A 137,110-nucleotide genomic window follows, 5' to 3' on the forward strand; every position below is an offset into this window, starting at 1 on the left:
GAAAACAGGAAGCAGCCTATGAGAGTTGTGGCCAAGCCCAGCCTGTATTGTAATGGGCCTTGCTACAAAATTTAAAACAGGGTTATTAAAGTATTGAATTTTGTATTTAGTTTTAGTTAATTTTAGTGTGTAGTTTAGTTAAAGCTGAAATGTGTCATTTCTGTGCAACTTGTGTCCAATGGAATGGTAAAATTATAGACACTATTACTGAATCGCAAATGCTTTTTAACAATATTGTTACTGCATATTTATTTGTCAAATAGAATATATGCAGATATAACAGTATTAAGCATGGATAAATATGTAAATTTACTGATATTATCAACAATATTATTGATAAAATGTTTACTTAACACTTAATTAATATAGGGCTTTAAAAAACATTGTGACAGTAGGACATCTTTGCTGATTATGATATATCATCAGGCTCTTAATTATTGAATTATCTGTTTCCTTCTATTTAAGCTCATTAGAACTGAAAATATATGCGTATAGCTTTGTTCTAAAAGGAATAGTTCATCAAATATGAAAATTCTCTGCAGAACACAAAGATTTTTAGAAGAATATTTCAGCCCTGTTGGTCCTCAAGTGAATGGTGGCCAGAACTTTGAAAGTCCACATAAAGGCAGCATAAATGTAATCCATAACACTCCAGTGGTTTAAATAGACCCTTCGTCAACTAACTTATTTGTCAGTGATTTCTTTGACGAGATTAACACTCGTGCCATAGTTATTGCGTAGTATCCAGAGTTTAACCGTAGTATTAGTAAAATCATGGTATTCACAGGTAAAACCATGCTTCTCATTACCAGTGTAATTATGGTTACCAAAAATATATATTTTTTAAAAGAATTATGGAATTTAAAACAAAACAGTATCCTAAACACATGTAGAATCTATAAAAACAACCTCCAGAAAAGTTACTTATTTTCTACAAATAAACTATATTTAATATAATTATAATAAGATGTAATACAGAGTCTTTGAGGTTCATATATATATATATATGTTTTGCATTTCTTTGTTATTGTATGATTTAATAAAAAATGTATATTACTAAAAAATAAATAAGAATGAGGCATCTGAACTTTGATCGTTTCATGGTCCGGCCCCCTACTTGAACATCAAGCCTACTACTCAACTGGCCCACCGGGAAAATTCCCGGTGGTCCTGATGGCCAGTCCATTCCTGGGCATGCCACTAAACAACATTGAGTGTAACCTTTCAAAAGCAATTTCTTTGGATGTTCTGGTAAGTGAGTTGTGACAAGGAGGAGGGTGGGGCCGAGCCGTGACTATGCACACCCAGCCCCCATTCAGGCTAATCAGCTGAGAAAAGGGATAAATGCAGCCGGATGTGACAGTTCCGGAGAGAAAGAGCCACACGCATCTGCTATGTGTATTGTGTTTGTGTCTTTTGGTTTAAATAAAAAAATTACTTTGACTGTGCAGTCAGTTCCCACCTCCTCCTTGTCCATATTAACCCTGTTACATTGGTGCCGAAACCCTGGTAGGGGGCAGGAGTCGCTGCCGGCCGCCTGGCTGCCTGGACAGGAATGGCTGCTGTCGCCTGGTCTTCAACCACTCCTCCACCCTCTGGCGGACAGCAGTGAGTCCTCCGATCCTTGGCAGATGGCATGCCCCTCCACGTTCTGGTTTCCAGTGGCAGCGAGCCCCTCCTCCTCTCGCGGATGGCAGCCATTCCTCCACGTCCAGGCAGCCGGCAGCGACCCCTCCATCCCCCAGTGGATGTGTGTGGCTCTCTCGAACTGCCTCATCCAGCTTGGACTTATCCCTCTCCTCATCTGATTAGCCCAACTTGTCACATGAGTTAAGGTGTGTTCACACTGAAACTAATAGATTTCTTGTTAACTCTTGCAGATTAAGTTGCCAACCAAAACATTTACATTGACTTAATTTTAATCAGTACAGAACATGTGAGGTATTGTCTGAAATTAAAGTAATATTGTTTTAGGTGTGTGGACCATTCTTAATAGAGTTGAGTTTGGGTGTACTATTGTTGGTAACACAGCAGTACGTGAGGATGCACGCCCGGCTCTGAGTTGCCTAATCAGCGTGAGGGAGATAATGTAAGAGCCAGGGACACCAGTGTGAGGGAGAGAGAATGCACTGTGCAAAATATATTATTAAATTATTAATGTTAGTGTAATGAAGTTCTTAGGATGGGGGCAAGGAGGAAGCAGGAGACGGCCAAATCCAAATAAAAAGGTACTTGTATTTTTCTAACATAAAACTTTTTATACTTAACACACTCAGTGTTTGCTTTTCAGCAGTTTTAATTTCTAGTTCACACACACTGTAAGCTCAGCTGTCTCTCTCCTGGGACTGGCATCTGGCTCGCTCTTAAAGCACATCTCCACTCTCACTGCAATAACAAACAACTGTTAGAGACAATCATTGCCAGGTGATGATCCATACTTTCTCATTTCCTGATTTCGCTCTCCATTCTAAAACCGGTGCTTAACCACATCCCAACAACCACAGTTTGTTAATATTAGTCAATAAAAATACAATTGTTCATTGTTAGTTCATGTTAGTTGTTGACAAATTGAAGTTCAGACTGAGACAGATCTTTGGTTTGGGTCAATCTGTCCTTCAATCAAACATGTCTGTTTATGATCCTTGAGTGCGTGCATGGCTTTCCATCCAGTGAGTGGAACATGCTTAAAAGATACTATGTACTTAACCATCTGTCTCACATCATGAGGAGATCACAAGGGGGCAGGCCAGGGATTTAGAGTTGCCAACATTTCAACACAAGAATAAGGGAAGCTTGAACACTTTGGCACTTTATACACAATAGGTATCCCATATGGAACATCATTTTGGCCAAAATACGGGACGTCCTAGCTAAAATGGTACAGTTGGCAACCATACAAGGATTGGAGTGGATGCAAATTACAAAACTGTATACTAGTTATTGCAAAACCCCAGCCTTTTTTATTTTGAGAACTCATCCATTCAGTTATTTGAGGCAGAAAACTGACAAACAAAAATGTTTACTTCATTTGAAAGAATTTTAAACATACTTGCTACATTACATGTTACAGTTTTGTTTAAACCAATTAGCACAATTATTAGCAGCATTTTACAAGGGCTAGCAGTCACTATTTCTATTGCTCATTCTTACACCATATCCTTACAGATGTGACATTCCAGTGACAAGCAATCAGTCTACACTAGACACAAAAAAAACACTATTCATCCACTAAAATATGATAAATGACAATAAAATCAGAAATCAGAACAGTCAGGTGGAACAGTCTTAGTGCATGCATATGGGCAAACATTTTCTACAGCAAGCCACATACACAGTGCAGATTTTCTCAATGAATGGCCTGTTTCAGTCTGATACCATTGTTTATATTTGCGCTGCACTCCTATTGTTATCTCACCAATCTCCATGTAACTCATCATGGCATTTTGAGGAGAGGTGTGCTATTAGTATTCTAAGAGATCTGACTTGATAAAATGGATGCTGATGATAACATGGGCGAAAACAATTTCATAAACTTACACTGGAGGAATATGAGCTATATAGACCAGAATATCATAGATAATTAGGGATGAGCTCTTTTGACTAGTAAGTTACCACCGAGAACACCATAGCAACCACCCACATGAACTTAAAACCCACATAGCAATGCCTCAGCAATTTCCCACACAGAATACCCTAGCATCATGATGACAACTCTTGCATGGTCAACAACCACTGACATTTTCTCAAGAAACATGAATAAAAATCTATTTTTTTGTGCAAACATTAAGTAATACTTCATACTCTACAGCGACCTGCCTGAACAATATAGTTTTGTAATCCCTTGATAAAGAAACCCTTTTAGACCACAGATGTTCTTCTGGAAATCTGAGAAAGGTTGTAATGTCAGGATTTAACTTCAGCTGAGGGGATTTCTATGCTTTTCTTTATCCGAGGCTTTAGCTAAAGTACACTGACAGGACACAACACTTTATTTCACCACTGAATCAGCACATTTGAACAAGAACATTTAAGACCTGACCAGCTAACATGACTGTGACCAATTCTATTAATTTGGGAAACTATATTAATTCTCAATGTACTAGAAATGTTTACCAAAGTAGAAGATAAGTACACAACTTGCAATTATAAGTGAATGAGACCCATTGTGTTATAAGTACTTGAGACTTTTGATGTCATTAAATCATCTATTTTTAATTGTCTGTTCAAAATGATTTTCATTTCAATTTTCCAAAAAGTAAAAAAACTAATTTATGACTCATCTTGCACTACACAGGTCCAATCAAATGCTTTCTAGAATGAGAATGTCCCTCCTCTAATACCGCCTGCATCCGACTAGCATCCTGGTCTCCATCTGCTTCTTCACTGCCGAGAATTGCTGGGTGAAATTCTCAATGGTGTCCCCGAAATTTCCAATCTGTGAGATGGGCGCATTGAGAAAGTGTGCTTTGTCGGCGTACCTCATCTCGACCAGATTCAGCCAAAGGTGTAGCTCCTGGACCACCAATGTGGACATCGCCTGCCCGAGTGCTCACGCCATGGCCATATTGTTGCCCTCATATGGCCATGAGTGTCGCCCTGAACCCCAGGAACCAATCATCAAGCCGTGAGTGCTCAGGGGAGGGTGGAGGGTTCAAGTCCAACTCGATATTCACGGTGGCCCATGACAAGGTGGTCAGCTCTGAGTCAGCCTCAGTCAGCTTCCTTCTCCTTTTATACCCGTATGTCCCTGGGAGTGGCATGCAAAAATTCCACTCGCCAATTCTCATTGGCCTTTTCTCAAAAGAATAGAGGGCTCTGGTTTCTCAAGAGTGACTCCTAGTGTCACTACATCGACACAACGTTGGGTGAGTGACAGAAGGGGAACTACTGTTGCTCTCCTGCAAAGAGCGCTAAAGCTTGCATGCAGACTCATAAATGCACACAGGAGTAACGTCAGTGAACACTTTCACTAAATAATACCTTCGATTTTGGTTTGTTTTGCACCAAACCTTATCGATGCTTTCATAACAATCAGTCTCATGGAATTTATTTATTTAATTCAGCAAAACTTTCAAAAGGCATTGGGTATATTATGTGATGCTTCAAAAAGGGTATAACTGAAAACAACAGAAGAAAAACATACATAAGCACTTACATAGACAATACAGTATCATATACATACATAAAACATATACATTACTGAGGACACAAAAAACAACAATAACAACCAAACGTACATAAAAGGAGTGATATAGAATGCACAACATACAATGCTGATGACAGACGACATACAGCAGCAGACAGCTGGATTTCCTTTTAAATATGTTGAAGTGTTTAAGATAACTGGTACAACAAATGATGGTGTATGAATAGCTATTATAATAAAGGGGGGAAAAAATAAAGGTTAAAAAAAGTGATATGTTAAAAGTGTTGTTGAATGAATGCATATATGAGGAGTCAACAGGGCAGTTAAAAGATAGGCAGTATTGCCCCAAAGACAATATCTCATGAACAGAATAATACCAGCACCCCCAGGAATCAAATTAGCAGCTGAGCCCACAAAATCAACCCCACCGAGAATTCCTCACGCCCCGGCCCCCAGTATGTGCACCGCACCCAAAGGCTGCCTGAGAGCTGTGCCTGTGTTTTTCCCGTTTTTTCAGCACACCTCTGTGCCCACCCACCAGTGCCCACATGATGTAGAGATCCAGCTTTGATACTCAGAAATATTGGGATACAATTTAAGTTCTTCCCAACAGTAAACAATATCAAGACCCAGTTCCGATACTCAGGGCAATTGAGGGACCCATAAAAAAAAAGAAAGAAATGCAGAACTCATTGACCCCCAAGGAGGCGACAAATCATGCCAAGGGCCAAGGGCATGCAAACACCAGAGTACGACAACCAGGGGAGTCTGCAACCTTTGCGCTCTGTGGGATGATGCAATATATTGTCACTTTCGAGGGACAGTACTTTACATATACACACATAACCACACAATGATAATAATAATATACAAGTGGTATGAAAACTCATGAGATGAAAGTGAATCACAAGCTTAAGTTCTCAATGGTATGGATTTCATTGTGATAAGAGGAGTGGAGTGAATAGTAGTGTACATTTAGGTAGTTGGCTTGTACATGAAGCAGGTTGTTTCTCATCAGTTACTGTGTATGATGTTTTAGTAATTGTAGCAATTGTGTGACAGAGATTTTGTTTTTTTATTTTCCCAGTTTATTAGAATAGTTTTCTTGGTGATAGCTAGAGACAAAAGAAGTGGAGTTGTGTGTTCAATTATATGGTTTATTGGTGAAAGGTTTCCTAAGATGTATATGGATGGAGTCATAGGAATATTATTTTTGAAGTTGTTATTTTGGTGATAACTTCTTTCCAGTATGATGCTACAGTTGGGCATGGCCATAGTGCATGTGCATTCACATGCATGAGGCAATGCCTGCTAGCCAGCATGGTAGTTAAAATGGCATTGTCATTTGTTTGTCTTACCTTTGTCTCATATTGAACAATAGGAAGTTAAAGAGAGAAACCTCAATAACCATTCAATGTCATTAACCATACTGGGTAGTGTAACATTGTCCAAAAAGTTTGGGGAATAGTTGGGAAAAGAGAGAAACAGAATTATCCCTGATCGACATAATAATGTAATGCCACTAGCCAACAGGGAGGTGAAACTTAAAATACATTGCTCTTTATACTGAAAAGAGTTACAAATGACATGATCATGAGACCTTAGGATCTGAGAAGACATCCAATTTAAAAAAGCTGGCAAAGGTTTAAGGGGAAGCCTAGCCTGTAGCAGGCCTGGTGGTTATTAGCGAGCGCAATGGTGTCAACAGCCCAGTGAGAAATTCTTAGCTTGGAGATGGCCAAACAGCCCCTTAAGCAGATAAAGAGTGTTGTCCGTGCGGATCAGACCGTGAACCTGTACGTCTGCCCAAAAGGCTTTTACAGCCATGAGGACTGCAAGCATTTCTAGGGGATTTATGTGCTAGGTAGTTCCCACACCTGGCCAGGTGCCAACGATCAAACGACCTTCGCACAGGCACAGGGCTTCCCTGCCTGGTTGGACATTTGAGTTGTGACAACTTTGATTCTATCAACTAGGCTAAGGGCAAAGCCCTCCTAATAGAATCCAGGCATTTTCCACATAGCTAGCATAGCTAACAATGGCGCATCACTGGGAAATGTAAAAGACTACGTCATAAGAGGGCATATTGCAACTGCAGTGGCCATCAAACCCTAAACCCGCTGAAACATTTCATAGCGCAAGGGTTAATCTTGGCTTGAACTTGTCATGCACCGGAGAATAGACTATGTTCATGGGTCAGATGCAGCGACATGGCCACCGAGTCAAGTTTCATTCCAAAAAGGAAACTTGTCGATTGGACACCAACCTGCTTTCTGCCCAATTACCCAAATCCACCAAATGTATAAGCAGCAGATTAAGATTCAACTTTATTGTCATTGTGCAGAGTACAGAGCCAATGAAATGCAGTTGTTTTCACATATCCCAACTAAGCTGGGGTCAGAGCGCAGGGTTAGCCATGAAACAGCACCCCTGGAGCAGATAGGGTCAAAGGCCTTGCTCAAGGGCCCAACAGTGGTATCTTGACAGTGCTGGGGCTTGAACCCCCGACCTTTCAGTCAGTAACCCAGAGCCTTAACCGCTGAGCTATCACTGGCCCTTTCCCATGTGCTTGCATGCCTGTTCCTCGGTTTCTGCTAAAAGCAACCAGTCATAAAGGTAATTCAATACACAGGCACTGCTCGGCCTCAACGGAGCAAGCATCGCATCGTCACATTTCATAAATGTGTCGGGAGCCATGGACAAGTCTAAGTGCAGGACTTTAAACTGGTTTGAAGTCCACTCGAAGGAGAATTTCAAGAATGGCCTGTGACGAAGGGCTATCTGCCCATTTCGGACAGTTAATCTGTAGCCCAATATCCATCCTGGCGCTAGCAGAAAATAGTGGCTGTAGAAGCCTTTCTGTAAACAAGTACATATTTACATGTCGCATCTTTTGGTGAGGAGACACGTCCCACACTGTGACGGTGGAGGAGATGATGCAGTTAAAGTGAGGTGGATGCCTCGCAAACTCAAGCACATATATGTGAGAAGTTTTGTCCCTCATGCAACCGCAACAAAATTTGAAAACTTTTTTGGAAAGTGACAATAATTTTTTACAATCAATATTTTAGATCCCCTAACCCAACCCTATTCCTACTGTGAGCATTCATTAAAGATTAGAATTTAGGTCTTTTCTTCACACAAAGAGTTCTAAAGTCTTGGTATATAACTGAAACGAAACAAGCCACTTCAGCCGAGTAGAATGTGGATGGAAAACAACAGATTAAACATTAACCACTGCAAACTAAGAAATGTTGCTGATAACCCTTAAATGCATAATTTTGTGTTATGAAATTAAAAGGTTACTGAGTAATTGAACAATTTTACAAATATTTTCAAGTCCATTAGAAAACAATAAAAATCTATATATTTTGATGTTTTATTTTTCATAAATTAAAGAGATAATGCAACAAATCAAGAACAGGATTAATTATTTACATTAGTTACTGTCAAACACATATTGAGCTACACAAAGCACATAATCTACACATGTGTAATGTATGTGTAATTTATGTGTAGTTTATATTATTTTCTCAGGCACTTGGTGAGTCTAAATAGATGCACAACTTGCATTATTTCAGTAGTACACCAAAATGACAATAGTCATATCATACTTTTTATGTATTGTACTTGCTATAGTTTACTTCAGTGTGGTTTCTTCATCAAATAGCAATGTCAAGTGTAAATCAAGTCAGTTACTGAAACGTTGAGTAAGAAATGATATGTAGATTACGTAGATTACATATGTATGTGTATAAGCATAGAAAATACTGATAATTCACCATTGTTGATAGCTCATTCTTGTACTGAAAGGCAATGTGATATAGTATTTATTTGTATGAATATAGTACTCATTTCACCTGTAATACACAAAGAAGTAGATATCCTGTCATAGTAAACTTAAATAGATATGAAATAATCATAAATAATTATATAATTTATGGAAGTTCCAAAAAAAAAACGACACTTACATTCTTCTGGTCTCTAGAGACCCTATACACTTTTGGTACTTAAAACATTATGCAATTTTGGCATTTTCTGTGTATCACACTTTGAGATACACTCTGGTACAGAGTTATGGTACAGGAGGTGGAATGAGGTCCTGGGTCTCTAAAGACCTGAGGTTTTCGTTTAAGGGTTTAAACATAAACCACTGTGAATAAATGTTGCTGAGTGACACAATGACAAAAAATTAATTTGATTTCACAATGATAAAACTCATCTTCCCTTTGCATCAGAAGGTTTCTCATTGAAAGCAATGCGCTTGCTGGCCTTGTTGCAAAACCGATGGTGAAGGCTTCTTCTGGCATCCATATAATGACGTGTGCGGCTCTTTTTTTGAAAGTTCAAAATTCAAACAACACAACAAAAATCTGAGGGGGCAGTTTGAATTGCCACTGCACCTCTGCACCAGACTGATGTTTTATTTATTTATTATTTCAACCCACATTTAATATATTTAGCTAGTAAGTAATTCAAGATCTGTGGATGGTGTCTGTGTGCATCTAAAAGGTCAGAAACTGCAGTTATCAATAATGTAAAGAATTCATCTGCCTCAGGCTGAAACTCAAGTTGAGATCATCATTTACAGAGAGACAAATAAATATCAGCTCAAAGAGACATTTGTCAGTCCAAAATGAAAGCTGAACCCTTGAGATAGTTTGTTCTATTTCTTTGTTTTGTTCTTCTTGTGAGACAAATGGAAATAAGCAGCCATATTTTGATTCAAACTGGACTGTTATAGGGTCTCACCGGACTGTTTAAAGAATTTGAGTTTTTTGTAGGTTAACTTTTGTTGGTTAAATCTGGTTGATTTAACATGTTAAATTAGCAATTAGTTTTATGAAAAATAAAGCAATTAATCAGGCCACCATCATGTAAAATTGTTCCTACTGTCGGTGCAATTGACGCTTGATGTTCCACCTTGATGTTTTTTTACAAATCTTTTGCAGTAGGGGGCAGTCAGCACAACTAATACAGTCAATGAGCCTTATCAAACCATGGGAGCAGGTAGCACAGCATTCCACAGAACATTGAACCGAGCACAACATAAGGCTTTTTTTTTAAGTTTCAAACTGTTTAACTCGACTCGTCATTTTAAAAACACAGCACTTACTGCACTGAAAACTAGTGAGACACAAGGCTACCAAAGTGAGACTCTCCAAAAGCGTTCGTCTGACGCATGGAAGTTGTGTAGTCTAGGGCATACGCAGGTATACGCCGTACGCCCACCTATCTTTCTATACTTTAAATGAATGATGATACGTATGGCCACCAGAGCAATGAGTATGATATTGACCCGTAACTTTTCATTCTATTGAGGTGATGCCACAGCACCGTTGAGTGAATTGTGTGTTTGTGATTTTAATAAGTGTACAGAGATCAAGGAGCAATAGGAGGTGGGAGCACAACTGAAGACATGGGCAAGATAGACAGTCTGACTCAGCTGACCAACCAATCAGAACATTTGTTTCAGACATGTTTGGATATTTGCAAACCAGTCATATTTTCCATTTCATTAAAGGGTGGGACATTTCTAGCTTGAAATGCTAAATGAGCTAGCAGTGCCGGTCACCATTATTTGCGCTGTATATTTGCTTTGCTGTTGGACTGCTAAACGTAAAACTATGTATTTAAATACAACAAACAATTACAATTAAATACACTGCAATCGTACTACTTTTAAATGCTGTTCCCAGGTGCCCTAGTTTTTATGGTGACCACTGTTTACCTTTCCTTCCTGTCTATAAGGGATCTTTCCTTTTTTCCACTGCCACCAAGGTCTAAAATTGACGTTTTGCCACACCTACTAATGGCATCTGAATAGTGAAAATATACTAACCACAAATATTTTTTCCTTCCATGAATCTGAATTTTAACAAAGATATTAATTAGCTGTTAAAACAACAACAAGCTGTTGTTTTACTAGCAGCATCAAATACTAGCCAGTCTCATTGTGAAATGTCATGTCAAAAACATGATCAAGACCCATCAATGTTCCTCAGATTTCCATTTAGTGGCTAAAAGCCAGAAATGTCACTACATGAAATTTTAGGCTTAATTAAACTTTTGAATGTAATTTATTTCTAAAAAACATTGTTTATTGTTGCATTAGTTTATTGACATTGAAAACAAGGATTGCAATGATATTCCATTAACCCTGTTACTGTTCTGAGGCATAATTTAATCCCAATTTAAAGCATATGACAATGTGTTAGTTGGCTAAGATGGTACAATGTAATTTATTAATACTTGAACTTATTATTTGCCTGGTATTGTTTAAAAAAATACAAATAAATTCACAAAAAATCTGAAAACCCCATGGCCAACTCAAATTTGGTTGATTTGTTAATTTTGGACTATGACAGCCACAGACAAATGGCTGAAGCCTTTGTGGCAAAGTTATTGTCTTAAACTTTCTTCAGGCTTACTTGTCATGCAAACCTCACAATAATGCAGGCCTAAGAGAAATTAATTTAATTGTAATTTTCCCCTTATTCCTTTTTAACAACATCTGAAGATTAGCTACAATATCTTCTTAGACTTAATCAAGCTGTCAGACAGCTCATATAGCGGACTTGAAATACCCCTGGGAACATGTCAAAGTCTCTGGAAAAAGAACACTACCCTTCATGTGACGAAAAGAAAAGGCAACAAAAACATGAAAGAAATTCAATTATCCACCTCGCCATGCTGCAATAAATCTCATTTTACTCTAGGACTTGCATCTAAACAGTCCAGATGTCAGTCAAACTAACACACCTAAAACCCAGAATCCTTTGTGCCAACCTGATTGTAAAGTAATAGCATTGCACATGCATTGTAAGTCTGGGCCTCCAATGCCGTTAAGAATAAGATGCCCTATCCACAATATTCCTGCGTCCCATGATGCTTTGTGGGTGATGTGTGCAGAACTTCCAGCATTAAAAAGGACAGAAACTTGAAAACAAATGATCACAGATTTATAGCGAGGCGATATTGTTCTTCCCCACCAATCTGTTAATGATTATGGGTTTGAGGATGATGGCCAAATATTGCAAATAGAAGCATTTTAGTTATTTGGTTGAGTTTTTATCCATCGATGGAAGAACCTGAGCAGACTAACCTGAAAAGCTTTGTAGTCTATTAGTGCCTTCACAGCTGTAAAGTTAGAAATGTAGAACTGTAGATAATTATGGGTATATTAAAGCATATATTGAGTCTAGTCAGAACCTGAAGAGTTTGTTTTTCCAAGATGATGTACTTACTGCAGATAAAGAGGAGGTCTAAACAGCAGGATGCTCATGTATTACAGGACTCATGCGATGAGACTCTCATGCTGCTGTTTTTCGGATAAAATACAAATATTTTGTGGGTATGAATGTGTAGTAAGATCAATCTAGCTTTATAATTGTTAATTTACATACATAATCTCCGTATCTAAATGTTATAATCAACTTAAAATGTTTTAGTGTTGAATGAGAAACTGATCCTGTTGATAGATTGAATTTATTGTTCTTGTATAGGAAATAACAATGAATTAGCAGCCACACAATAGACTGTACTGTCCAAAAAGAACTACATGCAATACAAATAAACATATTTATTTGGACATACATTATAAACAATGTGCACAAACGTTCAATGTTCTCTGTAAAGCAACTATAAAACAGTATGTATTATTAAAAGCACTGTACAAACACATTCAATTGATACTCAATTAATGTCCACACTGTTTTCCAAATCACCTTTTCCCCTTAAAGGTGCATTCAGTAGTTTGGAGCCAATTTAAAAAGTTTTACACATTAACGAATGAATTGTGTTTTTGTGAAGTTTGATCTGAATGGTGTACACTCACATGAGATGAAGACTGTGCTCATAATATTTTTCTATAAAAAGTGTTTTATTCGACATGGTGTGGGTCACACCTTTCAGTGTGTTTCGCCATGTTGAAATCACATGACCCGCATTATTTCACTAAATGTCAAAGAAGAGAATCCTCGCGCTCATTGGCTGTCACCTGTGTAGATACGTTATGTTTAGAACATGGTTTGGTGCCTCAAAGAATCAGAAATGGCTTTATTGCCAAGTGTGCTTAGACACACAAGGAATTATCCATGGCAACTGAACACAATGGAACAAATGGAAAGACAGAAAGAATGGCAAAGGCAAAAATCTAGAGTAAACATCGGTAAAGGCAAGGCATCTATGTCTTCATTTATTTAGTACAAAGTAACTTGGCACAGCAATTTTTGTGTATTTTGTGTAAACCATGATGTTGGTTTTTAGGAAAAGCAATTATATTATAGTAATAAATAACTTTAGAAATGACCTCAAACTTGTATGCAAATTATATTCCAAAGCTGAGGAGGGCAGCAGAGACGGTCATGTTGATCCACGTCAAAAGATGGCAGTATAACACCACTGTAACATCGGTACCTAAAATACACGAAGAAGAGCAATGCTAACTAGCTAGAGAACTACTGAATGCCCCTTTAAGGGAAGGCAAGCCCATTCTGCAAAGACACTCAAAAGAAAGTTAATTGCAGACATGAAAAATGCAGGACAGCATCAGATAATAAATAAATACATCACTGACAGTTAGACTGACTGTGTACATCAAGGCCTGCTAGAAGGCCTTTGCAGTTACATATCTAACAGACTACACCCACCAAGTTTAAATAAACCAATCTGACTGGCTGATGAATCTGCCAATCTGTCATTCTCATGACCACTAGAAACCCCTTTTAAGTAGGAGTAATACTGCACATACGGCTGCATTATATTAAGAACATATCCAGATCGATCTATAATGAACATAACTTTAGTGACTTATTATACAGTCACTTTTAAAGATAATATATATAAAAACAGTAACATACTTAATGTATTCCATGTTTTTAGGTTTCCTGGGTTTCAGCTGATTCAAATTTGATCCTACATTTGGACACATTTATGTGTGAACGTATTGATAAATCATGATTTCTGCATGAAATGTTTTCACACATGCTTTACACACAAATACATGCACATGCGCAGTCATATACAGTAGCAACCGTACCTAGGTGATCCAGTGATACGAAACCTTCTCAATGTTTTATTCCCACATTCCAATCATCTGCTGTCAGGGAGGGAACAATCAATTTCTGAAATATCTCCCTTGACTTGGCAAAGCCTACGAGTCCACCTCGGACCAATGCCAAAAATGAACTGCCTCACCTCTAGGTCAAACACACATTGTCTGCGCTCACTCATTCCTGCAGACCGTCGTTAAACTTTAGTGAGAGCAACTATAAATTTGACACGCCAACATGCTAAAATTTGCCCTGAAAAATGCTAAAATTTACCCTGCCTTTTGTATACATACAGTATATACATAAAAAGCTTTCTGTTGTACATTAATGAGAACTTGTTACAAAAGTGGGCATTATATATCCTGCATTTTGTTGTTTACCATGATCCTAAAAGCTGGATTCACCGTCATTAAACAGATCCACTGTACAAAAATTCATTCCAACATCCATTTGTCCTTCCTAAAAAAGGAAACAAGCACCATGTATCAAGAATAATATCTGAAATTGTGTGCTATTACTTTTCTAAGCGATCAGAATAAAAATAATATTCCACCTGATGGATGATGAAACTAGCACACGCACACACACACACACACACACACACACACACACACACAAATACATACATACATACATATATATATATATATATATATATATATCCCAAATACTAACACTGATAGGAGGGACCTGAATCATATCTCAAGACCACAATATCATATAGTCTTGAGAGCAACCACCCAGAAGACCCAAGCAACTGCATAGCAAAAGCTCTCAAAACATCTTAGCAATCTCATGGCAAATACCCACAACATTCTAGCATGTAAAAATCTTGTTATCTTGACTTTTCAGCAGCCAAACCTGTTTCATTTCCCTTGCAAAATGTTAAGTCATAGAAATTATTTTCCTCCCCTTTAAACTGGAATACGAATATACACTACCATTCAAAAGTGTTACACATTGGACACATTCATTCTTGGAAAGTCATCAAAACAATGAAATAACACACATGGAAGTAGGTCAATTAGCCTATATAATTAACCATTTTATTTTTATTTAAACGTATATTTTAGCTTTTCAATGTGCCACTTTCCAAACAGTGTTGACGGAGATCCCTTGTATACTAGAAAATATTATGTTATTAATAATATGTACACAAACTGTATGTATGGTAACACTTTACATGAACGTTATCTTAGTTAAGGGTTTATAACGGGGTTAATTGACTAATATGCCATTTACAAACGCATTATAAATCATTGATATGTGGCTATAACAACATGAATAAAAATTGAGAATTTCTTGCAGTACTTTTCAAACAGTAAGCCATTTTACCTCACGTCATAGATGCTTAATAACACGTATTTAACGTTCATAACTTATTGTAAAATGGACATTATTTATTTAGAAGTTAGAAACCTATACAGAATGTTCAGTATGCTTAAAAGGTCATCAGGCTTTATTATATGTTTTATGCTCAGAGTAACATATTTGTCATGTATTACATGAAAGTCCCTCTTTTTATTCATGGCGTTATAATAGCATATTAGTGATTTATAATGCATTTATAAATGACTTATTAGTAATTAATGAACCCATTTAAAAACTTTAACAAAGGGCCTACAAAATGAATTTAAAGCATTTAAGAGATAATTATACATTTCTCTTTGGGCAAGATCCTGCTATCCAAACACTGATTATAAAATATATCTGAATTCTGATTGAAATTGAAATTCTACATTCTGTCAACATTCTGGCGTGACAAAAACAGCCCTGTTCCTTGTTGGAGGCTTCAAGGAAATGCATGTGTTTGCGATTTTCACAGGCCTGATGGAGAAGTAATGAAATCTTGTTGCAACAGCTCGGATGATTACAATGCTTTATTTTAGGCCGGTTCACCGACTCAACACTGTTTTCATGCATGCAATGAAATATCCATCTAGCGCTGCCATGAATAATCTTAATAAAAAATAAATGTTAATCGAGGCAGAGTTGTGAAATGCTGACACTTTGTTTACCATCAAACTGTTTCTGGACACTGGAATTTTTTTCGTAAATTTTTTCCTGGCTCTACTGCAAATAGGGCAACACCTTTGTGCATTTACACATGACATGGACAATATCGCAAGCCACACGGTGAACATATTTAATATTAAGGCAAATGATGAGGTTGTGAGATCAAAAGATGAGAGAAAAATTGGCCTCCTTTTGTAACACTCCTTTTGGCAAGCTATTAATGAAGCGCTCTATTTTTTCAGTCCATAATAAACACAATAGCGTGTTCTTACAAGCTCTCAGAGTTCACAGAAATATGTCAGATGAGCATTTACAGAGGTAGAAGCAAAAGGATAACATCTTAACTGCTCCACATCCTTTGTTATTTCTTTGAAAGCGAGCTGAAAATTGGCTTACATTAAAGAGGGCAGTGCAAAATATGGAAAGGTTCATTAAAGCTATTTTACAGTTTAACAAAGAGGATCCTTGCCTACATATAATCCAGATTTAATTAACTCTTGTGCTGATCATGAATGCACCCTATAATTAATCTATAAATAGGATTTTTTATGTTGTATTGAACTGAAAGGTTATGTCGTCTACAATGAATGCAAACTATTCATGCATAAGGCACAATTTTTAGCATATTACTACATCACCAAATGTATTTGGACACACAAACACCACACCTGCGGAGCCCCTTAAAATACAAGGAGGGTATTTTTTTATGAAATAGTTTTGCATTTGCATGCATTAAATTTTGCGTTCCTTTCTTATATTTTGCGTTCCCTAGCAATAAATTAACCATGATTTTACTACAGCAACCATAGTGGAACACAAGTACTTGTAGTAAAACTATAACTATAACCTAAAAACACAACTATTGTGGTTTCGGTTTTATTACAAATATCATAGTTCAATTATGGTTACTTCAGTAAACCCATGGTTAACTCTTATGAAAATGTATCATGGTTTCACTATTGTAACCATAGTTTAACCATGGTATTTGCAAAAACCAAAGTAACCACAAAATTTGCCATGATTACTATATGGATACTATGTGTGACTGAAATACAATTATGGTTCATTGTATCCAAAGCATGGTATTTTATTTTTTGTAAATTATAGAGATAATGAAATTAATCAGGACAAATCTTGAACAGGATTCATTATTTTCACACTGAAATTTCATATGCGACTGGCTGTCAAACACATCTTGAGCTACACATAACACATAATAAACTCATACTGTAAGATACACATCAGCTACACCTAAATTTCACATATGTTACACATATGTATTTTATCAGGCATTTATTGAGTCTAAATACATGAACAACTTACATTATTTCTGTAGTACACCCAAATGACAATAGTCATAGTGTTACACTTGCTACAGTTTAATCAATGTTGTTTTTACGTCAGCTAGCAATGTCAAATGTTAATCAAATCAATCACTGAAACATCAGCTCCACCTTGAGTAAGAAATAACAAGTATAATATGTATGTGTACGCGCATATGGGATACTGATAATTCACCACTGTTGATCATTCTTTGTGGCACAGAAAATCAGTGTGATATAGTATTTATTTGTATGAATATAGAACTCATTTCTCTTGTAATACATAAAGAAATAGATATCCTAATAGATAATAGAAAACTTAAGTAGACATGAAACAATCATAACAATCATTTCCTGAACAAGTTCAGGAAATTCGAAACAGACACTCTTACATACTTCGGGTCTGTAGAGGCCCTATGCACTTTTGGTACCTAAAAGCATTATAAAAAAAATGTAAAAAACTTTTTTTTTAATTTTTAAATTTTTTGTGTTACACTATTTATAAGAGATAGATTGAGGAATACTAAAGAGCACAACTCTTTAGGTACAGGGAGTGGAATGAGGTCCTGGCTCTCTTAAGACCCGAGGTATGCGTTTACGCTGTGTCCTCGCTCGTGGTCTGTGGCAGGCGTGTATGCTGGTTTGTAGTCCGTGGCAGGTGTGACACTGGCTCGTGGTCCGTGGTAGGCGTGGATGATATCACGTGGTTTGTGGCGAGCATGGACACTGGTAGCGATAGGGAAACCATGGCCGAGAGCGCTGGCAGCGGCGGGGGAATGGCCTCCGTGACCGGGAGCACTGGCAGCATCAGGAAATGGCCTCCATGGTCAAGATCGCTGGCAGCAGCGGGGGATGGCCTCCTTGGCCAAGAGCACTTACAGCGGCAGGGTAGCGGCCTCCATGGTCAAGAGTGCTGGCAGCAGCGGGGGAATGGCCTCCTTGGCCAAGAGCACTTACAGCGGCAGGGGAACAGCCTCCATGGCCAAAGGCACTAGCAGCAGCAGAGGAACGGCATCTTTGGCTGAGAGCGCTGGCAATGGCATGGAAATGGCTTCCATGGCTGAGATCGCTGGCAGTTGCGGGGGAAAGCCTCTGTGGCCGAGAGCACTGGCAGCAGCAGGGAAACGGCCTCCATTGCCAAAAGCACTGGCAGTGGTGGGGAAATGGCCTCTGTGGCCAAAGGCACTGGCAGTGGCAGGGAAATGGCATCTGTAGCCAAGAGCACTGGCAGAGATGGGGAAACGGCCTCCGTTGCCGAATGCACTGGCAGTGGTGGGGAAATGGCCTCTGTGGCCAAAGGCACTGGCAGTGGCAGGGAAATGGCATCTGTAGCCAAGACCACTGGCAGAGATGGGGAAACGGCCTCCGTTGCCGAAAGCGCTGGCAGCGGAGAGGGAATGGCTTCCGGGAGCTCTGAGAGTGCTGACAGCGGTGGGGGGGCACTGACAGTGAGGTCAAAGTGGCCTGGGCAGTGATGTAAAAGCATTAGCTATAAATTATAGCAAACTAAAATGAAAACTAAATGTAAAAAAAAAAAATGTCTTAAACTGAAATAAAATTTTTTATAATTAACACAACTAGAAAAACAGAAATTAAACAAATACATTTTCATTATTTCAAAAATAATCTTAAAAAATAATTTGCACTAATTATAAATAGTCATAGATACTATTTACACTAATAACAAAAAGCATCTTCTTTGCACTAAGTGTAAATAGTTTTAGATGCTATTTGCACTCTAGTACAAATAGTGGCAGATTGTCACGGTCCTGTCACTCTGTCAGTCTGGGTTTTTTTGTTACAGGTCCGTGGCATAATCATAATGTCTATCTTTGTGTGTGAACATGGTTTCGGTTGATTTCCTCTGTCTGTCTTGTTTCATGTCTGGAGCATGGTGTCTGGATCTTGACTTCCTGTCTGTTTCGGTTTTGGTGTCGGGATGTTCCATGTCTTGTCTTGTATTGGTGTGAGTGCATTGCGCTTATGTCACCTTGGCAGGATGCACTTGCGTCAATAATCTGTTTTGCACTGCGTGCCCAGGTCGTGGGCTCGGGTCGCAAGCTATCTTCACATTTTGCTGAGGTTTGGTCACTTCGGTCTTAGGTGTCGGGTGTGTGTGTGGCTGAACTCTCACACAGGTGTCCTTTCTCATTTTGTCGCCTGTTGCTTGCATCTCTTGGTGTTTGCCTTGCGATGTTCACACATGCTTTGCTTAATGTGGGAATGTGTGGCATCACTTTGTTTGGTGTTGCTACTCATTCTCTCGTCTGTTCTGTCATTTGGCATGAGCGTATATTGCCTTATTATCTTGGCGATGTGTGCTCATGACATTTGGGTGTTTGTTTTCTTGTGAGAACATGTGGCTTTGATTTGTTTCTGTATCACCACATGTCTCTCTGTCTGGCATCATACCCCGCCTCTTTGTTTGCCCATTATTAGTTAATCTGTTTCACCTGCCCTGTATGTTAACCTGTTGATTTGTCTCCCTATATTAGTATCCTCATGCGTGCTATCCAGGGCCAGTTCGTCTTGTGTGTTCCAGTTGGTCTTGTGTGTTTGGTCTAGTTCATGTCAGTCCTGTTTATCAGCCCTGTTCCTGTTAGCCCTGTTCCTGTTCTGTCCAGTCATTCCTGGTTCCTCGTTACCCTATGCCCTAGCCTGGATTACATTTTCCTCTACGGGGTAGTCATTTTTGTATTTGATTTTTTTTATAAATTCCTTGTTTTTTCAACTCTGAACTTGGGTCCTGAGCCTCTGTCATCTCATTTTCCGATTATAGTGAGCCACCAGGAAAACCATTTCCCGGCGGCTCCGTGGTATTAAGAGCTGTGTTGCATCCTCCTTTGTATGAGTGTCCTGCATCACTTTATACAACCACTCATTTATAATTGTAAAATAGGGATATGAAAGTGCGACTGTAACGGGCTTAAGATGGGCAAGGAGGAGGCGAGAACTGGCTTGTCAATATAAATAATAATTTAATTAAACTCAAAACAAAAGCACAAACATAAACAAACACATGACGGACATGCCCGTAATTCTCTCTCATAATTTATCCCTCGCACGCCCCATCAGGCTGATTGGGGACCGGGCGTGCGACATTCTAGCCCGGCCCCGCCCCCCTCTGCTCCACACTCCTCCCGGCGTTACCTCAGGCCGGGGTGCCACCGGCATTACATACACCCCCCCTCTTTCCCTGGGGAGGGGCGTGCTTTGCGCCCCATCAGGTCATCCACGCCTTCCTCGTCCTGGGAGGAGACAGGAGGGGAAAAACAACAACAACAAAAAATAGGCGAGGGAAAAGGCCAACACAGTGCGACAGAGAGAGAGAGAGGAGAGAGAAGAAGCTCACTCACCGGTTCTCTGATGTACCATCGCGTGGTCCTCGAACACTCCGCCACACTCTCCGGCGGACGACAGCCGCTCCTCTCTGGGCGGACCGGAGTCAAACCTCCGACCCCCAGTGGAGAGAATGCCCCTCTGCTTTTCTGGCGGCACCTGGGGACATTCCTCCGCCCCTGGCAGCCGCCCTACCGCTTCAGGCAATCGGGAAGTTACTTCCCTCCTCCCCTCGTGGACGGCGGTCTTCCCTCGACCCCTTCGTGTTTCTGGGGGACAGCAGGGCACTCATCCGCCCCTGGCAGCGGCTCCATCGCTCCAGGAGGTCGGGGAATCCAGTCCCCACTCGCCCTGCGGATGGCGGCCGTTCCCCGCATCCGGGCGGTCGGGTTACTCCGTCACCCGGCAGATGGCAGCGGTGCTCCCCGGGTGGACGGCAGTGTCGAGGACTCTGCGACGGGCATCCCTCCTCCTTCCCGGGTTTAGGCACCAATGTAAGGGGGTTAAGATGGGCAAGGAGGAGGCGAGAACCGGCTTGTCAATATAAATAATAATTTAATTAAACTCAAAACAAAAGCACAAACATAAACACACACATGACTGACATGCCCGTAATTCTCTCTCTCTCTCGAACCGTCGTCACCTGCTGCCTTTATCCCTCGCGCACCCCATCAGGCTGGGTGTGCGACATTCTAGCCTGGCCCCGCCCCCCTCCGCTCCACAGCGACATTCGGGCGGAGTTGTTGACCATCAATCACTCTAACTTGAGGGTTTCGTCTCGCGACTGTTCCAGAGGAAAATCCTCTTCGGGGAACCCCCTGAGGATGGGAGGGGCCGCAGCCTCACCCCCCCTCACGTCATCCTGACGTGGAGCAGACGAAGATGTTCCCGGCTCCACCTCCCCTACCAGCGCATCGCACATAACACATCTCCTCGCTTTTATGCAGGACCCATCTGCGCATATTCCCCTTAATCCATTCTTGAGTTCCCAAAATCAGCGGATGAGTGAGGTGGGAGCTAACCACGGCCTCCACTCTATGTTTTGTTTGCCGAAATGTAATTGCAAGGGTCACCACAGGGTATTTGTGAACATCCCCATGCACACACTTCACCCTCACCGTTTTACCAGTGCCCAATGCCCCGTGTTGAACCAAGCGTTGGTGGATAGTGGTTTGATTACAACCGGTGTCCACCAATGCTTGGTGAGTACCCCCTTTGATTCTTACCAGTATCTGGTATGCTCCGGCTCGGTCAGGGGGCAGCCTGCGGGGCGTCGGGGATCCAGACCACCGTCCCCAGCTTCATCATGGGGCATTTATCCAGGAAGTGTCCCGGATCCCCGCAACCCCAGCAAGCTGGCCCAGATGCCACGCCCACATCTGCGTCGGCGGACATTTCCACCTGAGGGGGAGAGTGGCGGGGCACTGTAGAGGTGGGGGGGTATCCACCCACTCGCACGGGGAATGGGCCGCGGTGGCAGAGCTACGCACCTCCTTGGGGCCGGAATGGGTTCTGGGGAGAGAGCAGAGTGAGAGGGAAGGGGGAACACACCGGGGTAGGCGAGAGAGAGAGAGGGAGAGAGAGAGGAGAAGAGGGCTCGTCCACCCTTGTGTGCACTGCCATATGGCCCTCCGCAAGCTGCAGGGCCACCTCCAGCGACGCCGGGCGGTGGCACTGGACCCACTCCGTGGTACCCCTGGGAAGACTATGGACCAGCTGCTCCAGCACCATCTGATCCAACACTCTACTATAATATATATACTTATATTTACTATAAGTAGTATTATAGGAAATATTAGAGTAGAATCATAGGGAAAATGTATGTCATGGGGTGGAATTCAAACCCGGATATCCAGTGTAACAATACATACACACTGGTTGTTACAACCAGAGCTACAACAGCTGAACAAGGGGGCTCAGTTTGTCGTAACATCCTGTGTTTCCACCAGACTATTGGAGCGTAAATAGTCAATTAGTTATCCAGTCTCTTACTCAACTAAATGTCTAGCAACCTGTTATGTATGACCTTGTCTTGTTTTACCGTTGCCCCTTTGTTTTCCATTTTTGTCCCTTTTGTTATTCCATAGTGTTATGTATGACCTTGTCTTGTTTTACCGTTGCCCCTTTGTCTTCCATTTTTGTCCCTTTTGTTATTCCATAGTTGAGGGTTTTCCTTTGTGTTTGTTTTGATTTTGTTAATAAAGTAAGCTTGCATTTAGATCCAGTCTCCTCGTCTGCCTTCTGTTCCTAACACAACCATTTTAATGTCTCTGCCCTATTGTGAAAAATTTGAATATGGCCACCTTCATTTGATCAGCAGTTGACCCCAAATACATTTGTTGTGAATTTGGTCTGAGCAGTGGTGGGCAGAATTAGTGTAAATAGCCTTTGCATGTATGCATGCATCGCAAATTCCCCAGGTGTCCCAGTTTGAGACTTTCAAAATCTGGTCACCCTATAGAAAATGCAACAGCTGTGTCTGGGAATTCAATTATGACACATCTGAACCATTATTGGAATGACTATTTTTTATATTCATTTGGAATTAGTATACAGTTTTTTTTATGTTCAATTTTCAGAGTTGCGACAAGACTTACTTTCTCATGTCAAATGCACTAAAGAGGTAATGTACTAATGTAATGAAAACTAAAATATAAAATATTTAAAAACTAAACTAAAACTAAAATATAACTAACAAACAAAATGAAAACGAAACTAAATTGGAGTGATACATTTAAAACTAAATAGAAATAAAAACAAAAAAAAATGTTAAACTATTATAACCTTGCCAGCGGCTGGAGACTCTGGCAATGAGGTCAAAGCGGCCGGGGACTCAGGAAGTGAGGTCAAAGCAGCTGGGAATGCAGAGGGCGAGAGGACTAAGTTCATCCTCTCATGAAGGGAAAACACTCTCCAGAACTATGTTAATATATTCCCTCCATGTGAGATCTCCCACCTCTTGCAAGTCGACATTGACATAATAATTTAAGCCAATCTAGTATATGGACCTTAAATGTAAGTCCTCCAAACAATAAAGTGAGCAGAATATTCCAAAAGAGGAAGTCTTGCCCGACATAGTTCCCAAAAAGCAGCTGCTGCTATAGATCCATATTTGTGGTCAGTTCTTCTGTAATGTTTGCTGAGAGATGAGACGAGTGAGACTGGATATAAATGCAGACCTTTTAATAAAGACACAAGAAACTCAAGAACACTAGTAAACTAAAAAAAACATTACAGCCTTCAAGAACTGACATAAACAGGGAGAAAAGGAGGGCATATATATATATATATATATATATATATATATATATATATATATATATATATATATATATACACACAAGGACTAATGGGGTTAACAAGAGACACCTGGGAGTAATAAACACAAGAACCAATGAACAAAAACAAGGCAAAAACTACAAAACCCAAAACAATCCAAAAACCCAAAGTGAGCACTGAACATATAAGGTTGCCCCTGGTGGTCACCAGGGAACCCCTAAAAGAGGGGACCGAAAATAATTGTGAGAGAACACAACACTAAACAAAGACAGGAAGCTGAGGCTGCAGTTGCACAAGTACAAAAACTGGACATTGAAAGACTGGAAAAACATAGCCTGGTCTGACGAATGTCGATTTCCGCTGGGGTACATGGATGGTAGACCCACTGCAGCCTCAGCTTTCTGTTCTTGACTGACAGAAGTGGAACCATCATAGTCTTCTGCTGCTGTAGCCCAACCACCTCAAGGTTCGACATGTTGTGCATTCTGAGATGCTATTTTGCTCACTGCAATTGTACAGAGCAGTTATCTGAGTTAGCGTAGACTTTCTGTGAGGCTGAAACCAGTCTGTCCATTCTCCGCTGACCTCTTTCATCAACAAGGCGTTTTTGTCCGCAGAATGCTGCACACTGGATATTTTTTGTTTCTGGCACCATTCTGAGTAAACTATAGAGACTGTTGTGCGTGAAAATACCAGGAGATCGCAGTTATAGAAATACTCAAACCAGCCTGTCTGGCACCAAAAATCATGCCATGGTTGAAATCACTGAAATGAACTTTTTTCCCCATGGGGAAAAATATTTATTTCAGTGATTTCAACCAGCAACCATGGTGATGCAATTATCCCTTCCTAATTGTTCTTTTACAATTATATTATTTATTTACTTTAAAATGCATAATTTAGCATAGACTATTCATCTTGGTCAGAAATAAAGTCAACCACTAAATTGACACATTTTCTCCATACGTCAAAGTACAATAAATTGTGTTCTTAAACACAATTGCACCAACTGGGAGAAATGTAATTAGAAACAAATAAGATAAGGTCCCATCCAAAGGGAACACTAATCAAAATAATGGTGACTTCAAACAAAATATCTTGGTTACTATCGTAACCTCCATTCCCTGATGGAGGGAACAAGACATTGTGTCAATGTAGTGACACTAGGGGTCATTCTTTGGAGTCCCAAAAACCTCTTTGAGAAAAGGCCAATGAAAATGACTCATCTAGTATGGGAGCATGGGCTCAAGGCCGCACATGGAAGAGGCTCCTGGAAGGGAACACGGGACGAAACCGGCTCAACCCGGAGATTGTAAAATCTCAGGAAGGTATTGGGTGTTGCCCAGCCAGCTGCTCTGCAGATATCTGCTAGAGAGGTGCCATTGGCCAGTGCCCACGAGGATGCCACACTCCTTGTAGAGTGTTCTCGAACACCCAAGGGGTGGGCACAGCCTGCGTCTGGTACGCGGTCAGGAAGGCGGTCTTTAATGAGACAGCCTTTAACTCGACTGACTCTAGGGGCTTGAATGGGGCTCTCTGAAGGCCCAGCAGGACTGAGGACCGATCCCATGAGGGAAAGAGCCGTGGCCTAGGAGGGTTCAGCCTCCTGGCACCTCTCAGGAACCTGATGATCAAGTTGTGCTTACCAAGAGACCTACCTCCAACTGCATCGGGGTGTGCTGCTATAGCAGCTATGTACACCTTCAGGGTGGAGAGGGACAGCAACCCCTCCAGCTTGTCCTGCAAGAAGGAAAGTACTGACCCAACTGCGCCTCTCTGGGGTTCTTCACTATGGGAAGAACACCAGTTTGTGAACACACACCACTTCAGGGTGTACAGCTGCATTGTGGAAGGAGCCCTGGCCTGAGCGATCATGTTTACCATTGCGGGCGGTAGACCACTTAAGTCTTCAACGTCTGGTCCCTGGTTCCAGAGGTCTGGGCATGGGTGCCGGATGGTGCTACGTCCATGAGAAAGAAGGTCCTTCCTCAGGGGAATTTGCCAGGGAGGTTCTGTCGTGAGGAGCGTGAGGTCCGAGAACCCGTCGAATGGATGCTTTCCAGCTCCTTTTATACCCGTAAAAAGTGCATGGAATGACAGCAGTGTAATAAGGAAACATGTATCAATATATTGATTATAGATCTCACATTTCCCCCCTAAAATACCCAGGTCCCTGGATTATCTACAAATATGCTTCTGTGTTGAAGCACGACTGGACAGTTCCGTCAAAACTACTTCTGGTAAATTTCAATTCTAGTCTATATTGCCGAGGCTCATTCAAAGACCATGGTGGAAAAATACAAGATATCAATCTAACTCATGTGTTTCCCCTCAGCTTTTTTTTATCTTTCTTTTAGAAACTGTTATGAGTTGATTCTGGGTGGTCAGCCGAGAGATCCAGTCTTTGCTAATTTAACGCCAGTGAACAAGTCAGCCCTCCAGGGTCTGGCAGTCAGGCCTGTGTCCAAACAGCCTGCACATCCAATTCCAGGGTGTGTTTTGTGTCATCCTTCCCGTTGGCCAACTCCCCGTAATTGCTTAAATTTTGAAGGTTTACCTGTGATCATAAGAACACAAACATATGCAGTAATTTGTTTTATAGAGGATTGACTGGTGTATTCACTCCTCCCTGCCTTTCCCTTATTTATTTTATCACCAGTAGTGTTAGAGCAATCAAACAGAGACATGGAGTGGTTGAACATCTTCACCGTGCAGGGTGGCCCCTCACTGTCTAAATAGGTGAGTTCTTCCTGACAGCTCTCTCAGAGACAGCTTTGAGTCTCTTTCCCCACCTCATATTGCCCGACAATGAGAGCCCTGTACCCAATGTCTCTTTCCCTGAATCTTTACCTCAGTAGAAGTGATTGGCAGAATTGTATATGGTCCTGGCCCCATCACATCTCTTTGAAGTATTATAACACAATTGGTTGTCCTGGCTAAAACCCATGAGCCACAATCCCATCGTTTGTTTTTTTGCTGCCTTAACTTGCCCCTCAACTCGCTTCATTTCTTCTGTTAGTCGCCTACAATAGTCGATTAAGTGTCAACGGTGAGGTGGACATCAGCTTCTCTCAGATCAATCTATCCAGGCACATAAGATGCTTATAGTCTCTGTACTACTAGGCGGGTCTCCTAGAGACAGTTTAAGTTGTATTAGAGCAGCTTTTATGGTGGGGAGCAGGCCTGATAGCATAAGCAGCAGATATGGGCCTGCATTTCCTGCTGTTCTACAAGCAGTTTGTGCTTCCTCGTCATCTGCGACCATCCCACTGTGAGCAATCAGAGACTCCCTAAATCGTTCAATGTACTCATCAATGCCCCCCTCTTTGCTTTATTTCAGTAACTTTTGACCAATCAACTGATGGATCTATAGTAAATATATTGATGATAAATATACATAAGTATATAAACAGCTGTTATTTTGCAGCACTTTTCTCGTCTTCATTTTTTGTATACCAGTTTGGTGCTTGCTTGAGCTCTAATAAAAGCCACTCTTTTTAAGCCCTTCCTCCTCGGCCTAATGTTGTCTTCTTTTTGGCGTAAGAGAGAAACATCACTCTGATCCCACACAACCTTCCTTTTTCTCAAATCTTTAAAATACAGATGCTGTCCATCCATCCATCTCATTATCAGAGGTGGTGGGATCTGCTAAGAAATCAGCCATAGCCACTTTAAATGTATGTTTCTGTCTGCATAATTATGTTTGTCTGCATAATTGTATTATCCCTACTGTCACTTTCCTTCTTTTGTTCCTTTGCATACATTCAAACCTGACTCAGAATGACGAAATCCCACTGCTATTGAGTTGTCTTATTAAAAACCCATTTTGGCCTTTTCTTGTATGCCTGTTTAATTTCTGGAGTTGTCCACCTTTCGCCTATATTTTGGCAAGACGTTATATCAGCTAACATCTTTTGCTCGAGTTCTTTTAAACTCATTGGGGTTTTTTTACCTGCTCTACACATCATGTTTGTATCTTCTCTAAGGAGAGATCAGGTCTCTTCATCCCTGGACCTGATGCTTCTCTGTCCCCTTTTTGCTCATTTTGAAAGAGAGAAATTAAACTAAGTAAAACTGACAGCAACTCACAACTCACACACAGACATCATAAACCATTCAGCAATTCCAGTTCCTCTGGACCTTTGTAGCTTCCAGAACCTTTGTAGTCTTTCAGTGTAATGTTTCCCAGATTCCTTCACCGTCTCCTATCCTGCCGAATTCGCCAAGAATGTTGGAGCAGAGCGATGTTTCTCTTGAACCAGAAGAAGGCATAAGAGGCTGAGGATGAAGGGCTCCAAAGAGTGGCTTTAATTAGATCTCAAGCAAGCACCGGTTGATATACAAATTAAGAGAGATCTGCAAAACAACAGCTGTACTTGTATTTTATACCCTCTAAATGTGTGGTCACACCCGTGACCCAAGTCATGAGACATCTGTTTGCACATACACATGCACACTCAAGGTCGGGAATTTGTCAAACATCAATACTTCTTGTAGAAACACAAGTGTCCACACCTCACTTATCTCAGACAAACACACACATATAATGTCATGAAAAGGTCAATGCATGGAATGACAGCAAAGTAATGAGAAAACATTTATCAATATATTGATTGTAGATCTCACAGTACTATGATCGGTCACACCAGCTTTGTTATCATCTTACAAAGGAATGCAGATGTACTGTAGATCCTGAACCCTCCACACAGTAAATTCCATAATATGGTCTAGAGCGTAAAGTTACTTTCATCAGGCTTTATGTTATGCTATGAAAGTTGGGACAGCACTCGGTGTAGCACCATTCTTTTCACATGAACATGACAAGGACAAGACATTACAGTAATGAATATATAAACACAAAGCAGACTGTAATAAAATAACATAATTAATCTCAAAATAATAGTCTATTTTTCCCAAATTGTTAAATAAATAATACATTTGGCCATTTTATGTTTTTAAATTAATATTAAGGAATTATAACATAACATGCTAACTATGTGGAAAGTATTGCAAGTAAGTTGCCTTTTTATTCATGTTATAACTGCATATCAATGATTTATAATGCATTTCTAATCAGGGTTGGGAGGGTTGCTTTTAAAATTAATTTCACTACCGATTACAGAATACATGCAGTAAAATGTCATTTGTAAAATATTACTCAAGTCAGTAGTGTAATCTAAATACTTTGGATTACTTCTTCAGATTTTTTCACTTGTTTTGACTATAAACATGTTAATAATAAGTGGGAAAAATCTGTCAGTACAATAAGACAAAATACGTATCTAATGCAGTGTTGCTTCTAAAACAAGTAAATATCTCTTATTTTAAGGATTTTTAGATATTTTTATAGAATACAAAAATTCTCTACAAGAATAAGATTTTTACTGTACATGTTTTCCCTAATATCAATGGGATAACTAGAGGGAATAACATGATATATAGAGGATATTCTTGACAGAAAAATATGCCTGGTTATAGGTGAATGTAAAAGAGCTAGAAATATAATTTTAGCTTAGCATAAAGCTAACATTGCAATTTATGCAAGTTTAACTATTTCTGTTACTCCTTCCTTGCTGCAAAACCTCACAGAGTGTACAACAACATCTGTTTTTGATCGCATGTGGATTCTATCTTTGATTTATTTTATTTTTTTCCTATCTTTATTGATCCCCTAGAGGAAAAGATCCTCACTGACCTCATATCCACCATTACAACCATAATGTTGTGTATCTCTCCCGCTGCTGGTTTCACTTCCATTTTTTGCAGTTTCAGCCATAAACTCATCTTACAACTCCTGTGGCAGCTGGTCTACAATCATATTTTAGAGCTCCTTGTGTCCAATTAAGTGATTTCCATTTGTATACCCATATTACGTAGGCTCAGGACTTTGCACATATTCAATAGAACAGACGGCAAACATTTAAAAAAAAAAGTCACATCTCATATTTTACAGTAAATGTATGTAATCAGTGACTGTACGCAGCAATATAATTCTGTATTTTCAGAAGGTAGAATTATTAGCTAATATTTCCATTTGGTGTCACCATTGCCCTGTTCTAGGCTGATTTTGTGTTGCAGTATAGTACTGATGGATCATTTAGCACTTTTAAGAGTTGTAGTCTACTTTTAGCTAAATTTTAAAGAAAAGGAACCGTAATTATATATCTATAATCGTCCTCTTCCTTCACTCCCTACTGCACTTCCTCCTCCTCCTCCTCCTCCTCCTCCTCTCCAGTGTCCTCAACCTTTCCATCACGTCTCTCTGGATCCATGGTTCCAAAATGGACCCTTTTATATATCTATTGAAGGTCCTGATTGGTGTTCTAATTGTGCTCAAGCTGTGCAGACTTGAGTGAACAATTTTGCATGCTAGTGATTCTAAATGACCACATGGTGTAGGCAATGAGAAATGAAGGGATTTGTGTGTAGAGTTTTAGAGACAGTTCAACAAATTTGACTCATGTGTCAAAACAGGGGCTCAGTGTTTATAGTTTAGGGAAATGGGTGTGCTTTTGATAAATGGCATTATGGTTTTGAAACTTTAGTTCAAAAGCCTGGTTATATTGTTTGAGTTAGGCTTAGTTTAAGGAACCGTGAACCGAACTGTGAGTTCAGTATCGTGAACCGAACCATATTGTGAGATCAGTGAACCGTTACACCCCTAGTCATTAATTAATGTAAAGTCTTAACTCTAGTGTTAAAATAGATTTGATGTTGATTGTCTTAATCCCAGTGCATTTCAGAACTCTACTGAAACTTTGAATTTTGGGGCTTAGCTAAACAAATCCCACAAGACACTGAGACAGAAGAGTAACACTCAATAAGATCTTTCAATAATAACATTACAACACAGTGCTTAACATATTATTACCAAACGTACATTCAAATACTTAAAAATGCAATAAATGTACACTCAATTTTCAGAGACCATCCAAATAAATTAATAAAACAATTTCTGAACAACTACGTATATACTCTTAGCCATATGCTAAGAATGCAATTTATGTTATTCTTGACATTTGGTATTGCAGCACTGCTCATATTGACTTGCTTGTATTTTCCTCTTTTGTAAATTGCTCTGGATAAAATCAGTTGTTAAATGGATATGTTAAATGAGGTAGTCAGGGCACTGGTCAGGGCGTCGGCCATTTCTAGGGTTGTCTGAATCGCAAAATCGTTCCAGTGCACCAAAATGTCCGCTCCCTAAAAATTCCCAGAATGCACCGTACAAACCAGGGAGCACTTTGCTTACTACGTTCCTTTAATGTAAATGTCTTCATGTCTTCTGAAGTCTCTTAGTCATAGAGGACGAGTGCAAGTGAAACGATATGATGTGCATTCTAGGCCTACTTTCTCTTTAAAAATGAATTATGTTTAATCCATAATGTTCATGAAAGTGAAACAATCTTTTAAATAGGCTTATTCGAGTTGTTAAAAAAATTTAAAAACACTCCTTTGTTTATTTATTGCTTCATTCATGTCATTTATCTTTCACAATGACACTGTACATTGTCATATTTACACCTAAAATGCATTATAGTGTCATTTATGAAGCGATGTTGCTGATAACAGCTGCGTTTAAAAACACGTCCTCGTAATCAAGTGTCCAAATGCTCAGCATATCAACAACCTTGCAATGCCCGAATTCGGGTTGAGAACTAGGGACCTGATTGAGACCCTTCACCAGCATAGTCAGCCTAATGCACATCAGCGCCCTCTGTCATCTCGGGAGGGAACTGCACTGGCGTTTCAAACAGAATATCATTGAGTCGCTCTTCCTCGAGTCTCCGGCTCTGCCTGTATGTGGACTCAGCCAATCTGAATCCTGTGACGAGGAGAGGCAGGATCCCAATATTTAACACACATTGCACTGATACATCTACACCTGTCACTGACTGCTCCTTATGAAGAACAACTAGGCTACTAATGCACTTTATCTCACTCCTCAAATGCAGAAGCTTTTCAGACATGGCACAGGACTGCTGATCCGAGATTCGTGCTGTTCTTCTGAAGTCAAACGGCGATTTCTTCTTTCTGACATAATTACCGGGCCATTCTTTATAGATTGGCGTCCGTTTTGCGCAAAAAGCGTGTGGAGCGGTGGACGGAACAAATACGCTTTATGTACTGAACCTGTGAGGATGCGACAATAGATGCGATTTTCACCAAAATCCTCTTTGTTACTATCTTTACTATGAAAATATTTTTTCAAGATCCCTCTAGGAAACACGGGGCAGATTTTGCACCTCTGGATCTCCCATCAAAAGGAGGATTACACTGGAAATGACCGTAGATAGTCTTAAAAGGAACACTACATGCACCCTTGAATATCCTTTATTATAGTCTGTCATATTGTGGCTCTCCAAAAACCATAAGAGCCACTTTTTAACGTGCTTTAGGTATTGTCCATCATAATAAAGATGATCCTCTTCCGCAAATTTCGCGTGTTGATTTTAATGGTGTTTCTCGTCGCCTGCACCATGCACATCATGATAGACCTGTTACCCAAACTGGAGAAGCGCGCAGCCGGTTCGAGCTCCGGCGCGGCGGGAGCAGGAGGCGGCTGCTCGTGCGCTCACAACCCGGGCGGGGAGTCGCGATCCTGGGCTAAACAGCGCGCCAGAGCCGCCGCCGCGGAACCGGGCTGGCCTAATAAACACTCGTTGAGATTACTGCAGGATTTCAGCAATGAGCCCAACTCCAATCTCAGCTCGCATTCAAGGGAGAAAGTGACAGAGAAAGCTGAGTCTTTGAAGAAAGTCAAGCAGCTAAAATTGGGTTCTGAGAAACGCGGTTTGATGAAGGATGCATTGAGCGGACAGAGAGCTGTCCAGGGTTCCTCCAGACTGAAGGCGCTCTATGAGAATCCGCTCTATAAGACTGACCTGCCGCATCTCTCTGATGATGACACCTTATTCAACCTCAACACTGATATCAGATTGGACCCCAAAGCTGCTGGAAACCAAGAATGGCAAGTACTACAATTAAAACAGTGTTACATAGTTGGTCTTTAAGACCCATTTATTTGTTTTATCATTATTTATTAGAGAGATTATATAAAGAAAAGAATGATTGCTCTGATTTCATCCCAACAGGAAAGCAAGTATGCTAAGTGGCACTTTAAAACAGGATTAAAAGCATATGTGCATTAAGCTTTAAAGCCCCAGCTGTTGGCATTGCATTTTTAAAATATGACTTTTTCAAACTTCATCCCCAGAAATCTGTTACAATTTAACTGTGATTGTTCATCCTCTTATTTTGAGTAAGTGCCAGTCAAGGGCATAGCAGCCGCAGGGGACATGGGCAACACATCCCCTGCACTCTTTAAAAAGGTGATTTTTGTCCCTTGCACTTTTCCAAGCTAAAAACATTCTGAGTCCAAATGGTGGATTTGTATTCAGTATTCTTTGCGTTTTTGTTGCTTTGAGCTGATTGAGCGACCATCCAGCCAATCACAGGTGAGTTTCATGAGCCGAAGCAACCCTTAAGTAACAGGTCGTCAGTCAGACAGTCTAATCAATGCGGCTCCATTCATTTCTACAAAGTTACTTGATCTGTGTTAAATAAGTAAAGCTATTTTTAATATCAGCTCCTGGCGTTTACCCCTTTTTTGGTGTGCAGTCGACAAATTGTTGGAAAAAGATAGATCTGCTGTGTTCTTAGAATTCTTTTGCATTTTAGGTCTGCAGACATACAAATTTAAAAGGATTACAAGTTTCTTATGATCGTTATTCACTGACTAACTAATTTCGCACATGACACTCATTTCTCATCACCTTCTGGCATCACCAGAAATGGTCACTGAATCATTAAATGGATCTGAACGAATTACGGGGAATGTAGTCAAAACACTTGAGCCACTTGGATTTAAATCCCACAATGCACAAGCACAGAGTAAAAAATAAAGTTATGCACATGCACAATTGTCATTATTGTAATTGATTAAATAATGTATTCAAGACTAGCTTGTGCTCAGTCTTTTATTGTCATATGTGAAACAGAAGCAAGTGCTCCACAAGATGTCCTTTATTTTTGCAGCTAATTTTGCAATACTTGAATATTTAAAATACTACAAATATTAAATGTAAATAATGTGTATATATTAATATAATAGTTATATGTATTAATATATACCGTAATATATTAATTCTGCACTGTAAAGTGTTGGGTTTGTGCGAGCCACCTACTGGCAGCTGGGTCCCCCCACTTTTATAATGAACGCTACGCCCCTGTGCTAAGTACATGCAGTTACATGTAGATGTAAAAATATGCTTTTAAATCCCAATTATATACACATTGTTTTCTAAATACTATATAGAAATGATTAGAAGAAGGTTGAACACATTTGGCTTCAAATACATGTGAAAAAAAAAATCAGTTTTTTTTTCTCGCATTATTACAATATTGTATTGATATATTATACAGATAAGCATCGATTGCTCGGATTTTATCCCAAAGCTGCAGGAAACCAAGAATGGCAAGTGCATTTAAAATGTGACCAATACATATTGTTTAATATAGAGGTGTATATAAGCTTTTACAGTATTATGTAGAGACGTTATGTAGAGGCAAGTATTACTGTAATGGGGTAAGGGATGGGCAAGGACGAGGAGGGAATCGGCTGAACAGTAAACATCACGGCACGGTCACGGGTCATTCACACATTTTTGAATGTAGCGGTCAAATAAGAGGGCACATGTTGGGAAAAGACATACTATGAGGACTGTAGCTTGGGTACTTCCCTTAATTTCACTTCTCACATTTCAGCTCATACTGACTCATGTTAAGTGTTAAAAGCTTTGCTATTTGGACTCATCTATGTTCCTCTAGTGTGATGTGATGCTTTTCACAGAGCTGTGAGATGCATTAAACTGAGGAGCCATACCTTGCCTTTTGTTTGTTCCTCTATCCCATCTATATGGTCTTTACCCGGCGAGCTTTTGCGTCCTCCAGAGGTATCTCAGGAGCAGCCTTTAGACCATGCCTGAATTAACTAAACATGACATTTAACCATGAGTGACCCAGACATTGACAGATTTAACTAAACATGAATACTTTTGAGTATAATGTTTTCTTAAAAATTGCATGTGACATTCTTGTCAACCAGTTGATGTCACATTATAGGTTTCATATTTTGAAAGAACACTAAATGTTGCAATAGACTGAAGTCATGTCTTCCATGCAGTTGTGTTGTTGTTAGATCAGGGGCCTCAGGGAAATGAATGGAAGTACAGCTGAAGTGATGCATTCAGTCATTCCACTGCCATCAAAATATTTTCTTGGCATCAGTGTAGCATTCAAACATGTTCACATTCATATTAATGTTCAGAAATAGCTACATCTCTTTCACAGTCATCAAACAAATGATGAATTTAAAAGGATCGGTTAAGGGATTCTTTGCAGCCAGTAATTTCATAAATAGATAAATGAAATAGTAATAAAAAAAGCAGCTCTCTCTAGACTACTTTAAGCCCAATTAAGCTTATGTTTGAAGCTGATCGTTTATATTTAAAGATAGCATCAAATCTATTTTTAATCAAGACCATTACAGAGTAACAGAATCTACACACGCAGAACTCTTCAGAAAGCTGCATACATTTCCGCAGAACTGGAACACCCATCATTCACAAAGTTCTATTCACTATTTGCATGCTTGCTTGTTGGGTATTTTGGCCCATTTGATACCCACAATGCTCAGTTTAAAACTTTTTAACAAGTTAAATTTATTCAGCAAAATTACCACCAAAATGCTATTGTGAATATAATTGAAATGAATAGAGGAGATGCTTGTGTTACAAACAAGATCCACACATTTGGTGAGTTTTTAGGTCGGTTTTTATTTCAAGAAACCATTGAGATGAGTTACGATAACTATAACTATAACAAAAAAAATATTGTACACATCTGTTAATCTGGCTCGCGGTAAAACTCTTGCACTAGAACTTCACATAACTCATCACATAACATCGTGATCTTCAAGACATTCTCTGTCTCGCAAGCTTCTGCTTAAAAGTCACAGATTTTGACATTACAAAACAGATGTCTTCTAATGTGTAATTATAGTATGAAAATAGCAAAGAACCATTCATATTTTGTATTAAAGACATTGTGGCAGAGCGGAGGACGGGACCGGGTGTGTAGGATCACGACCCGGCCCCGCCCTCCGCCCTGCCACAGACATATATAAGAGAAAATAATTACATGATGAAAAAATTGCAGTGAACAAAATCGAAATGTATTGGGGGTTGTTTTTATTTTGAATAAAAATTATTCTTACTGTATCATACTGTATTCAATTCCATTAGTTCAAATATTGTTAAGGTATTAAAATGTACCCGATAAACAGTTCCACCAGAACTCTGTGACTAATGTCCTCCACCATCCTTACCGACAGGCATAACGAGGGGAATGAGGAGGAGTACAGTCCGACAGGGGAGGCCACTACTGAGTCATACCCCAACTGGCTGCGTTTCCACATTGGGATTAACCGGTATGAGCTCTACTCCAGACACAATCTCGTCATAGAGGCCCTGCTGAAGGACCTGGTCTCTCAGAGGATCACAAGCGTAGGTGAGTTTGACTCATGGCACAGTAAGGGTGGAGAAGGCCTGCTGCTGTTTAATGTCATAGTCCAACTGAACCGGGAAGGCTTTAGGCCATTAGTGTTCCTAAACCAAAAACAATTTTTTTAGAATGCGTATATACTGTTTGTTTTACTGTGGTGTTCAATGCAATTCAACTGCTATTACACTTTCAATACATTGATTGTTTTCATTTTCCATTTCTAAGATTGTTATTTTACAAGTTTCAAACTAAATTATTAGTCAGCGATTAGCAGTAATGCTAAAGCTGTTAGTTTAACTCTATTCCTGTAGTGTGGTGTTTCAACAATCATGGAGTTTTGCTGCCCATCGGACGTGCTATCGGAAATATCCTACGAGTGTTTCACTCATGTTCAAGTGTTTTGTTGCCGGAGCAAAAACATGGGGGACGCAGGTTTTATTCTTGTATATTTCTTGGGGAACTGTACTATCCTCTGCCATGTTGAAAGTTTACATCTCCTCCCACCTTGGAAACTGGGTATGAGTACCCTGTGCCTGTGTGATTACTCCGTCCATCGCGACTATCAGCTGTGATCAGCATTAATACTGAAGCTCCTTTATTAGCACTCCTGGAATGCCTCTCTCAGTAGCGGATATAGGCATGGGCAACATGGGTAGCCACCCGGAGGCAGCATCTTTCAAGACAAGAGTGCGCCCTGAACTTCACCAGCCATCTCATTTACAATCAACCCCCTTTGGGGGAGTGCTGAAGCGGGTTTCGCCCAGGGCGCCATACAAGCTGGAACCGCTACGGGCCTCTCTAACAAAAAGATTCGAGGACCAGAACAAACTGTTGTATAAGTAAGGAATAAGTGATGACGAAGTGTTAAATTATTACGAAATAATGCACACCCCAAGGTGGTAATGCGGCCATTATCTTTTAATAATTTAACAGTCCAACGAGTCAATTAATCCACAGGGTTTTAGGGTTTTATCTCAAGAATTTCAAGTTTTCATTCCTAAAACACTCTTTTAAGTATTAATGAAAGATATTCATGAAATAAATGTCCTGAGATAACTCACTGATCTCTGTGACAGCTCTAGACTGTGTAAACAGCAAATAAAAATGTGTCCATGGGTCGTGGTCTCTGATGCTTTCTGCCTGTCAATCATTTTGCATGTTCTCATAGTATTGTAGTTACATCAAATTATTGAGGCTTAATGCCATTTTTATGCCAGGTTGCTCATAACAGTTGTCAGTTGAGGCCGCTATTATGCTGCTGTTGTTTCTGACCACCATTTCTGCTCGTGAAAGTCTTAATAAATCTCATTTGGTATCTTTGGAGTGTGGCGTTTTGGAAAAAGGGGGCTTGGCTAATCCAACGGCTCAGTCTCATGGAATGGCTAAAATCGCTTACAGCACCTTTTAGTAAAACCTACTTTAATTCTTGACAATATTAATTAAAGTGAGTAAATTTAACATAAACATCTCAGTTAATACAGTAACTTTTACTAACAAATCTGATGTACATGGTACTTAAATACACTTTTTTAAAATTCAAGTGAATATTTTATTAGAACTTTTTCACTTTCCTTGTAAACTAAAGTTTAATTATGTTCTACTTAACATACAATGCCTTCCACAGGAAAGTTTCATGCATTCCATATTGACAGTTAGACTACATTATTTTAATTACTGGCGGTATAAACAAGATACAGAGCTGCGCACTCAGACCTCAACACTTGTGCACAAAACACGTGATGTAAGAATCAACAGTTATGTCTTTTGATCATGAACAGGCAATTTTTTAGAAGAATCTAAACTTCAGATTTCACAAAACAAGAAATTACAAAAAGTAACAACAAAATCGAGCAAAAAAAAGAGATAAAAACCTGGTGTAAATACACTTTTTTACACATCCCTGCTTTCAACCAAACGCTCTCCGTTCCAGCAAAATCACAGAATAAAGTGTAACTAAATGCACCACCGTTACTGATAAACATCTACTGATGAACAGACGGAAATGTGTTCGGTCTATTTAAAAGATTGTCAGTCAAGCAAGATTCAAACTAACAACCTCTCATTCTTAAAGCATTAAATATTCCTCTAAGCCACAACAACTTCAAGTGGCTTAGCCCCCCTAAAGTTGAAATCCGAGAATCACCACTGCTATAGGCCGGAGCTGTCATCCCAAAAGCAATTATTGCCAAGTGGTTTAAAGCCATTATGGGAATGGCATGAGCCAACTAGGTCAACAGTGTGCAAAGTGCAATTGCGGTTGAATAACAGTGATTTTTTAAAGCTGAAGGGGCTTTAGTGGATGCATATGCAATGCACTGCCCATGTCTGTGTGTTTGTGTTTGTAAGAGTGTACATGAGGACTACAGAAACCTGAATTATTTATTAAAGTGGAGAAATGTTTGGAAGAATATTTAGTGATGCTTGCTTTTGCACGGACAAACACCACTCAGATTTTATTCGGAAAATGAAAATATCTGGTTGGAATTGAATTGTGAGATGTACAGAATGATCCACATAGACATGTTTGTATGTGTTGCGTGTGCACTCGAGCACTTCAGTACACATGCTTTCTTTCTCAGAAGAGTATGTGATTGACAACTACTCCTCGTCCATTTTTGTCTGAAAGTCCACCTGAACATCTTACGTGACTTGTTTCTTCTAGCCTTGAGCACATTAAACAGACACAACTGTATAAAACACAGATTCAAAAGCACTAAAGAGTTGCGTCACTTCAGTATGCAGTATTCGGCACAAAACCCTGCTTCTGATTCACCAAGTACCCGCAATAAACCAATTGATAAATGGAATAGCGCCATGCCATGAGGATGTAAAATAAGTAATTGTTATTATTTCCAGTGCAAACACACCTGCTTTCTATTGGGCTTATTAAAGATAAAGTGTCACTTTATATGGCTTATTTAACCTGAGCACATTGGGCTACACCAACTAAAGTGTTTTTATAAGGGTTACTACTAATGGCAACAGTTGCACATGTTCAGTTTTTACTCTGCTGTTCAATAGAGTCTCTGAAACAAAAAGCACCTTGTAGGAGGAGGTTTTATCCACATTAGGAATAATTCAATGTTTTTCTGGAAACATTTAACAGGATTTTAATGAAATAAACAGAACGTTCCTCTGGGGACAGTAGCAAATCATAAGATGTGCTGTTGAACAGTACTTGTTTGTACTTTAGTAGACCTAGAGATGCTAGATAATAAATTGAAGGGCTGTGTGGCGTAATGGCTCCGCTCCAATTGACACGTCTCTGCTTAAAAAATGAGTTCAAAAAGACTTTACGGCTGCAGAATTGCACAGGTGCCCTCAAGGGAAATATGATACAGAATTGTTGGATTACTCAACGTAAAGCCGTATCAGCCTTCTATCCCGTCCAATCTCATTAATCAGCCTGTCAAAATTTGAAAACCTTTTCTGCTGATCTAAGGTCAGTTATGTGATAGTTTTAGGAGCTCCTGAACTTGTCTGTCTGGGTTTGACACATGAAAAAAATGAAAATGTTTGGCATGCACTGACACAGTTCACTGTAAAGGCTCTGAGAAACAGGCTCTGATAGTTGACAGGAGTGATTTTGGAGGTTTCTTCGATTGTTGTAAACATACAGTAATTTAATGTTTTGTTGTGGCTAAATAAAGCTGCTAAAGCAATAGGGGAGAGCGGGGTTGGTTGGGTACAGAGTTAATTTCTGGTCATATTGAAATTATTTTCACAGAAGTGTAAAATCTAAATGTTGACTTTCTTGACCTACACTGAATGACTCTGTCAGGCATCTGAATGATAAAACCTGTGGTTATTTTATAACCACAGGTTATAAATGCTTATTACAATGTAATTACACATGTAAGTACTGAGTAATATTAATTAACAACATGTACTTACTATAGGTTTAGTGTAAGGGTTTGGTTTGGTTTGGTTAAGGGTTAGTTACATGTAATTATTCATATCTGACTCTTATTACTGTAATCCCAGGAGAGCATCAGAAATACTCAAACCAGCCCATCTGGCACCAACAATCATCCATACGATTATCTATTCAGCCAATCATGTAGCAGCAGTGCAGTGCATACAGTCATGCTGATACGGGTCAGGAGCTTCAATTAATGTTCACATCAACCATCAGAATGGGGAAAAAATGTGATCTCAGTGATCTGGACTGTGGCATGATTGTTGGTGCCAGACGGGCTGGTTTGAGTATTTCTGTAACTGCTGATCTCCTGGGATTTTCACACACAAGTCTCTAGAATTTACTCCGAATGGTGCCAAAAACAAAAAACATCCAGTGAGCGGCAGTTCTGTGGATGGAAATGCCTTGTTGATGAGAGGTCAACAGAAAAGGACAGACTGGTTTGAACTGACAATGTCTACAGTAACTCAGATAACCACTCTGTACAATTGCGGTGAGAAGAACAGATTCTGAGATGTGGGTTGGTGCTGTTTTGGCAGCACGAGGGGGATCTACACAATATTAGGCTGGTGGTTATAGCTAAACAGTAATTATAAAAAATGTATTGAAATAATACCAAGAATTTTTTTTAAATATATTAATTTTAGTTACTAGTGATAGCTATAATCAGCTATATTTTGATAAATGATTTGTAAGCCTGTGAAAACTATGCTAGCTGGCTAACATCATTGAAAAGTCAGTTGGTTGACGCATTTGTTTTTGGTTGGGTTATGCTTATCACACTGGGTATAAAAAGATGTAAGTAAAGATTTATATATTTACAATAAATATTTTTTCATATTAATTCCAACTGTAAATTTGTATATATTTATCATAATAATATTAATAATATCATATTAATTACATAATTATTACTCATATTAATGATAGAAGACAAACCTTTTTAGTTTTTCTGTGTGTTGCGTCTCTCTTAAATCTTTTAACACTGTGCGAACCAAATAAACAACATAACTTTCACTACTAATTAACACAATTCTGTAAATATTTGGTGACATTAAAAATGTCTCTCCGCTGATGTACACTGTAAACCCATCTGTGATGTTTCAACCTTGACACTGTGACTCCCATAAACAGCACATTGTTTATCTAGTCATGAAATTCTGCATTTATTTGTTAGTTGAGATTTGTTGACTGTCTGACAAAATGCATCCATTGCAGCCATTGTTGCCAAGTAAATAAAAAATGTTTAAAGCAAGTAAAATACAGAAAAATCAAGAAAAAAAAAAGTATTGCAAAACGAATCAAATAATAATCTGGAGTAAACTTAATGGACAAATATAAAGTGCATTCAAATCATTGCGAAATTCTCACTGTCATTGCGATAGTATCCCTTCCTACTTGTTTTTATAAAGTTGGTTGGTTTGTGTCAGTAATAAGCGTTGTAATAATTCTGTTCCCTTTCACAGCTATGAAGTCAGGTGGCACTCAGCTGAAGCTTATCATGACATTCCAGAACTACGGACAAGCCCTGTTCAAGCCTATGAAGTAAGTGATACCTCCTGCTTTCATTTGTCATGAATACAATATGTGTCTGATGGGTAACCAGTTTTTAGTATGCCCTCTGTATACTTTCATGCAAGTTTACTTTAAAGGTGTGGACTAAGTCTTCTGTGTTTCGACAAAAGAAACATGTGTAACAGCTGTTGGAAGATTTGTTGTGTATACATCTAGTTGCATAGTGCACTTATACAGTAGACTGGGTGTCTTCACATGTGGTAGCAAGTAAGATTCTAGTACACTTAAAGTAGTGTATATTAGGGTAATCTGGGACTTTGGGTAATCTTGTTCCATCATAAGCAAGTCTGTATCATTATCAACTTTTCCAGCTGGGTGGTCATGTTTTACTGTAAAATCTCATTTGTTGGTCTAAAGTGTTGAGCTGACAATCACTGTAAATTGTCACAGTAAAAAAGCAGAAAGTGCAAATGTCCCAATTACACTTCTTTATTTTATTTTATTTTTATTTTTTTGTAGAAAACTGGCCTCTCAAGATAATGAGCCTTTGTAGTCTTTTTTGCCACTTTAAATGTATTAGGAATCTGGCCTTCAAGACATTGACTCTTTTATTTGAGTAGGAAACTGGCCTCTTAAGATGTTGGGACTTTTGGGTTTTTACCTTTTTTTAGTTTAGTAGTAAACAGACTTTTAAGATTCAAAGACTTTAGTTTTTTTCATAAAATAAACAAAATCATTACTCGTTGTTTTTTTATGAATAAACATGATATTACTATGATAAATATAACATAATGTAAACATGATGTACTGTTATGTGAACATGAATTTTTGAGAGTTTAGCGGAACAGAAGGTATCAGAATAAACACCTTGGTAATGGCATACTACCATACCACCATCATTGGTTGGTTATTAGGGGCCATGCCTCGAAGAGTCTGTAGCCCCTATTGCATCCGTTTGTTTTCTGTGTTATTATTATTCTGTCTATATAGGACTATACATAGGAAAATGATGAAATTTTACACACTGATAGGGGTGGTCATGAATAGCCCCCATACCAAATTTGGGGTCTCTAGGACATTCTCTATAGCGCCACCACTTTTGGGCATATCTTTTGAACCCTTTGTCCTTGAGACATAATTCTGGGACATAATTCTATTTTTTTTTTTTTTTGTCTGATGACTCTCCTGATGATTTCAATGGAGCCCTTACATTAAACCTCTACAATGGCCGCCATCTTGGATTATGGTGTTTACAGTTTAAACCTTTCACATCCTTTAAACTTGATTGATTTCCCAATCAATGGCTCAAAATAATCTCCAGATGGAGCCGAAATTGCTGAAAAGTTACAGCATCTTGAAGTTAATGAGGTCGATGTGAAATAGGATTTAAGTCTAAATCTGAGCAACACTTTGTCCTATCAAAACGAAACTTGGTATGCTTCATCAGGACCATGATCAGTACATGCCGAGTTTGGAGACGGCGCCACCTAAAGGTCAAGAAATGTGATTTGTTTTTGTTTTTGCCCTTGTCTTTAGAACCCTATGTCCTAAAATCAAGAAGTTGGTGTCTCCTTGGGTCATGAGGATTTCAATGAAACCATTTTTGTCCCAACTTTTTTATATTTTTTTAATGCATCATCGGATTTGAAAGAAAATTGGTATGCTTCATCAACATCATGTCCTGAGGATACCAGAGCAGTTTGGAGACAGCACAACATAGTGTACAAATCTTATTCAATTTTAGCTACAATTTTGTTGTATTTTTGTGTCCTTATTCTAAGTTTTCAGAAAATGCACAGAGATATTTCTAAATGTATTTATTTTTAATTTTTTATTATTATTTAAAAACTTCTGTCTCTCAGCTTAGGATAGTGGTCTCTGTGACATACTTGTGTGGTGTGGAGATCGAAAGGGTGCCAGTTCAAACCCAGCTCTGGGCAAGTTGAAAACAATTTAGAAGTTGCAATGAACATCGTATCTGGACTGTTTTGATTGGAAAACATTGTATCTTTTGAATGCTTTGTCGAATTGAAAATTGGGATGCGTATTCGACATTAAGTTCTGAGGATACCTGAGCTGTTTGAAGACAGCACACCCATGTATAGTTAAAAAGAAAACCCACACTTGTGTGCTGACTCTAAACTCAGCTTGTCTCTTTGCCACTCATTTAGCATGTCAACTTAGTGGCACAGTGTGTTAAGCTCTGGACTATCATACTAAAGGTCATGGATTCAAATCCCTACCTAAGCAGGTCATCCGGTTTAATTTCTCCTTTACTGAAGTCTTTATACTGTGCTTGTTGAATGATTGAATTCAGCAGGGCTAATTGAATTTTGATTTTCATCTTTGTTGTAAAGTTACTTCAATATTTTGAATATGTTGATCATGATAACCGCTGAGTTTGGCTGTGTCAGTATGGTATGACACTCTGGTGGCTGCCAACCATGAGGCAGCATGGTTCAGTGGATTGTGCACAGAGCTGTAATATGGAAAGGTACAGATTCTAACCCTGCTTAGAATGACTTGTATACCAGTGTGCATTTGCAAAATACACCATAGCCACTCTGAGGGTCCTATAGGTCCTGTAGGTCATATAGGCAATTTAGGGGGCTTGGCCCCGGAATGGCTGCTTGCAGCTATATTATTATTATTATTGATATATTAGTGGTTAGGTTTATGGACGGGGTTGGGTTAGGGAATCTAAAATATTACTATGATTGTATAATGTAATTAAACTTATATTAAACATGTGCAATAAATCTGAAGAATGCGTAGCCTGTGATGGAAGTCATGAGAACAGCATAACAATGACATTTTGATGATGCAGGCAAAAGTCGGTATGGCGACATTTTGGTCTTGAGATTTTCCTCTGAATTTGTCTCTGTAGTGCCATCTACAGGAGCATCTGTATGACCTTTCCTGGTGGTAATGATCAGTCTGGTTTTAATTAGCATTGCCAGGCTTAAGTGATAATTAAAAACTTCAAGACACTATCAAACACTTATGGGAATATTTGCCAGCAGAAGCTTTAACTGCTGCACATAAAACAGAGCGGATCAGCTGAGTGTGTCTGCCATATTCCCTCTGTTGAAACAACACTGCCAGTGCTACCTGATGCATTTGTGATCAAATAATTGCTAGAGAATGCTTGATTGCTTCCTCGCTGTTTTTCTTTGATTACGCTTTCATATGTTATTGCCATCTGTGATGTCTTAGTCATTCTGGGTGGGTACAGAAACATAAAAGCACAAACTGTTATTACACAACACCAGTGTCATTAGTTGGTGTGCAGTTTACAGACTTGAAGAGGTGGCTTGTGCAATTTTTGGATCATCTCTGAAAAAACAAAACATGGTTTGCTGGTCTTAGTTGGCTCAAACTGGTTTAACTGTGTGTTTCAACAACAATAGAGGCTTTGACAAGGGAGCCAGTGCAGGTTATATTACAGTGGCAATGGTTTGCTGACTTTTCACACATTTGTGCACAGTTGAAAGGTTATTTCAGAGATTTTATTCGATAATGTCACATAGAGTACAGTAACACATCAGAGCTATAGCTTGACGTTTCTTAAACATTAAGTTCATGACCAAGCCTGAAAAGGTTATCACCTTCGGATTATGATTTACCTGAAGAAATCCTCTTTTAAGGTTTAAGGTTACCTGATACACATACCTGCAAAGAATCTCTGAGCGAACGACACAGAAAAGGTGCATTGTTTATCACAGGTTGCCTGACAAGGTGAAATCCCAGCTTTCATCTTATTCCCAAAAGAGACCATAAAAGGGAACAATATTTCACTGCAGTGTTTGGCAGTGCATGTAATAAAAGCAGTAATTAAACATAATAATCTCTGACTAGACAGAGACTAGACTGACTAACAAGCAGACTGTTTTATTTAGCTACGTTTCACACTTTTGAGTAATTACACCTTGGAGGTGTAATGTAAACAACATATTGTGCAAGTGTACAACCTGGCATTCTTTTCTTGATTTGTGCTGTGAATTATCACAATTAAAAAGCAAATACCATGTGCTTAGCCCGAAGATGGCTTCATATCGTCTGTTCATCATATGATGGCTTGACATGCATAGCTGTAGATTTCTCCAGCTCTAAAAGCTCAGAGTTTTTCTCCTGAATCCTCGTTGATCGCGTGGGACATCTTTTTCCTCACCTGCCCCTCTGTACAGCCATACTGTGCATCAAAGCTTCTTTTGATGTGCTTCTGCTTTGAGCTGGATGCTAATCTGTCTGCAGGCACATGGAAGGGTAACTGCTCCAGGTTCCTGCTGGCCTAGAGAGCCAAGCGGGCTAGCATGTGTATATGTGTAACCATCCTTCCATGAAATGGTGCTTGCCGGGGGGTCTGCTTTAAGCCTTTTTACACCACAATGTACAATGGTTCTCGTACCGAGCCTGTGGTACTCTGGTTCACACAGGTAATATGGAGCCTATCATAAACCAGCCGCACTTTTCCAATGACTTGATTGAGAATCCCAAAGGTTTATTTAACAGATAGTCGTGATCTTCCAAACTTAGTGAGTAGCTGGTCCAGTTACAGAACATAACACTGCACAAAAGAAGATGACAACAGTGCTAGGAAAGCTAACAAAGCTGGCAAATGTAATAACATACTGAGATCAGCTGCAGAAGACACAAGCAATTGAATGTTTATCACGAGCGCGTCACTGGCTGAATTCAGTGCCACAGTTAGTTAGCTGGCTGGTCTTGTGTCTGAGTCCAAAATATCATTGCTCTCTCCACTGTCGCTTTTGCTTAGGTCCTTCTTATGGTCCCTGGACTCCCTTAAGTGTTTTTCAATTTGTTTATGATTTGGTCTGTTGTCCGACTGAAGCTATCGTGCATCATTTTTACGCTGTATCTTCATTCTCGTAGACTATTTCTTCCTTTGCGATCTCTCTCGGATCTCCGTAAATACAATATCGCAAATAGAGTGCTTGTTTCTTCCACATTGCCTGAATACTTTTGATGTCTGATCATTTTGAGGGGGTTTTTATTGTTATTATAGAGCGAAGAAGCACTCCTTGCTGCAGACGGTAGCTACTGTTGTTGTTTAGGAAAACTTTACCTGGTGACGAAATATTATCCCGCCCTTGAAATAATCGGTTCATGCAGCAAGACCAGCAAACTTTTGGAGCCGATGCGGAACCAGGTTTTCAGACACGGAACGGCCTTTTCTGCTGTGGAAATGCGTGGAACAGTTCAAGAATAAATCTACACCTCTCTTTAAATCTACGCCTACATTAAACAGACTATTGTATAGTTCATTGTGTTTTATTTACATGGTTAGCTGCAGTTTCCCAGTGAAATGTCCAGTGAGGGGCGCTAAAAGCGAGTGAAATTGTGTTGTAATCAGACGAGGTTTGTAAGGTGAATAATAGATGGAGATTTTAATGAGTTAAACATTCCTCCCTAACCTAAAACTTTAACCTAAACCTAACCAATAGTGTTGTAAAAGCAAATAAGAGTTAGGTAGACACAAAGCAGACATCCTTACCCTAAACCAACACCTAAACCTAACCGATCGTGTGGAAAAAGCAAATGAGATATGAAAAGGACATTTTCTGAAACAACCATGTCACTTCACTTCTATGACACTATTGGCTTACGTGTCAGCTTGCATGTTTGGCAGGGCTTGAACCGCAGTTTTCCAAGTCCAAAGTCCAATGCACTTTCAGGTGAGCTACCGCACAAGTTAATCACATTGGAATAAGTGTGTAAATGTAGGTGATTCTGTAATACATGCATAAAAATGGGTTGTTTTTCAATGATGCATTATAGTAAAAGTGTTTTGATATCATAACATAGCAGTTTGAGTGTAATAGTGTGAAAAATGAGTGTTTATAAAGCCATAACAGCCGATGTAGTCATGATTTGTTTGAAAGTAAATACAATGTACAGTTGTTGTTGCACTTCTGGTGGTAATTTCACCAGGAAACTGTAGTGAAACATAGAACGCAGCCCGTAAAAGTCAGTTTGCAAAAATGTTGTTGTTGTAACGTTCATTCAGTGAGACTAGGTTGAATATATTGTATACATTTTGACATTTAAAACACATTTGACTGTCTGAATTGATATGATCTTTATACTGCAATATATTCTTGGTGACAACTTCACCGTGTGACCAAATAGCCCCAGTCTCCCCTAATGTTTAATTTCAGAAGGACATGGAAAATAATGTGACTGGAGCCTATTTTAAATTTGACAACTGTACCACCACCCCAGTTCCCAAATCAAACCCAAGACCAACAGGTTTTAGGCCTTTTCTGCAGTGGAAACGTTCAGAATGGTTCAAGAAACGGACACTGACTCCAGCACCAGCACTCTGTTGGTGGTAAAGGTGCTTGTGAGGAGTTTACTGAGCATAAGTTATCTGACTGGGATCTGGGTGTAGAGGCAGAAATAAGTCATTGTGCAACCTTTCACTCTTCCTTCTTTACGTTCATTCAAAAGCCTTCCAGTTGGACAGACGTTGGCGGAAAGCACTAATGCCATCAGAATAAGGAAGGAGTAGCTGTAGTATGCAGGAAAGCCACAACACAGCACTGAACGCTGCTAATCAGATAAAGAATGAGGAAGGAGAGAAAGATAGAATAAGAGATAAAGAAAGAGGGAGGGTGACAAAGGATTGTTTGGAGCAGGTTTGACAACAAAGATTCTTTCCAGTGACCTGTCAGCACAATGCAGCGTGACACAATGATTTAAATGTGCAAAATATGTTTATATGTGTGTGTGCATAATGAGAAGTAGAAGTGGAACATGTTTCTCCTGGATAAATATACATTTTGTATTCTTGTAAAAACCATAATAGCTAACCCTAATCCTAAATTAGAGGGTGTTTATGTTTTTTAGGAATGTTGTTCCTGCATGACACCAAACTCTACCCCTAAAATCACAGACTGATTACATTGTGAATTTGGCGACAGGAGTTCGAAAGTTCCTCTGCTGAAATCAGTCTGTGCTTACCGAAATTCGAACTACTGCCCCCAGTGGACAAAGCTGCAAGTGTTGTTGAGGTGAAATGTCCACAGGGGGGCAAAAAAGCTAGTTGTATTTTTAGTTATACATGATGTTATACTGTCAACAGAAATGCATATTTTATTAAGTGTACTCCCTAACACAAACCCAACCCTTAGTCAAAATGTCATTTTAAAGTGAAAATGCAACCTAGTCATTTTTTATGTGAATGTGATTACTTCCTGGTTTGCACGGGACAAGAACCTGTGACTCATAGATTGCTCGCACTACACGCTGTGATTTGCACAGAACGCGGGCAGCAGGGACTCAAGTCCTACTCACTCCAAAGTGCAGAGCCCTTGAAATGTGTACTCTGAAGGGAACACGGTATTACTGTATGAATGTGCCCTTCATGGCCCATCCAAGGGGGCCATGAAGGGCCCATTCATGTTCTCATTTTCGTTTGGAACGAGCTTTTGAGTGGCGTCCCCTCCTACAGCAGTGCCCTTTAATGGATATAATTAAAACAATTAAATTAAATATTAAGTAGCACCTGGAGTATGCAATGTAATGTCTTTAAAACGACCCCAATTTTGTGTTATTGAGGGGAGTAGTTATTCATTATTTTGATGATTTCTTTATCAGCACTGAACGTCAAAAGTTTGCCATAACATGTTTATGTACTATTATTTAAGCGAGTCAAGGACAAGTATACAGTAATTTCATTATTTATTACCAGCAAATTACCGCAATGCGGGCAACATGTATAATTAATAATATATAACTAAACATTTTTGAATAATTTGAACCCATTTTTGATGCTACAATAATTTAATAAATAATTTAAAATCCAAAAATGACATAGCTTGCTTTGCTTTTGGTTATTTATGAAACATATAGTTAGCATTTTGGCAGTGTACTCACAGAACGACACAGACACATCGATGCAGAACTATATGCAAACCAACACAGGTCAGATGAAATTTCCACTCTATTTATTGTGTTGTAAATTCATCAACAGATTAATACTAGATTGCTGCCACATCACATGGCACACCTGCAGTGTAGACAGCTTATTATAATGGGAATGGTCGCATTGTTTTCATGTAATACGTCTTTTATAGAATACTGCCATTAACTGAAGGAGCTTTCTGATTCAGACAAAGCCAGTTTGGTTTTTGTTTAAACTAATAAACTAATCGCGTTCAGATAAATACCATGGCATTATTGGCTGAATATTTCATGATACTATCATAGTGCTCAAAGATACTTAAAAAAAAATGCAATGGTTTTACTATAACAGATGTCAAAAACATGGGATTATCAAAGATAGTGTTTATAAAAAAAGTGTAAAAAAAAAATAATGCAAGAAAAATGCTTAAATACTCAAAAATTGAATAATTAGTTCAATATATATAAATGCTACTCTTAGAAAAAAAAATCAATCAATAAATAAAAAACCTGTGCCCTTTTTTTATCCTTTCGCCCCTGTCCCTGCTGAGATCTGTGCACGCCACTAATACACACTTAAGCACCATATGGAAAGGTAAAACCATTGAAGCAAAAATGTCCTATGAGTTATTGTGCTTGTCAGTAATGCTGCAGCATGGGATTGATTTCAGTGTGCATGAAGATTCAGGAGCAGCATGTTTATTTCCCATATGAGCATGTTGAAAATCAAAAGGCAATGATTGGTTGATTTGAATGTTGTGATTGAAAGGAGAAACAGACAAGTGGTCCTCTACAGGAAACATTCCTGAACCAGAATAACCAGACGTGCTGTTTGTGATGCCTTGACAGATCATGAATATTAATCCGGTTATGCACAAATAAGTAGTCTGTATCATTATTCTCCGTCTGTAGTAGAGTAGTTGCCCAAAAATCGTTTTTTTTACAAAAAAAATAAAAAAATAATGTAACCTTACATTTTTTTGTTGCTGACCAAACATTTTCCCTTGTCTGCCCTGGGTTTTGGAAAAATTGTGGATAAATGGGTACCTAGGTTATCTGTTTTACCTGTGCAGTGTGTGTGTGTGTGTGTGTGTGTGTGTGTGTGTGTGTGTGTGTGTGTGTGTGTGTGTGTGTGTGTGTGTGTGTGTGTGTGTCTATATAACACTGTTATACAGACCCTCTTAGCTCTCCTTTACTTTACTTACATGCTGTAGGTTTGGACAGTAGCTCTTTATGGTGTACGTCAGGCTAGATGTGTCTCAGTAGTGAAAGGAAAGAACAAAACCTCTCACAGAGCAGAAACAGCTTGTGGATCTTTAAGCTGAGCAGAGCCAAGTTTGACTTTTCTTCTCCTTTGATGTTAATTTGTTTTTTCTCTCGTTCTTGTTTCTAAATTGCTGCAGTGCTTTGATATGAAGCCTCTCAGCAGCAATAGAGAACATTTTTGCAGCTACAGCTGTCGTGCATTCATCGCTATGGTGTAAAATATGTTCCTGTAATGTACAATATTACATGCAGCTCACCCAGTAAGATGCCATCACCCCATACTATCTCTTTACCCCTATCTCTCTCTCTCTCTCTCTCTCTCTCTCTCTCTCTCTCTCTCTCTCTCTCTGAATGCCATTTTCTCTCAGTGGTACAGATGGAATCCAGTGTGTGTTCTGTTGTGAGCTACAGTACGTGTAGTGTCCAAATGTAACTATGTGCCACACCTGCCAATGACGGGTGAATTGAGAAAATGTATACTGGCAATAAATAGTTATTAGCAGCCAGAAACTGTATTGGCATTATTATTATTAATGCAGATATTTTTATGATTGGGTTTTTTACCATTTTTATTGACACATAAGTGAAAATGGGAATTGGAACTGGGGTATTGAGGGATTGGGAAATGACCACAGCCAGATGCAAACTAGGGTCACTTGCACACAAGTGCTACGAATGAAGTTTCACTTCATTTTCTTTAAAAATATATTTTTGATATATTTTATATAAATGACAACTGAATTATTCTGTAGTTTTTTCCTTGTATATTTGTGATAAACAGCACTGGTCATTGTATTTCTTGGAGAAACTGCACCTGTTACAAAATTTTCAAACGACAAAGTGATTTTGTTCCACACATTCTCATTTTGGTGGCTTAATATGATGAATATTCCACATATGGAGTTCTGAAGAAAACATATGTGAGACATCCTTAATTATAAACCTAAATGTATTTATGCAAAATGTATTTATTTCCTTTCTAGGAAAGAAAACAAAACAATATGTAACAACAATGCTTTTGTAATTTTCCTTAAGCCTTCCACAGTATAAAGATAGAAATGCACTAAAATATTACCAATTCAAATAACATTAAATGTTTTCCAAAGTGTTGGTTGGAAGTGGGAGGTTGACTAAATAAAAGAACTAGTCCCCATAGGTTGTGTATTCATTGCAATGCCCATTAAATCTCTTAAACCCTCATCCTCCACAATAATAATCTGTCGGCAGGCTGTGGCTTTCCACTTTGGATACGGAATGCAAATAATTAGCATCAGGGCATCAAGCGCCACTTTTAAACCTAATTTGAAAAGCTCTGCAGATAGTGGCTGTATCTGGAAGGCATACTATCCATACTACCCTTACTGCTTCTGTCATATCTATTTATAACACAAATTCTAAGAGTAGTATGGTAGTATGCCATATCAAAAACAACCAACATCTTGTACAGCTTTTAGCACTGGCACTCTCCACATAATGATATTTCATTCGAATTGTCTGGTCATTTTTAGCAAATGCTTATAATTCAAAGTGGACATTATTTGAACTGGGAGAACTCCAACAATCTAGCCTACCACAGCATTTCCTTTTAGGTTACAGTTCAAACTTGACGTGCCGCCTAGGCTGCAAAATACTTGATTTTTGCCACTTAAGTGCCATTTGGGTTTGTTTTGTAAGAAGTCCTTTCTTCATCACTTGATCATTAACACTGAATCGCAATTGTGTGTTTGTTTGTGGTGTGTACGTCAATGCAATAATGACCCCGCACACACTAGAACTCATATGGAGTTGAATAAATGTCAGAAGGTGAAAATTGGTAAATGTGTTAAATGCGATTAAGAAAAATGTACATACGTACATGCTGAACATTTGTAATTAAATAGGTTACTTTTGACAGCTCTAAAAAAACAAGAGAATTTGCTGAATAAAAGTGTGAGTATGAATGAGAAAATATGCATTATAAAAATGCTGTATGGTCAGCAGATAAGCACATTTAAAAAGAAATGACAAACAGTAATTGTCGCACTATAATGGATCTCATATTGAAAGCTTCTTATAAAATGAAAGAGGCTAAGAATATGGTAGGTTCAAATCCTGTCATGGTAGTTCACACGCCAAAGCTGTCTAAGCTCACAGCCATGACAGGAAGTTGAGCTGAACTGAATGCATTTCACTGTGTATGAAGAAGGGTTGGACTGTTCAAGAGTGGCAGACGGTGAACTGGGGCCTGACTGAAAAATGCAATGCTCAGGATGTCAAATCTGACTACAAGAGATTGTTTATGATGCAACCAAATTGAGATAACACAGAAATGCTGGTAAATCCTGAGGGGGAAAGTGCAAAATCTTTACATAATGCATACTAAATGGATCGCATCTATTCTGATAGGGTCATGGGCAGCAGAGTAAAACAATGCAAATAATAAAACTAACTAACCATATAATTATCAATATAGTTAGAATAGCAAAATAAATCGTATTATCAACTTTACAAGGGAGGAGATCATTCTGACACATCTTTTGTTTGTTCGTTTTTTTATGTTAAGCCTTGTGCATCCAATCAAACACTATTGTGTTTTGGCACAAATTTATTCAGCGTTTGGTAGAAAGTAGACAAATTAGACTGATGCCAACATGGACAGGATGTTGATTTACCTTGATCTTTGAAAACTACATATATATATATATATATATATATATATATATATATATATATATATATATATATATATACTGTATATCATCCAGACTACATTAAAAATGGGTTCACTTGCAATGTGGGTAAACGTGTTTTGTGAAAAATCCAGCAGGGCTGGACTGGTAATCTGGCATACTAGGCTTTTTCCCAGTGGGCTGCCGCACTTTGGGGCTGATCAGGGACGGAATGGCCATCGGGAGAACCGAGCGTGCTGGTGGGTTGGCCGTGAAATGTGCTGAATGAGCCGCGATAAGCTAAAATGAGCCGTCGCGTTACGCAGAATGGACCAAAAAGTTCAACCAGTTTTGGGCCAGTTGCCATGTAAAATCCCGGGCCGATTTCTCTTCCCAGTCCAGCTCTGAATACCAGTGTCTATAGAGAACAGTACACTTTCCAAACTACATTTTTGTTGTGAATATAATGGCTTTCTGCTGACCACAAGACCTGTTACCTTTTTATTTTATATTATTTTATATTATCTGTTTAAAGATGACAAATTGATTGTGATTTAGCTTCTTCCTTCTCCCATTTTTACAATGTTTATGTCTGTTTTCTGAGTATTCCAAACAGAAATAATTTATGTTGGATTCCCCGAGGAGGATGGAAGAAAACTCAAGCCATGCAGCCTGCTCGTAGCCAGCGAGCAGTGAATCAACATGTCAAAGCGCATTGTCTGCCTTATTCCTGACAGCTGTCTTGCACAGCTGCACGGCTTCTGCACTGATCCAGAGTCTGTGCACAGAGAGATGCCTGTTGTTTGTGGTCTGATGAATGAGTACTTGAAATGTGTTTGCATTTGTGTGTGTTTTAAACTGAGATCTGAAAGGAATTGTTAACCCAAAAAAAATAATTCTGTGATTATTTACTGTCACCATTATATTGTCCCTACAAATCCATATGACACTATATAACCACAGTAAATGTAATCGATACAACCAGGGGTGTTGTAATTCTATTTTATTTTTTATAGAAGGGGGCACCAAGGTCAACCCCCTCTCCCACACAAAAACAGAATCGCACTCACTTTTCTAATAAAAAATTACATTTGCAGCTGTTTTTAATATACAGTATGTGTATCAGTAAAGAATGCTTTGGTTACATCTAATATCTTCAGACATTTTTCATCACCTTTTTGTGATTCTGCCACCTCTTTTGTGCATGCATTGTCCATGCACAAAGTTATAGGTGGTATAAAAGGCACCAGCACACACTCAACGGTGCCTAAAACTGCTTCAGATCAATAGAGAATGAAAACATTTAGCTTATCTCTTAATGAGGCAATTACTGTAAATATTGTATTCCATGCCCCCCCCCCCCATCATTCCCCCATTATTACCATGATCAATGAAAATATGTAAATTATTCACACTGCAAACCCCCACCCCAGATTTGCCAGACTAAGTGCAAATAGCCCATCCTGTTGGCAAAAGGCATTTACATTAACTCCGCCCACGACTGCTCAGACCAAACTCAAGACAGCCACAACAGATTTATTTGGGGTCAACTGCTGATCAAATGAAGGCATATTTTAATTTTTCACGGTAGGGCAGAGACATTAAACTGTTTAACGGGTTTGACATTTTGTAAATTTAGAGATTGGATAACTAAGTGACTATTTGCGTTCAAATAGTCTGGTGAAAACACAGGCTGCTTAAGCAACCAACTGGCCCGGTTGCTAAGGTGGGTAGAGTCACGTTGGGTTAACTTCCTCTGGTCGCTATAATATTGTGGGTGTGGTGAGTTGTTCGTGGATGCCGCAGGGAATAGCGTGAGCCTCCAGATGCGCTAGGTCTCCACGTTAACGTGCTCAACAAGCCATGTGATATGATGCACAGATTGACGTCTCAGACACGGAGGCAACTGAGATTCGTCACTACACCACCATGAGGGCTTAGACATGCCAAATTTGGGAGAGAAAAAATATATATATATTAGTTAATAGTAACCATGTTTAATTCTGTGGTTACTAGAAAAATACCATGGTGATATTATGGTTACTGTAGTAAAACCATGGTTAATTTTTGAAAGGTAGGGTTAGTGGTTTGGGTAGGGTGTAGGGTCCAACCATGGAACTACATTGCGCTCAATCACACTTTTATTATCTATTATCACTTTTAATGTCTATTATCTTTGTCTTCTCGTTCGATTTTCATATAATAATGTTGTCATTCATTTCAGAGCTGGTTGGTTTGGTTCAAGGCCTAATTTTAGAATTTCTTTTAATCCCTATGAAGAAAATGATTGGGGAAAATGTTTCCGGAACCAAGGCCTTTGGATGGCCACTGTCACGCTGTATAGTGTTGTGAGTCAGATTGGCAATGACGAAGGGAAATCTGATCTTAGATCAGAATTCTGAGACACTTTGTAAGCCTCTGTTCTCTCAGTTCCACCTCACTTATCCCGAGAACAAGCACAGGACAATTCCTCCGATAGTGTGTTGTTATGCACCAGGGAGCCAGCCAACTGGAGCTCTGCTATCAAACAGCATAGAGTCAGATTTCACAGACGATTCTCTTGTTAGACAGTTGTAGACACAGCTTTGTCTCACTGGCAGGAAACTAGCCTGCTCATCCTGGCGGCATCTGATTTTCCATACTTTCAGAGGATGTACTGAATTCCATGAAGTAGGTTCCAAGGGTATGCAGGTTTGTAGTATGAATACATTCCTGGATAGATATACCGTTCTAAAACGAGAAGCACAATTTAACCATGAGGAACAACTATCTTGGTACCTTCAGCAGGGAAGTTCTGTATACATATTCAGAAACAGGCAATGATATCAGATATCAATTGGTTTGTTCTTATGGTTTTGGTGCTGATCTGAGAGGCACATAAACTTATTGAAATTCTGCTTGAGAATCAGCTGGAATTGATGTTCATCTACTTGCTTGGAGCCAAGTGTCTGGCAGAGAATACGAGGGGAGGGGAGGTGGCAGATTACTTTCTGAATTCCTTCCTCCTGGATGTTGTGTGACAGTGTTAATTCATAATACTGACTTTTACTGGAAATGTGTCATGTGTCTTCTCCATCTGTATGTGAAACCAGCTCTTGCTGTGGTGTGTTCAGATGAGGTGTTATGATTTTCTTCATTCTGGTTGGTTTGGATTTTTAGCATTTTGAGAACATGTTGTCTTTTATTTTTGGCTGATTCCTCCACCCCCTCCCACACCATTTTTTAAGACAACACAAAATGCATTCAGTAAGAAATGTCCAGTCATTCAGCTTTTTCTAGATCTTTCTAGATGCAGAAGTTTTCTTCATGCTTTGTGCAGCACTTCCCAAAGATGTAATGGGCTTGTAGGGCACTTCTCAAAAATGTCCATCCTAGCTTTTCTAACAACAAACCTCAAACTTGGATTCATGCATCCGTAATACTAATATTTATATATACTAATATATATTCTAATAATTTACCACTCAGTCTTTTAAGTCTCAACATCGCAGTGCCTTCTCTTCACTTTGCAGGTGAAAGGTGTTTGGCATGCTGGTCATTAAAGCTGCCAGTATAGGTCCTATGATAGGTCTGTTTCTCAAACTCGAGACTCTGATGTACTCATCTTCTTGTTGTTGTGCATCGGGGCCATCCACTTCCCTCTCTATCCTGTTTAGATTCAGTTTGATTTCTTCTTTCAAGACAGCAGTGCATGGAATATCCATCATCTCTCAAAAGAACAACTGACCGATTCATTTCTAGAGAGATTTTGTTTCTTTTGGCCATTTTTTAAACCAAAATGTGACTTTCATGAAATGCAAGTGTACTCAATACTTCAGCAACTGAAAACAGACATTGTATTGTGAAGTACATACTTCATTAAGCAGCGCAATTGCAATTTCTTTATTAATGTTTCTTGAGTACTAAATTAGAATAATAATTGCTAAAAATATATAAATTAAAATAATTTATTAGATTATTTTCTCAGTAGACTGGAGTAACAACTGCTGAAAATGGGGGTTTGACATAACAGTTAAACTGTCATTTTAAAATACATTTGAGGTGAAGAGAAGCATCAGTTTCTTAAAAAAAAAAGTAAAAACTCAAATGGTAATGTGAAAAGTTTTTATAATATAATACAATGTGTGATTCCCTTATCATTGGTAGTCGCTCCTAAATGTCGCTTGTCATGTTCATAAAGTTAAACCTTTCTCAACTTTGACGTGTCGCTCGCAATACCTACATCCTGTCGCCAACGTTCTCTGTCACTAGAATCGCCGGAAGTCACTGTGCTTTCACTGAAAAGTAATGGCATCCTGTTACAGGGTTTTACACGCTTAGAATGCTGATTAAACACCTAAAACATTAGTTTAAGTGAACTGCTCATAACATCTCACAACACACTCACTATGGCCCCATTTACACCTTGCATTAACATCCGTTTCATATCTGGATATTCTTTAGCTAGATTGCATTTACACCGTAGGCCCTGTATCCACCTGCTATTAATATGCATTTCGGGTGATCCGACCCGATGGTCAGCCCTAAATACAGGTCTAAACGGGGTCTAAAACAGTTTGTGATCAGATCACAAAAACCACATACAAATGTGGTAAAAACAAATGTGAGTTGTAAACACTAATTTGTCCTGTGATGAAACATGAGTTTAAAAGTCTGGTATATGCACAGTTATGAGAACTTCACAGATCTCCTTTAGTTTGTCTGTTATCAAATCAGACAAGAAAACACCTGAAGCTCCTTAAATATAGGTAATACACTAAAATAATGGCTAATTTTGCTTGACATTTCGTGTTTGTGCTTGGATTAATTAATAACTGCATCTGGGAGAAACAGTGCGGCATCTTTTGTGAGTTGTTGCACTTTATTATCAAGCAGTAACACACTGACACAGTGATTGACGTATGTCGTCATGAAACAGAGACCTCCTCCTCCAAATGAACACAAGTGGTCACAGGAGATGCATTTAAGTGACCACATGTGATCATATCACCTGAAACACATCGGTCACTGAAGCTTATTTAATGATATTAATCTCGCGTTCGACACTGTGTAAGTTCTACATATGATTCTCATCTGAAACAGCCGAGTGAAGCCTGGTTTCATGTAAGTAAAATAGGACACTAGCGTCCTATGTCTCTGACGACCTCAGAATGTGGATTCAGTTATCCAATCACAATGTGTCATGGGAGCATTTACATCTGGCATTAAATGCAGTCAAATGCTATCCGATAGCGATCCGATCACCGAAAATGCATGTTAATGCAAGGTGTAAATGGGGCCTGAGATACTGTAAAAATTTGGTTTCAGTTTTGGAGTGCTCAGTTAACATGACCCACAGTCCCTATCATCTCTCATTCCCTTTTTTGTGATTCCATCTGTTAGATGGCAGCAAGTCAAAACATGCTCAGACAGCCTCTCTTTCTTTCTCTCCAGTAAGCATACGCTCCCTGACTATGCATGGCTGTCCCTTCAGTTCCTGTTACCCTCTCACCCCTCTCTCCATCCCTCTCTCTCTCTCATTCTCCCTCTACCTGTCTTTGTCCCTGCCAACATGTCTTTCTCTCCGTTCCTCTCTCTCTCTCTCTCTCTCTCTCACTCCCTTACTCTCGACCTGTCACTGCCCCTGATTACCTGTCTCTCCCTCTTTCACTACCTCTCCAATTGTCCCTTTCCCTCTCTACCAGTTGCTCTCACATTTACCTCTCTCTCATTTTCTGCCCATCTGTTGCATTCTTACTCCTGCTTCTACCTATCTATCTCTACCTGTCTCCCTCCCTACCTTACCTGTCTCTCTCTCCATGTTTACATACCTGTCAAGGAGGGAGAGAAACCTGTTTCCCTATTTACCCGTCTCTCTCTCATCTCTACAAACCTGTCTCTCTCCTTCTTGACTTGTCTCTCTACCAGTCTCAACATAACTGCTGCTCACTCCCTCATTCTTGACCTGTTTCCCTCTCCACCTGTCACTCAATCCATCTTTACATACCTGTCTCACTCTCCCTCCTTCTTGACCTGTCTCCCTCTCTAACTGTCACTCTATCCAATCTCTACATACATGCTGTACTCTCTCTCATTCTTGACCTGTCTCCCTCTTTGTCTCTTGCTCCATCTTTATGTACCCCCTCACTCTCATTCTTGACCTGTCTCCCTCTCTACTTGTCTCTCTCTCCAATCTCTACATACATGCTGTACGCTCTCTCATTCTTGACCTGTCTCCCTTTCTGTCTCTCGCTCCAATCTTTAAAACCTGCTGCTCTCTCCCTCCTTCTTGACCTGTCTCCCTCTCTAACTGTCACTCTATCCATCTTTACACACCTGTCTCACTCTCAGTCCTTCTTGACCTGTCTCCCTCTTTGTCTCTCACGCCATCTTTATATACCCCCTCACTCTCATTCTTGACCTGTCTCTCTCTCCAATCTCTACATACCTGCTGTACTCTCTCTCATTCTTGACCTGTCTCCCTCTCTACTTGTCTCTCTCTCCAATCTCTACATACATGCTGTACTCTCCCTCCTTCTTGACCTGTCTCCCTCTCTAACTGTCACTCTATCCATCTTTACACACCTGTCTCATTCTCCCTCCTTCTTGACCTGTCTCCCTCTTTGTCACTCGCTCCATCTTTATATACCCCCTCACTCTCATTCTTGACCTGTCTCTCTCTCCAATCTCTACATACCTGCTGTACTCTCTCTCATTCTTGACCTGTCTCCCTCTCTACCTGTCTCTCTCTCCAATCTCTACATACCTGCTATACGCTCTCTCATTCTTGACCGGTCTCCCTTTCTGTCTCTCGCTCCAATCTCTAAATACCTGCTGCTCTCTCCCTCCTTCTTGATCTGTATCCCTCTCTAACTGTCACTCTATCCATCTTTACATAGCTGTCTCACTCTCCCTCCTTTTTGACCTGTCTCTTGCTCCATCTTTACATACCCATCTGTCTGTCGCTTCCTCCACCTTGACCTGTCTCCCTCTCTAACCATCTCTCTATCCATCTTTACATACCTGTCTCTCTCTCTCCCTTGTTCTTGACCTATTTTCTTCTCTACCTGTCTCTCTCTCTTTATCTTTAAATTCTTGTTTCCATATCTCCCTCTCTTTCTATTTCTTTCCCAGTCTCTCTCTCCTGCTCTATTTTCTGTCTCTCATCTCTTCACTTGCCGCCCCACTTTTCTGCTCTCAGAAGTGCTGAATTTGATGTGACGAAGGGAAATGTGTGTCAGAATTAATCAGTTGACGCGAGCAATACAAGCCTCAGCAATCTCACCCCTGCAGACAATAAGGCGAGTGTAACTACTGAAGCATTAAAACAGCACAGCAGAGTTTGAAGGGCATGTTAAGAACTGTGTCCTCAGTCTTAAATATTTTTACAATGTTTACAAAGCATACTGTAATAAAGAGGGTTTTGAAGATTTGAAGAGCATATTTATCATATCACTAAAGCAGGCACTTAGTGCCATCTGTAGCCCATTATAAATGATGCTTGAGAAAGCAGATGGTCCATTGTAAATTATGCCTGAGTTAAGAATGATCTGTCCATCTTATCACATCACAACAGTATCCAGTCAAATGTGCATTTCTAATCATCTTGTGCTAACAAAATATTTCTTAATTGGAATTCCATTCCATATTCTTCTTTTTCAGTTTATACCATCAAAAACAAAAAGTCTATTGTCACCTTGTCTAGTGTTCCATCTCCATATGTACAACGCCCCTATCACCTTCTAAATAGATTCATTGTTTGTATTTCAAAGATTTGCCACTGCCATTTATGTGTGATTCCTTTATTTACTAGTGTTTTTGCCACTGTGGCCTCTGTTGGCCCTTTCAAAGTATATTCTGGGTTACGTGCAAATAATTGTAAAGGTCGACCAGTATCATCTCTGGCATGGGACCTGGAATAGATTTGGAGATATTTATTTATTTAAAGTGTTGACAGAAATGCATTTACAGTGGAAGTATATTGGGCAGGTTTAAAAGAAAAGTTCCAACAAAAATGAAAATTATTTTATCATCTGCCCAAACTTACGTTTCTCACCAAGTGGTTCATGGCAAGCTTGATTATGCAGAAATGCAAATAAGGTTTAAAAGCTATTGTGGATGGGAAGATGATCAGTGGATAAAAATACTAATACACATTTTGATCCAGAGTAACTGTATCCCATCATGCTTGTACGGAAAAGACCAGCGTACTGTCAACATTCTTCAAATTTCTCATTTGTATTCCAAGGAAGACAGAAAGTCATGCGGGTTTGGAACACTATGAGGGTGAGTAAATGATGACAGAATTTTCATTTTTAGGTTTTTAACTTGTATTTACATTGGAGTATTAATTTACTGTAAGTGTCTGGCAAGCTGCTTCTTCATGAATTGGACTGTGGGTCAAAATACTTTTTCTAAGATCATATTGAATTGAATTTAAGTTATAATACTTGATGTATTTTAAATGGAAACTGAATGAGAAAAGAATGGATTGTATTTTAATGGCCCACGTGAAAATTCTGTGATCTCTTGGCTTTGAGTGTAAGATTATCTCTTGACAAGCTCATTAATCCTCTCATGTTAATGGAGAGAGCAGATGCAACTTCCCTCCACTGCTGCCACGACAGCACTTCAGGTCCCGGTAATCTGGGATTTGCAGAAATGTGCGATAACCTATACGTTCAGCTTCAAGAGTAAAACTCTGAAGAAAAAATTTGCAAAGTGCAACGTTGTGTTGCCAATTAAGACTCTCAGAAGAGACAGAACATATTTACAGGGATAGATCACCTAAAAATGAAAAGTTTGTCATCATTTACTCACCTTTATTTTGTTCCAAACCTACATGGAACACAGAAGATGATCATTTTAAATAAAAACGATTTGCCATACATTGAAAGTGAATGGGGACTGAGGCTGTCAATCTCCAAAATGACCAAAATCTCTATAAATGTATTATAAAAGTACACAAATAATGCGTAATATTCCAAGTCTTCTGATGACATACGATACTGCTTTAAGCTTAACTTAAGTTGATATTCAATAAAAAAGAGTGATTATGGAACACCTTATAGTATGCGTTCCATGGAAGAGAGAAAGTCATTTAGGTTTGTAGGGTGAGTAAAAGAAGACAGAATTTTCATTTTTAGTGAAGTATTCCTTTAAAACCCAGTCAGATTAAGACGCTTCATGTTGTGCTGTACATGCTTTTATGAAAAGAACATTTCAAACACTAACTGTCGCCTAATCGTACATGGACATGTAATGTCTATGAATGCACCACCCGTGCTTTTGCAATTAGTTGAGCATAGGTGCAAAACAATTTAAAGCTTCAAAGTTTCAGCTTGCCCTATTGGTATGTCCTTTTAGACATGTGGCTTACTAATTATGCTAACTGTTATGGATGAATACATTTAAATTAGTCAAAGAACATTTCAGCACATTGAGCAAAGAATGGATTCATTCCTGCACTACCTGCTGCTCTCTCCCTCCTTCTTGACCTGTCTCCCTCTCTGTCTCTCGCTCCATCTTTACATACCCCCTCACTCTCATTCTTGACCTGTCTCCCTCTCTACCTGTCTCTCGCTCCAATCTCTTAATACCTGCTGCTCTCTCCCTCCTTCTTGATCTGTCTCCCTCTCTAACTGTCACTCTATCCATCTTTACATTCCTGTCTCACTCTCCCTCCTTCTTGACCTGTCTCCCTCTCTAACTGTCACTCTATCCATCTTTACATTCCTGTCTCACTCTCCCTCCTTCTTGACCTGTCTCCCTCTCTGTCTCTCGCTCCATCTTTACATACCCCCTCACTCTCATTCTTGACCTGTCTCCCTCTCTACCCGTCTCTCTCTCCAATCTCTAAATACCTGCTGTACTCTCCCTCCTTCTTGACCTGTCTCCCTCTCTACCTGTCTCTCTCTCCAATCTCTAAAAACCTGCTGCTCTCTCCCTCCTTCTTGAACTGTCTCTATCTCTGTCTCTCGCTCCATCTTTACATACCTGTCTCACTCTCTCTCTCCTTCTTGACCTGTCTCCCTCTCTAACTGTCACTCTATCCATTTTTACATTCCTGTCTCACTCTCCCTCCTTCTTGACCTGTCTCCCTCTATACCTGTCTCTCTCTCTCTCCATTCTCTACATACCTGCTGCTCTCTCCCTTCTTCTTGATCTGTCTCCTTCTCTACCTGTCTCTCTCTCCAATCTCTAAATACCTGCTGCACTCTCTCTCATTCTTGATCTGTCTCCCTCTCTAACTGTCACTCTATCCATCTTTACATACCTGTCTCTCTCTCCCTCCTTCTTGACCTGTCTCTCTGTCTCTGTCTCTCGCTCCATCTTTACACACCTGTCTCTCTCTCCCTCCTTCTTGACCTGTCTCCCTCTCTCGCTCCATCTTTACACACCTGTCTCTCTCTCCCTTCTTCTTGACCTGTCTCTCTGTCTCTGTCTCTCGCTCCATCTTTACATACCCCCCTCACTCTCATTCTTCACCTGTCTCCCTCTCTTTAAGATCATTAAATCAATGCCATTAAGTTAGTTTTAATTTCACCCAAAACTGAAAGTTCTTTCATTTACTCACCCTCATGCCATCCCAGATGTGTATGATTTTCTTTTATCTGCTGAACACAATGAAGATTTTTAGAAGAATATTTCAGCTCTGTAGGTCCATACAATGCAAGTGAATGGTGGCCAGAACTTTGAAGCTCCAAAAAGCACATAAAGACAGCATAAAAGTAATCCATATGACTCCGGTGGTTTAAATCCATCTTCAAAATGATCAAGTACAGCTTAAATAAATGAAGGAATACAGTCTTGCAGGTATGCATGGATCATTCATACTATGCAGTATATTTTGTTCCCATATTTCTTATATAGTAGAAAAATATCAAACACAAGTTATAAAGATAGAAATCATGTTAATTCGTTTCATCACAATTTGAAAAGGTTCATTCAGAAAATGATTATTTTTTTTAATATATTTTACTATTTATTTCTGTTTAAAGTTTTGGAAATTAGCAAACAAAAATAAAAAGAATGATGAGTACACTTTTAAATAATTTCACTACTTTGGTTTGAGTGGATGTTTCACTTCTAAAATGAAAATCTGGCAATTTAAGATGTCTTATTCTAAAACCTTCCGTCCTGTTTTTTAAATTTTTTTTAGAAGTTACAGAGTTGAAAAGGTCATGCATAACAGGAATAATTCAGCAATGTCATAATGAAAGATGTAGAGAACAAAAGATAGGGCAAGACTTCTCAGAGTTATCCAACATTGGATTATGCCACAACTATGTCCTAATTGTGTGCTTTCTTCAAGCATGAAGGAGTGTAGCAATCATTATCTCTACAAAAACCCTCTTTTAGCTCAAATTAACCAGGATGTAGGAGGTTCTCTGATTATTAGGTCATGTATCAGTGCTGCGGCAATGTGATCTCACGACTTGGCCCTTTAACCCTGCCTTCATTGGCTTCTGCAGCACTTTAAACAGAGGAAGCTTTGAGCTGCAACTTTTTCTCTACATGTAGCTATTGTCATTGTCATGAGGTGCATGACACAGCTGAACAGACATGGACAAGGATGCACTTTCTGACTAAGCTCAGAGTTTGAAGTGGAACACAATGATGTGTTGTAATGGTGCTAAAGGCCCTCGGCAATTTTGACGAAATGCCTTTTTTAAGGAGTGTTTCAGTACTCACACACAACTGCAGACAGATACGTCTTTAAGGACGCGGTGTCTTTTTCATGAACTGAAGGAGAATGTTTTGCCATCATCAAGCAAACACCATTGAGAGCACTGAGAGTGCTACTGGGACTTCATGTCAAGCTTTTTATCTCATCGTGTTGCTTGAATACATGGCTACTTTTGTAGAATGGTGTAGTTACGGCATACAGCAGCAAGGAAAAACTGCCCATGCAAACCAACCAAACCTTGACCCCTTCGGACCTGCCTGAAAAGATCCCTCTGGCTCCAGATTCACTTCTAGCGGGGAACAGTTCACGTTATACGAAAGGAAAAACAAGTTGTCTTTTTATAAATGCCTTCTGGTCTGCAAGACCACAATCGACTAAGTGCTGTTTATGCATTGGTTCTATTTATGAAGCTAATACGATTTTAGAAGGTGGTTACAGAGATGATAAAAGGTTCGATCGTACCACAGGAAAGAAAAAGAGCAGGAGTCCTCAAGAGTTTCAAATCATAAAATGTTTTTTAACATCTCAGGCTGAATTGTACCTTCCTGTTTATGCCTTAAAGCAGTGGTTTTTGCTTCAGGACCCAGATTTTACATTGCTGGCAAGCCAACACAGTACCAGAATTTACTGTGCAAAAGTCAATTAAAATGTCCTAACTGCATAGACCCAACAGTGTCATTAGTACCATGAAAATCGATACTTTTGTCCATAAACAATAGCAGAATTTGGATTTCCAGTGGAAATTACGTGACTGTGGTGATTATATTACGTGGTTCATTATATGCAATGCGGCAGCTTCGAGATGAAATGTCCACTGTGTGACAGTAAAAGCTTGTTAAATGTTCTCCCAAACAGATTGGCTTTTTTAAGCTACGTCCACATTAATCCTGATACATTTACACTGCCGTTTTCAAGTGTTTTCCACAAGTTGCTCATCCACACTAAATTGAATGAAACTGCTTAAATCCCCTTTTTGCGGATGTGAAAAATCGCCATTCCATGTGCGGTATGAAACACGATTGTCCACCTGTTTCGTCGCTGGACAGCAATTCCAAGTAATCTTCCCATCACCTTTGAAAGAATTAATAGTGATGGTTGTACAAAAGTAACATTTATCTTTAACAACGCTATCAAAGTGGATAGCAGGCACAACAACACCGCTACAACATGGCCACCATCTTGATTGTTTTGGGTTGAATGGATCACATAACAGCGTCACACGACCACAAATATGTAATCTATTTTAGATATCTCCGTTTTCACAGTCCACATTACAACGCGAAAAAAACATTCTCAAATGTATGTAAGAGCGTTTTCGAAAAGCAGTTTAGCTCGACAAAACACAGTCACAGTGTGGACGGACGGCCAAAGCATTGAGAAATTGATGCGTTTTCAAATTAAAATGTATTAGTGTGGGTGTGGCCTAAGATTAATGCTCTATCGAGTTTTAAATCAATACCCTAAACCTTACCAGTAGTGCCATAAAAGCAGAAGCAACCACATTATTTTGTGGTGCTTCTATGACACTTCTGTGTCTTGTTTTTTCTTCAGGACTCATATCCCGCTCCTTTGCAACGATTTATCAGTTGAGCTACTAAACAACTTGATCACGCTTATGTAATGCACATGCTAAAATGCATCGCCTTACAATCCATGCACTAGTAAAAGTGTTTAGATATTGATAAGATAGTGGTTTTTGAGGAACTGGACGAAAAGTGTTTATTAGCTGATAACGTGTTGTTTTCCTCGTTATTTGTGAAAAATGGGAATAAGCTGGGAATGTTGTTTAAGTGCTTCTAGTGTTCATTTAACCAGAAAACTGTTGCAATACATTCAACGAGCCAAATAAAAATCAGTTTGTGAATGAGTAGGTATAGTAACGTGACTCTATGAGACCAAGTTGGATTTGCCATCGTAATATATGGAACAAACTCTGGGCCAAAATATTACTTTGCAAAGAAAGATTAATTTGCAACAAAATACTGTGATGACTGACTGGATATGCGGCCTTTGACGTCAAAAACAGAAGATATGGGAAGCATTTAGTCCTCTCTAAAAAGGCTTTATACAATAATAAACCTGTACATATCAGAGCATGTGAGTGGAGCGAGAGGCCGCTCAACCCAGAACGCGCTTTGTGATATGCTGGATTGGGAATCTGCAAAATAAGCAATAGGCTTGAGGTTATGGAGTTCAAACGTTGTTTTGATGAAGTTTCAAACCTTATACATAAATGCAAAGTTCAAATCAAAGGTAAGAATGAGGAAGGAGAAGAAATCAAGAGGGAGTGGAGAGACTGTGAGAGTTAGCAAAGATTCCCTTTGGAATTTTTGTGTCACATTGCCGAAGAGAACGGGGATGTTTTACGCGAACATGGTAGTCTGTTGGTAGTCTGGAAGTCTAGTCAGTCTGTCGAATATGTATTTTGGCAAAGCATATTTCCTTGAATCCCGATGAACACACATACAAAATTCCTGCATCAAAACTAATAAACATGTTTGATCTTGCGGATCAGTGTGTCCTAATTTGCAGGCGCAGCATTCTGCTTTCATGCCTTCACTGTACAACTGATCATTTGATTAGTAAAGATTTCCGCTCTCGCATAGATACACATGGTATCTACTAATATAATGTTATTATATAAATAACCTCAGTCCTTCACATGGCATTTGATTTGTACATATAAAATTGAAGGGAATATTAATAAAGCAACAAAACTGATAAAAACATTCACTGCTCATTTCTGGATAACTCTTAATACACTCTAAAACTGAGCCCAAAATTACGATGAGAAATTGCTCATTTTAATTTACAGACCCAAAATCTGATAGCATTAAATTAGAATTAATTTTGCTCTATCGCTTTTATATTTTCATATTTTATCTCCTTTTATCAACTAATTTTAACTTAAACAAATCAGCACAGTGCTCAAAAGCTTGGATTACTACTACAAAAAAAAAAAAAAAGGCAGAATTCTTTTATCCGACCAGCCTCCCACTGAAAGTTTTCATTCCAGGGAAGGGAAAACACAACTGCCTACATTCAAAAGGATAAGAGAAAATGCCTCTTCTGGAATCTGCTTGCTGCACTAACTGCCACAGACTTTTACAAAGGATTGCAGTTCTTGAAACAAAGTTATTTACAGGACCACCAAACCAGACGGAACACACAACAGAGCTTCGTCATGGACGCCCTCAGCATACAGCCGGTGAGTCCCATGAATCTAGTGCTCCTCGACAGGCCATACTGAGTGTAGAGAAACAAACCGATCGACTTACAAATCGATGGCAAAAACAGGGAGCGAGACCAAAAGGCACTCGAGACATCAGATTGTCACGAGCATCTCATATTGCCGCAGTAGCATCCTCTACCCCAGATACGGCTCTGACAAGGAATGCAAACACTGGTTTCCTACCACCGCCTATACATCTTGAGAACAGATTTGAAGTATTAATGAATGAGGAATCTCCAAATGTGATGAATGTGATCGAACACAGACCGAATCAGCCAGTAGCTAACACTGATGTGAACTGGCGCTCAAGGTTGAGCAGACAGCGGCATTCAGCTCAGAGCGCAGCCGGGCCCAGGACTCTGATAGTGGGTCACTCCATAATCAGAAACATTAGCAGCAGGGATACAACTACATGCTGCCTTCCACAAGCAACAACCTCGGATGTAAACAGGGAACTTCAGAACATTCTGATGAAACATAAGACTGCAAATCGACTCATCATTCATGTGGGGAAGAATGATATTCATAAAGAGCAGTCAGAACTCCTTAAAAAGGATTTCAATGAACTTTTTGAAACACTTAAAAGACTGAAAGTTCAAACATTCATCAGTGGACCACTTCCAGCAAGAGGAACAAACAGGTTTTCACGGTTGCTTGGGCTTAATACATGGCTGCAAAAACCTGCAATATAAAAGGAGTGAACTTCATTGACAACTTCAATCTTTTCTGGAGTCAGAGGCAACTGTTTCGACAGGATGGCCACCACCCAAACAAACTTGGTTCAAGAGTGCTTAGGACAATATCTACTTCTCCCTCAATCATCCTTCTGCAGTGTGTGCCAATCCACTCAATCTGAATGGCACACACACACCTGGACACAGTATGAATGACCACAGGACTTCACTTCAGCACCTGAATGGACATGCAGTTGACAAATCACACAAGGACAATGATAACACCACTCAGCCACAACAATTTCTGCTCATGGACACAATCTCATCTGAGCCCTGCCCACAAAGTTCACCACAGACAGACTGTGACATATTAGAACTGCTCCAAGATTCAGCACCCAAGGACGACTTTCTGGAAAACATCCAGGGAAACCAGGACAGCATATTACAGCCTCCGATAACACCAAAGCAACAGCCCCTCTCTCCAGCATCTCCACATCTGTGTTTCTCAGAGAAAATGGAAGAACTGGTGTATGCTGGAACCAAACTATCCCACTCTTTTGCTGCAAGCCCCCAGATATCAAGCAAAAAACGTCAGGCCCCTCAAGCACCTGCGGGCCCAGCTCGCCCTCCCCCTCCTCCTGTGAGAGCTCTTCGACCTCTGCCACAACGCCAGGGCTCACACCCTCCTCCATCTGCTCGAGGTGAACCAAAAACAACTGATACCAGCTCTCAGTGATATGTGTTGGGTCCCCGCTATGATAACAGTAACTTTCTCAAATGTTTACAAAACAAGCGGGAACCCAGTGTGCCTGTATCAATCTCTATTGCTGTTCGATTACATCATAGAAAGTCTAAGGCCTTCAAAAGCCGTACAGCAAACCCATCTAATCTGGTGCCTATTACACGCCAAACTAAGATTGCTGTGGGGACAAAAACTGTTAAGTTAGCACTTTTAAACATCCGCTCACTTAAAAATAAATCACTTCTAGTCAATGACTTAATTATCACATACAACCTGGATTTTATGTTTCTAAATGAAACTTGGCTAGAAGACAGCTGTAGTGCAACAGTCCTTAATGAAACATCCCCTCCTAACTTTACTTATTTGAGTGTCTGCAGAGAAGGTAGGAGAGGTGGGGGTTTAGCTGCTCTTTTTAAAGATGTCTATCAATGTAAGCAAATATCATTTGGGAATTACCCGTCTTTATAAGTTTTGTCTTCCCAAGACAAAACTTGTAGTCCATTATAACATCTACAAAGACATCATCCATGCTTTTAATATGGAACTAGGCAAAGCTAGACAGACTTTCTTCTCGAATATTATAAACAGCAACTTAAACAACACACGCACTCTTTTTGCAACTGTAGAGAGACTGACAAACCCCCTAAGCCAGATTCCCAGTGAATTGCTCTCAGACAGCAAGTGCAATGAGTTTGCTTCTTTCTTCTCTGAAAAAATCAATAATATCAGAAAGGTGATCAGCACATCCTTGAGTTGTGCTGGGGTCAGACAAACAAAAACCACAACCTGAGAAAGTAGTTACTATGTCTGATTTCAAAGAAATTGATGGCAAAATTTTGGAAGAAACCGCACAGCACCTTAAAACATCAACCTGCGCCCTTGATGCACTTCCCACATCTTTTTTCAAAAGTGTGTTCAACTGTTTAGAAGCAGATCTCCTAGAAGTGATAAACTCTTCACTTCTCTCTGGGAGTTTTCCAAACTCCCTGAAAACTGCAGTTGTCAAGCCCCTCTTAAGACCATATTAAGCAATTATAGACCGATCTCAAATCTTCCTTTCATAGGCAAGATCATTGAAAAAGTTGTCTTCAATCAGCTGAACAAATTCTTGAACTCAAATGGATACTTTGACAATTTTCAATCTGGTTTCCGATCGCATCACAGCACAGAGACAGCTCATAAAGATAATAAACGATATTCAGCTTAAATACTGATACAGGCAAATTATCAGTACTGGTACTACTCGACCTCAGTGCTGCATTTGACACTGTTGATCACAGCATACTTCTTGACAGGCTGGAAAACTGGGTGGGGCTTTCTGGGATGGTCCTAAAATGGTTCAGGTCATACTTAGAAGGGAGAGGTTATTATGTGAGTATAGGAGACCATAAGTCTGAGTGGACGTCCATGACATGCGGAGTCCCTCAAGGCTCAATTCTTGCGCCACTCCTGTTCAACCTGTATATGCTCCCAATGAACCAAATAATGAGAAAGAACCAAATTGCTTACCACAGCTATGCAGACGACACACAGATCTACTTGGCCCTATCACCTAACGATTACAGCCCCATTGACTCCCTGTGCCAATGCATTGATGAAGTTAACAGTTGGATGTGCCAAAACTTTCTTCAGTTAAACAAAGACAAAACTGAAGTCATTGTGTTTGGAAACAAAGATGACGTTCTCAAGGTGAATGCATACCTTGACGCTAGGGGTCAAACAACTAAAAATCAAGTCAGGAATCTTGGTGTGTCTCTACAGTCAGACCTTAGTTTCAGTAGTCATGTCAAAGCAATAACTAAATCAGCATACTATCATCTGAAAAATATTGCAAGAATTAGATGCTTTGTTTCCAGTCAAGACCTAGAGAAACTTGTGCATGCTTTCATCACCAGCAGGGTGGATTATTGTAATGGACTCCTCACTGGCCTTCCCAAAAGACCATAAGACAGTTGCAGCTCATACAGAACGCTGCTGCCAGGATTCTAAGCAGAACCAGAAAATATGAACATATCACACCAGTCCTCAGGTCTTTACACTGGCTCCCAGTTACATTTAGGATTGATTTTAAAGTATTATTACTGGTATATAAATCACTCAATGGGCTAGGACCTCAATATATTGCAGATATGCTCACTGAATATAAACCCAACAGATCACTCAGATCATTAGGATCACATCAGCTAGAAATACCAAGGGTTCACTCTAAGCAAGGAGAGTCTACTTTTAGCTTTTATGCCAGCCGCAGCTGGAACCAGCTTCCAGAAGAGATCAGATGTGCTCCTTCAGTAGTCACATTCAAATCCAGACTCAAAACACATCTGTTTAGCTGTGCATTTACTGAATGAGCACTGTGCCACTGTGTGTCCGACTGTTTGTACTGTATTTTATTTTATTCTAAACTGTTTCAATTATTCTTAATTTTTATTCTTATTTTAATCTCTTCTATGTAAAGCACTTTGAATTACCATTGTGTATGAAATGTGCTATATAAATAAACTTGCCTTGCCTTGCCTTGCCTTGCCTAGAAACCTATTAAGGTTTCTTAAATTAAACAGGAAACCGATGGAGTGCGTACTCCAGGTAGGGAAGGAGGTATTGCCCCAAGTGAAGGAGTTCAAGTACCTCGGGTCTTGTTCACGAGTGAGGGGACAATGGAGCGGGAGGTTGGCCGGAGAATTGGGGCAGCGTGGGCGGTATTGCACTCGCTCTATCACACCGTTGTCACGAAAAGAGAGCTGAGCCGGAAGGCAAAGCTCTCGATCTACCGGTCAATTTTTGTTCCTACCCTCACCTATGGTCATGAAGGCTGTGTTATGACCGAAAGAACTAGGTCGCGAGTACAAGCGGCCGAAATGGGCTTCCTCAGAAGGGTGGCGGGCTTCTCCCTTAGAGATAGGGTGAGGAGCTCAGTCACCCGTGAGGAGCTCGGAGTAGAGCTGCTGCTCCTTTGCGTCGAAAGGAGTCAGTTGAGGTGGTTTGGGCATCTGGTAAGGCTGCCCCCTGGCCGCCTCCCTAGGGAGGTGTTTCAGGCATGTCCAGCTGGGAGGAGGCCTCGGGGAAGACCCAGGATTAGGTGGAGAGATCTCCACACTGGCCTGGGAACGCCTCGGGGTCCTCCAGTCAGAGCTGCTTAATGTGGCTCGGGATAGGGAAGTTTGGGGCCCCCTGCTGGAGCAGCTGCCCCTGCGACCCGACTTCGGTTGAAGAAGGATGGATTAATGTATCAAATCTAAAGTATAACCGTTCTGTGGAGACAAGTGAAAAACGGCACTTAATAAACAAATTAGCCTAATATTTTCCTGCTCCAGTCCATGTTTTCATTGTTGCCATAAATGACTCGAAAAAAAAACTTTAAAGTTGAAAAGATTGTGGGAGGGATGCACCAATGAGGAGCTAATCCAGGGTTTGTTGAGTTTTGTTGCACCACTTAATTTTAAATATGGTTTAACAAATCAGAGATCAAACTTTTAATACGTGATTAAAACGGTTACTTGCGATTTATTTTGTCCGCCATGATGGATTCTGAATTTAGCTGTAGATCGTTAGTACACAGGGCCGATCAAGGAGGTTAAGATAATGTCGCAGTGTGTACAATGTCACAAGCTTTAAAATATGGCATCATAATTTAAGAATAAAGGACCACATTGGACTCGGATCGACCGCCTCCCCTCATGAGCGCCACTATTGTTGTCAGAAAGTAACAGCCCATGCTGCTGACTGAAACGAGTATAAGAGAGGAGGGGAGCAATAACGATCACATGTCCCCCTGTAACCACTCTCGCTTCTCGAGAAACCCGTCTCTGGCCGGTGTCTCTGCATGTAAAGGACGGGGAAGCGGGTAATCGAGCCGCCACCGAGACTACACCAAATTTGAAAGCACACATTGTGGCCAACGGACCAACTTTTTGGGTCATAAGAAACATAAATGATATGATACATGTCTCTCAGAGGGCTGATGGCACATTCACTGTTTGTTACATAGACTTTCATGTTTAATTGTAGGTCCGTTGTATATTTTAACCACCTCAGCTGCAAGTTTACAGTTAATCTCTAACTGAGTTTAAAGTATTGGAGCAACAGGATTAAAGTTAATTCAGATTTACTGTAAAATTTCAATCAGGATCAAATCGATGGTTCAAATGTAACCCTGATTATTTTTAAACAAGGCTTAAAGTTTGGTGTGACAGAATTATCAGATTAACCTTGATTTAATCTTCATTTAAGATTCATCCTTGTTGTTGCAACCCATCCTGTGTTTTTGTGGGTTAGTTGAGTCACTCAGATCCAGTTAAAACTGAAAAGCGCAAATTTGCACAGATGCGAGTTTCCGTGCCAACGGACATGTTTTATCGCTTGTAGAGGCATGTTTGATGACTAGTTTAGTAAATATAGGTCATTTAGAACTGAAATCTTTTAAGGCTTTATTTGAAGATGTTCAATGACATATGTGCTAACAGAGAAATATTTGAATGATTACAAATGATAAGGAAGGTCTGGTTGACCCGATGATCTAACAGCAGTTAAACCAGTTCAAAATAAACAGTGAGATTATATAAACAAATACACAACAATACAATCACATCATTTCAGATGTGTACGTTACAAAGCATTTTGTAAAGTGATATTGCTTATATACAACAGTCAAATGAACAAGTACATTTCAATAAAATAGGAAAAACCGAGTACGGTCATAAAAACGTATTTGTGCATGGAACTACTTTCTTACGCAACTGATCAGAATATCAGATAAAAGGTAACCTTGAGTTCTGTAATAAATCAGTCTGTTGTGTCTCTCAGCTGTGATGAGCCTTAATCCCGAAATTGTCCATTTAAAGCTGTTTAAAGCTATTTCCTAGCTTTGGTAATGTGTAAGTAATACGAGCAATCATGGAGCACTGTTTTATGTAAACAATAACGGATTCACTTTACGTCACCAACTGGCTCATATTACGTTTAGAACAGCATGAACACATGCGGAGTGATACACACACAGTGAAGCGTCCGAGTGCTGATGGTGTCAGACCATCAGTGCTCATGGAATGTCTCTCGTCCAATCAGATTCGAGGACCAGAACTAACTGTGGCATATATATATAAAACATATGTATGATTCTATGGTTAGTTGCATTTTATTATTCAAGCATTGTTTATACCACCTTTGTATCAAGATCCATCAGTTGAGAACCACTGATCTAGCAGATGTAATTGACAGGCACATTTAGAAAAGCAGAAATTGACCACATAGCTTTTAAAGCTTTTAAAGAGACAAACGTTTTCACAAAAAAAGTATTTATTTCTGATAAACATTGTAAACACATTCATTAGACAGCAATACTAAATCAACTGCAATTCTATTACGAGTCATGTGCCAGTGGTAAATTACATATGAATGAGCATCAGGCTGTTTTAATTAAGAGAGTGATAGCTGCCGGGATGGGAGGTGGTGCGATGTATTCTTAGGTTGTTGTTGTTGTTGAGCCCAAAATTGAAAGCTGTGAAAAGCCACACTGTTATTTTGGATGATGCTGCTGCTCATCCAGTTTAAGTAAATGCAGATGGAAAGTTGACAGAATATGCTCTCTCCATATAGCTTTCTCTCACTCTCTCTCTTCCTTTTTCCTGTCTCTCTGTGTCTCTCTCTGTTTCTGGCTATATTGGTTGATCAGAGCCCAGCAGCTGCCAGAATCCCACTGCTAGAAACTCAAGGCTTGTTTTCCACATCATCCTATGTCTTTTCACTCTTCTGTGGCAGGAAAACAGCAAGGTCTCCAAACGCCTTCTGCACTCCGCATGAATGGAGAGAACAATTCTGATGAGTGTCATTAGTCAGATCTTAACTGGAGTTTGAGAGAGAAACTTCAGACACTAGTCAATAAAACCACTGAACTCATCAAAACCACTGAGCTTAACATTTGTGAATTAATATTCTCATCATCACAACAATGAAAAAAAGCATGTAGTTTCCAGACTGATCACACTGTGAATTTGGCAACAATTGGCAGGGCTGGGTTAAACCTCCCCGGGGCCCTGAGCTAGCTCATGAATATGAATTGGGACACGTGATCTACAGCTCTACACAAGTTAACCATCGTCATATTAAACTAATTAATATTCATGAGCCACGCACCTAAACATACACTTATGACCCATAGTGTCACAAACTACCAACATACAGTAGGCCTATTTGATCAGAGAAGACTCACCAATGACACATATGTCTATCATCAAACCAACTAAAGTGCCCTCTTCATGGTGTTCTTGAAAGCAAGCCCTCAAATAAGTCTTTGAAACCCAAAAGGTGCACGAGATCATCATGCTCTGTTTACATTGTCATCGTACATTTCAGTCTGTTACAATTCACTAACGTCCTCAGCTGATTTTGAGTAGGCTGATCTCCAAAAACAAACACTCTCTGGTTTAAGGGTGAATTCAATTATAAGCGCTAAAAGTATGGAGCCAGTTCAGACTGGTCAATGCATATACATACATATTTCTATATTGTGAACCAACATCCTCATCCATTTTTTTCTGATGTTAAAATAATGTCTCTTATTGCAGAGACGATTATAGCTTACAGTTTGTAGGTTGACTTCCCCCAAAGAATGTAAATACTGGCTCTGTAGTGCTTTCAAAAATGTATTCCCTTAGTTTGAGTGCAACTTCTGGCTCAACCAGTTGCGTGACTTTGGTGCGGGAGTACCTGTAATACGCTGTTCAGCTGTGAATATACTAGTTTTTGCAAACAATAGCAGACTAAGTGTGGCAATAGTATTTAGAAAAACTATTGCGAAATAATGTTTTTTTAATGAGTTTGGTGGCACTTGTCGTGCCGAAATTACACAATTCATATTAAAATTCATATTTTATCAGTGGCTGGGCCCGGGGCTGCAGCCTATGTTGCCCATTGGGTTATCTTGGCCCTGACAATAGGTGAAAATATCTTCATCAGAAATCAGTTTGTACTGAAATCTGAACCACTGCCCCCAGTGGCAGAAGCTGGAAGTGTGGTTGAGGTGAAATGTCCATAGGGTGGCACCAACAACGAGTTACATTTTTAGTTGTAAATGACAATCAACATAATACAGTCAACAGGAATGCATATTTAATTAACCAAAAACCCTAACCCTAAACCTGAAATGCATGTGAGATTTTAGCATTTAATCTTCAGCCTTAGGTACTAAAAGGTACTGTAAATAGTTGTCTTCATTAACTTACCTGTCCGAAACCTGTATGATTGTTTTACCCGTCTTTCGGATGAGATTTTAAACCGAGGTCCTGACTGTCTGTGGTCATTAAAAATCCCACTTCTCGTAAAGAGTAGGATTGTAACCCCGGTGTCCTGGCCAAAATTTCTCCCATAGGCCCTTCTCAATCATGTCCTCCTAATAATCCCCATCCATTAATTGGCACTATAACTCTATTCTCTCATCTCCACCAATAGCTGGTGTGTATTGAGCGTACTGGCGCACTATCGCTGCTGTTGCATCATCCAGGTGGATGCTCCACACTGGTTGTGGTTGAAGAGAATCCCTCAATAATATGTAAAGCGCGTCGAGTGTCAACATCGACGATGCTTTTCAGCGGCGGAGAGACCTCCGAGAGGTAAAGGCTTGAAGACAGATGCATAAATTGCTCTTTTTCTTCTCGATTGTGGGTAACATACATTTTGCAATACAGCGATACAGTCTCTTGGTAAGATCATGATTTTAATCTCGATTACATGTCCTAGTGCTTAATTCATGTGTACAGCGCTAGATAACGTACAGCGCTAGATTACACTTGGAAGTGTAATGCTCATTTTTGTGAAAAATGTTTTACATTTTGGTCTGTTCTTCCCCAAAACCAATTGGATCGCTTCAGAAGACACAGATTAAACCACTGGAGGTTTATGGATTACGTTTATGATGCCTTTATGTGCTTTTTGGACCTTCACATTTCAGGACACCATTCACTTGCATTGTATGGACCTACAGAGCTGAGATAATCTTCTAAAAAGAATAGTTGAGTGAGTCGTTGAGGGAATTTTCATTTTTGGGTGAACTATCCCTTTAAGACCAGGGAAATGTATTAATAAATTAAATTGAGTCAATTTTAACTTCACATTGTCTTTAATCATTGTCATGGTCATTTTCAGCTCTCTTTTCTGTTTCTCTGTTCATAACAATTTCAATCTATCCCAATGAACCCGGCAGTCATTTCTACAGTATAGTGTATGTGTACAGTCATAATATACTCAGCAGCAGTTACAGCAAGACAGATTGAGGCATGTATTTTTAGTTGTTCCATCAGCCACTGATAATTGCATGCTCTCTGCAACATACACCTATAAATTGGAAGAGTGGCTCCTTTTTGTCTGTGGTGTTTTCTCATTTAACAAAAAAATCTGAATGTAAAGTCAGCCCTCAGGTGGTAGAACAGGGTGTATTTTGTACTCATTCTCAGCAGCTGTCAAACTCTGATGAGCCTCTTGCAGATCCTGCCATTTCACAAGGCTCTGCAACTCGGTTTGCCATCAGTCCCTGTACCTGTGCATGGTGCATGCTAAAAGACCACAGCTCGATAAACATGGACGGATAGGAGCTTGATAAACACCCATTGATTTTGTGTGCTGGGAAAGACACAGGAAAAGTGCTTAAGATGCCTATCAGATTTAAGATGCTGGAATGGCTGGGCTAGTCATCATTAATGCTCCTGATCACTGCTCTCTGCCGCTTTCGGCTTTTGTTGGGCAGGAAGACACACTTATATTTTAATACCAAAGCTGGCTGTTAGCCCAAATGGGGATGCTACTGAATGGGAATGCCACTGAAATAACAAGCTACCCATAATTTAAGGTAGTTCAGCTACAGTCAATGTACAGGTACTCTTCTGAAGTAGAGTTAGCTACAATACAACCAGGGCTGGACTGCTAATCTGGCATACCGGGCATTTTCCCGGTGGGCAGACGCACTTTGGGGCCGATCAGGGGAGGACTGGCCATCGGGAGAACTGAGGGATCCATTGGGTCGGGCCTTGATAAGCTAAAATGAGTCGCCATGTTATGCAGAATGGACCACAAGACGATGCCGTGATGTGCAGAAAAGGACAGTGACCCTTAAAATTGCTACATAAAATCCAGGGCCGATTTCTCTTCCCAGTCCAGCCCTGTATACAACCCTGCTAAAAAATGAAGCTTTAACCTAATTGATAATTAACATGACCAAGTTAGTTGGGCTTGTCTATTTTTATGGTTTTTAGAAGGTTTTGCACACTTGTCAGCTGGTCAGGCCTGGAGACCAGATGGCTGACTGGCTAAAACAGCTACTATCAGCAAGCCATAGGCTGCAATTAAGTTGTTTATTAAGCTATTTATTTATTTTTATTTTCAGCTGAAATTAGTCTGAATTTACTGCCCCCAGTGGCCAAAGCTGAAAGTGTTGTTTTGTTTATTGTATTGTTTATGATTACTTCCTGGTCATGGAACCAGATGTGTCTGAGACTGCACACGCAATCAGTCGGAAAAGGTAAACATATTTGAATTGATGCAAAAATGTCTAATCTGAGCTGGCGCCTGTCAATTATTTGGCAGAACGGGTTCGATTTCAGAGTACTGGAATACTCAATAACAACTTGTTGATTTCACGTTACTTACTGTATAGTTTTAGTTAGGTCATGTAGTAGCATCTCTACTTTTCATCAGTTACTCCAAATGCTGCCAGGAAGCATCATTAAATCATCATCCCCCCTCTTTATCCAACACCTCATCCATCCTTGTATTCTCTCTGAAGCCGTAAAGGATTTTGGCCTTTGACTGGCGTTCTCAGAAAAGCTATTTTTCAAGATCTCAGTTGCCCATTATTCCCATAAATCTGGGCTTTGTGCAAAAAGAGCAGAGCTTAGAAAACGAGGAGGAATAACCAGCCTGTGGCACTCTAAAACCTTGATTATGGTTTCATTATCTGTTCTGGCTGTAATGGGCCGCTTCTGTGTCCCTTCAATGGTTCCCTCCACGGCTGAAAGTACACATCCATTAACTTTCCAGAAGCTTTTGTTATTTCTTTGCTGTGCCGTTCAGTTCAGTGTGCGGCTTTATTTTTGGAGTGTAATGCGACAACAGACATACGGCATTAAAAAGATGTAGTTATTATGTAAGCACTTGGATTTAGGGTTGCATTGTTGGCTGTATTGCAAATGTTTTAGGGGAAGTTTGGGCAAATATTTCTGATTATTTATATTTGTAAAATCTGGTACTTTCCGAGTTCTCTCATTGTTTTGCTATTTTAGATCAAGGAGGAGTATAATATCTGGAGAAAATGATGCGTTACCTTTCCCATTTTTATCAATGGCAGTTGTCACGCTGCCAGTAAGTAGTAGGTAAATTGGACTATTTCAGCCCAACAGACCCAGAAGTCTTGTTAAGCATGTGGCTGACAAACCACACTGTGTTCGACAGCAAAGCTCAAGGTTGGTGCTAACCTTGGCATTCATAAAATTTAACGAAACAAACTCTAAATTGCCCCCTCTCCGATTGTATGCAATGAAATTGTTTGTGTTTGTAATACTCGTATTTTCAGCATTCCAACCTTAGCTTCCGCTCTTTGCTCTATGCACTTCCAGCAAAACGAAGAAAGAATCTGTCACCATTGTCTTTCCAGAAATCCATTTCAAGGTGAGGATTATGAATTATACAAAAGTCAGAGCAGAAGCTATGGCATGCAGTATTTCCCCGAGAATCGAAGAGAGTCTAGTGTAGCAGGGAGGAACATCTTTACTCTGCCTCTGAAATGACATTTCTTTTTCCCTGACATCAAGCCATCTTATTGTTCAAATCCACCCAATCCAACCACATGTCATATAGAGAACACTTTTTTAAAAATGCAATTAATTCCACCCTACATCTTTTGCCGTTGCATATTTTGTTTCATTCGCAACTACTGTATGTCACATTATTGAAGTAAAATGGGTTTCCTGTTAACAAGTGCACCATTTATAATATTTACCTTAGAAATACGTGTTGACCATTTTCACAATGCATAAGTTAGTTATTAAGGTATACAATGTTAAAGGGTATATCATGAAAAGTGGGCGTTTCATACCAGAATGGAGTCAGACTTGAATTTGGGTTTGCTGTCAATTGTGGAGGACTACCAAACAATGATGGTACACATTGATTCAAACCAATGTGAGAAATACTAATTTTGCTTACATTCCTACATTTTCAAGGGCATTCTTTTCACTATAAGATGGCATATTTGTTCTAACAGTGTTTTGCTCTTTTATGTCAAATATTTCAATTGAAATGGTAACCACTGTCTCTAAAGTCAGAACTTGATAGGCCTAGAAAAGAATATTATGAAATATTTCAAATGTAGGGACACTAAAGTGGCCTTTTTTTATTTGTTTGTTTTTTCACATTTATTGGCATTTTTGCTCCCAGCATTAGTTGAAACTTTAGCAGGCTTGGTGACATCATCCAAAAAGGTCATTTCAGAGTAAGCAAAATTGGGTCCAATTTGCCCTTAATTCTATTGGTCATTTAGAGAATTACAAGTTTCTTGTCAAACTAAATTCTGACTGTTTTTGGTGCAAGAAACTAACATTATGTTAAAGCAGGGGTGTCAAACAAATGGCCCACCGAACCCGGCTTGACAATATAATTAAAGTTTAATGATAAACATAAACAAAAACACATAAACACATACAGGGCAGCTGCCCATAGCTCTCTCTCTCTCTCCCGAATTGCCGTCTCCGATAGCCTTTATCCCTCGCTTGCCTCATCAGGTTGATTGGGGTCCAGGCATGCGTCATTCCGGCCCAGCCCCGCCCTCCTCCATGCTACAATATTATACCCAAATGAGTTTGACACCCCCTGTGTTAAAGAGACAATTCGCCAAAAAATTATTTTACTCACCTCCATGTCATTTCAAACCTTTGTGCTAAGTTTGATAGCCCCTGGCCATTATGAATCAGTGTGCAACAAGAGCTGGATAATGATTCTTGAAAAATGTCTCCTTTGTGTTCCTCTGAAAAACATCATATGGTTTTTGAAGGTCATGAAAGTCAGTAAATAATAAGAGAATTTTCATTTTTTGGTTGAACTCTTCCTTTAACTAGACTACTAATGCTACAACACTGTAGAATGTGGTCAGTATGTTGTTTGTGGGTTATCAAGGCCTGTCTGTGGGAAGCCTCAGGGGTCTCGAGTGCTGAGCAGGAGTCTGGTTCCGTCACCTCTTTCAGTTTGGTGATTTTGTCCAACTGATTCACAGCTAGTATTTACACTTACCGTTGTTAATTAAAGAGACCTTGAAAGGCATGTCATGCTCATTTGTGCTCTCACAGTAGCACACTAGCAGACAAAGAGCGTACTGACATACAGTATGTCAAGTTGTCCTAATCCGCTCTGACAGACACAGGTCTCAGAAAGGATGCTGGGATGTCTGGGGTCATTCCAACTTAAAGCAGTGCATCCGGTACTTCAAATGATTTGTTTGCACTGACACACAGAGTCCTCTGCCGTGAGATCCAGTGTTAGCATGGATCTAGTAGCGATGCTACCAGCTACTAACTAAATGTCTCAGTAGCTTGACAGTAATCAAAACAGAATAGCTTGTCCAGTAAAAAGCTAAATTTTCCAACGAGCAGTGATGTAGTTTGATAAACCATGTCATTGCTGTTTTTTGTAATGGTATATTGTCCATGCAGCTTTTCACCCAGTCGTGCTCTCCTGAAATATCCTTATCGGTATGATTCAAATACTCTTCAAATCATAGTTTTTCTTGCAGATAAATGCTGCTCTGAAAAAGGATATTATATTTAAAAATAGAGGTTGGCTGATATTGGATTTTGCTGATCTCGATATCTAAGGTGGTGGGGAAAGCATTTCAAATGGATTTATTTAAATAAGTGTTCTTTCTAAGAACATTTTCAGTCTTTCCTTACTGTGACTTTAACAGACATAGAGGCTATAACAGTTCAAACTGAATGAAATCCTGGACTTTTAACCTTGAACAAGACCGAAAAATACTCTGGACACTTATATTGAAATGCTCATTCAAATAGATAAGGAAAACAATGCATGCACTGGTCTGGTGTGGCAGATTCCCTATGAAGGAGGAAGTGTGAACTGTTCACAGAAGACTTTAATTAGACTCAGTTTCACTTGGACACAATATAAAACTGCTTTTTTGCTGGCACACATGTTGGTCGGCCGCATGCATCTCTCTCTCTCACTCTATCACTCTCTCTCTCCCTAACTGGTGTCTCCAGCTCTTCTTTATCCCTCTCCCGGCTGATTGGGGTAATTCAGCGCCAGTCCATCCTTACGGCCCGGCCACGCCCTCCTCATCACATCTGGTTTTATTTAAACAGACTTTTTTCCCTTTTCTCTAGGGACACGTCTATCAAAATCCAATTCACTCAAAAAGCAATAAAGGTTATATAAATAAACATTACAAAAATTGAAAGTTCATGGCAAATTGTCCTTTGTTGCCAAAGGTTTGCTGCATGTTCACCACTACCAGTGAAGTGCTGGAAACATCTGGCAAACATTTGCGGCAATTCACAAGCTCATTTGCATGTAAAAATAAAGAGTGGCAAATTTGCGGCAAATGTGTGGCAAGTTTGTGGCTTGTTTGCAGGACTCTAGATTTTTTGTAAGGGTATGTATAATGTCATCTCGTAATAACAATAACCATGACGTAGACTTAGCCAGAGACTATTTACCCCAAGATGGAGCACTTATTAAAATGTATAGGAGAAATTGGAACGCCCAAAATGGCGGATGTAGAAAAGGAAGTCCTGCTTTACTAGTAAAAGTGCCAATCACCTGTTAGACACTCGGTAACGTGCATGTGCATTAGCTGGACCTGCTGGACGAAGCATGATCCGAGCTAAATAAGCAAACATTATGAGAATATTGTTGTCATATTTTACTGTTGATTTGAAATGTGTTCTTTGATCGTAATCTTGACCAACATTCTGGAGATTTCGGTCTTTCTCCATTCAAGTAGATAAGGGCTGTAGGAACACCAGATAAAGATGTTTACATGCAGAGTGAAATTGGGGTAATAGGAACAAATCTTTCTGTGTATGGCAGCAGTAAACAGTGTATGGCCTTTCCCTTATTTAAGGTGTTTACATAGCATGTAAATGCACTCATTGGTGGGTCCAAATATGACAGTAGCAGGAAATGTGTCAGGAAAGTGGAAGTCATTATGATAGGGCAGTTTGTCATAGGCACACACTTGTTGGAACAGCTCAAGGCGTGCTGGGTAGGAACAGTGACGTGCAGTAAACACAGACAGATGCTTTAGTCTCCACCCCATCAGGAACTCACAGCCTGGGGAAAATGTCTATTATATTCTGAGAGAGAAAGGTTCGGCACGGTAAGAGAGAGAGACAAATTAAATCAATGTACTGTAATCTTCCTAGGCCGCCCTAGGGCAATTCTAATTATAAATCACAATGACCCTTAATTCTCTTAAGCCTGGAATATAATTACTACAGTAATTTGCACTGGTTCTAATTATCTCACGTGTCTTAATGTATGTGGAAGTCAAAAAGTAAAGTGGTTGTGAGAAAAATGGCAGGAGAAGTATTCGCCCTCACTGACACCAGATGTTTCAGGATCCATTTAATTCTGTCATCATCACCTGTTATTAATCAAAGATCAATTGCTCACTTTAGGTTGGAAGCTGTCTGGTATAAGCTTCCAAAACTTAATTGCATTTCAAAGTTAAATTAGACCCCAAAATTATTGCTGCATTAATTACAAAGCTTATTAAGCTTCAAGTCAAGTTTCATTGACTTTTAAACCTATCCAATCCAGATATCCAAACATATGGTAGGCATCTTTTCAAACATATTTGGACATAAAAGAACATGAAAGACTTCAGCGATGTTTCTACATATGTAATGTCCACTGTATGTATTAAGCTCAATATGTAAATGTTCTCCACAGCAATTAGTACTAAGGATGACAAGGATGCCTAGCTTTAATTGGCTCCAAAAATCATATTTATGAAAATTCATTCAATAATATATTTTATATAGGCTTGGGATCGAGACCTTTTTCATGCATTGATAATCGTAAGATTGTCCTGATGATTATCAACAGGGGTATTGAATCAAGGGATGAGGGGGAAAGGTAACCCCCCCACACACACACACACACACACATTATTTATACCATGACCAATGGAAACATGTATATGCCTCATACTTCAACCCCCACCCATACCTGTCAACATTTGGGTACCAAACTCCAGGAGACCTCTGTGCAGGAATGGGGGGGGGGGGTGCTGGATGGCAAAGGAAGTCTAAATACATACAAATTGTGCCGTTGTGATTTAATATGCTGTGTAACTTTATTTTTCCCACCATGTCCGATATTAAAATTAGTGTGACACACTTTGCAAAAGGCGTGGGTATTGTCAATATGGCTTCGAGATATGAAATTAAATTCTTCCATTCAGTTGTTGTCAACATGTACATTCTGAGTCTTCTTCTCCCATCTAAACCCAAACCTAAATCCAAACCCATCTATCAGTGATGCTTGATTCAACTTCCCGCGTCTACTACCTGCGCAGATATCAACAGCACAACTGGGTTGTAGGTTGCCAGGTTGAGGTCACAAATGGGTTGAAATGTTTATGATGTGTCAATTGTGTCAATTGTGTGAGTAGGATGCGTTTCATACAAGATCTGGCAACTGGACAACCTCGGAATAATATATTGATGTGATTATTATATAACAAGGTTTGGGCCATACAAATTACGGGAATTTCCCGGGAGAAATATCAGAGTGGTAGATGGGTTTGAAATACGGGAAACTTCCGAGAAAAACGTGAGTGTTGACAGGTATGTGCCAACCCCAATGTTCTAGCCAAATCTATGCCACTGATTATCAATATATAACGATTACCGTCCAAATTTTGCGCTGCCACGGAGCTCAACGTTTTCCATTTAATTCAACACAAATCATTATCAAAGGACATCGATTATATACTCTATCCATCACTGGATGATATATTGTTTATATGTATCTATTAAATAGCCTACACAATGTATTTTCAGTTACAAGTATGTGCTTTTTGTGGTTTGACAGCTTGAATGAAAGACCTGTTCAAGGCTACACACAGAGAAATTGCATAAATGTCGCTATTTCTTATCGTTCACTTTGCGCAGTTACAACAGTTTCAAACACTAATCTGCAAACTAATCAACTTGTTCACTCTTGAAGCACAAAAACCTTCTTAATTTTGGACTGCCTTCTGCTTCTCTGCATCAGCTTGTCCTTATGTGTGATACCGTTGCTTTTCTTACCTGCGACCCGGCTTCGGTAAATGTTATATCACCCCCTTATGGTCTCCCAACGCTATTACGCAACACTATTTAACAGGAGACCAATTTGAGTGAATTAGAAAGCACGCAAATTAGGGCCTTTAATTTTGCGACGTTGCGCAACCTATGACCGTGTGCAACATCTTATCCAATTTTCGTGAGAGCGCTAATTCTAAGTGCAAATTTCCTGCCAGCCCAAAATGCAGTTCCAGCATTTGCTGTTTGGCAGTTTCACCAGAAGGTTGTAATAAAGTGTTAATACATATTTGGTCACATTTTTTTGTGCTTCAATAAATGATACTGATACAATCACTGTTAACACGTATAAAAGGAGCGTGTCGCTGTCATAGAAATATGCCTGACATTCATTTTAAATTCTTCTAATTCCTTGCATACAGTCCTTTTACACTACCAACTTCCTATGAATGTGCTGTCTTTGTTTAAATGGTTGGTGCTTGAGGAAATGGACTATATAATAAGACGCAGACGTTGAATAACCGGAGAAGAAACTCAGAATTAAGTGGCATTTGTGCGGGCGATTTCGCAAATTTGCCTGGACTTAGCGCATGCTTGTACGAAAATACCAAAAAATTATGGACATGCTATTATGACTTAAGGCATTGCGTTGTGCATAATGCTTGCACCCTTAAAATAATGTCCGCTAATGATAATCGATGCCTCAAAAATATATAGATAAGAAAACGTGCCGACCAATAATCGATATGTCGATATTTTATGACATCCTTTATTTTATATATAACTATATATGAAATATAATAATATTTAATATATTATTTATAATAGAGTTTAAATGTAATATTAATAGATTATTTACATATGTGGATCGCTTTAATTAATTTATGTGGCTCAGTTGAATTACAAATCATTTTGTCTTTGTGTAAAAGAAATGGGCACATGAAAACAGGGGAAAAATGCTATACACCATATCAAGAGTGAAATATTGTTTGTCTGAATCAGGTTGAGAAGCTCATAAGCAAATCAAACTGTGTAATATTCTAAGCGCTGGCTTATATAAGATCATTGTAAGCCTTTAAAAGCACCAAATGTTTCCTCAACTTTCCAGGTCTCTTGAAATAGGAAGCTTTTGGGGTTTTCCTGTCTTTGTTTCTGAAATGTTTGATATTCTCACAGGATGGATGAAGTACTTGTGGACTTTGTGGCTTCATCTTTGTATTACAGCCCTGTCTAAACCCTAAAGCCAGTCTTATTCTGTGTTCTTGTCTTTTTCTCACACTTGATCTACATCTCTTTTTCTGTCATTCTCTTGATTTCCTTGATGTTTTTCTTCATACCTCTCTTCTAGTTTCTCTCCAGCCCTCTTTTTCTCAAAAAAGAAAGACAGTACACTTTAGCTTTGGTCATATATTGCTAACCTGTCGCCTCCAGCATAGTCTACAGTACAAAGTGGGCTCAGACAATTGTGATATTTGTGTGGCGCACAGAACTACTGCATACTGCATAGGTTTTGTAAGCCATTTATGAGGTTCCGTTCAGTTGAGGTGCCTTAAGATCAATCAAAAACTGCATTTTAATCTACTCTGATGTAAATACCTTCAAAAGAACAGTTTCAATTATTTCCAATGTAAAATGTTTATTCACTTAATTTAGAGAATATTTGTCAAATTATACAAATCTGTGTAATGCAATCCATTTGCAAGGATTTGGGAACAGACTATTGCCAAGCCAAATAAATGTGATCAAAGTAAATCAATAAATAATCTTCAAATATCTAATGCCAAAATATTTTCTCCTCCAAGGTGATAAATCTGATTTGAAAAATGAATCAGTTTAATTAAAGAAAGATTTCGAGGAGAAGGGGATGAGATTTTCACTCTGAATACAGAATAAGTAATAAATCTCTTTGCAACATTATCACACAGGAAGTCAGCATGCTGTTTCCAAAAGTTCTGTTACCCTAGGATCGGCAACAGTATGCCGACTCACTGACATGGCCAATATTCCATCGGACGGCTCAACAGCAATTACTTGCCCCCATGGCACAACTGGTAGCGTGTTGCATCAGGAAAATGGGAGACCACTGTTCAATCCCCAATCAAATGAGGAAGTAATCATTTTTTTTGGGACTGATTGTTAAGGTTAGATATGGGTTTTGGTTGTGGGGTAGATTAAGTAAAATAAGCATTTCTCTTCACTGTTTTACACCCTGTTCACCGAAAACAATAATTTTTACAACTGGCTTCTGCTGACCTCTCCTGGATATAATTGGTTTTCGCGCTTGTTTATAGGCTCTGAAATCTCTGGAGGCAGTTTTTTCAAATTCGGTCAACGTATACCGATTTTGGCTAAAGAAAAATCGGCACATACTTGCCAATTTTTATGTGAGATCAGGCTCTTTGCTGATGTGGTGCTATTCAGATATTGCATGCAGTACTGTCCGAAAGCCAAAAATTTTATTCATACATTTGTTAATTTACAGCTTGAACCTTACTGTCAATGCTAACATATATTTTTATATAAAAAAAATTGATATGGTTATATAGAGTATGCAGGGTTTGAAATGAACTTTTTGGCTCATCACTGTGGCTAGTCGTTTTCCAAGGTCTCAAGCTACTCAGTAGTTTTACTAACCAAAATCCCCCACCCCACACAAAGTGATAAAGGTAACTAGAGACTGTAATTGCATGCATTTATTTGGATATTTTATTTGAACGAGAATGGTTAGTTTAGCAGGACACAGGTCTGATGATTTAAGTAATCTCTTTGAATATCTGATTTCAAACATGGCCAGAACATGAATCGGAGAGAACAGGAGGAAAATAATGTCCATAGTTCAATGAAGTTTAACCTCTTTATTGTTCTTGCCTATATGAAAGTTTACCATTGTTATTCCATTGTTTACCATTGTGTCATTCGTAATAATAAGGCCATAACCACAGGTAAGACCACTGATGACTCCACATTACTTTTGTTAAGATAATGTAGACTAATGTAGTCTTTTCTAACAAATAAACTACAGTATTTGTTAACTTGCACAGTTGTAATAAAAATATTACAAAATATTATAAAAAAAAGTATTTAATAGATTTAATATGAATCTATAAGTTATCAATGTTATCAGTTAGTGTTAGCAGTAAACAAAAACTTGATCTTCTTCAGTGTGTCTGATATCAACGCATACTAATACAGGTAATCAACTCAAATAATGTGTCATTCTGCTTGACATGTTGCGTTTGTGCTTAGATTAACTTTCTACCATGCTTTCTTTGTCTTTTCTGACTTTGTTGTGCTTGATTATCATGCATTATCATTATCATACAACACACTGACACAGTTATTGATGTATGTCGTCATGAGACCCTCCCCTCCAAATCTGAACACAACTGGTCACAGGAGATGCATTTAAGTGACCAGGTGTAAACAGCAATGTGTCTCACCTGACCACATGTGATCAGATCACCCGAAACACATCGTAATACCAGGTGGAAACGGGGTCTTTGTCTTCTCTTTACCTCTTTGTTTTTATAATGTAGGGGCTGTCTAGCAGTTTGAGAGGTTTGACTTCTTCCATATAGAGTTTTATACTAGAATGTTCTCTGTAGAATTCATATAGGTCACATAAGTTTTGTGGTCTCTGCGGGCCACCGCGATATAGAGTGAAGCACGACTGAATCACTTAAGTTTTGCTCCTCAATGTTCCAGATCTCTGGCGATCTTATCTCCAGACCACAGCGTGTTGCGTTGCGGCGGTTCGCGCAAAACCACAAACCGCGACATTAATCTGTTAATCTAGGTTAATGTTCGTTTCTATGCATACTAATCTTTTTTTACATTGTATATGTTATATACATTAACACTAGGCAATATATTATGAACAAACAGTAATTAACATTGAACAATAATATATTTAAATGAAAAATTAACCTAGATTAATGCTGTAAAAAAAAATAATTGTTAGTTTGTTATACATATCATATACTGTATATATATATCATGCAGAGGGTCTGCAGATGGAAATTAGCCTAAGGCTATAATCTGACATATTTACATTTGTGAAAATGTTCATTAATATGTATTGTCCCTTTTAAGAAATTAAATTAAATTAAGAAATTAAATATATACGGATTGGTGGTGGCGTAGTGGACTAAAGCACATAACTGGTAATCAGAAGGTTGCTGGTTCGAGCCCCATAGCCACCACCATTTTGTCCTTGAGCAAGGCACTTAACTCCAGGTTGTTCCGGGGGGATTGTCCCTGTAATAAGGGCTCTGTAAGTCGCTTTTATGTCTGCCAAATGCATAAATGTAAATGTAAATATACTTAGACTGTGGGCAGAGCGCCCAGGGAAACCGGAAGTCGCTATGCCCACACTCCCTAAACAGGAAATCAAACTTGGCGTCTTATGCAACTAGCCAATTGAACTGTCATAAATTACTCACCCACATCATTTGAAAACAAACATTCCAAGCAGATTATTTTTGGGTGAAATACGTCTTAAAGAGTCTTTGGAGAAAACAGGGTTAAAAAAAGCAGGCAAATTAAATAGTAATACCGTTTTAGATACACTTGGAAAGAAATGTGCCAGTCAATTCCTTTGCCAATTTGATGGAACATGACACATGTTTGTGTTAGCTGGCACACATCCAGTAAACTCTTAACATGATTACTTTGTAGATGATGTTCTCATCGTGCTTTGGAAAATCGACAGTTTCAGGTGGCTGGCATAATGAGCTCATCAGAGCTGTCTGTCAGATCAAGAAGTCTTTTGTCTACACATTTGTTTTTAACAAATGAACATCAACTCTCTGTATCAGTTCGTTAACTCCTTCTCTTTTCTAGGAGCAATCGGGCCGGTTTGATCAGATCTCAGACAAGGGTTCAGGAATCAGATAAGTGATCTGGAGGTGGCAGAACAACAGTGCATAGGGTTAGTATGAATCAGGTAAGAAAACGGAATACTCAGGTTTTCAGGATCGACGGAGATATCAGGACTCAGGGAGAAATGGTCTGTTCCTGTTGGAGGCTTGACAAAGACTGGATACAAGGTGAGTGTTTTTATGAGTTGGCTGATGAGGTGATAAGTGATGACCAGGTGTTTGTGATTTAGAATTCTGGGGAGAGTGATCTTTGAGTGGTGGACTGCAATGAACTTGACTGATCTCTGACATTACCCCCCCCTCCAGAGTCTGCGCCAGCGGACCTAGTACCTTGACGTTGTGGGGGTCTACCTCGGGGTCGCGGAGCAGGCCTTTCAGGATGAAGTTCGTGGAATTCTGTGAGTAACATGGGGTCGAGGATGTCCCTTCGAGGTACCCAACACCTCTCTTCTGGGCCATAGTCTTCCCAGTCTACCAGATATTCGAGTAGACCCCTACGACGTCGGGAGTCCAGGATCTCTAACAGTATAGATGGGGTCGGCTTCAATGGGACGTACTGGGGGGCTGTCATCGTGCACTAGGTCTGTGGAGGGAACAGGAACAAGTGGATGATGGGGTTTCAAGAGTGAGACGTGGAATTAGGGGTGGATGCGATATTGGGCTGGTAAACGGAGCTGGTAGGTGACTGGGTTAAGTTGTCTTACAACGGGGAATGGACCAATGTATCTCGGACTTAGTTTACGACAAGGGAGTCTTAGACGGATGTCTCTGGTCGAAAGCCAGACCAGTTGCCCAGGCTGATATTCGGGAGTGTTACTGCGGTGAATGTCTGCGAAGTGTTGTTGACGGTTCAAGGCTTGTTGGAGATGATGATGAGTTTGGTTCCATACCCTCTCACTGTTTTGGAACCAAGTGTTAACTCGTGGGGACTTCAGATGACTCACCGGACCATGGAAACAATGGTGGTTGATAACCCAGTACACACTGAAATGGTGTTAGATTCGTGGAGGTTTGTCGAAGGGAGTTTTGAGCATACTCTGCCCATACTGAGATATCGGCTCCAGAGATGTTGATTCGAATGGCAGAAAGTACTGAAGGAAGCGACTGACATCTTGTATTTTTCAGCTCCGCTTGACCATTTGCTTGTGGGTGGTACCCTGATGTTAAACTCACTGTAACATTCATTAGTGCAAAGAAGGCTCGCCACACCTTGGAGATAAATTGTGGCCCTCTATCTGACACAATATCCTCCGGGATGCCAAAATTCGGAAGGCGTGTTCCATCAATAGCTCTGCAGTCGAAGGCTGTGGGTAAGTTCTTGAGGGAATTAATTTGCAGGCTTTGGAAAAGCGATCAATAGTTACCAGGATACATGTATTCTCGTCTGAGGGAGGAAGGTCAGTGATGAAGTCAACTCCAATGTGCGACCAAGGTCGATTCTTGGGACTGGCAGAGGCATGAGTTTTCCAGTGGGTAAGTGGCGAGGGTTCTTGTTCATGGCACAGAGAATGCATCCTTGGATGAAAGTCTTGATATCCTGTAACATGTTGGACCACCAGTATCGAGTTTGAAGAGTGGAATAGGTCTTATTAACTCCAGGATGACCTGTGCCGACAGGCGAGTGTCTGCGGAGGAGATTAGAGAGGTACGAAATTCTTCGAGTGCGTATATCTTTCCGATAGGACATTCTGGAGGACTGGGTTGGTGTTGAGACATTTCAAGCAGTTGTTCATTTAGGTCCCACTGAATGGGATTGACAAACATTTTTTAGGGAGTATACTCTCAGGTTCTTCGTGGGAAATTTCGGGGGCATGGAGACAGGACAAGGCGTCTGCTCGGACATTCTTCGAACCCGGACGATAGGAGATCTGGAAATGGAAGCGAGTAAAGAAGATTGCCCATCTGGCCTGGCGTGGGTTAAGTCTCCTTGCCTCTTTCAAGTACTGCAGATTCTTGTGGTCTGTGAGAACTAGGAATGGATGTTTGGCTCCTTCTAACCAGTGTCTCCACTCTTCTAGCGCAAGTTTAACGGCCAGGAGTTCTCGATTACCAATATCATAGTTCACTTCTGCAGGAGATAGCTTGTGGGAGAAGAATGCACAGGGCATGGGTTTAGGTGAGGAAGCAGAGTCTTGTGACAACACCGCTCCTACTCCTGTTGTAGAAGCATCTACTTCCACAATGAACATCTTTTCAGGGTTCGGGTGTTGGAGTAAGGGGCTGTGGTGAATGCGGTTTTGAGAGATTGAAAGGCATGTTCAGCCTCAGTGGTCCAGAGCAGTGTTTTCGGTTTTCCTTTGAGTAGAGAGGTCAGAGGAGCTGTAAGCAGGCTGTATTGATAAATAAATCTTCGATAGAAATTCGCAAATCCAAGAAATCGTTGTAACTCTTTGACAGACTGTGGAGTGGTCCAGGAAGTAATGGCTTTGGTTTTACGATCATCCATCTCTACTCCTCTTTCACTGAGGTGGTAACCGAGAAATTCAACTGAGGTTTGATGGAAGGAGGACTTCTCTGCTTTCAGGAACAGGGAGAATTCACGTAGCCGTTGGAGTACCTGAGAGACATGTTGCTGATGCTCCACCAAGTTTCTGGAGTAGATTAGGATATCGTCTATGTAGATAATGACAAATTGATTCAGGTAGTCTCGGAAAACTTCATCCATGAAACTTTGGAAAACTGAAGGGCGTTGACCAGACCATACGGCATGACGAGATATTCAGTAGTGTCCTGCTGGAGTGATGAATGCAGTCTTCCACTCAGTCAGCCCTTTCGGATTCGAATGAGATTGTATGCACTTCTCAAATCCAGCTTGGTGAATATCTTGGCTTCTCGAAGTTGTTCAAGTGAAGAGGGAACCAATGGGAGTGGGTAACTGAACTTGGCGGTTATCTTGTTTAAAGCTCTATAATCTATACACGGACGTAAACCTCCATCTTTCTCAGGGACAAAGAAGAAACTGGCGGCAGCAGGTGAAGTAGAGGCCCGAATATAGCCTTGTTTTAATGCTTCTTCAATATACTGTTTCATGGCTTCTTGCTCAGGAATAGCCAGAGAGTAGATTCAGCCCCTTGGGGATGGATTCTCCGGGAATCAGATCGATGGCACAATCCCATGCTCGATGGGGTGGTAACTTGGCAGCCTTGACGGGGTTGAATACATCTGAATATTGAGAGTAGCATGAAGGAATGGATACCGACAAGTTGTCTATGGGGCTTTCAATGGAGGTTGAATTCATCGGGATGGTGTCGGGCAAGTTGGCAATGGGCGTACTGGGGTGTTCAAAACTCATGGACGAGCACAGGCAACCCCATTTCAAAATCTTACCCGATTTCCAGTCAATGTTAGGTTGATGTCAGTATAAGCCATGGGCGGCCAAGGATAATATCAGTCTGGCTATTCTCAAGTACAAAAGGTTCAAACAGTTCATGGTGGGTGTCTTCAATACAGAGTAGAATAGGTTTAATTCGAGGCGTGACATACCCCTGATTAATGGTTTCACCCATCACTGCATGGATGGCGTATGGCTTGGAGGTGGCGGATTGTTGAAGTTGGAGTTTCTGACAGAGCTGCCCGGAGATGAAGTCTCCTGCTGACCCGGAATCCACAATGGCTGTAGCAGAGACATGGAAACGTGTAGATGTCAGAAACACAGATATAGATTAGCGGAGCTGATACAGAGGCGGGACGTGCAGACAGAACTCACAAGCATTCTAGGAGGTGGGTGTAGGGCATGAGCGAAGAAAATGTCCTCCCATTCCACAATATAGACACAGTTTTAACTCTCGACGGCGAGAACGTTCAGCTTGGGACAGTCGATAGTTATCCACCTGCATCTTCTCGACAGTGACTTCGGAAGGTCGTTTATCGGGGTACTGGTGGTGAAAAGGTGGGTTGCTGGGCTTCGCGATAGCAGCCTTGAGATCTTTGGTGCACACGGAGAGCTTGCTGTATGAATTTCTCGACCCCCAGGCTATCATCATAAATCGCAAGTTGAAGGCGAGTGCAGGATTCAAACCACGTCGGTAGATGGAAATGAGCGCTTTTAGTTCCACCCACTGGCGGCTAGAGTCGCGGAATTCCAGTGAATATTCAGCAACTGACTTCTTGCCTTGGTGTAATTGCAATAGCTTGTCACTGATGGATGAATCATCTACTGGGCCTGAAAACTTCTTTGAAATGGTTTATAAATTCTTGTACAGAGGAAGTAACAGTAGATTCCTGCAGCCACAAAGTTTCAGCCCATCTTAATGCAGCTCCTGATAACTGTTGAATAATAAAAGCAACCCTCGACTTTTCAGTGGGGTATAACTGGATTTGTTGTTCTAGAGCGGCGAACACTGTAACAGGAAACCGTTGCAATCCTCCGCCCGGCGGAGAATGGCGCTGGACGGGAAGTTGGATTGGCTGAAGCAAACCAGAGAAGGAGCAGGGTTTACGGAAGTGCTGGAAGCTGGCTGACTGGGATTAACAGCGGCGGCTGTCGGTTGTGCAGGGTTATCAATATTACAAACAGATTCCATCGGCTGTTCTTCTTCCCTTTTTTCGGCCAAGCCTTCTGTCAGGGTAGAGACCAGGAGATCGGAGGTAAGTGATTCAAATATAGTTTTATTCAAGTATAGAAGGTGAAAGGTAAGTATCAGGTGACTTTTCAGGTGCTGGTTTAGTGAAGATAGTTCGTTGCACGGAGAACAACTGGAAATCCAAATGACTTGGATCGTAGAACATTCACTCTGTATCAGTTCGTTAACTCCTTCTCTTTTCTAGGAGCAATCGGGCGGTTTGATCAGATCTCAGACAAAGGTTCAGGAATCGGATAAGTGATCTGGAGATGGCAGAACAACAGTGCATAGGGTTAGTATGAATCAGGTAAGAAAACGGAATACTCAGGTTTTCAGGATCGACGGAGATATCAGGACTCAGGGAGAAATGGTCTGTTCCTGTTGGAGGCTTGACAAAGACTGGATACAAGGTGAGTGTTTTTATGAGTTGGCTGATGAGGTGATAAGTGATGACCAGGTGTTTGTGATTTAGAATTCTGGGGAGAGTGATCTTTGAGTGGTGGACTGCAATGAACTTGACTGATCTCTGACACTGTCACATGTCAAACGGGCAGATCATAGACTGGAGGCTGCACACAGGGTCAGGGTGACTGTGGCAAGCATCCTGCCAATCACAGCCCAGAACGAGGCAACAGCTCATCCCGAAAAGGGTTCTGAGCACTTTTGAGGTGACGGAGACATGATGTCAAGACCGTTTAAGCGACTGTCCTTTGGTTTTGTTATGGTGGATATATGGACCTTGCAGCACAAACAATAAGAAACAAAAAACATATTTTTCCTGTTTATTGAATGTTAGATATGAACTTTAGTCACTTTTTATTATATTAACATCTGCTGTATTAGCAATGTACTTATAAACACTTAATGTACTTTACAATGTCGTCTATATTCTGTCAAAGCCGTGACCTTATCGATAGCGTATATAAACCGGCACGTGCTGTGAAGTTCAAATGCAGCTTCCAATCCTGACCTGTACTCTCTTGATTGTAGCTGCTAATAAAGTTAGCCAAAATAAAGTCATTTACAAATTTAAATAATACCATTTTTATTTTCTGCTCCAAGTTCTGAAGCCCTTAAATTCAAAGCTGTCGTAAAACAGACGATATACACACTGTGTCTGTACATCTGTGACATGGCAATGTTACTGTAACAGCCTAAAGTTAGGCTAATTAACATTACCTGGCAAAAGAATAGTTTATTCCAATTATTAGTACTTAGTATTAGTACAAAAAGGGTTGTGTGTAATTTTACCACTAGTGGAACTAAATGGAATTGCTGTCTGCTTGTCAGTATTTTGCAGTTCTGTTTGGTGCTGTTAGTGCCACAGAAATGACACTCTTAACCTTTATTTACAGTACTGAACCTTGGAGTCATCATATTGCTATTGCCACCATTAAACAACACACCTTAAACACGATAAAGTCATTTTAGCGCACATTCTCTGTGTTTATTATATATACAGTATATATATATATATATATATATATATATACACAGTATATATATACATAATATATTATACATTTTATATTTATTTCTTTAATATGTTCAAGCAATATTCTCTTATTATATACTTATTTATAAATTCTTTATTTCTTCATTATTTTCTGTCTGTATTCTCTTTTATTCTATATTAAATTCTATATTAATTTCTTCAGTATGTACTATCTTTTATTATAAATGTATTGTACAAATTCTATATTCATTTCTTAAATATATTATATCTACTGTATATTCTATTTTATTATACATGTATTTATTAATTCTATTCTTAATTCTTAAATATGTTAGGTCTATAACGTTTTATTAAAGTTAAATTCATAAATTCTATTTTTTTAACTAAATATCTATATTCTCATGAGTATCACTGTCAGTAAAATTAGCAAAAATGCCATAAATATGATCAAAAGTATGATTTAAAAGTTGATTATTTATTGTTTGTTAGACAAACATTATATTATTGTGTGTTAGAGCTGTGGTGCATGTTCTTGTCACAGAAAAGAGGTTTGAGTCCGGCCTGGGTTGTTTCCTGATCCCTCTCTCCATCAACTTTCTTGTTCTCTCTCACTTGTCCTATAAATAGAAATGTGTAAAGTTATATCCAGATTTACAAAATTCTTGCCATGACCCTTAAACGACCATAGAAATGACTATTTAAACAACCTTACAACTTAAATAATACAGAAGTTTTAACAGAAGAATGAATGTAAGTGCTTTTGTCAAATTAAAATCTTCACAGTTCTGCCTTTAAACCCTCAAAAAATTGGCCTCATTCAAATCCATTGTACATGCCTCATTGTAACCTCAATTTTTTTTTTTAAGTAAAGGAGATGTGAGTCAAAATATTATTTTGTGGTAATCAACATTATGCCACAAATGCTGTCGATTGAACTTAACTTGTAAGGAATCCAGAATATTCCTTTAGCTGTTGGACACTGATACAGATGGTAGAACACACCAATTTGGTCACTTTTATGTCTCATAGCATTCTCCAAAAGCTTTACACAAACACCCCATTTTAGAATACATTTTTGAAAAATGTGATACTTAATTGAAACTCCATTCTCAATTATGAGCCACCTTTTAGCAATACAACTGTCCTCTGGGTTTGCTAGTGTGATACGCACTTCTGTTATGCTGTGTATTTAAGATTATACTTGCATAGTTGGCTTTGCTTCCCATTTTCTGGGATCAAGCCGTAATGATTCCAGGAAAGATCTTACGGATGTTTCAGAGAAACACAATGTAAGATTTATCCAGCTGCAGAGAGTCATATCACTGTGGGTGGTTGACAGTTAAGATCTGTGCTTTAGTGTCTCTCTGACTGCCCTTTTTTCCATTACCTGTCTGTCTCAGTCTTGTAATCTGTCTGTCTGAATGCACAGGTACCTGGCGAGAACACGTACCTGCATGTTGTTTCCTGCCAAAACCTGCTCTGTGCGTACACACACTTCTCTTTAGTTGCTGATACAGCTACATGGCACACTCGTCAGAATGTTGTCTGTCTTTCTGACTGCTAGTGTCAGGAATACTTTATGCTGGCGATCCAGACAGTTCAGACAACTGAAGAAATTACGTACCTAGTACTGTGTATAGTACTACTACACACAATAAACAGTCTCTACACATGTTCCACTGTCAGTTTTGCCACATCAGGCCTAAAACCACTGCAAAATGTTCTTTCCTTTTGTTTCAATTGTAGTGGTTTAGATATGGCATGGCAGATAATGTCATATTTGTATTGCAGCTCAGCTATGTACAATAAAGACAATGCAATGTAGAAAACAGTACAAAATATCAAAATATGTAAAGAAATACCAACCTGATCTCATGAGATGTTGTACAAATTTGTACAAGTTTTATAAATCGTATGAAATCTTACAAGTTTTTTGTATGAATTCGTATGAATTCTAGACATGCAAATACCCGAATGTGTAATGTGGAATGAAGCACATATCTAAACCTAACCATATAGTAGAGTCTATAAGGTTGATTTGAAGAGTAAAGAGTATGTTTTGTATGACGGAAGAAAGTAATTGTCATGTTTTAAAAGGACACCAAGTTTCAAAACTCATAGCAAAATCCATGAGAGTGTGTTGGAAATACTAATGTAATACAATCAAATTGAAAGAAAATAACAAGCTTGATTGATTGATGGATGGATGGATGGATGGATGGATGGATGGTTGGTTGGTTGGTTGGTTGGTTGGTTGGTTGGTTGGTTGGTTGGATGGTTGGTTGGTTGGTTGGTTGGTTGGTTGATTGGTTGCTTAGTTGGTTGGTTGGATGTTTGGATGGTTGGTTGGTTGGTTGATATAACAACCTGAGTCAGAACAGTCTGAAGGTCAGTGCCAAGCTTGGTGGATGTAACTAAGCTCTAAGATGAGTTGCAGTCAGAAATTCTGGCCCTGGTTTAGGCATTTTGGAAAACCCTAACCCAAGTCTGTAGAATAGTAGTATGTTGGCTTTGTCAAGCCATCTGCCAAAAGTTGAGACATATTTAGAGTTCTGGGAAAATATTTGTAAGTACGCAAATGTATTCCATTATAAACTGTTCAACTCTCCCATAACAGTTGTAAAGTGGATCACAAATACTTCTGCTGAGCTTTATGTGCTAACTGTGCCTGTGATACTGGCTGTAGTTTATTGCGATAAACTAACATCCATCTTGTTTCTTTCTCTTCTGTCCTCTAGACAAACCAGAGAGCAGGAAACGCCCCCAGACTTCTTCTACTTCTCCGACTTTGAGCGACACAATGCAGAGATTGCTGCATTTCATCTAGATAGGTAAGCCTACCACAGCTGTATAGAAAATGAAGTGAGCTTATAGGGGGTCACACACCGGACATGGCGGATGACACTGCTAAAATTCTAAATGATTGTTTTTCAGGAATGTATGCACACGAGCGCCCAGTATCGACTCTGATCATTATAGGACGTAGATTATTTACTCTAGCCATTAGTGGATGATACATTGTGTACATGTATCTTTCATATAGCCTGTACAATGTATTTTAGTTACAAGTTTGTCTTTTTGTGGTTTGACAGTTTGAATGAATCCTATTCAATACCGAAATTGCATATTAAACGTGGCCATTTCTAATCGTTCAATTTGCGCAGTTGCACCAGCTTCATACACTAATGTGTGAACTCATCAACATCAATTTGTTCATTCTTGAATAAGTACACAAATCTGTTTAACTTTTGTGTGTATGGTGACTAGATTCACCACTTTGGATTGCCACCTGTCCTGCTCTGAATCAATGCACCCTGTTTGCAATACCAGTGCCTAGACCAGCTTAAGTAAGCCTTTCTCACTTAGAGAAGACATATTATTATTTTGGACCTACATGACTGACTTGCTCAAATGATTTCCACTTATCCCCAATAACTAAGATCAAATGTAATCAGAAAAATGTAAGATCATATGACTTTATGCCAGGATTCTATTCATAGGTTCCTACTGTTTACTTGGTGTTTTCTTGGTCTTTATCTTTGTTTGGCAGAGCAGTTTGGAGGTGTTTATGAGGTGATGCATCTTGGAGTTTGAATTAAAGATTTTATACATTATAGATAAGGCTGAAGGAGACACAACGTATTGCCATTGAATGTGGCAATGTCATCGACATCCATTTTACTGTAGTTTTAAATCGCTAGTAGGGATATTAATCATACTTGGGGTTAGGGATTTGAACAAAAACTAAGATCTAAACTTTGGTGTGAAACCACCTTGTTCCATACTGCTTGTGAATTATACTTAAAATTTTACATTATAGAGGTGTGCTATGACTTTTCAGAGCACTTTTGATATTTTTCACCTGGTGGATGAAAAAATGGGAGAAAATAGAGTATAGATTATGTCTCATAGACTTAAAATGAAGCAAAATGGGCCTGCAACCATCTCGCATCCACCTAAAATGCCATATCAAGCACATAGGAAAATGTAAATATCTAGCTATTTTATTTACAATCTAATAGCCTGCGCCCATACAGGGCTCTATGCTAACTTTTTTCCCAAGGAGTACATGCGCTCCTAAATGAAAACATTTAGGAGCACACAAAGAAATTTAGGAGCACAGTGAAAATTAAATACAGAGTTTATTAACAAACAATTTATTACATACATATTTATACTGCGTGTATGAGTGTGTGTGCGTGTACTAAGGGACACACATCTGTGGAACAGCACATACCACCCAAATCACACATTGAACCCATGCCTACTAAAATCATATATCAGTATATCAGTTGTCCAGCTGCTTTTGTATGTTGACCGTCTGGCATACTTAGAGGTCAGCCAGCGATCTCTCATTATGTCAGCAATTTGACCGATCATCTCCGCACATTGTCGTATGTGGGATTAATGTAAACTCCGTTTTTGTGGTGTTTTGTGATAACCCAAGTTTGACGGTTCTTCTTCTTTCACAATGAAGTATGCAATGTTTATCTTTATTTTCAGCTGCTTCCTCTTCTCCTCCTCAGACTGCAGCACTTGCCTCCTCAAGGCTGCTGACACCGAGCTTGATGGTTTCTCCGCTGTGAGATGTTTCACTACACTATCTCTTTTCAGATTAGCAATGGGCATTCCGGCTCTTTTCATAATTGGTGTTAAAACAATTCAAATTAAATTATTAAATGTAATTACACTCTACCTTAACCACAATTTATTTAAAAATGCATTGATTTGTTTAGAAAAATAATACTATTAAACATTTGCATTTAAAGTATAACTTATCGTATATAAACAAAGTGCATATAAATCTAACCATTCAAAACGAATACAGTCTGAACAGCATAATAGACAGTGCCACCGCTGGCCAAATTGATGCCCTACGCATGATATGAGCGTGAAGCGATTGTCTGTGTTCCGCAACTGCTTTCTGGTCCTTGAATAACGTTTAGCGAACGAGTAAGGGCAGCCGGTGGACTTTCTGGTGCCATCCTAGGGTAAGATGGTGCCCCCCTAGGGAGTTGATGCCCTACGCAAACTGCGTAGTATTCATGTAGGTAGCGGCGGTACTGATAATAGAATAATGCACCATATCAAAGAAAAATAAATAATTTTCAAAACTGCAGCATCCCACAAATCGAAATAAATGTAAAAAAGAAGGATGTTATTTCACGTGTGCATTTAAAGTATAACTTTTCAATGTATATAAACAAAGTGCATATAAATGTAACAATTCAAATACAATCTGAACAACATAAGTTGGCTCCGCCCTCCCTCACGCATCTTTGGTTCATTGGTTGACACTGCGTGTCTGATTGACAGGAACAACAGGTGAGGCTTTTATTCTGAGCGGACAGTCAGAACTAATGTGTGCGCTTGAGCATTTAGGCCTATATTATTTTTTTTCGTTATTTTTCAATCTTTTTATTATTCGTATCTTAATTTGTTTTTTTATATTTGTATAAATAGATTCTGATATGCGAGCCAGCTCCTAACGTTCATCTACAACAGCCGTCTCGTTCGCAAATGACCCATCACTATTTCAAATGCCCACCTGTTTCTGCCCTCTACAATATTTGCAGAACATGACGTTGTTTTCGAACTCTAGCCATGGGAACATTTTGAGCCAATTTGCATTGAATCTATATGTTCTCCCTCCACCGGCTACAGTGGACATTGAAGTGACAGTTGTGGTCACGGTAGCTTTGCTCTCAGCATCCCTAACGTTAGCCTTCTCCGGTAAACCTTGTGAAGAGACTTCATTAGTTGAACCTTGCGAATCCCCCTCGCCAAATTCCTCTTTCTCCTCATCTCTTTTTCGCTTAAATTAAAATGTGATGTCGCCTATACCGCTACTTTTTTCCCTTGTTCACCTTTTTCTCTCTGACTGGAACGCGTCATCACAGAAAACTCCGCTTGTGGAATGTGGGTTTTGTCATTTTTAAACAAATATCTTAAAAAGGGGGAGTTACGTTTGTAATCTTTAATCGCACACTGTGCTCGTAAATAATTTATTCAGTTCGCACACATCTATTTTTAGGGGCAAATGCAAGTGAAATACTCGCACTGTAGAGCCCTGCCATATTTAAGGTTCCCTGAAAGCATACTCCAAACCCGTTCACCCACTCCAGTAGCCATTGAGAAGAAATTCACCCTACAGAGACCTTCTTGGCTTTCCCCCAGTTATTTGACTGAGAACACCTGTCGAGCCCAGACATTGGGAAAAGAAACCATAGCCTTCCACAGGTTTACGCACGAGAGCACTCACGCCATTGCGATGTCAGAAAGCCAAAGCAACTCTGATTGTATTCTCGCTGCTCTGCAAATGTCACTCAAGACTTTTGGACGACGGCCTGAAAAGCACTTAGTGTTATAGAGCCATTGCTAAAATGAACTAATACTAAACTAAAATGTAAAAAAAAACTAATGTTGAAAATAACATTCAAATTATTTAGAACTATGTTGTAACTGTGTTATATCTTTATTCCACACGCGGTTGACAGAATGATCCTAGAATGCACAGTTTCCACACTGGGCCCTTTGTCACCTACGTCCAATGTGACTGTGCAGTTTGTGGCCCCTGAGTGGTTTCATCTGAAAGGCTTGGGTTTCTGTCTCTCAGGGGCGAGGAGCCGACGGGTCTCTGGAGGTTTAATGTTGAAAGAGCTTGCACCACACGACGTGGGCTTTTCACCGAGACAGCCCACTGCACACATAGACAAAGACATGAACATGACTGAGAGGAAGTACACAAGAAAGTGAGGGTGGAGGAGAGGGCATTTATATCCGGTGGTGTGTGCTAAAATGTCAGTAGTAGTATTTAAAAAGCCTAATGGTATGGAAGCCCAAAAAGTGCATTTAAAAGGCTTATTATAGTACTCATTTATTGCTACATTTAAATGACATTTTAAACATGTAATAAATGTGATTTATTAATGCACAATTGTATTGTTAAATATAATGACCATTTTAAATATGAATTACATAAACACATTTAAATGTGTTTTTTTATTTGTCCATTTATATATTTACATATTTATTAAAGTTTTTATTTTCTAATTAATAGATTGATGAATTATTCCTTCATTTCTTTTTATTGGCACCCCTGGGCTTCAGCATGGATCATGGATTAACAAATGTAAAAAGAAAGGAAAAGTCAAACAATAAAGAAAAGAAATTGCCAAATGCTTTTTGAAACGCAATTTAAAAGGTGAATTTAAAAATGACTCAGTATTGTGCTGTTTTATTGCTAAATATAAGTACATTTTACACATAAATACACACATTTAAATGGGTCCATTTAATTGACCATTTATAAATTGGTTTATTTATTCACATTTTTATTTTCAAATGAATAGATTGATAATTTATTCCTCCATTCTTTTTTAAATGGCACTCCTGGGCTTCCATATAATGGAGGTTTCATAAAGCCAAAGAGTAAAGAGTGGGCTCAGGTGCTTTGCAGTAGCACCTCAAAGGAAAAATCATTTTCTGGATCCTTGTAAAAAATTGTGATTTATTTGATAGATTTCCAGCACTCTTTATTGTTGGCTTCCTCTTTATTGTATGCAGCAGAAGATTGAATGTTTGGTGACACTGTTCTCATAAAGCAACCAGTGAACAGTGAAGACATTGACAGAATTGTTTTATGAAACGTGTCTTTTCCTGTTTGCAATGTATATTTTAAAGATTTTAAACATTAATCAATTGCATTATGCCATATCAAGCGAAATTATTACATTGATGTTATATTATTGACTATAAAGCCGGTCAAGAAGCTTCACGTCGTGGGTAGGACAAGGCACAGTTATCGCACATAGGACGCACTGATGCGGTGCATGTGGCAGTCCAAAGCTGTACTCACCATACAGACAAAAAGGTTTTTGCATTTCTTCAAGAATGAACAAAGTGATGTTGATGAGTTTGCAGGTTAGTGTAAGAAACTGCTGTAACTGTGCACCTGAATGAGTAGAAATTACAGTGTTTATTATGCAATGTCTCTATAAGTTCTCTTGAATGGGCTTCATTCAAGCTGTCAAATCATATAAAAACGTAAAAAAATGATTGTAACTGAAAATACATTGTGTATGCTTTATGACTGATAGATATGCATGTATGTTCTAGCCTTAGCTAAAGTAAATGATATGTCACTCAATAACAATTTAGGCCAAATTTAATGGAAGACTATGTGAGTGACACTCCGTTACTCTACAGAATTTTGAGCAGCTTCGGGAGTCATAGCTGGATGCCACTGACAGCCTGAAATACATTTTTACTCCAAGTAACACTTAAATAGTTGTTGTTCTCCTCTGGATCGCTCGTTTTGGCATTTCTTACTTGGTGTCTTGAGACCAGAAATACAAAACAAGCAATGAGAATCATCATGGTGCCGCCCAGTGGTTGCTCAGGAATACTGTGGATACAGTATATCCACTTTGTTGTCACAACTTATTTACTATATCATGGTTACAGGGTTTACATTTTAAGATCATCCCCTACTGACAAACGTATAAAGCACAAGATAAAAGTTATAGCCTTGTGATAAAGTGATAAAAGTTGAGTTTGGCATCAGCTGTTCATTGTTAATGTTTTACACTTGTGATTAATGGACACAAATGGCATCTGATAATGTCAGATAATGCCTTACAGTCAGATAAAAGATTGACGCTGTTGTTTGTATATTGCGCACAGAATCTTGGATTTCCGGAGAGTTCCCCCAGTGGCCGGCAGGTTGGTGAACATGACACGGGAGATCAGGGACATGACCCGTGACAAAAAGCTCTGGCGGACATTCTTCATATCCCCAGGTATGAGTCCCTTCTGCATGCCCTTTTCTTCTATCCCATCAGGCCTTGCTTTCCCCTCCTACTAGCTAGCGGTTTCTCACGCATATAGAGTTCAGGTATAGGCTGCATCCCAATTTGCTAAGTAGGCTACTTCACTTCTGAAGGAAAAATGCAAACTTTTGAGCATGAATTAAGATGGTGTGGCAATACTGTGCCATACTAATATGTCAAAAATGTGATTCCATATTCGACGTTGATGCCACACACACGGCACGCTGTTAAACACAATTACCACATTCGTGGATTGAATGCTCGGTTTTAGTTCAAATATCCTATATTTACTGTGCATTATCACATTGATCATCAATGGATGCATCCAAACACTGGAAAATGTTGCTTTCAGAGGCTTTATATTGAGTTAGGATGAAAATAGTGTGCATTTCAAGCTGTTCTGAGACTAGTGCAGACAGACAGCACACTGGAGGTTGAGTCATTCACTAAATAAGGAGCAAGGGAGTTGCTGTACAATCCTGTAGCTTTATATGCAGCTAAGTGCATTAACTCCTCAAATCCGACCAAAGCTCAGTTTCAGGCTACAGATGATGTTTTGCTGATGCGCAAGCTTAAACCCAAATTTCTTTATTCCTTAAAGATGAAGTGTCATATAGGAGTCAACTATAAGTGAGCCATTCCTAGGTTTATTTGAAAAGTGTAAAGACTTTAGCGCTATAAGAACAGACCGGCCTGGCATAGCAACATTGAACCAATGGCATGAGTTTGGACGTAACTGTCTGTTATTTTGTTTGTTTGTTTGTTTGTTTTTTACCAATGGAACAAGTTGGGGAGTGTCATTATTTGCAATTCCCATTGGTAACGCTAGTGGTGTAGAAATGACACACTTTACCTTTAACGTTTATTTTCATACATTGAATTGTCAATTAAATGCATTTGTCAATTTTTTGACAAATGGAAAAAAGATCAAAAAAAAGAGAGGGAGGGAGGGAGGGAGAGAATCATCACAAACACGATAACAATTGTGGGCTGGGCAGTATAAGCCAAAAGCAGGCATGGATGCACTTTCAAAATACTCTTATTTTGGACACACAAATCATTAGTTTGCATACTATTTTGGATGGATTGCATAAATAGTATGCAAACTGGAATGCAGCCATAGACTAGCGCACTACACCCATTGAAGCTGCTAAGCTAATTAGAGTCTTTAATTGGGGAGTAGCAAGCATGCAATAACACACATGCAGAAAGTTTGGCAACTAAATTACCCACATTTAGATGATGTAAGTGTTGGAATAAAGCACACAGATTGGCCATATTCTTTCTCTGCAGGGCTATCATTAGCATTCTGCCTCCACTTTTCATTGCAATCATGTTTTTTCCTCTTCCCCCGGGGAGTCGTGTCAGGAAACATTTGAAAAATGTGTTATACACAATGATTCATCATTGGCTAAACAGCAGCGTTTAATTAGCCTGTGGTGAATTGGCACTTTTTAGTTCCCTGACATCCATCATCACAAAAAGGCACATCTGGAGGAGTCACTTAATATAAAAACATGCTTCACAGACAGTATTAACACTTTAAAAACAATGAAGTTGCTTTCATATGTGTTTACCATCAGTGATGGTGGTGGTGTGAGTGTATTCTGTGCAATGGAAGAAATGTGTCATTCAATTACAGATGGGTCAGGATGGTCAACTATGGTTACCACCTTGGCCCTTTGAAATTCCTGGGCACGCAGTACAGTAATAAAATCTTTGATAGACGTATTCCCGTTTAAACACAATAAATATAAACAACGTAATATTCCATTCATTACTTCTAGATTTATATATTAAGTTGCTCAAGTAAGTGGCAATATATTTAAACATGGTACTTTTTAAATTAAAACTTACCATCCACACCATCAGCCAAGGAAACTGCCTCCCATGCCTCTACTTTTGCAAACAAATCTTTGTACAAGAAATCCCGAGTGTCAATTTTGTGTTTTTCCACCTCCACGATGAGACAGGTGTCATCCAAATGTGCGGTAAGGTGTAGTTCTCTGACCACCTGCCTGTCACGTGATTGCCGCTTTCCGCAGAGATGCAAGTGTCCCCCTCCCCCACACTCCATATAACATGCTGTGTAGTATATTTCACATGAAAGAAAATCTTTAGATTCTGATCGCATTTGTTATTTTTGCAACTCCTGGTAATAGTTTGTTTTTGTTTTCTTTGCTTTACCCAGGGCTGAAAGTCATATGGAGACTGTGAAACACAGTAGACTGTAAATATATGCATTTACAGTGAAACTGCTACATTTCCGTGTAAATCCATGTTCATTTTGAGCATGAACAATCACTTTAATTCAGCAAAAATAGACTGAACCCGTGTGCGGCATGAATGCTTTAATCTGTTAACATGGGCACTGAAAAAAAACATTTTTTTTGCGTATGCAGTCTGTACTGTATACACATCATATGTGCTAGATACACCAAGAAAGTTGTTCCTTGTGCTTAAATTGTACTTCTTTAATAAAACAAGAGAAGATAATTTTTTGCAGTTGTTGTTCCAACGTCATCAAGAAACAATGCCCATGTTCCAAGATGAAGTATGTTTGGGAATATACTACTCACCTTCATACCCTAAAGAACATACTTTTTTAAGAGATGAGAGTTAAGGTTAGGGTTAGGGTTACCAAATGCAGTAAAGTATGCAAATTCAAACGCAACTAACATGTTGTGCTTCCTCTCCCATAAGCAGTGTCTCTAAAGGCATCCCCTTTAAAGCACAACATCTTTTTTTTCACATATTCACTACATTTAATGCTACATTTCAAGACTTCAAATTGCCTGCTGTGAGAAAAGCATCAGGATCAATTAGTTTACAACCCATTATATCGATTGTAGTGTACACTACAGATGCAATGTTCACATGCTTTTTCAGCTCCCTCCAATTGTGGTTTAAGTGATCCGATCCTAAACCCTTTTGGACCCCCTTTACTCCTTAATTTAGCACTGACCACTTGAGATTACCCAAAACGGATGTTAATTCCAGGTGTAAATACAGTTAAAGACCTCACATTTCCTTTTTCCCCCTCCAGCCAACAACATTTGCTTCTACGGCGAGTGCTCGTACTACTGCTCCACAGAACATGCCCTTTGTGGAAAACCTGACCAGATCGAAGGCTCCCTGGCTGCATTTCTCCCCGACTTGGCACTAGCAAAGCGCAAGACCTGGAGGAACCCCTGGCGCCGTTCCTACCACAAACGCAAGAAAGCTGAGTAAGCTATTTTTCTCCGCTTTATCTCAGGTCTCCACGCACCACCCCATATCTTCATTAAACTACAGACTGCCTTTATCAGCAAAAAACACCACTGCAGGTTTCACTTACTCCCAAAGAAACCCTATCTGTGCAGTAAAACAATGTGCCGTCCTGTTTCAGATGGCAATTGCAATCCAATGGTCCCCAGAAGGGTTATATAGAAAAGGGGAACAATACAGCTATATTTAAAGGTAAAACAAGTGTTCTGGTGTTTCTCTTTGGTGCGTTCAGGTGGGAAGTGGATCCAGATTATTGTGATGAAGTCAAACAGACTCCACCATATGACCGGGGCACACGCCTTCTGGACATCATGGACATGACTATTTTTGACTTTCTAATGGGTAAGCATTGACATTGTTTAAAATATTTGTATTTTTTTACTTTTCTTTTGATGATTTGCTCTGCCAAGGAAAAGTTCATCACTATTCTTTTTAGTACTATTTTCCACATTTTAGAATAAAAATAAAGCAGTATTAAGTATGGGAATTATGTACTATACCGTGGGTCTTTGGTGACCCAGAACCTCAGTTCACCCCCTTTACCTCATCCATTTGTTGGAGTTATACACTCACCTTTCTACGATTCCTCAACTTTTGTCTTATGAGTACTGTAGCGTAGCAATTTAAAAAAATGCTTCATTCCCAAAAGTATTTAGGGTCATTTGTGATCTGAGGTATAGTGTTACAATACATGTTTGTATTTCCATAAATTATATTTTTGTCAAAAAACTGATGCATGTTTGGTGATACACACATGCAAATCAAAATGCTTCTTAAAAGAAGTCACCCTTTCAACATTGCCAACAAAAAATTTAAAAAGAAGTCCCCTGAAGTATTGTTAAACATTAAGTAACTTTTTCCAATGTAAAAAAGTTTTACGCCTAAAGAGATGAACAGTACTTCTGATGAATATGTTTAAAATGATGCACACTCACATTAGATGAAGACAATTATATGTGGTCTAGAAAAAGGTTTTGTATTTGACATGGGGCTGGTCCCGACTGAGTACACTGAATTCGGATACAGGAGGTCGAAACCTCAGATGCTGAAATCAGTCTGTGGCTGAATGCAATGTCCACAGGGGGCAACAAAAGCGAGTTGTATTTTTAGTTGTAAATGATGTAACACAGTCAACTGAGATGCATATTTTATTAATCCTGCAGCCTAACCCAAACCCCAATCCTAAACCTGACCATCAGTACGTAAAATTGTCATTTCAGAGAAAAAATGCAACCGTCGATTTGTGCCCACCATTTTATTTTAAACGCGGTTACTTCTGGGATTCCATGGGACTAGAACCCTTGACTCAGAAATTGCTCACAAACTCACTATCAGTTGCATGACCTGGAAAGTTGAACACCATTGAATTTATGCATAAATGTCTGATGGTGGATAATCATACTTTTTACATCTAAAAAATTAGTTATCGTAAAAAGACACGTATTATCTTTTTAAATATGTTAAATGTTTTTAACGTATATTTTATGGTAACTATTCGTTAACCAATTGTTGTTTTTTTACTGTATTTAACCGTCAAAATTGCAGACATTTTTACAGTGTACAGTATGCTGTGTATAGGGTATTTCTACAATGACCTCAATAACTGAAAATGTTTGTTTTGCACACATGCCGATAGTTTGTAGCTCTAACTCAAGACCACAGTCTTCCTGGTGTGTGAAACAAAACCAAAACTTACTTAGTGCACGTTTTAAGACATTATGAATTTATTCACTTTATTAACTTTATATTAAGACCTTATAAAAGCTCTTTTCACTCTTTCCATCTCTTTCATTTTTTACTTTAACAGGAAATATGGATCGTCACCATTACGAGACTTTTGAGAAGTTTGGAAATGAGACATTCATTATTCATTTGGATAATGGCAGAGGGTAAACCATTTTCATTAACATACTGAATGTTTCTCTCTGCCCTTCACACCTTGCTCCTCAAAGCTCCATATGACTCCACAGGCACTTCATTTTTAAACAGAAACCATGGAAACTGACTGTTTCAGTATTAACAGGCATGAATATGTAGATGGGGAGATGACGTTCAGATTCATAGTATTCATGTTTCAGAGTTTAATATGTGTGCAGTTTCAGGTTAGGGAAGAAGTAACATTTGTACTGATAAAGGATTTTGATTAAACAGAAATTCTTCTGACTGAAGTGGCAGTTATTTAATTCTGTTCAGTCGTTGCTGAAGTAGGCTACTGTGTAGTCCTGTAGAAATTCAATGCAGAGATTCTCAAAGTTAAATAAATTGAAACCATGACTAACATGTACAATTATTTTCTTGTATTTTATATACAATTTAATCTCCGGTGGAGTTTCAATGCATACTCTTCTTTATATTGCAGTGGTGGATGTAAGACATTACATATATCCTGTAATGAAGAAATTAAGAACTACGTTTTATTTTTCAGAAATATGGTTACATTTACTGTTCTGCTTAATATATGATACAATTGTAATTAATCATGGTAATTTGAAACAAAAATGTTTAAATGTATTGTCCGGATGGATGGATGGATGGATGGATGGATGGATGGACAGACAAATGGATGGATGGATGGACAGACAGACAAATGGATGGATGGATGGATGGATGGATGGATGGATGGATGGATGGATGGACGGACAGACAGACAGACAAATGGATGGATGGATGGATGGATGGATGGATGGATGGATGGATGGATGGATGGATGGATGGATGGACGGACTGACAAATAGATGGATGGATGGATGGATGGACAGACAGACAAATGGCTGGATGGATGGACGGACTGACAAATAGATGGATGGATGGATGGATGGATGGATGGATGGATGGATGGATGGATGGTTGGTTGGATGGACAGATAGATGGAGGGATAGACAGACAAATGGATGGATGGATGGATGGATGGATGGATGGATGGATGGATGGATGGATGGATCGGACAGACGGACGGATGGATGGATGGATGGATGGATGGATGAATGGACAGACAAATGGATGGATGGATGGATGGATGGATGGATGGATGGATGGATGGATGGATGGATGGATGGACAGGCAGATGTATGCATAAACAGACGGATGGATGGAAGGACGGACGGATGGATGGATGGATGGATGGATGGATGGATGGATGGATGGATGGATGGATGGATGGATGGACAGACAAATGGATGGATGGATGGATCGGATGGATAGATAGATATATAGATGGATGAATGGATGGACAAATGGATGGATGGATGGATGGACAGACAGGCAGATGGATGCATAAACAGACAAATGGATGGATGGATGGATGGAAGGACGGACGGACGGACGGATGGATGGACAGACAAATGGATGGATGGATGGATGGACGGACTGATAGATAGATAGATATGATGGATGGATGGATGGATGGATGGATGGATGGATGGATGGATGGATGGATGGACAAATGGATGGATGGATGGATGGATGCACAGACAGGCAGATGGATGCATAAACAGACAAATGGATGGATGGATGGATGGAAGGACGGACGGATGGATGGACAGACAAATGGATGGATGGATGGATGGATGGATGGATGGATGGACGGACTGATAGATAGATATATAGATGGATGGATGGATGGATGGATGGATGGATGGATGGATGGACGGACGGACAAATGGATGGATGGATGGATGGATGAATGGATAGGAGGATGGTTTGATAGACAGACAGGCAGACAGATAGATAGATAGATAGATAGATAGATAGATAGATAGATAGATAGATAGATAGATAGATAGATAGATAGATAGATAGATAGATAGATAGATAGATAGATAGAAAGATAGATAGATGGCTTATTTGATGGTTTTAACATCATGTCCACGTTTAATTTCCTTACAATCATGTGTTCATATGAACTAAGAGAATCAGATATTTCATCTCTGTTTCTTTCTAACCCCTCAGATATGGAAAACATTCTCATGATGAAATGTCCATCTTGGTTCCTTTGACTCAGTGCTGCAGGTAAGACTGTGTTCTTCACACACTGAAATGTCTCTTGAATCGAGGCAATAACCTTCCAACTGAGAGAGTCACCGCAGTGCAGTAATTCAGTAAAGCATTGGCACAGCCACATCCTGCTTTCTGCTGTGCCCAAATGCAGAGTGATAGTTAAGCTTTGTTTGTTTACTATATCCTTAATTATGTGTTGTGTATGTACTTATTTGCATATGTAGATTTTTTTTATCCATGGATCTAAATGATTATCTTATTCATGTACCATAGCATTTGCCTGCTTCTCCAAAGTATTTCATGGAATGTGATTGTATTACTATGATACATGCCCAAAAATACATGGATTTAAAATGGTACCATGTTTAAAATATATAAACCAGTATTAGAGCATACTATGATGAATTGTAGGGGTGAAGCTTTTTTAGCATTGTGCCTTGCAATTGTCCAGCATTTTTAGCTACAAATATAAAAAGGAGAATAGTTGCATGGAATTATTAATGGCAATTATTAAATGAAATGCAGTTGCAGTAAAACAAAGGAACAAGGTCAAAACAATAAACTCATGACATTGCTTTTCATGATCAATCTGTGGAAATTGTGCCACAATGAAAAGTAAAACTATCATTCCTTATTTTGTATGCTGCTTATCTGTCCATTGAAAAACAATGCATGTGGATTTTTTTAAGAATAATATGCTGAATTCGTGCCATAATGAAAAACATTCACACCTTGAAGTGTAATCTGCGCTGCTATATTGCATTCAACTGTGTGATGCTATACACTTTGCAAGTTACATGTTAAACACGTCGCTGCATTTTAATAATGCCACTTATAGCAGACAAAAATAATAAGTAAAATATACATCACTGTAATCAGTGATTGATTAGCAGTCTCTGTGCAAAGCTTGTTTCCTTGGCCACACCCACATCACTGTCCAGTATGGAAGCCCTGAACCGCAAGGGGGGAAAAAATGTCTAGGTGAAAATATTTCGTTTTTGGTGTCTTGGTGCCTTCCTGAGCATCTGTCCTACAAATTTTTGTTTTTTTAAGCAATTTTCTCTCTCTCTCTCTCTCTCTCTCTCTCTCTCTCTCTCTCTTGATTTTTTTTCTGATTTGTTTTTTTCTCCCTGAAAGTATTTTTTTTCTCTTAATTTTTTCTTCCTCTTAATTGTTTTTCTCTTCTAGAGGCAACACATGAGAGAAAAAGAAAAAAAAAATTTTTTAGCTAACAATTAGCATGTGGTACCAACCTAGGCCACCAGGTGTCACTATAAGTAAGTATGAAATATTATGCTTACATAGTGACAAAATGTCTGTGATATGTTATCTGTTGATTTATAGATTTATAGTTATAGTACTGTATAATACGATAACAAAAAAAGTTTTTCAAAACTTAATCAAGAAGTTCTTGATTAAGTCTTATAATACATGAAATCCCACCATTAAATGAACCTCAGGTTACATATGTTTCATATGACATTCGTCGTCATATTAATCAAGAGTTCATCATAGCACTTAACTATAAAAACACACCAAGTGGCCTCACAACAGTCAAAGATGTCCATCTAGTGCATGTATACAGGCCCAAAATTTCCAAAAAGCACAATATCAATAGCAGAATTTTTTTTTATTGTTGGACATCGGCTCAGAAAGGCAAAAAAATATTTTTTTTTTCCTAGTAATTTTTTTTCTTCACCTTGCGGATCAGGGCTTCCGTAGTTCAGGGCTTTGATTGGATAGTGATTACAAGTTGTTTCTGAAAATCAGTGGCATGATTGTATTGCATATAACATTTTTCCTCTTATATGATTGCATTTCAATGTGGCATGAATTATGTTACTCCCTGGAAGTTTACAAAATTCACTTTTAGCATATATATACATTTAAAGTTTTTTAAAGTAAAGTTCTCTTCTGGGAATACTGACAAAAAAAATGCACTACACAGATTTTTGTCCAATCAAATGCTTACTAGAATGAGAATATCCCTCCCCCTAATACTACTTGCAACCAACTATCAAGGAGGTTCATAGCTGTAAAGTAACTACATTTGGCTATTTAAACAAAAGGTACGAGCCTTTCGGTATGTCCCGCCCCAACTTTGTGTTTAAATAGGAAATACATCACAGCCGGACAGAAAACTGCACTCATAAAACTATTTCATGGGGTCTTTAATGTTAATCTTGTATATGGTAGAGTTTTGCCAATTGCCGTACTTTCATTCTCTCTGTCTCAGAGTGAAGAGGTCGACGTACCTGCGGCTGCAGCTGTTGGCTAAAGAAGAGTACCTGCTGAGCTCCCTGATGGCGGAATCTCTGCTGCAGGACCAGCTGACCCCCATCCTCATCCAGCCCCACCTACATGCCATGGACCGCCGCCTGCGTCTGGTGCTCAATGTGCTGGCCGACTGTGTGGAGAAAGAAGGCTTCTCATCTGTGGTGGAGAACGATCTGGATGCACAGCCCTCCTTACACCACCACCAGGCACACAGAGGGAGGTAGTGAGGCCTGAACCTCGGCCCTCACTGGTCAAACCCCCAACATGAGCCTCCAACCCCACTGAGGCTTGTGCTTGAGACAAGCATTGAATTCAGTGAATTCCAAGACTAGCCACCAATGCCTCTGAGGAGCCTCCCTTCCTGTAGATGTGCTATATGGACGTGCAGAGACACATCTTGCTGTCTGACATCAGAGGACAGCTGGGACAATGAAGCTGGTTATTTTATTTGATTGTCTTTTGATGCACTGCAAAAATTCATATTTGTTTTCTTTTCCCATAAAAACAATCACATGCGTTATCGGATAGTTATCTGATTATGAAAATACCATGTGTAAATGCCCTCCAAGATGCATTAGAGATGGATAGCAATCCAATAAATTTAAACTTTAAGATGCAAATAAAGACCGATAAAGAAGGGTATATAGGCCCTAATCCTTACATTTTCATGAGAAGCAAAATTAAGATATTAAAGACCTGTTTTTAGAGAATAACTCTTGAATTAATTACATTGTTGTTCTACTGTAATTATTCTTACTCCATTTGCAAATAGTTCTTTTTTCAACATGCTGCTTCCGAATGCTCATGTACACTAAAATCAACCCCATACTGCAGAATTACTGACAAGCACAATCCCCCATCAGACATTTTCGCATGAGTACAAATATGTTCACATTGCCCTGTGGTGCGTTCAGAGGTTGAATTTTTGCTCTAAAACTACATTTTTACTCTGCTGCCGGTTAGGTTTAGGGTTGGGGTTTGGGTTAGGGAGTGTGGTTAATAAAATATGCATTCTTGTTGACTGTATTCGATTTTCAACAAAAAAAATGCAACTCACTTTTGGCGCCACCCTGTGGATTTTCACATGAACAACACTTCCAGCTTCTGCCACTGGGGGCAGTGATTTCAAATTTCGGTAAGCACAGACAGAACTTTCAACCTCCTGTCGCCAAATTCAGTGTGACCGGTATGTTTTGTTTTTTTCTGTTTTAATAGTCAATTTTATTAGATTTATGTTCAAAACAAATAGAACCTATTTGACAATGGGTTAAGTAAAATAAACAGATTTCAAGATATATTTTTAATATGCAATTTTGCTTCTTATTTAAATCTTAAGGATATTTTTTTCCTGGGAAACAAGGCATAAATCCAGTGTTTGGTGTTTGCAGTGTTTGCCAAAGCTTGTGTTTGAGCTGTGCTCGGAGCTGCAGTACATCGTTTTTAGTTGTACCCTGATTTGTTTGACAGGTTTGCTGAAATAATTGATTACATTTTTGCATATTTATCCCTAAGAGTCAGCGGAAAGTAACTTTATAGAGGGACCAAAGTTAGAAGGAAATAGAGAAATAGAATAAAGTCAATAATCTGTTTATCTACAGTTTACTGTACACATTTTATTTAATGTGCTCAATTAGGTCTTTGATATAAAGGTACATAAAAGCTTTAATCACAGTACTGCAGTACTGTGCTTATGTGCGAGGACAGTTAAACACATTCACAGTTTAATGGCACTTCCTACCATCCAAACTAACAACATTTAAGAGCCATCGTCTAAAATGCATATTGTGCAATCAATCCTTCAATCATTGTGTCAGATCCTGCACATGTGTTTCATTGAGGGTAATTCAGAGGTGCACCCTTCATTTAAGGTTATTCAGTAGTGAAGCGCCCGTGTAATATGGACTCTGTGGAGAATGAGAGAATAAAGCTGATTGGTTGTTCGGGCATCCCGTGCCTGCAGGGTTTCCCATCTCAGGCCCTATAGTAAATACACCTGCTCTCTCTTAATAAGAATCTAAAGGATGATCTGATGCACTGCTGGTGAAAGTTAATAATGTTGTTTGTGGTATTTGACAATGCACGTGTCTTCAGTCTCATCAAAAGGTTTTGTGATTGAGCACAGGCTTCAGGGAATTAAACAATGAATTGGACTTTTAGTGGAAATAACAGTAGGTGTTATGCAATAAAACAATAAATAATACATCTTTTCCAAGTGTTTGGAATTTAATGCGGCATTAGAGGAACAGTTCAGCCAAAAATAATTCTGTCATCAGTCACCCTCATGTTGTTCCAAACTTTCCTTTTCCTTCCTTCTTCTGTGGAACACAAAAATAAATGATACAGTAGATAAAATGTTAGCCTCATTCACTATCTGATATGGGTACCGAGAACCGGTTCTTATTCAGAACTGGTTCTATTTTTAAAAAAAATACCGAAGTCAAATTATTTTCATGACTTTCGGTTCCTCTAAAGGTTCTTGTAGTCTGATTCATGAATGAATGAATTATGAACCGGTTCATTTGAATCTACAGCACTAAACACATAGATCAACAAGTGTAGTCCAATTCCTGAACGAATGACTCTTATGAACCAGTTCATTTGAATCTACAGTGTGAAACAGATAGCGCAACCATTGTAGTCCCATTCACAATCAAATGACTCTTATGAGCTGGCTCATTTGAATCTACAGCGCAAAACATGCAGCACGACCAGTGTAGTCAAATTCCTGAACGAATTACTCTTATGAACCGATTCATTTGAATCTACAGCATGAAACATTCAGCTCAACCAGTGTAGTCTGATTCCCGAAAACAATGACTCTCATGATCTGGTTAATTTGAATCTACAGTGCAAAACATGCAGCGCGACCAGTGTAGTCCAATTCCTGAACGAATGACTCTTATGAACCGGTTCATTTGAATCTACAGCGCGAAACATTCAGCTCAACCAGTGTAGTCTGATTCCCGAAACAATGACTCTCATGATCTGGTTAATTTGAATTTACAGTGCAAAACATACAGCGTGACTAGTGTAGTCCAATTCCTGAACGAATGACTCTTATGAACTGGTTCATTTAAATCTACAGCACGAAACATTCAGCACAACCAGTGTAGTCTGATTCCCGAAACAATGACTCTCATGATCTGGTTAATTTGAATCTACAGTGCAAAATGTACAGCGCGACCAGTGTAGTCCAATTCCTGAACGAATGACTCTTATGAACCGGTTCATTTGAATCTACAGCACGAAACATTCAGCTCAACCAGTGTAGTCTGATTCCCGAAACAATGACTCTCATGATCTGGTTAATTTGAATCTACAGTGCAAAACATACAGCGTGACTAGTGTAGTCCAATTCCTGAACGAATGACTCTTATGAACCGGTTCATTTGAATCTACAGTTCAAAACATTCAGTGTGAGTAGTGTAGTCCAATTCCTGAACAAATGACTCTTATGAGCCGGTTCTTTTGAATCTACAGTTCAAAACATTCAGCATGACCACTGTAATCCAATTCCTGAACGAATGACTCTTATGAACCGGTTCATTTGAATCTACAGTTCAAAACATTCAGTGTGACCAGTGTAGTCCAATTCCTGAACAAATGACTCTTATGAGCCGGTTCTTTTGAATCTACAGTTCAAAACATTCAGCATGACCAGTGTAGTCCAATTCCTGAACGAATGACTCTTATGAACCAGTTCATTTGAATCTACAGCACAAAACATTCAGCATGACCAGTGTAGCCTGATTCCTGAATGAATGACTCTTATGAGCCAGTTCATTTGAAACTACAGCGCGAAACATACAGCATGACCAGTGTAGCTGTGTATAAAAGAATCATTAATTGAACTTTTAAGGAACAGGAATAATTTTGAGGAATCAATAAATTCCCTAAGATTCCAATAACTATTCACCATTCATGACTCTTTTTTTTCCATACAATGAAAGTAAATGGTGACTGAGATGAACATTCTACAAAAAATAAAAATCCATATGGGTTTTGGTTTGAGACAACATGAGGGTGATGACATTATTATTTTTTTTATTGTTATTTACTTTTTTTTAAATGAACTGTTCCTTTAAACATGAAAGATCGGCTGCTGTAGTTACTGTCACATTGCACCATATAACAATGTTTTGAACTCTCACATATTCTGTATTGTGTGAACCAAGGCCAAAAAGGCAATGGAGTGCATTTACACCTTTCACTAAAAGCACCAATCGTCCCTTCAATCAAAGCCATCTATAATGTTTTAAAAGAAATATAAGTTGTTTTTTGTCCTAAATTGAACATCTTCAAAATAGTCAACAATCTGTGTTGAAAGCTTACATTGCTATTTATTAAGAAAGAGTTCATTTGTTTATTTTTTCATTTGAGTTTTTTTATTTTATTTTAGCTTAAATGAAGTCCCAGTTCCTCGCACACATCGTATAGATGATGTGATAGTCTGACTGCACTGTGTAAAGTGTGAATATATGGCTGAATCTCTGAAAGGGGCCACATGTGTGTTGTGTGTTTAACCCCAGTGCCTGTGCAATGCTCGAGAAACTTGAATGTTTTGGGATTATTTACAAAATGACCTTTCCGTACCCCATGGCCTGGACTTCAGGGTTTTTTTTTTCCTGTGGCCAATAAGGAATTATGGGATCGTCAAGGCTTCTATTAGCCAAACAGATTCAAAAATGTTCCCAATCTCTCAGTGTGTCTGTGTAAATATCTATAAATACGGTATGTTGATCCTGGAGGCTGTTTTTGGAGCAAAAATACAAATGTTTTCTTTTTTCTCTTAGGCATTGTTACTGTGAAGACCTGTTTGCAAAAGGATACATGTGTGCAATAAATGAAGCTATGTTGTAGAACTGTTTATGTGTGAAATGCAAAGAAAATATACATTTGTTTCAGAATATTTCAGGTTCAATCCAAGTTAAAGGGATACAGGTGTTCACCCTCATGTGGTTTTAAACCCAAATTACATTCTTTCATTCAAGAACAACAAAAGGCAATGTTTTAATGAATATTACATTCTGTCTGTTTAATCCAGTGCCTCATTTTAAAGCTTAAAAAAGACCCAAAAGTGTCACAAAAGTTGCCCATGCAACTCGTGCATCATATTCCAAGTCTTCTGAAGGCATATGATATGGTTTTGGTGACAAACAACTGGTAATCTTTACTTGAAAGTACATTTTCAGTAAAAATCTTGATATCTGTTGCGTTATGAGAGAAGCATGTTCACAATGGCTGTTTAGCGCTACAAAAATGCCAGTTTTAACCAATTCTGTTAGTGTCATGCCAACACATGTAATGTTTACACATGATTTTGGTTTGTATTCACAAACTGAGGGACAAAATCATTTTCTTACAGCATCTGTGGTTTAAATTTTACTGAACCCAGTTCATTCCTTTATGACTTATAAACTGTATAATGCAAGTCAAGTCTATATACAAAATAAAATCTCAAGTCTATGAAATAGAAACTATTTGGCTGCATTTTAAATCAGGTAGATTCTTCACCTCTGTGCTTTTAAAGAGATATGTGAGGCTGCTCTCTTAGAGACTCTGTTGGGTCATACACAGACATACATTTAGAGCTGTGATACAAAATACCACTCTAATCCCTAAGCCCTCTATCTCTCACACACATATCCTGCTATATTTTCCTTTATTTCATTATATTCATTCACATGCTGAGGCAGTTACAGGCCACAGGAATGTCACAGTGACCTTAAAGAGAGAAAGCCCTCCTGTGGGTGCCAGAGATGAAGTGCTAATCTGCAATTACATCTATTCTTCACACATTGGTGTCTACCACCCTTTTTATAAAAGGGGCAAAACTGACATTTTTCTCGCTCCATGATTTCTTTTTAAAATACAGTATTGGTCATTTCCAAAGAACAGCCTGAAACCGTATACAGTATAATAAAAAGCTGGACATGCAATATATTTTTTGACCATTGGGTGGCATTGAAATAGAATTCAAAACAAATTCGTACAGAATATAATATAACTGAATTTGTTCCATACAAAACAATAGAATAGAACAGAACAAAATAGAATTGAACAGGTTCAGAAGAGAACAGCCGATATGTAGAGCAGAACGATAGAATAGAACTGAACTGAACTAAAATAATAGAATACAACAAGCAATAATGGAATTGAACCGGTTCAGAACTGTACAGCATGATGAAATAGAACAGAGCATTATAATATAAATCAATAGAATAAGTTCAGTATAGAACACAATAGAGTAGATTTGATAAAAAAGAACAATGAAATGGAACAGAATTGAACAGGTTCAAATCAGACAACAATAAAATAGAATGGACAAAAGAATAGAATAGGTTCAGAACATAACAACATAATAGAACAGAACAAAATAGGATTGAATAGGTTGAGAACAGAACAGCAAAATATGAAAAATAGAATAGAATACAGTAGACTAATAGAATTGAATAGAATAGGTTCAGAACAAAACAACAGGATATGACAGAACAAAATAAAATGTAACAGGTTCAGAGCAGAACAATATAATAATATAGAACAGAATGGGTCCAGAATAGAACAATATGATAAAATAGCAAAGAATTATAGAATAGATCAGAAAAGGTTCAGATCAGAATAAAATAGAATAGAATAGAATATGTTCCACACAAAACAACAGAATAAAACAGAACAAATTAGAATTGAAAAGGTTTGGAAGAGAACAGCATAATATTTAGAACAGAGCAATAGAATATAACTGAATAGAACTAAAAAGAATAGAATACAGCAGGAAATAATGGAATTGAACATGTTTAGAACTGTACAGCATGATAGAACAATAGAATAGAATAAGTTCAGATCATAACAACAGAATAGAATAGAACACAATAGGATTTAACAGATTTAGAACTAAACACTAGAATATTATAGAATAAAATAGAATAGAATGTAATAGAATAGGTTCAGAACAAAACAACAGAATGGAACAGAACAAATAAATGTTACAGGTTCAGAGCAGAACATAATATAATATAACTAAAAATGATAGAATTACATAGAATAGAACAGGCTCAGAAAAAAACTGCAGAATAGAACAAACACATTATATAATTAATGAGGTTCAGAACAACATAAATTAGAATGGAACAATAGAATAGGTTCAGAATTAAGCAGCATGATAAAACAGAACATAATATAGCTAAAAATAATAGAATTAAATAGAATAGAACAGGCTCAGACCAAAACAACAGAAAAGAACAAAAATAATATAATTGAAGAGGTTCAGAAAAACACAATACATTTTAGTGGAATAACGTAATAGAATAGGTTCAGATTGATACAACAGAATAGAACTGAACACGGTCAGAACAGTACAGCATAATTTAACAGAACAGAACAGAATAGAATAGAATAGACAGGATCAGAACAAAACTACAGAATAGAACAAAAAAGAATAGAATTGAAGAGGTTCAGAATAACAAAATAAATTAGAGTGGAATAACAGAATAGAATAGGTTCAGATTAATCCAACAGAATAGAATTGAACAGATTCAGAACAGAACAACAAAAATATATAACAATAGAACAGAATAAATTAAAATAGAATAGAACAGATATAGAGTAGAATTTGGCAATGAAAATGGTATGTTCCCTTATCAAAAGCTCCACTTAATGCTGCGCTGATTCAGCGCTTTGGGAACGTCTTTTAGGAGTGACCAGCTGTGAATATGTGTGCAAAGCGTCAATAAAATTGACTAGAATTTATAGCCTCTGTTGGTGACATCATCAAAATGCGCCAGTAGCAGGGCTATAAATAGATTTGCCAAAGGTGCATTGTCAGGTCTTTTGTCTTCAGACCACTCTGTGATGTGTTGTGCTTCTCAAGCCTCTCAAACTCAGTATTTTCCTCTGTTAGGTGTTAGATTTGTCAGGCAGTTTGCAGAAATCTTTCTTCTATCACATGACAAAGAGAAAATGAGTGATAAACAAAGCAAATGGTGTGTGTCTCCCTGTTTATGCCATATGGCTGAATCAGATACACACTAGTTTTGTTTTGTTTGTTTGGGGAAGAGCATGCTGCTCTTGCGCTAGAGCGAGGCAGGTGTGAGAATTGTGAGCTGTTCACAGTGAAGATGTTGCGCACTCGTCTCGCTTATTTCCAAGAGCCAGCCCCCACCATTTAATTGTGGGGCTCACGTATGGATCTGGCTGAGGAGCGAGAGACGGGTTCATCCCTATCACTCACTCTCTCTCCAGATCCAACCGGTCCCTCGCATGATCTCGAAGCGGGCCACAGCGCCTCTTCAGTTCATGAGAGGGACGATGAGTCTCTTGGGACCGCGGATTCTGAGTTGCTCTGATGATCTCTGAGCATTCCTCGCGTAATAATAAAGCGGTTGAGGAATCGCTCGAGGTAGTTACTCGTTCGGTGGACTACAGTTAGACTGGCCGCATGAACAAAAGACCCCCAAACAATCAAAATTAGAGGATAGATTTCTGTCTGGTGGACGGGGAGAGGGAACTTAAAGTCAGTCTCTCCCCTTCTTTGATGATATCCATGACGAGTTGACTCATTTATGGAAGACACCTTATATTTCCTGTGTCTTTGTGCCCTCAACGTCGACATATTCGACTATCGTCGGTGCTAAGGCTCGGAGTATACGATGATGCCACGGGTAGAAGAGACACTTGCGGGCTATCTCTCGCCTGGTACAGCATCATCATTAAAAGGACCAACTCTCCCCACAAAGCCATGTAGGACCACCTCAACGCTTATGGGGAAGGCTTATCAAGCTGCAGGTCAGGCTGGTGCCACTCTACACACCATGGCGGTGTTACAAGGGTACCAGGCTGATCTATTGAAGGAACTGAGTGCGGGGAGTACTATCGTCGAGGAAGCGTTTTCAGAGCTTCGTCCAGCCACAGATTTATCTCTCCGTGTGACCAAGCAGACGGCTCGCGCTATTGGCCGTTCAATGGCTGCTTTGGTCAGCACGGAGAGGCATCTCCGGTATTAAGGATAAGGACAGAGTGTTCCTCCTTAATGCCCCAATTTCACCTTCTGGCCTGTTCGGTGACTCTATGAATACAGTCATTACCAGGTTTCGGGAGGTAAAAAGAGACGAAGAAGCCTTTGTGCAATTCCTTCCTCGCCGCACTCAGAGGGAGGGGCTGTCGGCCACCCACCTTCCCCCTGGTCCTTCTAGAAGGTAGGTCCAAAAGCAGAGTGTGGCGAGTCGCGCTCCCCCTCGCAAAGAGTGGGGATCAGCTCGCCGCCCTCAGCAGCCTCCAAAGCAAGACCTCAGGACCGTTATTTCTAAAAAGCAAAAGTCCTGATGGTCTTGCGCCCAGCCTTGTGGGGGTAGCCCCCACCCCTCGGTGCGCAAAACATCTGCCCGCACCTTCCCGAAACCCCCACGGAAACTCTCTATTCCCGCCTCCTCCGGTGTTTCGGAAGCTAGAGGTTTCCAGCTAAATGTTGGGTGACGCGGAACATCTGACATTCTCTCAATGGGAAGCATAAAAATTAGTACCCATTTCAGATAACCTGGCAGCTTGGAAGCTGCCGCCAAGTTTTTCTACATGGGTCCTAAAGACAGTAGAAAAGGCTAAAGAATTCTATTCGTTTGCTGTCCTTCACGTTTCAATGGCGTGGTTCCCACTACCTTGAAACACATTTACTGTCACAAGAGCTATACTGCAATATCCTCAGGTCAGAGGGGCCATAGAACATGTTCCCCTTCTAGTGAGAGAGTCAGGTTACTACAGTAGATAATTCCTGGTTCCCAAGAAGGATGAGGGATAGCTTCTGATCTTAGATCTTCGAGGCTTGAACTGTTTGGTCAAGGAACTCAAGTTCAAGATGTTAACTGTCAGAACGGTCGTGTCATAAATACAACATCACGATTGGTTAGTTACGATCGATCTCATAGACACATTTTAATTTTTCCACAGCACAGGAAGTTCCTGAGGTTCGCTTTTGGGGGTGAAGCTTTCCAATATCGGGTGCTTCCATTCGGCTTAGCCTTATCACCTCGCATATTCACAAAGTGCATGGATGTAGTACTGGCTCCATTACGATTTTGAATTATATAGATGACTGGCTGATTCTAGCACAGTCACGAGAACTGGCATTACAGCACAGGAATATTGTCTTAGCTCACCTGGTTGCTTGGGTGTTGAAAGTCAACACCAAGAACAGCATTTTCTCCTATCCAGAGAATGACGTATTTTGGGATCATATGGAATTCGGTCATGATGCGGGCACAGCTATCTCCAGCTAGAATCGAGACCATTCAGTATACACTGAGCAAAGTCAGACGAGGCCAAATTTTTTTACTTAGGTCTCATGGCGTGTCCTCTGTGATTCCTATGGGCCGTCTGCATATGAGACCATTTCAGTTGTGGCTCAAAGCCAGGGGATTTCATCCAAGGGCCAATCCCTGAAGACAGATAAGGGTTACGCGCTGCAAGCTACGTACCCTTTCTATGTGGTTCAGACCCCGGCTCCTCGCACTATAGGTGCGTCTTGCCGTCGCAGATTGCTAATGACGGACGCCTCCCTGTCGGGCTGGGGAGCAGTCTTAAGTGGTCGTCCAGCTCAAGAGGAATCAGCAAGTCCATCAGCTCGATTGGCACATCAACTGTGTCGAAGTTGATGGCTGTATTTCTGGCCCTGAAATACTTACTCCAGCATTTGAGAGGCTGCCATGTCCTGGTGCGAGTGGACAACACAGCGGCAGTCTCTTACATAAACCATCAAGGAGGTCTACAGTCATGCCAGTTAAAGAGACTGGCACGGCAGATTCTCCTTTGGGCCCAGGGTCACTCAGAGCAGTATATATCCCTGGATGCCTGAATGTGGGAGTGGACTTATTGTCCAGCCAAAAATACAGATGGGAGAATGGAAACTCCACCCCGAGGTAGTGAAACAAATCTAGCTAAGATTTTACAAAGCAGAAGTCGACCTCTTTGCCTCCTAACAGACACCACAATGTCCCATCTACTTCTCTCTGAGTCATCCAGCCCCCTTGGGTCTGGACGCATTGGTACATACATGGCCCAAAATCCACCTGTATGCATTCACTCTGGTTTCTCTGCTCCCGGGAGTTCTAGCAAGAGTTTGTCAACAAGGGTCTTGCCTCCTACTGATGGCGCCGCATTGGCCGAACAGAGTATGGTTCTCGGAGATAACAGCTCTACTCTACAGTCCACCTTGGGCGATACTGGTAAGGAGGGACCTCCTGTCTCAAGCGCAGGGGACAATATTTCATCCCCGGCCTGAGTTGTGGAACCTTCATGTTTGGCCCCTGAAGGGTACCAACTGAGGTACACTGGGTTTTCACCTGAAGTTATTGAGACCATTCTGAGTGCTAGGGCTCCTTCTACTAGAAGAACTTATGCCAATAAATGGGGTGTCTTTGAAAGGTGGTGTACTGCATCGACGGAGTGCCTCTAGGGAAACATCCTTTGCCTACTCGCTTTGGTCATGGAGCTAGGCGACTGAGGCCTCCGTTAGGACCAGGATCCCTTCATGGGACTTAGCTAAAGTCCTTGAGGGTCTGGTTCTGACAAGCTCCTGACTCTAAAGATGTTTTTTTCTTATGGCTATTCTTTTAAAAGAAGTGGGGATTTGCAGGCTCTGTCCTTCTTGCCATCCTGCTTAGACATTGCCCCAGGAATGCCAAAAGCAATATTGCATCCTTCATCCTGACTACCTGCCTAAGGTTCCTTTTTTTACCTTAAATCTGGTCACTCTTGAAGCCGTTCATAATGCCGCATCAGAAGAAATTTCACAGACTGTGTCCAGTCCGTGCTCTTCAAGCCTACGTCCACCGCACTAGCCAGTGGCATAAGTCAGGGCAACTATTCATCTGCCATGGGGGCCGTAACAAGGGGACAGCCGCCACAAAACAGACAATATCACACTGGGTGAGGGATGCTATTGCCCTGGCTTATAAGGCTCATTTTACAAGAGGGGTCGCTTCTTCTAAAGCTTTGGCTGTGGGTGTCCCTTGACAGCATTTTTGTGATGCGGCAGGCTGGTCCTCTCCTCATACATTCATAAGATTTTATAGTTTGGATGTTCATGTCACTCCGGGCTCTTACGTCCTTGAGTCAACATCACAAGCTCATGTCTGAGACCTCTCGCGCTCTTGTGAGCACTTGTTCCCAAAGCGCTGAATCAGCACAGCATTGAGTGCAGCTTTTGATAAGGGAACGTCTCGGGTTACTTTGCTGTAACCCTTGTTACCTGAACAAGCGGAACAAGATGCTGCGCTTCATTGCAGCACTGAGGATGTCCCAGGACTGCTCTTCAGACAAAAGACCTGACGATGCACCTGTGGCACATCTATTTATAGATGCAAATATAGATGCTATTTATAGAGCAAAGTAATCCAAGACGTTCTTGTTCTGAGAAGGTGGTGCCAAATCTTGACAAGACTTTCATGTGAGGAGTGCAGTAAGGGGTGCTTTATGTGCTGAAATCAACCACTCTAAACCTGCTCCCCACCGAACAGATTAAATGCAATATGACTGAAGGGCCAATTGCTGTCTCCAGGCTACAGCTTCTGGCACACTGTGAGGCAATACCTCACATGTAAACAAAACTGAGTTGATGTCGTTTTCATCTCCTGTTGCTTAACAGCAGGTTGCATTTCAAAGGGGAAAAGTCTTTTCATATTTCCTCTAAAATTATAACGCCCTTTCAGCAATGCCTGACCTTGCAAAGTTGCCAAAAAGCTGAGGTTTTACATGTACTCCAAAGAGACTTGCGTTAGATCTAACAGCACTTCTGATTTATCCCTTTAGGAATGAAATTGAAATATCTCTATCTACTGTACATATCATTCATGAAGGTCATTACCAATATGTAGCCGTGCTCCACCTAATTACACTTTCCAAAATGAGATCTTGATTGCTATGCAGAGGAGTGGATTTTCATGTCTAGTACAGATTAACTTTCACATCGAAAGTAATTTTAAATCAAGTGGAGTGAAGTGAAACTCTAATATTACATAAATTTGAAAACCAAACAAGGCATTTAATTTTCAAGCGTTTTAGGGATGTGATTTCAAGCTGATATTCTGTGACAGTGAAAAATTAATATACAAATCATGTAAACAATGCATATTCATCAGACAGACAGGTGGCCTGCTTGTGTTGTATTTGATTAATATAACTCATGAGGAACATTTACATTTGTCAACAGCCCCAGCGAAGGGTAGATTAAATCGGGTCAGGACTTTATAAAACATTCTGATAGGATTTATAATTCCAGCATAATTCCTGAGCATTCAAGAATTTATTTTATTATTTGTAATTATTAGACGTATTGGGCACAGCATGGGTGGCTGTGGCTCAGGTGGTAGAGCGGGTTGTCCACTAATCTCAGGGTTGGCGGTTCGATTCCTGGCCCACACGACTCCACATACTGAAGTGTCCTTGGGCAAGACACTGAACCCCAAATTGCTCCCAATGGCTGGCTAGTGCCTTGTGTGTGAATGGGTGAATGAGATGCAGTGTAAAGCGCTTTGAATACTGCTAAGGTTAAAAAGGTGCCATATAAGTGCTGATCATTTACCATGATTGAGATGCTTATAAAAGAATCCTAACAAATTAAATTAGCATTTAATCATTATACCAGCTGAAGAAATAAAATCACTGCCTTATTATTTGAAATCAGTTGTGGCTTATAAGCGCATGTTTTTGAAGACTGCCATCAGTATTGCAACACAAACGAAGGTTGATTATGCCTAATAAGTCTCTAATTAGAGACATTCTCATTCTTGGGAGAATTTTATTGAGTATTCTGTGCACTTTAGGAGCACAATGGCATATTAATGGCCTCAAAACTTTTATTTTGATTTAATAGGGGTCTTTAAAATATAAATATTTATACACACACACACACACACACACACACACACATATATATATATATATATATATATATATATATATATATATATATATATATATATATATATATATATACATATACATATATAACATACATATATAACAATTTTATCAAATTTCAGGCAGTTCAGGTGTTTTAGTGAGGTGTGATTAAGACTGTTCTCAGAGTATGAGTCACCTTCTCATGAATCATCAAAGTTACTTTAATGCAAATATATGTATATACTTTTTACACCTCTGCATGTCAATAAAGTAGTCCAAATTAGCCTTAGTAGTTCTCATGTGAGCTGTGGCACTTGCCCTGCGTGTCCACTAGATGGCGGTAGACATCAATAATGGAATTGAACAGGTTCAAAAGAGTATAACAAGATAAAACAGAACAGAATAATATGTATGAAATGTAAACTGTCTTCATTCGTCAAAAATGAAAACATATTTGCTTAAAATTATATCGTTTTACTGTTCAGAATTCAAGCAAATACGTTTGCGAGGTGAATATTACGTTATCCAGATATGTGGTCAGTGTGCCTGCTGTTATCTTCCCAGTCAATGTTGTATTCGCTATATTATTGACTCGCCGTTGGGTGGCAGCGCTTGTATTGTTTAGTTGAGGTTTTGTTGAGTTGTCGATCATTGCAGCAGAGAAGCCTGACTGACTGTCTAGTAAATATAAACGTAGCCTATTCCACCACACGTGTCGAATGAATTACCATGTCCTTCTCTTTAATGATATTCATTTGACTCTTCATTTTGCTGAAGTAAATTTAGTAACAAAAACAGTGACCTTGTTCACAGTACTTATTGCACTAGTGACAGGTCCGCTTTAACTTAAATTTCACAGTGCCGTAATACAAAAAGTTCCTTTGTTTGTTTGTTTAAACTCTTACTTTTATGTACACCATTGTCTATAACATTTCCCATAGCTTATATGAGCATCCCTCTTGCCCAATGGTGATGTTCAAGACCACTGTCCTCTCGTCTCTATGGTAACAGTGGGACATCCCTCCAACATACTCACAAATACACACACCTTTCCTTTCCATGAGTGGCATACTCATGAGAGCATCTGACCCTAAGCTCTCTTTCTCTCTCGCTTTATACCAGCACTCATTAACATGATTCCTCTGTGTCAGGCACCCATTGCTAAACACTCACAAAATTCTGGCCTTTTAATAATAATACCTAGAATTTAAAAATCCACCAAAGGAGGTAGATCCTTTTCCTGTTTGGCTCCTAAACTAGGGAATAGTCTTTTGAAGATGATTTGGGACTCAGACACACTCTCTCAGTTTAAGTCTAAACTAAAGACTCATCTTTTCATTCAGGCATACAACTAATTTATCCATCAACTCATAGTTATGCTGCATTAGTTAGGTCTGCTGAACTGGAAACACTTCTCATATTGTATAATCCTGTTTTAAAGTGAATAGCACCTCTGCTAATATTATTCTATTTGTTTCGCTGTCTTAACCTCAGGATAAATACCCTGAGGCAGTGGTGTAGTAGTGACTGAAGAGGTGGCCATACTTTGATTTTATCAAGGACAAGGTGTATAGTACACTACTAAAGCTTGATATTAAATATATATTTAAATAAATAAGTTTGATTAAATGTTCTTTTAAGTAACAGTAAAACAGTCTTTACCCTTTACTTAATAAACGAATACATACATAGCCTTAATAAACTGTTGTATAGTTATGACTGAGTGTAATAATGTTCACGTTAACACGTTATCTTATAATACAATATATAGAATACAAGAGTTCAGGCTATTTGTTTTATTTGTTAACAAAAATGTTCTTTTCTCTGTATAGTGAAATAGCTTTCTTATTAATAACTATAAATTAAGATGATTTGATATCACGAGGGGGAAAAGGCACTTTTGAAACACTTACTCGTCACCTGCGAAGAGCATAAAAACTAGCACTGGTGCAGTGACACTCAGTATTTTTCCAGTTGAATAGCATACATTTTTATTTAAATGCATTAATATTTTCACTTTTAACCCCAAGGAAAATATACAGCGCAAAATAATTATGGTAACTCCAGCACTGCAGGTGCATCTCACTGTAGATGCTAAAAATGTCCCGCCCCTTACTGAAACAGAAAATATGATTGTTAGAAAATATTAAATCGCATCTAAATGGAACGTTCTGATTGGTAGCACAGCAAAGTCTAACTGTCTTATTACACCTGTGCCTTCAGTTGCAGTTGATCTGTGAAGAGAATCTCTGTACACTCATTTAAAAATGAATAATCACAATTCACTCAACAGTGCTGCGGCATCACCTCAGTATAATTAAAACTTATGGATCCTCTCTTTTCTGGTGGCCATACATATCATAACTAATTTTAAGTGGGCATACGCAAAATCCTTTGAAATATAGTTGGGTATACGGCATATGCCTGCATATGCCCTAGACTACACTACTGTCCTGAGGTTACCAGAGCCTGCCAGATCCAGCTCTGGTCCTGCATGATGTCCGACTCCGGTCCTGCCTGATGTCCGACTCCCACTACTATGTGTTGCTGTGTGATGATGACTAACTGCAGCCTGTGCCAGCCAGATATCACTTCAGTCTACTACAATGGACTTCACAGAGGATGAACTGATGCCAGCACCAACCATCAGACATGGGATACTTCACTGAACAGTGCCTGAAACTTGGACTTAAGATGGTCTGCCACAACCTTACAGTCGAACTGCAGTGCACCTTACTGACCTCTGCCTGCATCACCTTGGTCAAAGGATGGACTACACTCTGAAAATGGAATACATAGATGATAAATTAATTGCAGCCTTCATCAGCCAAATAACAATAGACAATGAATCTGTTTGCACTTCCGCAGTTAATTAAGAATGTAAATTCTAAGACTTTAGTAAATAATCTTACAGTTAATACTATATCTTTTTGTTTAAACATTGGCCCCTAACACTTACTTAATTTAATCATTTTAAATCTTGACTTGAATTTCACATAAATAACTAATATTGGCATTATATTCATGCTGTTTAGCCAGTCTGTCTGGCCGTCCGTCCGTCCATCCGTCTGTCTGTCTCTCTCTATCTATCTATCTACAGTATATGTCTGTCTCTCTTTCTATATATCTGTCTGTCTGTCTTTCAATATGCTTGTCTATCTATCTATCTATTTGAATATCTATCTTTCTGTCCGTCTGTCTGACTGTCTGTCTGTCTGTCTATCCATTTCTTTATCTGTCTGTCTATCTACTGTCTATCTATCTGTCTATCTATCTGTCTGTCTATCTGTCTGTCTATCTATCTGTCTGTCTCTCCATCCATCCATACATCCATATATCTATTTATCCATCTCTCTGTCTGTCCTTCTATCTATATATCTGCATAATGCATAAAAATGTAGAGTAAAAAAGTTACAAAATAAAGGTGTCTGTCTGTCTGTCTGTCTGCCTGCCTATTTCTCTATCTATCTATCTATCTATCTATCTATCTATCTATCTATCTATCTATCTATCTATCTATCTATCTATCTATCTATCTATCTATCTACCTAAAAAAAATTAAACAATGTCCATGGGATGTGAGGGGAAGGGGGAAACAGGCAGTTCAGGGGGCACAAGTGGCAAGGGGAGCAGAGGAACAAGGTAAAGTCAGGGAGGCTTGAGACCAAGGCAGAGCTGGAGGGATGGAGAGTGAGGGCGATGCTGCAGGCTCAGAGGACCAAGCTGGAGCCAGAGTTTCAGAGGGCTGAGGTGGAACTGGAGACCAAACAGGCCAGAGCAGATCAGGTGGATGGCCAGGAGACCAAGGAGACCAGAGCAGATCAGGCGGTGGGGCCGCTGGAGGAGATGTAGGCAGAGCCACTGTAAGAGGAGTCTCTGGGAAGGCAGATGGAAACGCTGAAGGAGGAGTCTCTGGAGTGGCGGGTGGAACCACTGGAGGTAGAGTCTCTGGAGGAGCCGCTGGAGAAGGAGTCTCTGGGGGAGCAGGCGGAGCTGCTGGAAGAGGAGTCTCTGGTAATGCAGATGGAACCGCTGGAGGAGGAGTCTCTGGAAGAGTGGGCAGGGCCACTGGAGGAGAAGTCTCTGGTAAGGCGGATGGAACCGCTGGAGGACGAATCTCTGGAGGAGCGGGTGGTATATATATATATATATATATATATATATATATATATATATATATATATATATATATATATATATATATGCTGGCTGCCAAAAGTTTGGAAAAATGTACACATTTTGCTCTTATGGAAATAAATTGGAACTTTTATTCACCAAAGTGACATTCAACTTATCGCATCTATCTATCTGATGTATAGTCAGGACATTAATAACATGAAAAATTACTTAAACTACTTTAAAGTGTTTTCATCATAGAATCCTCCATGTGCAACAATGACAGCTTTGCAGATCCTTGGCATTCTAGCTGTCAGTTTGCCAGATACTCAGGTGATATTTCACCCCACACTCCCTGTAGCACTTGCTATAGATGTGACTGTCTTTTCGGGCACTTCTCACACACCTTACAGCAGGGGTGCCCAATACGTCGATCGCGATCTACCAGTCGATCGCAAAGGCAATGCTGGTAGATCACACAAACTTTTTATGTACTTATAAATATAATGTCTTTCCTTCTTTTAGTTTCTGTCTGAATTGCACTTGACGAGTAAATATTGACCAGGTGAGGTTTTGTTTATTCAGTTGCCATGACAACTAGGTTTGCGCATACACGCCTTCCAAGGACTTCTGAGAACAGAGCGCGAAATTGCGATGCTACTGTTTAGGCAAAACTGAATGGAATCAGACAGTTTTGCCTAATCCAGGCAGTAGCGTTGCAATTTCGCGCGCTGTTCTCAGAAGTCATTGGAAGGCGTGTATGCGCAAACCTAGTTGTCATGGCAACTGAATAAACAAACCCTGGCCTGGTCAATATTTACTCGTCATCAGAATAAGGTAAATGCCTTGGCTATTGTAATCTATTGTGCTGTAGGTGTTTTGGGTTTAGTTTTAGATGAATTCCATGTAGGGATACATGCAGTAGTCCCAACAAGCATTTTCTTATTTTAAATGAAACTGTGTTTTTTTAGTTGGTAGATCTTATTGAGTTGGTAATTTAAAAGTAGATCATCACACAAAAAAGTGTGGGCACCCCTGCCTTACAGTCTAGCTGATTCCACAAAAGCTCATCGTGGGAAAGATCCATAACACTCTTTTCCAATTATCTGTTGTCCAATGTCTGTGTTTCTTTGCCCACACTAACCTTTTCTTTTTGTTTTTATGCTTCAAAAGTGGCTTATTCTTTGCAATTCTTCCCATAAGGCCTGCACCCTTTACTGTCTGTAAAGAGTCTCCTCTTTACTGTTGTACATGAAACTGGTGTTGAGCGGAAAGAATTAAATGAAGCTGTCAGCTGAGAACATGTTTAGAAAAAATAACCTTTGGTTTTACTTCTATAACCAGGGTTTCACCATGGTATATTTCACTGTGTGTGTATCACTCCACTTGTGTACCTGCTGCTCAAAACAACAGTGTAAGAGCAGTGCAGATGTGTTAAGAGTTAATGAATAAGTGTCTGTTACATGTATTTTTTAATTAATTTTTTTACATTACTGTGTGTGAGTGCGAGAGAGAGAGAGAGAGAGAGAGAGAGAGAGAGAGAGAGAGAGAGAGAGAGATGGAGCGTGTGTGATCACCTGTTGGCACACTCAAGCAGAGATGCTGTCAGCTTTCTGAATATCAGCTTTCTCAGTGGAAAAGTAGCCACCCAAGCGGGGGTAATTCTCCCTATATCGCAGTAGCCAGAGCGCAACAGTCTTTCACTATAGAAACTGCAATGTCCTCCGCCATTTTGAACAGCACTTTTTCTCCAATGTGGAAACTCCAATAAGAGGTAAGTAATAAGTTGTGTAATTAATCAGTCTGTTGTGTCTCTCAGCTGTGATGAGCCGTAATGCTGAAGTTGTTTGTTTAAAGCCGTTTAAAGCTATTTTCTAGCTGTAGTCGTGTAGTAGTAATGCGAGCGATAATGGAGCGCTGTTCTATGTAAACAATGACTAACGGATTCACTTCACGTCACCTAACTGGCTCATATTACACACAAAAATTATCTTTTGCCACCACCTGCTGGCTAACATATGTATTAAAAATAAAAAAAAGACAAACTGAAACTCTAAACAGATATGCACTGCTCTTACACTTTAGTTTAGAACAGCATGAACACAAGTGGAGTGATACAGACACAGTGAAGTGTCGGAGTGCTGATGCTGTCAGACCATCAGTGCTCATGGAACGTCTCTCGTCCAATCAGATTCGAGGAATAGAACGAACTGTTGTATATATATATATATATATATATATATATATATATATATATATATATATATATATATATATATATAGATCCCACTGTAGACAATCCCTGTGGACTTTAATTTAGTCACATTTACAGTTAATTTGTTAACATTTTAGACAAGATTTCCATTTTTATATAAGAGAAGATCTTTAGTACTTTATAACTGATTATTTTAGATACAAAATCAGCATGTAAATAATCAGTCTGGTCTTTTGTTGGCAAGGTCACACGGTGGTGTGCTTCTGGAGAGAAATTAAATCCCAAATCAATCACTGTTCACTGCTAGGCACTGATGGTAATCTACAAGAGAGAAATACTGTCATGTAGTGTCAGAGCACAGTCACAAATGCAGCAGTCTAGATGTTTAATATGGTTGGATGTTTATTATGGTGGTTGCTTCACTGACGACTAAGTCAAAATAGAAATGAAGGTTGTTGTGTAGTGAAATTTATGACTGTATTCCTAACTCTCAGATTTGGTGAAGGTAGATTGTATAAAGAGGTGACATGTAATATCAGAGGATAAAAGGTATAAACCAGCTATCGCCTTATTTTTATTCTTGGCACAAGTGACACACATGTAGAAGAGTACACACACTCTCAGTCATAGTCAGTGTTACAGTCCCTCCACATTACAGAAATGTCTCCAGCCTCGCCGCTTTATCTTTATTTCAGTTTTTTTTATATATATATATATAATTTGATATTATTATATAAAATATCATATTTTGAATTTATAGAGAGAGAGCTATAAAATGAAGAGTTTGATTAGAAATGTTAATTTTGAAATACCAAATAGATTTGGTATCTTGTCAAATCTAAATGGCTTGTAATATAGCAAAAGATTATTAAGAAAATGTAAGAAACATAGATACACAAAAATACACAAGTGGTAGTCCGCCAGGATCTGCCAGTGCTCAAAATTTTATTTAGTTCATTTTCACGTTATAAGGTTACTTTTGGTTAATTTAATGATTTATTCATTCTATACAG

The 137,110-nt window shown here is 39.3% G+C and overlaps 1 protein-coding gene across 1 annotated transcript; it reads left to right on the forward strand.

The window, feature by feature from the left end:
* The first annotated feature begins 32,062 nt into the window (after positions 1 to 32,062).
* Positions 32,063 to 121,332, forward strand: LOC127653306 (extracellular serine/threonine protein kinase FAM20C-like). The gene is made up of 10 exons (XM_052139951.1): positions 32,063 to 33,126; positions 36,550 to 36,725; positions 42,105 to 42,183; positions 100,247 to 100,339; positions 106,194 to 106,309; positions 109,386 to 109,566; positions 109,839 to 109,948; positions 111,414 to 111,495; positions 113,555 to 113,614; positions 115,839 to 121,332. The coding sequence occupies exons 1-10, from the start codon at positions 32,576 to 32,578 to the stop codon at positions 116,101 to 116,103; spliced, it is 1,713 nt and encodes a 570-aa protein (XP_051995911.1). The 5' UTR covers positions 32,063 to 32,575; the 3' UTR covers positions 116,104 to 121,332.
* The last annotated feature ends 15,778 nt before the right edge of the window (positions 121,333 to 137,110 follow it).

The sequence above is a fragment of the Xyrauchen texanus genome, chromosome 12, assembly GCF_025860055.1.
Source record: "Xyrauchen texanus isolate HMW12.3.18 chromosome 12, RBS_HiC_50CHRs, whole genome shotgun sequence".
NCBI classification, from domain to species: domain Eukaryota; kingdom Metazoa; phylum Chordata; class Actinopteri; order Cypriniformes; family Catostomidae; genus Xyrauchen; species Xyrauchen texanus.

Bases quoted from the DNA above. Each gene is read 5' to 3' on its own strand.
- LOC127653306 (XM_052139951.1), top strand. From the start codon at position 32,576: ATGATCCTCTTCCGCAAATTTCGCGTGTTGATTTTAATGGTGTTTCTC. The intron at 109,567-109,838 runs GTAAGCTATTTT...TGGTGCGTTCAG, and splicing joins CACAAACGCAAGAAAGCTGA to GTGGGAAGTGGATCCAGATT. The intron at 111,496-113,554 runs GTAAACCATTTT...CTAACCCCTCAG, and splicing joins CATTTGGATAATGGCAGAGG to ATATGGAAAACATTCTCATG.